The sequence below is a fragment of the Cololabis saira genome, chromosome 23, assembly GCF_033807715.1.
Source record: "Cololabis saira isolate AMF1-May2022 chromosome 23, fColSai1.1, whole genome shotgun sequence".
Classification (NCBI taxonomy): Eukaryota; Metazoa; Chordata; class Actinopteri; order Beloniformes; family Belonidae; genus Cololabis; species Cololabis saira.
The window spans coordinates 32,583,628-32,727,806 of record NC_084609.1 but is presented as its reverse complement, the minus strand read 5'-3'; the positions used below and the strand labels follow the sequence as shown (position 1 = coordinate 32,727,806).

Sequence of the window (144,179 nt, the reverse complement as noted above, 5' to 3'; positions counted from 1 at the left end):
CTTTGTTTGGAGGATAAAAGGTGTTGCACAAAAACCCCAAAACCTCATTCTTCTGTGTGGTGGATGGCATGGTGCAGCGCAGACCAGGGCTTTGGGTTTCTGATCACTGAGACAACAGCAGTTCAAAACTGTATCAATTACATCTTGAGGACAGCAGTGGGGGCATGTGCACTTGTACAAATACAAAGGGAGTAATGATAAAACTTTATGAAACATTAGCTTGTAACTCGGGTAATTGTTGAACCGCTCTAATTTCCTCACAGCTCACGAAACAAGATTCCTTGACAGGAATTAATTTTTGGTATCACGGCCACAAATAAACTAGATGTTACGTTCTATACAATGAAAAAGCTGTTCTTACCTGGTGACTAGAGGATGGGGGTGTGTAGTTATTAACTGGATGGAACCTGCACAAAGGTTTCACATCCAGTCTTGACTGTGGGACTTCATTTCATAGGAAAATGAACTTTTCTCTGATTTCTCTTATTTTAATAACTCGTACTTTAATATAAGTCCCATTGTCTGTGTGATTTCCTCATCAATAACAGCCTGCAGCTTCCTCATCAATAACAGCCTGCAGCTTCCTCATCAATAAAAAACTGCAGCTTCCTCATCAATAACAAACTGCAGCTTCCTCATCAACAACAGCCTGCAGCTTCCTCATCAATAACAAACTGCGGCTTCCTCATCAATAACAAACTGCAGCTTCCTCATCAATAACAAACTGCAGCTTCCTCATCAATAACAAACTGCAGCTTCCTCATCAATAACAAACTGCAGCTTCCTCATCAATAACAAACTGCAGCTTCCTCAGCAATAACAAACTGCAGCTTTGTGTATTTAATCAAAGATCCATTTAATTAAAGACTGGGGATTCACAATGAACATGTGTTCACAGGTGCCTGGGGCTGTAGACCTGGGGAGACAGGTGCCTGGGGCTGCAGCCATGGGGAGACAGGTGCCTGGGGCTGCAGCCATGGGGAGACAAGTGCCTGGGGCTGCAGACCTGGGGAGACAGGTGCCTGGGGCTGCAGCCATGGGGAGACAAGTGCCTGGGGCTGCAGACCTGGGGAGACAGGTGCCTGGGGCTGCAGCCATGGGGAGACAAGTGCCTGGGGCTGCAGACCTGGGGAGACAGGTGCCTGGGGCTGCAGTGCTGGGGAGACAGGTGCCTGGGGCTGCAGACCTGGGGAGACAGGTGCCTGGGGCTGCAGACCTGGGGAGACAGATGCCTGGGGCTGCAGCCATGGGGAGACAGGTGCCTGGGGCTGCAGTGCTGGGGAGACAGATGCCTGGGGCTGCAGCAATGGGGAGACAGGTGCCTGGGGCTGCAGACCTGGGGAGACAGGTGCCTGGGGCTTTATCCATGGGGAGACAAGTGCCTGGGGCTGCAGACCTGGTGAGACAGGTGCCTGGGGCTGCAGCCATGGGGAGACAAGTGCCTGGGGCTGCAGACCTGGGGAGACAGGTGCCTGGGGCTGCAGCCATGGGGAGACAAGTGCCTGGGGCTGCAGACCTGGGGAGACAGGTGCCTGGGGCTGCAGCCATGGGGAGACAAGTGCCTGGGGCTGCAGACCTGGGGAGACAGGTGCCTGGGGCTGCGGCCATCGGGAGACAGGTGCCTGGGGCTGCAGACCTGGGGAGACAGGTGCCTGGGGCTGCAGCCATGGGGAGACAAGTGCCTGGGGCTGCAGACTTGGGGAGATAGGTGCCTGGGGCTGCAGCCATGGGGAGACAGGTGCCTGGGGCTGCAGACCTGGGGAGACAGGTGCCTGGGGCTGCAGCCATGGGGAGACAAGTGCCTGGGGCTGCAGACCTGGGGAGACAGGTGCCTGGGGCTGCAGCCATGGGGAGACAGGTGCCTGGGGCTGCAGACCTGGGGAGACAGGTGCCTGGGGCTGCAGCCATGGGGAGACAGGTGCCTGGGGCTGCAGCCATGGGGAGACAGGTGCCTGGGGCTGCAGCCATGGGGAGACAGGTGCCTGGGGCTGCAGCCATGGGGAGACAGGTGCCTGGGGCTGCAGACATGGGGAGACATGTGCCTGGGGCTGCAGACATGGGGAGACAGGTGCCTGGGGCTGCAGCCATTGGGAGACAGGTGCCTGGGGCTGCAGCCATGGGGAGACAGGTGCCTGGGGCTGCAGCCATGGGGAGACAGGTGCCTGGGGCTGCAGACCTGGGGAGACAGGTGCCTGGGGCTGCAGCCATGGGGAGACAGATGCCTGGGGCTGCAGCCATGGGGAGACAGGTGCCTGGGGCTGCAGTGCTGGGGAGACAGGTGCCTGGGGCTGCAGACCTGGGGAGACAGGTGCCTGGGGCTGCAGACCTGGGGAGACAGGTGCCTGGGGCTGCAGCCATGGGGAGACAGGTGCCTGGGGCTGCAGCCATTGGGAGACAGGTGCCTGGGGCTGCAGACCTGGGGAGACAGGTGCCTGGGGCTGCAGCCATGGGGAGACAGGTGCCTGGGGCTGCAGCCATGGGGAGACAGGTGCCTGGGGCTGCAGCCATGGGGAGACAGGTGCCTGGGGCTGCAGACCTGGGGAGACAGGTGCCTGGGGCTGCAGCCATGGGGAGACAGATGCCTGGGGCTGCAGCCATGGGGAGACAGGTGCCTGGGGCTGCAGTGCTGGGGAGACAGGTGCCTGGGGCTGCAGACCTGGGGAGACAGATGCCTGGGGATGCAGACCTGGGGAGACAGATGCCTGGGGCTGCAGCCATGGGGAGACAGGTGCCTGGGGCTGCAGTGCTGGGGAGACAGATGCCTGGGGCTGCAGCAATGGGGAGACAGGTTCCTGGGGCTGCAGACCTGGGGAGACAGGTGCCTGGGGCTGCATCCATGGGGAGACAAGTGCCTGGGGCTGCAGACCTGGGGAGACAAGTGCCTGGGGCTGCAGACCTGGGGAGACAGGTGCCTGGGGCTGCAGACCTGGGGAGACAGGTGCCTGGGACTGCAGCCATGGGGAGACAGGTGCCTGGGGCTGCAGTGCTGGGGAGACAGGTGCCTGGGGCTGCAGACCTGGGGCCTCATGATCAAAATGTGCAGCGCACAAAAAACGTGCGTACGCCACCTTCTACGCTCACGGTAGTATGATCGAAAATTGATTTGAATGTAGAAAGTTGCGGTCTTTCACGCACACACCAAGGATGGCGTACGCACTTTTCTGAGGTTTTGTCCGTTGGCGACACTCACTGGTGATGCAGTGAAGTGCAGAATATGAGGAAACGTGACGTCAACAATAAGTTCAGGACCACGTGAAGGACACGACAGTCTCCATATCACCAGATAAGTTACACAAGAGTGGAGCTGCAAAAATCTCTCAATCAACCACATGATCTGAACAAACAACTAAAGGCAGGAGCTCAACGATGGAACCTGCAAATCCCAATGGCAACCATGGCTCCGTTAGAGGAACCTGCTGATGCATCAGATCACACCAATCTGCTGGTCCAGGATCTGGATCATCAGCTGGTTTAGGTCACCAAGAGGATCCTTCTGGATCTCTGCCCTGAACTGGACCAGCTGCTCCGGTTCGGATCAACATGATCTTTCAGCTGGAGCTACAACTGGACAGGTCGGACATCTCTCAGTCGCCATGACGACCGTATGGGACGACTACTGGAGATTAAAGCCAGATCCTAAAACATCCCATAACTGTGTCTGGACAGAAAAACATTCAAATACATTTTGCAGCGAAAAACCGGTTCGGTAAAGTTGTCTTTTAAAATAAAACTAAGATGTCATGGAAAGGTAGGTTGATATGAATTGATGTGAATCAGCAATGAATGAATGAAGTTGAATGAAATACGTTTTTATTGAATAGGCAACTTTCAGAGTCTCATATCGAGTCGGCTGCAGGTGCTGCAGGACTCCAGAAAGTGTTTCTCCGATGATGGAGGCCGGGATGGACCGGGACTGAGACCGGCCTCTCCTCCTGCGGATGCAACTTTGCTTAAAATACAAACAAAAATACAAACAAGAAAAGGAGAGTGTAATGATGCACTAACGCTGCCAATAAACAAATCCTTACGATCATAATAAACTCAACGCAACACGAAGCAAAGAACAACAATACCCATGATGCAATGGAGCTTAAATCGGAAGAAATGCCCCCAAATAAATTATTTTTTCCAGGCCTCAACTTTTGACTGGACTGTCTCCAGCTCACAGTTTTTTGTGCGCCGCACGTTTCGAACATGAGGCCCATGGGGAGACAGGTGCCTGGGGCTGCAGCCATGGGGAGACAGGTACGCAGGTCCGTGGTTTGAGTTGAGGGAACATCATCATTTGGAAACAAACAAACAGTAAACAAAGTGAATATGAGAAGAGAAACCTAACCCAGTTTGGTACTGCAGCATGACTCAGCAACAACTAGAGAATAAATGTCACATTCATTTTCCTTTCTGTCCTTGCAGGTACAGTGGGTACGTGGACAGATGGACTGACAGATGGAGCGACAGTGAGGATGACATCATCCCATCCAGGGCATGAGGATGACAGTGAGGATGACATCACTGGACATGACTGGTTCTGCCAGTGGTTGGTTGGCGGCGCGTAAGGTGGGAACAGGCACTGGCCTCCCATTCACATGGAAGCTTTTACCCTGCACGTCTGGAGAACGCACTCTGGAGATGAACCTCAGGGGCCCAAGTCTTGGTTGCCATTCCGGGGCTTGAACCTGTGTCCTCCAGACCTCCAAGCCCACCTCTGTAGCCACTAGACTACCACCCCTGCCATACAACAGGCTGTAACTGCTTGTCAGCACGTTTGTTTGGACACAGTTGAAGCAAAGTTAAATGGTGACTGTGAGAGTGGACCGGCAGCTACTCCTGCTGCTTTGATGCCAGTTCTCTTTAAATGTTTTACAGTTTGACTCAATTCATTTCATTCAGCCAAATGATTTATGTCTGACCTGGCAATAAAGCTTTTTCTGATTCTGATTCTGATTCTGAAACAGTGCCTGGTTTGTTTGTGTGGTGTGAGCAGAGGCCTTCCAGGATAGGTGGCGTGAGCAGTGGTCTCGATGCTGCTGGCAGGTGCCAGTCCAGCTGGGGGGTCCGGACCAGTCTGAGGTGCTACAGGTACGGTCTGGACCGCCGCTATGCAGCCTGCAGGGACGTAAGCTACATGACATAGTGACATCAAACCTGTGCACGGCAGCTACAGCACTAAGACGACACTGTTTAGGATAAATCCAGGGCACACGACGTGAACAGAGCCGAGTAGCAAGCTAAGGCCCAGTTTCCATGTAGCAAAAACGGTGGGGTTTTCATGCGTTTTGACCATTCGTTTACACGAAAACGAAGCTCAAAGTCACCAAAAACGGTTGTTTCTGAAAACTCCGGCCATAGTGGAGATTTGCAAAAACTCTGTCTTCACGTTTGCTTGTAAACAGAGGGAAACGCACATTTAGGCTTCAGAACGTCACATTATGCAACAGAAACGTCACCAGCGTCATGTGTGCCACCTGTTGGAAGTAACTGGAAGTTACTCGTGTCATTTGTTGATGTTTTATTTCCAGGATTCTGATGCTTCTCGTTACACTGCCCCCTGCAGGTTTGGCTGCTCATAGCACCTTAACAGCTATTTATGCGGGTTTGTGTTTTTGAAGAGATTTTAAAAACGATCCGTTGTAAATTATGGTATTTTTCAAAACGTAGAGGGGGAAATATCCGTTTTTGTGTAAACGTGGCCTAAGATAGATCACCAAAACTCACCACCAGGCTGCATCATGGTCCCCACCGGATCACTCCCTTTGTTGATCGTTCCCTCTTTTCTTAAGCCCCCCGGTCTGTTGCTGTAGTTTCCATCCATCAAATAAAATCGATTGGTTTTTGTTGTTTGCCCCACGCATTTTTCTATACTTGCTCCACGGCCTCTCACATCTAGCACTCAGTCGTCCGCTGGAGCAAACGTGGACAGTCTGCACACATTCCCATCCGTCTCTGAGCCATCCTCTTCCATTTCCACCTTTTCTTCTTCTGCACAGTTTGTGGAATTGTCATTGCAGCACGCTCTGATATCGCTGTACACCAAACAATCTGGAGTCATCTCTGTTCAGCGGCGTATTTGTAATTCAGTGCATGTTGTGTTTTCACCAAATAATGCCCACTGAGGCGTTTGTGTAGCGTTCAGTGGAAAGGCAGCTGCGTTTGTCTTGGCATGTGTGGCTGCAGGACATTCGAGGTAACATCCCCGGCATTGAGGAGGTAAAAGCTTTGCTGCAAACAGGAAACAGAACCGGCAACATTGGCGGATTTTCCCCTCTAAGTGCCGTTGCATTAGCTGACTCTGACTGTGTGCTGCGGTGAAAGTAGCTGTCCGTGCACTTTACAGTTGTCTCATACATTCTTTTAGATGTTTTTTTTTTACCTTGTTTTTGCCTCACAGACCTGGTTTATCCATCCGAGTGATGCAGGCTAATTAAACCATCTGAATATGCAGATATTCTCAGTCTATCACCGTAGTAATGGAAATGCGTTTAAGTGAACGCAGAAGAAGAGAGAGGGAAAGATATTTGGACGGAGGGGAAAGATAAATGGAAAGATAGCTGCTGGATTGCAGTTTGCTCGTCTTTTAAACAACATCAGAAATGTTCTCTGTGTTTTGTGGTGCTGTTTATTTACTGGTGCCGTCTAGCTTACAGCCGCACTAACTCTGACCTTTGACCTATCCAATGTGAGTTAGCAGCCTCTTTTTGAGCAGGATCTTATTGCTATGGTAACAACTCTATCTTTAGGCGCATTTAGATGAAATGGTGCCCTCTTGTGTCCAAACGTCACCTCCCAGGATTTGTGCATGGGCTGTTCTCAGTGTGAGGTCAGCTACGAGAGGATGTTCAGGTTACTGTCTTCCCACGGCGCCCACCCGGCTCAAGCAACAGCACCCTCATTAAACCTCAACCAAAAACCTCCCAACATCTACATGTCCACAGCAGCTCCCTGCTACAGTCAGATGATCTGACACCCATCTTTTGAACACACATAAGAGCCGCTGAGATGTCATGATGCATGTATTTGATTACGTTGTAGCTTTGTTGTCCTGACAACCTGGTGGGTTACGTAAGTGCTCGGAACCGGTTCCCACAAACAGGCGCACACACAAGTCTTTGTGCTGTGACATAAGATGCCACACACACACACGTACACACAGATTTACTGTCATTGTTTGCGCAGGCGTTTCGTTTGTTACCCTGAAGCCTCTTTATTAAGCCTGTTAAACCTGCGTGTAGCTTTAAAAACACATCTTTCATTAACCGAGTGTGAAGAATGTACAGGCAAAGGTGACACCGTTTGTGCTCAAATAGACTCCATGGGGCCACTTGACGAGTCAAATACAGTTTTGCCATTTTCCAAAACTGTGTAATGGCCAGAAAAGGAAAGCAGACCTCTTGGAAGTAACTTACATTCAACATTAATTTGCCTTAAAAAGTGATGTGATCTTCATTTATGCCACAATATCAAACACAACGTGCTTAAGATGGTCACACACAATTATTATTTATCTTGTTTTTAATGCACTTGTTAAAATATTCCCAGGGCTGAAGATTTCTGGTTGAACCTGCGATGGCACCAGTATCTCCGGATCAGACCTGCAAAATGTTCAGCAGGGATTCGGGAACATTGCTCTGTCCACAACGGCTTCAGACGCATGTGTTGGACGTCTGGTGTGAACGGCTCTCTCAAGTGGGACCACTTCCAGCTGGTAAAGAAGACCTGGACACTTAAAGCTAGTGAGGAAGACCCAGAAAAATGGATCGCTGCAATTCACAGAAACAACTGGATTCCAGGCACAGAAAAGTGGATTTGTGGTTCCCATTTTGTATCAGGTAATGTTGGATTTTTGGGTAGCTAACGTTAAACGGTTAAATCATAAAGTTCGGTATCCTCATCACTTTAATTTCTACAACAAATCGTAGTAGGGCGAAGTCGGACCGAGCGTCAAGACTTTTGTATGCCTTCAAGCTTTGCTTCGTGTATTTCCCCGGCATAGAAATTAAGTACATATAAATATCAGGAAACTGCATTCATGGCCAAATATTAATGTCTATGGACCACTGGTTCTTGGGGTAACTGTACCAAATATTAATGTCCATGGACCACTGGTTCTTGGGGTAACTGTACCAAATATTAATGTCCATGGACCACTGGTTCTTGGGGTAACTGTACCAAATATTAATGTCCATGGACCACTGGTTCTTGGTAACTGTACCAAATATGAATGTCCATGGACCACTGGTTCTTGGGGTAACTGTACCAAATATTAATGTCCATGGACCACTGGTTCTTGGGGTAACTGTACCAAATATTAATGTCCATGGACCACTGGTTCTTGGTAACTGTACCAAATATGAATGTCCATGGACCACTGGTTCTTGGGGTAACTGTACCAAATATTAATGTCCATGGACCACTGGTTCTTGGGGTAACTGTACCAAATATTAATGTCCATGGACCACTGGTTCTTGGTAACTGTACCAAATATTAATGTCCATGGACCACTGGTTCTTGGTAACTGTACCAAATATTAATGTCCATGGACCACTGGTTCTTGGGGTAACTGTACCAAATATTAATGTCCATGGACCACTGGTTCTTGGTAACTGTACCAAATATTAATGTCCATGGACCACTGGTTCTTGGTAACTGTACCAAATATTAATGTCCATGGACCACTGGTTCTTGGGGTAACTGTACCAAAATTTAATGTCCATGGAACACTGGTTCTTGGGGTAACTGTAACAAATATTAATGTCCATGGACCACTGGTTCTTGGTAAGTGTACAGGTCACTGTCAAGTCCAACTGCCTTTAATTTAAGCAGATAATCAGCTGTTATCCCATCTTCTCCACCAGTTGCAGCTGTTTTTGCCACTCAGTGCGAGTAAGGGGGCTGGTCCAGTGGAGAAGTGACATCAATGCTTACCCTCCATTCATGAAGAAATGAGTGGTTTATCAGTATCACGTGCACAGCTCTGTGTCATGTGTCCTGACCTGCAGGACAGGTGCAGGCGGTTGCATTCCCTCACCTCTGGGAAGTTCAAGATGCCATTGTTGGAGTTACAGGGTGTGGACAGCAAACGTGTGAATACTGATGCACCCTTCAGTCCTTCATTTGTTGGTTCACGGGCCCTTTTAAGCGCTCATGTGCTTCTCCTGTCCTCTTCTCTGCAGCATCAACGGCAGCGAGCCACAGACCACCGGGATTCCAAGACGCTGCGGAGGAAAGTGAGTCTTCATTATTTTCTGGATGTCCGTCACATTGAAAGTAAAACGCTGCTTCTTGTCTGTCGTGTAACAACAGCTGCGGTGCATGTCACCTGCCACACGCCGCCGGCCTCGGGACGTCGACTCGGTTTGAATTTATCCCTGCTGCTGGAGGCGACGCTGTGCTGCCATGGCAACACGGGATTCCTGTTTAAAGCTGGCTTCCTCTGAATAAGAAGCGCTGTCACAGTTCTTCCTCCTCCGAGACGGTGGCTCATCCACAGACAGAGCGACACGTGGCCGTGCAGGAGAGAGCGTGTGTGTGTGTGTGTGTTTATCCAGCTGACAGGGGTGTGTGTGTTTGTGACGCATGTGCCATAAAGAGGAAAATCAATCTCACACACCGAACCAAACTAAAGCTCACAGGGTAATATAGCACTTTTAACTTAATTACATTTATCTGCCCCCTTTAGTCACTTGTTACTTTACAAATGACAATTTTAGGTTTTGATTTGCAAAAACGACTGCTAAGTATTGCTAAAGGGTTTGGTTTTGAGAACTTTAGTTAAAATCAAAACAAATCGAAATTAAATGTGTGGATATTGCTCATTCCAGCTGTTTTGTTGAGTATTTTCTGTTTCTGTTTATTTCTAATTACAATCATCTGATGTCACCTATTTGAAATAATATATTTTCTTTCCCTCAGTTAATGGCACCCTATATACACACTTTCTTTTCTTCCTATTTTTGATGCAGGACCATGTAGACGTGAACTAACGTATAATAATATCAGAAGCGGTTTCCCTGCAGGTCTTGAGCTTGGGTTTTATTTAGTGCACTTTTACACCAGCAAAACTTCTGTTTCTCTGCTCTGGCTTGGAGTTGCTGTTCCCACGTCGCATTAAAAACTCATGCTATCGATCTCAGTTAGCTGAAAGTGGCTCCAGGCTTGATTCAACACCCTGCCATGTCTTCACAAGTGCTGCAGGATCTGTAAACATTCACAATTCATTTAATTTCATTTATTTATTTAGAAAGGGACAACGCACATTAATTAACATGAGCACTTGAGTCCATCATGTAAATGTGCCAGATTTAGCCATACAGGCTAATTTACATCTGCAGTCCCTGCAGGTTGATGGTATATATAAAAACATTAAAGGAGAACACACTAAAACACTAGAGCCCAGAGTACAAACAATTAGTAAAACCATGACATAACTCTGAATAATGACAAACATAAAGGAAGAACAAGAGCACACAAACACATTAGCTCACACAAAAGCACTGACAGGTAGTAAAAACAATAACCTGATTAGACCATGAAGGATTTTATATGCAAGTAAAACGTCTGCAAACTTGATCATATTTCCCCAGTTTAAGAAACCATATTTAGTTAGAATATTACAATGATGATATAAATGTAACTTTTTATCCAATGTTTTCAAAGCCTGCTTGTAGAGTTTTTCCACTGATTGTAATACGGTCCTACCTGTCTGGACCAGCTGGTAAGACAGTAGTTCATGTGCGAGAGAATCATGGCGTTGATGTAGAACTTTGCAGCCTCAGTTGTTAGATTGTTCCTAATTAGGGCCCGAGCACTTATATTGTATCTGTAGGAATTCTTTTCCTTGTTTTTATTTTTCTGACGAAAGGAGGGCCTTTTTCTCCCTAAACGTGCCCCAAAATTTTGCACGCAAGCCAGGCCTGGTAAAAAATGTGATATTTACTGGTTTGCATTAATGGGCGTGGCCTAATGGCTCAACAGCGCCCCCTAGAAAACTTCGTGCCTCAAGCCCCACAATACGGTTTGACGTACATGCACAAAAATCGGTACCCACCTGTATCATGTCGCAACTTGAAACCGAACAGGAAGTCGGCCATTTTGAACATTTTGAATGAATCATGTAATGTTGCCACAATTTATGCCATTCCTTCGCGGCCCGAACCGTAACGTGCACCCAGGTGTGTTATACATCAAAATGTGCATCTCCATCCTGCGACGATGCGCATTACTTTTCTCAGTCAAAAGCGTTACCGTGGCGACGATAGACACTAAAAAGCGCGCCCCCCCATCATCTGATTGGTCCATATTTGATAGTTCCTACTTTCTGCCATAATTTTTGAATGGTTTGACATAAACTCGTGGGTGGTGTCATCGGACTCGGTTTTGAGTCCTTCAACAAAATTGGTGCAAATTAGCCTCGCCCCTACTTCTGATTGGTCGATATCTGATAGTTCCTATTTTCTGCCATAACTTTTGAATGGTTTGATATAGAGAGTCGTGGCTGGTTTCATACGCTAAATGTCCAGGCCTGAAGAATCTACATGCAAGTCATACAAGTTTCCACTGCAGCCTGAACGTGCACAAGGGTGCGAGGGCCCGTTCATCGCTGCTAGCAGCTTTTATGTGTTTAAAATTTGCCAGATTAAATTTAATTCTATTCACAACTTTTTTAACTTGTGTTTTAAATGTGAGTTGTGAATCTATTACTATTCCTAAATACTTGATCTCATGGGCTACTGATAGTCTTTTCCCTGCTGCTTCATCTGTGTGGGATCTCTCATTTCTATTGACTGTGCTTCTGGAGGAACATGTGGATGAAATCCCAGTGAATCAGCTGAGAGGAGAAACGACGGCCAACCAGAGACCAGGATGGTTCGCTGCATGCATGTTGGACCCAGCCACTCCCAGTCAGGATATGATGAGCCTCTCTGACGCACCTGGGTCAGGGAGCTCAGCCACTTCACCTGCAGCTCAGCTGCGCTCATTCCTACCACATTTGAGCTTTCATCACCTGAGTACAAGGAGGTAACGTTGGAGTTTTTCGTTGGAACAATTAAATAAAATAAAGTGAGCCTTTTCAGCACTGAGAAAGGGGTTGGTGCTCTGCATCCGTCTGAACTCCAGCCGCCTGGGTTTGCTGAGGGCCCAGTGTTCACTTTATTTACATGTGGATTAAGTGTTTACCCACATTTATTCTAATAAACAAAAAAAGATTAATCGAAGGGTTTGTTATACTGAATCTTTAGGCTGCTGCTCATTTAAACTACTGATTGCAAAGTGGTTTATAATCAGTTTCTTGTGTTTATGTAAAAAGTGAGTTTCTAATCGCTTTTGAATTCACAGCAGGTTGCTGTAGTTGTCGGTTTTTACCGCTAGAGGCCGCTGGAAGTCAAAGAATCTGCTTTCCTTGAGGGGTAAAATACCGGGAGAGGATGGAAATCAGTCTCTTATATCCCTGATCTTCCATTCCTCAGCTGCGCTCATTCCTTACCACATTTGAGCTTTCATCACCTGAGTACAAGGAGGTAACGTAGGTATTTTTCGTTGGAACAATTAAATAAAATAAAGTGAGCCTTTGAGCCTTGAGAAAGAGGTGGGTGCTCTGCATCTGTCTGAACTCCAGCCGCCTGGGTTTGCTGAGGGCCCAGTGTTCACTTTCTTCACATGTGGATTAAGTGTTTACCCACATTTATTCTGATAAACAAAAAAGATTAATGGAAGGGTTTGTTATACTGAATGTTTTGAAAATGTTTAGATTTAAACTCAACTCTTGGCTCAAATATTCTTAATTTTTTTGCTGTGATTTAATTTTGGGTTTTTGTTTGCTGTAATTATGACATGAGTCCACAACTGCGACTTCAGACCAGTGGACGAAGTATTAACACGGCATCTCAGGTCTAAACACAACCTGTCAGGTGGCGACGCCCTCCCTTTCCAATCAGTTCACCTCACCGCTGCAGCTGTGGTTACAGGACTTCCTTAGGACTTCCTTCCCTAAGAAGCTGGTTTCATATGGTGGTTTAGATGTGTGTTCCCGTCGTCTAGCACCATTTGAAATCAGTGTTCTTGGGGAGAGCAGATCAGCTCCGGCAGTGAGGGAACCTCCTGAGGACGAGCTCGGGACCGGCATCCCCTTACTTTCCCACCTACAGATAACTGATTTCCTGTGGTGCTTAGAGCCTTCTGCAGCCTTCTAGCACCATTTGAAATCGGTTATGACACTGTGGATCAATGCATCTGAAACATCAGGAAATTGGAGAAGGGTTTGGACGGTCATGAAGGCTGCTGTTCATTCAAACTAGTGATTGCAAAGTGGTTTATATTTAGTTTCTTGTGTTTCTGTACAAAGTGACTTTCTAATTGCTTTTGAATTCACAGCAGCTGGTGGTTGCTGCAGTTCTCGGTTTTTACCGCTAGAGGCCGCTGGAAGTCAAAGAATTTTCTTTTTTTTCTTTTTTTAAACCAAACTTTATTGAAAATATACAAACTCAGAGGATAATGGACAAATATCAATTTAAATGCAATATTAAAATAAAAAAATGGGGATTCTTGTAAGGAAAACAAAAAAAAACAAGGCGGTCTAAGAATTAAAAGGTGAATATGAATAACAAAATAAATTAAGCATTTAAATTCACATAATGGAGCATAGAAAAGGAGAGGAATTATTAAATTTAGAATAACAAATAACGACCAATATCTAGACTTATTTTACTTGCATTTTTGTTTTCTACTGTTTTGAGACATGTGAAATCGTAATCATATCAGAGAATCTGCTTTCCTTGAAGGATAAAATACCAGGAGAGGATGGAAATCAGTCTCTTATATCCCTCATCTTCCACTCCGGTCCTCGTGGGCCAGTGTCCTGCACCTTTTAGATGTTTCTCTGCTTCTGCACACCGTGCCATTGTCAGTTTTGTCCAGACCTTGATGACGTGCTGATGTCAATCATTAATTAGAATCAGATGTGTTAATGCAGAGAAATATGTAAAACGTGCAGGACACAGGCCCACGAGGACCGGAATTGAGCATCCCTGTCTTATATCATGTCGTTTGCGCCAGGGATCTCCGAGGCAAGCCTATTTACAAACCCAGGCATTAACATTTTTACGGCTGTTAATTTGAAGTCAGGTTACAGCTTTTTGTTTTACATGGAAGGACTTGCTTAAATAAAAACTGATATTTTGTGTGTGACTCAAAACTGAGGTATGGTTTTTTCATATTAGATAATGATCACAAATATTTTGCACTTGGACAGTGTTTATTTATGGACTTTATTAGACGCTATATAAATAAAATTTAATTGAATTGACTTCCAAACAATTCAATTCAATTTTATTTATATAGCGTCTAATACAACAGATGTTGTCGCTAGACGCTTTCCAGAGATCCAGAACATGAACATATACATAAACATAAACCCCCGAGCAATTATTACATGATGAAAATATGTGCTGTAGTTTATAACGTATAACGTATAACGTGGTGCCAAGAAATCATCCGTCCTCTCCTAAAGATGAAGAAAGGAAAACAAATCCTGGAAACGGGGACTGGAGTTGGGTGATGTCGACACTGGGTCAACATGTATGTTTTCCAAGGCTCTGATATTTCAGTGTGTTCATCAAAATGTTTTTCATGGAGGTTGTTTGGTTTGGCTTAGAATCATATTTAAGGGGATGTTATGAAACATAACTGGCCATTACAGACGGAGGGGAGATAAGGAGTAAGGGACATTAAATACTTGCTGTCCTATAGCCCAGACTGCTTCAACTGTCTTGAGACCCTTTTCCAGAAAACAATGTGCTTTTTGGCCCAAAATAAACCCCCAAAAGCCTCAACTTTCAGCAAAGTACAGAGGACAAGTATTTTGAGGAACATCTTCTGTTCGTGGCCCAGTGAAGACCGCACGCGCTGTTTCCCTGAAGCTCCCGGAGTTTTGGAACTCGTCAGCTCCGGCGGGGTTCACACAGGCTGAAGCGCAATTCGCACTACGTGAGATCACAGCTGACGAGACTAAATACTACTACGTTGTTTCTGCCCTCGGGAGCGCAACAGCATCGAGAATTGTAAGCCTTCTTACAAACCCTCCCGCCGCCGGTAAATGTAACGCTCTGAAGTTGCATTTGCTGAAGACTTTCGGACTTTCTGATGCCGAGAGGGCCAGCCGGCTTTTCTCTCTCCAAGGGCTTGGTGACAGCAAGCCTTCAGAACTTATGGACCGTATGCTTGATCTGCTGGGTGAGCACAAACCAGATTTTTTATTTCTTCACCTGTTCCTACGCCAACTGCCGTCTCAGGTGAGGGCTGTCTTGGCCAACACTACCATCACGGACTGCAGGGAGCTGGCTGCGGTGGCAGACAAGTTTTTTCTGGCGACTCAGGAGCACTGTGCAGCCACACTGCTCCCTGTCGGCGCTTCTGAGCCGCCGTTGGACCATCCGTTAACCGCGGCAGCGGCTGCGCCACGCCAGCAGCAGTCTTCGGCTTTGTGCTTTTATCATGCCAAATTTGGCCCCAAGGCTAGACGTTGCCGTTCTCCGTGCAGCCTCGGTAAAGTGGGAAACGGCAGGGCCGGCGCTCAGTAGTGGCCGTGAGTGTGGGCCATGCCGGCAGGCTGCTTTTCATACGCGACTCCATATCAGGACAACGTTTTCTCTGTGACACTGGTGCGCAGCACAGCCTATTGCCCGCTTCGCAGCTGGACATGGTGGCTGCCCCCCCCTGGAAGCTGCAAATGGCAGTCCTATTCGCACATATGGCACGAGGCACTCTGTTTTGGAGGTCAGCAATTTAGCTGGGATTTTGTTACTGCCAAGGTTGCTTTTCCCCTCTTAGGGTCAGATTTTTGTGTGCATATGGCCTACTCGTGGATGTAAAAAACCACCGCTTCATTGACGCTGTCACTTTTTGATCGTATGCATGCACACCAAGTGCCTCTACTGCCATACACCTCTCCAGCCTGCTCCCTGTCACGGATAGTTTCCAGCAGCTGCTCGCCGAGTTCCTGGCCCACTTTCTCCTCTGCTACTGCCAAGCATGGTGTGGAGCACAGCATCAGCACCACATCAGCACCACATCAAGCACCACATCAGCACCACTGGTCCGCCTGTGTACGCCCGCGCGCGGCGCCTCGACCCAGCCAAACTTGCTGTGGCCAAGGCAGAGTTTGAGACCATGGAGCGCCTGGGGATTGTTCGACGTTCTAACAGTCCTTGGGCCTCTCCCCTGCACATCGTCCCCAAACCGGGCGGTGGCTGGCGGCCTTGCAGAGACTATCGACGGCGATAGTCGCAACAACGCCTGACCGCTACCCAGTTCCCCATGTCCAGGACTTTTCAGCACACCTTGCCGGTAAGGTAATTTTTTCAAAAGTGGACCTTATCAGGGGATACCATCAGGTGCCGGTACACCCTCTTGACATCCCTAAAACTGCAGTGATCACACCATTTGGTTTGTTTGAGTTCCTGTGCACGCCTTTTGGGCTCAACAATGCAGCTCAGACTTTTCAACGGTTAATGGACTCAGTTTTACGTGACCTCACTTTTGTTTTTGTGTACCTCGATGATATCCTCATAGCAAGTTCATCTCTTTCTGAGCACCTGTCACACCTTTGCATTCTTTTCGAGCATTCTAGTTCTGTCATAGGAAGCGCGAACTTAACGTTTAGTTTCAGTTAACTGGTGGATTTAATAAAGGGACACACGCTTCTGTGTCCGCACCATGAGAAGTTGTCGGCTCGTCTATTTTCACGACTTCCACACTACACTAAAATATAATGCTTATCCCAACATGGATAAGCAATAATATAGACTAGTATGTGTCTGTCTGTCTGTCCGTGTGTCTGTCCGTGTGTGTGTGTGTGTGTGTGTGTGTGTGTGTGTATGTTTAATGTGTGTGTTTAATTATCACAAAATTATACACGATTATCAACGAGATGAATTATATGTCCATGCGACAGGTTGGACATTTTGGGACGACAGGGTGGACATTTCGAGCTTCAGTTAGCATAAAAGCTTACAACAAACTGTCACTAGCTAACTAGCTAGGCTGGTTTTTGAAGAGAATTTGATATAGTTAAACTTACATATTTTGACAATATTGTATTCTAATCACTTCCAGCATATTTCATGCTGACAGGGTGGACATGCTAAACTTGGGTTGTGCAAGTAAGCAAACTTACACAAAGAAATTTTGTCAGTAGGAAAGTCAATTACTCACTCACCCCAGCCTTGAATTTCCCGCCACTGAACAGAGAAAAAAAAACTGGTGTTGTGATGTCACTAGTGGATGGCCTTTTCTTAAGGGGGCAGATCCTCCAATATGACAGGGTGGAAAAAATTTAACGGACGCACATAAACTCTCCTTTTTTATTAAATATAAATATGATTTTTATTACCTAATGATAAATACACTTAAGATGAGTAATATCTTATTTAACAAAATAATAATATGAAGAAAAAAATTAAATATTTTATGATTGACTATATTTTACTCACATTGAAATTGAATGAGCAGTGCTTGGGACATAGCAAAATAGCATGCATCCTCTTATACAAACCTGAAGAAAATCTAGAAAATGTATCTAAAGAGCCAACTAATGCTTTTTAGGAATATAAAAACTTATCCCAATATCCATCCATCCATCCATCCATCGCCCGCCGCTTATCCGTTCCCGGGTCGCGGGGGCAGCAGTCTCAGCAGAGATGCCCAGACTTCCCTCACCCCAGACACTTCCTCCAGCTCCTCCGAAGGGAGTCCGAGGTGTTCCCAGGCCAGTCGAGAGACATAGTCTCTCCAGCGTGTCCTGGGTCTTCCCCGGGGTCTCCTCCCGGTAGGACATGCCTGGAACACCTCCCTAGGGAGGCGTCCAGGAGGCCTCCGGTACAGATGCCCAAGCCACCTCAGCTGACTCCTCTCAATGTGAAGGAGCAGCGGCTCGACTCTGAGCTCCTCCCGGGTGACCAAACTCCTCACCCTATCTCTAAGGGAGCATCCAGCCACCCTGCGGAGGAAACTCATCTCGGCCGATTGTGTCCGCGATCTCGTCCTTTCGGTCACTACCCAAAGTTCATGACCATAGGTGAGGGTAGGTGCGTAGATTGACCGGGAAATCGAGAGCTTCGCCTTTCCACTCAGCTCCTTCTTCACCACGACGGTCCGGTACATCGACCGCATAACTGCGGACGCTGCACCGATCCGTCTGTCAATCTATCGCTCCATCGTTCCCTCACTCGTCAACAAGACCCCAAGATACTTGAACTCCTCCACCTGAGGCAGGACTTCTCCACCCTGCCGGAGAAGGCACGCCACCCTTTCCCGGTGGAGAACCATGGCCTCAGTTTTGGAGGTGCTGATTCTCATCACTGCCGCGTCGCACTCAGCCTCAAACCGTCCCAGCATATGCTGAAGGTCCCGGTCCAATTAAGCCAACAGGACAACGTCATCCGCAAAAAGCAGAGACGAAATCCTGTGGTTCCCAAACCGGATCCCCTCCGGCCCCTGGCTGCGCCTAGAAATCCTGTCCATAAAAATTACAGGACCGGTGACAAAGGGCAGACCTGCCGGAGTCCAACATGCACCGGGAACAAGTCTGATCTACTGCCGGCAATGCGAACCAGACTCCTACTACGATCATATAGAGACCGGACAGCCCTTAATAGAGGGCCCCGGACTCCATACTCACTGAGCACCCCCCACAGAATGGCACGAGGGACACGGTCAAATGCCTTCTCCAGATCCACAAAACACATGTAGACTGGTTGGGCAAATTCCCATGAACCCTCGAGCACCCTGCGGAGGGTATAGAGCTGGTCCAGTGTTCCCCGACCGGGACAAAAACCGCATTGTTCCTCCTGAATCCGAGGTTCAACTATCGGCCGTATTCTCCTCTCCAGTACCTTGGCGTAGACTTTCCCGGGGAGGCTGAGAAGTGTGATCCCCCTATAGTTGGAGCACACTCTCCGGTCCCCCTTTTTAAACAGAGGGACCACCGCGGCTCGCTTGGCCTGCCGGTACCTATCTACTGCGTCAGGAGTCCCACAGACTAACATAGCCCTGTAGGACTCCTTCTTCAGTCTGACGGCTACCTGTACTTCCGGTGTCCACCACCGGGTTCTAGGATTGCCGCCACGACAGGCACCGGAGACCTTGCGTCCACAACTTCGAGCCGCCGCGTTGAAATGGAGGCAGAGAACATGGTCCACTCGGACTCGATGTCCCCCGCCTCTCCCGGGATCTTAGAGAAGTTCTCTCGGAGGTGAGAGTTGAAGATGTCCCTGACAGAGGGCTCAGCCAGACGTTCCCAACAGACCTTCACAATCTGTTTGGGTCTGCCCGGTCTGTCCAGCCTCCTCCTCTGCCAGCGCATCCAACTCACCACCAGGTGGTGATCAGTTGACAGCTCAGCCCCTCTCTTCACCCGAGTGTCCAAGACATGCGGCCGAAGGTCAGATGAAACAACAACAAAGTCGATCATTTACCTCCGGCCTAGGGTGTCCTGGTGCCACGTGCACTGATGGACACCCTTATGCCTGAACATGGTGTTCGTTATGGACAAACCGTGACTAGCACAGAAGTCCAACAACAAAACACTGCTCGGGTTCAGATCGGGGAGGCCGTTCCTCCCAATCACGCCTCTCCAGGTATCACTGTCATTGCCCACGTGAGCGTTGAAGTCCCCCAGTAGAACAATGGAGTCCCCAGTTGGAACACCATCCAGTACTCCTCCCAGGGACTCCAAGAAGGCCGGGTACTCCGCACTGCTGTTCGGCCCGTAGGCACAAACAACAGTGAGAGAACTTTTCCCGACCCGAAGGCGCAGGGAAGCGACCCTCTCGTTCACCGGGATGAACTCCAACACATGGCGACTGAGCTGAGGGGCTATAACCAAGCCCACACCAGCCCACCGCCTCTCACCCTGGGCAACTCCAGAGTAGTGGAGGGTCCAGCCCCCTTCAAGGAGCTGGGTTCCAGAGCCCAAGCTATATGTGGAGGCAGTGTCGGCGCCATGGGGGGGCACCAGGGGGCAGTGCCCGCTTACTTCAGTCACTGTGCCCCCTCACTTTTCTTCTTTGGCGGTAAACAAATTTCCCGAAAGCGCTCCTCCATTACACTATCCTCCTCTCCATCCAACACAGACTCAGCCATCCTGGTGGCAGTCTGTCCAGTCAGCCCCCTTCAACAGAGCCTGACTTCTAGACTCTGCCATCTCGCTCTGTACACCGGTCGCTTCGCTCTGCGCAAAAACCTGCGCGCCACTTTGCGTCTCGCCCGGCGCCTCACCTGGCGCAGCAGAGCCGTCTGTCAGCTCTGACAGCCTTAATCTTAAATTAGCTTTCAATTCTCTTCTAGAATCAATGGGTATCTCACAAAAAGTGGACGGGCCGACGCATTGTTTTGGTCATACTCTCGATCTCGTTCTCACCTACGGTGTTGAAACTGATGGTCTGTTGGTGTCACCTGTAAACTCCCTTTTATCCGACCATTATTTAATAACGTTGGAATTGAATGTTGTTGATGTTGAAGTGCAGGGCAGGAGGTATTATTTTAGCAGATGTTTGTCTGATGAAGCTATTGCTAAATTTAAGGAGACCGTTGCTCGTCTTGCGACAGTGGAAAATAGTGAAGCCTCTACTGAAGCAATAGAGGCCAGTGACCTGGGTTCTACCTCTGATGTTGATTTTCTTGTTAGTAACACTGCTGATCTGTTGCACTCAGCTTTAGATGAAGTTGCTCCTTTGAAAAGGAGGGTTTCTAGCCACAGGAGCTTAACTCCCTGGTACAATTCAGATATTCGCATGTTGAAACAAAGCGTGCGTAAAATGGAAAGGAAGTGGTACTCTTGTAGGTCTGTAGACTCTTATCGTGAATGGAAAGATATTCTAATAGTATATAAAAAAGCCATTCGCAAAGCAAGAACAGCTTATTATTCAACGTTGATAGAGGATAACAAAAGTAACCCACGTTTTCTGTTCAGCACTGTAGCCAGGCTGACAAAGAGTCACAGCTCTGTGGAGCCGTGTATTCCTGCAGCTCTCAGTAGTGAGGACTTTATGAGCTTCTTTAACAGTAAAATCACGAGAATTAGAGAAGAAATCAACCAGCCGGTTGTAGGTGTTTCTTCAGCTTTAGCGACTTCCCTAGGCTCTGACTTGTCTCTAGACTATTTTGATCCTATAGACCTCCCTGAGCTGACTTCACTCGTTAATAGAGCTAAGTCAACCACATGTATGTTAGACCCCATCCCGACTCCACTATTCAAACATATTTTTTCTCTTATTGGTACGACAATACTGGACCAAATCAACCTATCCCTAAGCTTAGGATATGTACCACAGGTTTTCAAAGTGGCAGTAATTAAACCTTTACTTAAAAAACCTTCCCTTGACCCAGACACCTTAGCTAATTATAGGCCAATTTCTAACCTTCCATTTGTATCTAAAATTCTGGAAAAGGCAGTTTCAAGCCAGTTATGTGACTATTTGTATAGAAATGATCTGTTTGAAGTCTTTCAGTCAGGGTTCAGAATGCATCATAGCACAGAGACAGCACTGGTTCGAGTTACGAATGACCTTCTTATGGCCTCAGATAAGGGATTAGTGTCCATATTGGTTTTACTGGACCTCAGTGCTGCTTTTGACACTGTTGATCATGGCATTTTACTGCACAGGTTAGAGCATGTTGTTGGGATTAAAGGGACAGCTCTACGTTGGTTTAAATCATATCTATCTGACAGGTTCCAGTTTGTTCATGTACATGAGGTTTCTTCAGAACAGTCGAGGGTCTGTTATGGTGTTCCGCAGGGTTCAGTGCTAGGGCCAGTCTTGTTCAGTTTATACATGCAGCCGTTGGGAAGTATAATCCAGAATCACGGCATACACTTTCATTGTTATGCTGATGATACGCAGCTCTACTTGTCTATGAAGCCGGATGAAACAGAACCGTTAGTTAAACTTCAGGCATGTCTTAGGGACATCAAGGACTGGATGTCCAGAAATTTCTTGCTTCTAAATTCAGATAAAACAGAGGTTATCATTCTTGGTCCAGAGCATCTTAGGAAGGGATTAGATGGTGTTGCGATGGCTTCCAGTGCAACTGTGAGAAACCTTGGTGTTGTTTTCGATCAGGATTTGTCGTTTAAACCATATGTTAATCAGGTTTGTAAAATAGCGTTTTTCCATCTCCGTAATATTGCAAAAATTAGGAAAATCCTCTCGCAGAGGGATGCAGAGAAACTAGTTCATGCGTTTGTATCTTCTAGACTGGATTACTGTAATGTGTTGTTAGCAGGATGTCCAAGTAATTTGCTGAATAGGCTCCAGCTGATCCAAAATGCAGCAGCACGAGTACTGACAGGAATTAGCAGGAGAGACCACGTCTCTCCAGTGTTAGCGTCGCTCCATTGGCTACCTGTAAAATTCAGAATTCAATTTAAAATTTTATTACTTGCATATAAAGCCCAAAACGGCTTAGCTCCGCAGTATTTACAAGATTTGATAGTGCCTTATGTTCCTGGCCGAGCTTTCCGCTCCCAGGGTGCAGGTTTACTCGTAGTTCCTAGAGTATCTAAATGTAGATTTGGAGGGCGGGCGTTCTGCTATCAGGCACCATTACTTTGGAACCAACTTCCAATCTGGGTTAAGGAGGCTGACACCACCTCCACCTTTAAAACTAAACTTAAAACCTTTCTGTTTAGTAAAGCTTATAGTTAGTGTTAAGTAAACCTCTAGCTGGTGTTGGTAAATCTCTAGGTAGTGTAAACTTTAGTGTGTTAGAGTCAGTAGTCATTGTCGCAGCTATAGAACAAAACTATAATAGTTAGTCTCAAATATAGCTTCGCGGTAGATATGCTGCTATAGGCTTATGCTGCAGGGGGGCACCGACATGATCCGCTGGGCGGTGCCTCTCACCCTTCTTCTCCTCTCCTTTTCCCTTCCTCTCTTCTCCATTACCATTTTTATTTATTATAAATATCTCATAGCTATCATTTTTGTCCATTGTTCCTGTAGTTTCTTGTGCCGGCCCCCCTTTTTTCTCTTTTGTGTATGTTTGCAGGCCGGAGCCTCAGGAGCTGCGTTCTGGCCTGTGTTCCCGGCCCTCCCCCCCCTCTGGTCATCCCATTGCTTCTTCCACCTGCCTACGTGGATGTCTGCTGTTGCTGCTTCCGCCTGCCTGCACCCCCCCCCCCCCTCTGGTCATCCCGCTGCTGCTTCCACATGACTGTTGTGTGCTGCTGACGCCCCCCCCCCCCTCTGGTCATCCCGCTGCTGCTTCCACATGACTGTTGTGTGCTGCTGACGCCCCCCCCCCCCCACCTCTGGTCATCCCGCTGCTGCTTCCACCTGCCTGCTGTGTGCTGTCGACGTCCCTGACTCCCCCAGTCTGGCCTTCGGCAGGAGGGTCCCCCCTTATGAGCCTGGTCCTGCTCAAGGTTTCTTCCCTCCTAAAGGGGAGTTTTTCCTTGCCACTGTTTGGCTTAAGGCTTTTCTCCCACTAAGGGAGTTTTTACCTGCCATTGTTTATATAATAATTGCTCGGGGGTTTATGTTTATGTTTATGTTTATGTTTATGTTCATGTTCTGGATCTCTGGAAAGCGTCTAGAGACAACATCTGTTGTATTAGACGCTATATAAATAAAATTGAATTGAATTGAATAACCATATATTGATAAATGATTCAATTGATCCTGATATGAGGCATGGAAATGCTATATTTTATTTTAAATGAACATTTTATTGTTAAAAGAGCAAAAGAGTATCACATTTCCACTTTTAAACACACAGGTATGTCTAGGAGATTTCTCTCCACTTTTGTCCCTTTTTATTGATGTCCCGATAGGCCTGCAGTCTCATCCCACAGCTCCTCACACAGACTCACAGAGACGCCCATCCCGGCGTGCGCGGCGCAAACTTCGTTCTAGGTGAAAGCCGCTTTGCGGCTTGCTGCCACGGCAACCCAGCGGCGTGCGCCGTGATGCGCGCCGCCGACCTCGGCTGCAGACCCTGCTCCCTTGCGCGGAGCCGCAGCACATACACAATGGGCAGCATATACACAAAGCCGCTGTGCGCACTCTATGTGAAAAAGGCTTAAAACGTTTTCAGTCAAAGTAAAATGTGCGCTTCCTTGCATTATTTCCACCTAAGTGATTTGATTTCTCCACATATTTTAGACAGATTATTAATAGGAAAGTAGTGAAAATGCACTTTTTTCCTTAAAATGCTGTCCTACACGGACTTCCGCTTCCGCCCACATGGTCTTTTGTTCAGGTGAAGATAGAGAGAGGTTCAGGTTTTGTTTCAAGGGGTTTTCGTTTTGTTTTGTCAGGCAGGACAACATGGTCAATCTGTAAAAACAGTATCTCAAAATTTTATCAAATTCATTTCATGGAATTGTAAGGGACTTAATGGTGTCATCAAACGTAATAATATATTAGCCCACCTTAAAAAAATTAGGAACGGATATTGGTTTCCTACAGGAAACACATTTAAAGAATCAAGATCACAAAAGATTGAATTGCAAATGGGTAGGGCAGTCATTTCATTCTAATTTCAATGTGAAAAGTAGAGGCACAGCAATATTGATTAAAAAAACTATACCATTTATAGCGACAAAAACGATTTCGGATCCCCATGGTAGATTTGTCATTGTAACAGGGACTCTTTACAATAATCCAATTACACTGGCAAATATATATGCTCCTAATGTGGATGATGAACAATTTATCAAATCTTTTTTCGCAATATTACCAAATTTAGACTCCCACCAGCTCATAATTGGTGGAGACTTCAATTTAACGTTAGATCCTAACTTGGACAGATCATCAAATAAACCCACAAACATCTCCAAATCAGCTAAATATATTCAGACATTCATTAAAACATACAAATTAACAGACCCATGGAGAACTTTATACCCTAACAGTCGACAATATTCATATTTCTCTCCAGTCCACCATTCTTATTCATTTTTTTTAATAGACTGTGAGCTTCTACCACGAATTAGAAAGTGTGACTATGAAGCAATAGTACTGTCTGACCATAGCCCGGTTACCCTAATATTAGCTTTTGGAGATAAGCAAATGCCAAAATCCTGGCGATTCAATAATAATTTACTCTCTGACAAGAAGGCAATGGAGGAAATTAAAAGCCAAATAGATCTGTACTTGTCTATAAATGATAATGCAGAAACTTCAAGATCCACGTTGTGGGAAGCACTAAAGGCGTATATTCGAGGACATATAATTTCATGGTCTAGTCTGGTAAGCAAACAAAAAAAACAAAAGGAAGCTAAAATAATTGAGGAAATAAAAAACATTGACAACCAATATTCAACTCGCACCTCTACAAATTCAAAATGGTACCCCATTAACTGTGGAGTTCCACAAGGTAGCTGCCTAGGGCCTTTGTTATACTCTATTTTCACAAACGATTTACCATTGGGTATAAATAATGTTAATACAATTATGTATGCCGATGACACAACATTATATAGCGCGGACACATCTGAGCAAGCTGTAACTGACACCTTAAATATGGCTTTAGCAGACATTTACAAATGGATTGAGTGCAACAAGCTGGTGTTAAATATTTCTAAGACAAAGGCCATTGTGCTTGGATCTAGACACATGTTAGGTAAGAGTCCTCAGTTAAAACTGTCAATCGGCACCACACAAATAGAACAGGTGAACACTATAAAACTTCTGGGAGTAACTATAGATAGCTCTCTATCTTGGTCCAAACATATAAATAATATTGTCGTCAAAATGGGAAGAGGAATTGGTATGACTAGGAAGTGTTCTGCTTTCATCACTCCCTCGATAATGAAATCTGTTATTCATTCTTTGGTTTTGTCTCATTTAGAATACTGCCCTGTTATCTGGTTATCAGCTACACAATCTGATTTGAAAAAGTTGCAGATTGCGCAGAATAAAGCGGCTCGTCTGGCATTAGGCTGTTCATACATGACAAGTATTAGTTATATGCATGAACATCTGGCATGGCTAATGGTTGAAAAGAAATTAGCAGTGAGTCTTATAATGCTACTGCGGAACATTATTTCCACTGGCAAGCCGTATAGCTTGGCTCACCAGTTAGAAATGACTTCTGAACATGGTTACAACACCAGGGGAGCAGCTTCTGGTAACATAAGAATACAAACAACACCTAAATCAAACTGTCTGAAACATACTGGTATATATAGGTCAATAACCCTCTGGAATGCACTGCCCAAAAATATATTTTCTACAATACATAGCAAAATTACTTTCAAAAAGAATATCAAGATATACCTAGCCAATTTGCCAAGTACATAACTGTGATTTGTAAATCTGTTCTTTTGATTTATAATGTGAATTTGTTCTTTGTATCTGTGTTCTTTGTATGCTATTTTATTTTTTATTTTTATTTTCTGTTTTTATTTTAAATTGTATTTTTAGCTGTACATTTGTATTGTATTTGTTTTATTCAGGACCCCAGGAAGACTAGAGGCTCAGTCATGTGTCTCTAATGGGGATCCTTCAATAAACATAAACATAAACATAAACATACAGATTTACATAAAAGAAAGCTAGCACTCCAAACATAACTCACTTTACTTTATACCAGGGGTCGGCAACCTTTTTGACATGGAGTGCCAGTGTGAAATTTTCTTGTCAATGAATGTGCCATAATCAACAGTAGGCTAAAACAAAGTTACATTAAAGCGACACTACGTAACTTTTCCACCGTAATATAATATTTCCAGAGTCATTGTGATGGTACATCAACTTCCAACAGGTTTAATGAACCTCTGTCATGGTCTGAGGGGTCTGTATCTCCTTCACTGGCACTATGTAACTTTGAGGAGCATGGTAGGAACCCTGCCACACTAAAAAACTACACATTTTTACGGCTTTGACTGCTTTAGGGCATACGTCACTTTCCCCCCCTTTCCCGATTCGCAGACGAGTCCCTGGCTTCCTTGTTTAAGGTATCCCGGTAAATTCCAGTTCCTTTGTAGCAGTTTAACATCTTTTTTTTGCATTCCGTCTGTTCACTTGGTGAAACATAGAAGTCCGTCCCGTCTTCATTCGCTATCAAAACAAATGTACGCGACGGACAGGATTTTTCCGGCAGTACGCGCTGGTGCTCATGGGAAATGTAGTGTTCTTTCTGGTAAAGCACTACCGCTTTTGTCCAAAAGATGGCGCCAAACTCAACAAAACCTGAAAGTTCCGTTGTGCTGCTTTAAGGTATGACACAAAATACAAAAACATTTCCAACACACCTGGAATTTTATTTTATACAGGCCACATGCAAGCATATTTTAAATATTTTTTCTGTAATTCACAATAGGGGCTTACATATTATGCATGGATCCCATACAACACTGCTTTCAGTAACTCATTTAAACAATATTGAGAGAGTAAGAAAACAAAGACTACAGTGCATCAAAAAATCTGTAAACAGCCACATATTCAGACTAAAACCAAGTGTACGCTGAGGCAACAACAAACAGATATTTTTCTGTTATTCACAACAAGGGCTTGGGATAAAGCCAGTACAAAATTATTTCAGAACACTGCTTTCAGTAGCCTAACCTTCTTTAAACATCTTACACTGGGAGGAAATATCAAAAACAGAGACTACAGTGCATCAAAAAACTGCATTATAACATAAGAAAACATCAACATCAACATTTTAACTATGTGAGCAACCAGCCTAACCTTCTTTAAACATCTTACACTGGGAGGAAATATCAAAAACAGAGACTACAGTGCATCAAAAAACTGCATTATAACATAAGAAAACATCAACAACAACATTTTAACTATGTGATCAAACAGCCACATATTCAGACTAAAACCAAGTGTAGGCTGAGGTTACTACACATAAATAGGTGCCTACCAGTTAGTGTGATCCTTGGCCCTGCTTTGCTTGGCTGAGCTCCATTATCTGGGGCTTGTAGTTGGTCACTTTAAGCTGCAAACAAGCCTCTGAGTGGTCTGTTTTTAAACGACTGCGGGATGGGCTGAGCACATTTTTCATGTGTGAGAATATCTGCTCACAGAGGTATGTTGAACCAAAGACTGACAACAGAGCCATTGCAACGTTCCGTAGACAGCCGAACTTCTCTGGTACAGATGTCCAGCAGGTGAAGATGCAGGCTCTGTGATCTTGCACTGCTGTGGTTTCCAGCTGTTTTCGGAGTTCCGCAAACTTCTGCACCCACAGTCTTGAGCTCTTCAGCTCGATCAGCTGCATTTCCATGTCCTGTATATCCATCCAGTCCATCAGAGATACATCCAAATCATGTTCATCAAAGCTGTCGGGCTTGATCAAGAAGGAAAACATTGGTCCGTACCTCTTAAAATCCCCAAATCGCGTTGTGAACTCCGACTCAAGTTCACGCATGTATGCAGCGATTAGAGCGGTGCTGATGTTGCGCTCGGAGGACAGCTTTCTCAAGTGTCGGAAGTAACGGAAAGTGGAGGTAGCAATATCCTTTGAGAATACCGCCAGCTTACCGACAAAAGCCGCCCATGTGTCAAACATGTCCAGAACAGTTTGTCCTGCACCTTGCAGTTTGAGGTTGAGTTCACTGAGGTGTCCCGTAATGTCCGTGAGAAACATAAGTTTCACAATCCATCTCTCGTCCTCCAGTTCTGGATAGTTTTGGCCTTTTTCGGCCAGAAAGACCTTGATAGCATCCAAGCAGCTGACAAATCGCTCCAAAACTTTACCGCTGCTCAGCCATCTGACCGCGCAGTGGAGAGGGAGATCTTTGCACGCGCTGTCCATCTCTTCGAGCAGGGACTGAAACTGTCGGTGTGTCAGAGCAGATCGTTTAACTATGAAGTTAACAACCTTTGCCACCGTAGCCATAACTTCACCAAGATCTGAATTTGACATTTTTGCACACAAATTTTCTTGGTGTATTATGCAGTGGAGTTTCATGATGGGGTGGCCGACTTTTTCTTCAATCAATTTTACCGCTCCCTTTTGTCTCCCAACCATAGCGGGGGCGCCATCTGTAGTCACCGCAAACACTTTGCTCATGTCAATTCCCCGTTCCTCAAAATATTCAATTGACGCCTTAGCGATGTCTTCGCCTTTTGTTGTGTCAGACATTGGCTTTAAGCAGCAGAGTTCCTCTCTTACAGATGAATCACAGTACCTTGCCATGACTGCCAAACACGGGATGTCGTTTACGTCCACGCTCTCATCAAGTGCAATGCTAAACACCGTAGCATCTTTTAACCCCGCTGTTTGCTGATCTCTGATATTGTGTGCCATTTCATCGACACGTCGCTGAACACTTCTAGCTGACGTAGGAATGTCCTTGATTCTTGACTTGATTGTTTCTTTGTTTGGCAAGTTTCCAAAAAGCACATCTGAGCAACTGAGGAAAGCCTCCTTAATATATTCTCCATCGGTGAACGGTTTTCCATGCTTAGCAATGCAATGAGCAATGCGATAACTAGCTTCAGTGGCATGATTTTTAACAGTGGCAAAGTCTTTGAGAGTGCTGGCTTGTTTCCCATACCTGGACACGGCGCGTTTAATCGACTCTGCTTTATCTGCTTGGTCTTTGAAGGCGGTCTCGTGCTTCGTCTCAAAATGTCTTTTAACGCTTGACGTTCGGCACACAACATTCTCAAAACATAAAGTACACACGGCACGGTCCTTCTGAGACACAAAACCAAACTCCTCTGTCCAAAAGGGCTGGAATGCCCTAACTTTGGCTTTCTTAGCAGGCAGCGTTGCCATCATCAAGCTAACGTTACGGCTACACGTCTGAAGCGCTCTGTGGTAAATGTGGGCGGGGCAGCTTGACAGCGGCTGCACCTGCAAGCTGTGTTGTGTGGCGGGCGTTCGCGCTGTCACTCAAACTCACGCTGTCATTCATGAGCTGTTACCACGATCCTTGAGGGGTGATTTTAAACCAGCCTTTCTCAACCTTTTTTCAGTCATGACACCTTTCAAAAGTGAATAAAATCTCACCACACCCCAGAGTAAAATATAATTAAAAACCACACTGCATCGCTCTGACTGTAAATACATATGTCCCGTTTATTTTGTATCAATAACTTGAACACGCGACGCAGCGCGACGTGGAGCGATGCAGCGCCGTTTTGAGCTGGATTTTTGTCGGATGCCCTGTTTCTATTTTCTTCATGTGGCTCTCATTGAAAGCCGGTGGAAAGCGCTGTAGGAAACAGTCATTTCAATACAAGAACCTCAATAAATTGGCAGCTGGCTGGAGGGAGATCGCGGGAACTGGGAGGTTCTGATAAGATAAGATATAATAATAAGAATCTTATTAGGGCTTAATTTGTGTCAGATTCTGCTGGAACAAGATCCGGCACCTCCTTTTATCCTTGGTGTTTTATTTCTCATTGAAGTTCAAAAATCGCCTGTTTGTCTATTTCGGATGCATTTAATCAGAAACAAATAGAAGAGGGCCTTTTTCTCTGCGCTCCCGATCTCCTGCGCTGTGCGTCCCCGTGACGTCTCCATCACCAGCGGTTTCCCAAATCAAACTCAGCCTGGACCATTTCTCGTGTCTTCTGCTTTTTCCCCACATCCCAGTAATGATCTGAGATGCTGACATGTTTGCTGCATTTAACACCACACGCCGCTCACTCCACGCTGTTCGCTGTTTGATTGCGTCATCAGCGCCGTTATTAATTGTTTTTTTTTCCCCCCCACTTACAGGACCGTTTCTCTCCCTCCCGATGTTCCGGGACCTATATAATAATAGGATAGTATTTCTTTCTGCCACTTTATTGAGGTTTTTGTGGTGAAATGAGGAGGAATCATAGAGATAACTTCTCATTTCAACTAACTGGATCAGCCGTTCTTCATCCATGACTGTTTCCTACAGCGCTTTCAACACGAGTGACAGGATAGAAGAACATTTAAATATCACAATATCAAGCTTGTTTTCTGTTTAGAAACTACAGGAAGATTACAAGTAATCACCCATCTTTTACTTGTCTTTTTACTCTTTATTTTAGGAGTTTCTTTCAGGAGGGCACGGGCGGTAGTGCGGTGAATAAAGGCTGATTTATGGTTACGCGTAAAATCGACGGCGTGTAGTGTAGACTGCGCCTTTACGTTCGTTGCGCTGTGCGCGTGTGTGTGTGTGAGTACAGAAATGACACACACAACTGAGGGTATGCCTTTACGCACGGCGCGCCGAATGGTCTCGAAAATACGGTATTTATATATGATATGTCAGAATAGGTAATTATTTGACGACACCCCTGAAGCAGCAGACGACCAGACAACCCAGCGGGCCTTTTCCAGTGTGCCAATGATTATGCCGCCGCGTGCCAATCATGGCACGGGTGCCTGAGGTTGCCGACCCCTGCTTTATACCAAAGAGACAACTGAACGTATGATTAAAACAAAACATAAATATTATGAACATGGAGAAAAAGCTGGCAGGATATTGGCACATCAAATAAAAGAACAAGCAGCATCAAGATCAATTACTGAAATACGTACCGATACGGGACAAAATACTATAAATCCGAAATAAATTAATGATACCTTTAAAACCTTTTACACCAAACTATATACATCTGAATCTAAGGGTGATCAATTATTAATAGACAATTTTCTAGAAAACATTAGTATCCCCAAAATTGGTGCAGATGAAAAAGGACAATTGGATAGACTCATAACAAAAGAAGAGATAGAACAGGCAATTCATAAAATGCAAAATTCCAAAACTCCTGGCCTTGACGGCTATACCTCTGAGTTTTATAAAGCTTTTAAGGGTCAACTTTCACCAATATTATTAGCAGTTTTCTATGAAGCATTAGCTAAAGGCTGTTTGCCACCTACTTTTTATCAGGCAAGTATTTCTTTAATTCATAAACAAAATAAAGACCCTCTACAACCAGGATCATATAGGCCAATAAGCTTGCTGAATGTAGATTATAAAATATTGGCTAAGATTCTTGCACTACGCTTAGAAACAACTTTGCCAACAGTAATCTCTCATGACCAGACAGGATTCATAAAAAACCGACAATTATTCTTTAACATTAGGAGATTGATAAATATCATTTATACACAAACTACAGATTCTAAAACCTCAGAAATATTGCTTTCTTTGGATGCACAGCAGGCGTTTGACAGGGTCGAGTGGGACTACCTCTTTTCGACCCTGTCAAGATTTGGATTCGGCCCTCAGTTTATCGCTTTGATAAAATTACTTTATGCTCAGCCACATGCCTCAGTACGGACAAACAATGTGTGTTCTGACTTCTTTCCTCTAGGCCGCTCTACTAGGCAGGGCTGCCCCTTATCACCGTTATTGTTTGCGCTCGCCATAGAGCCTCTGGCCATTTCTTTACGAACAGCAAAGGAATATTCAGGAGTGAGAAGAGCAGGAACAGAGCACAAAGTATCTTTATACGCAGATGATTTATTACTGTACATCAAAGACCCTGAAAAGTCGATACCAGCTATCATTACACTCCTCGAAAAGTTTGGATTGGTATCAGGTTATAAACTGAATTTGTCAAAGAGCATATTGTTTCCCATTAATTCAGAAGCAAAACAAAATGTACACAATTTCAGTTCTTACCCATTTGCAACTTCTAATCATTTTAAATATCTTGGGATCAATATTAGTCAGGAATTCTCACATCTTTTTAAGCATAATATTTTGAAACTCTACGAAGAAACAGAAAATAATCTCAAAGGGTGGGCTAAGAACACAGTCTCATTAGCAGGACGCATAAATGTTATTAGAATGAATATTTTACCTAAATTTTTATTTTTATTTCAGTGTATCCCTATCCTAATAAACAAATCATTTTTTAAGAAACTAGAATCTTTAATGTCCAATTACATTTGGAATGGAAAAACTCCCAGAATTAGAAAAGTGTTTTTACAAAGATCAAAAAGGCTAGGAGGGATGGGAATGCCATGCTTTCGGTTGTACTACTGGTCATGCAATTTAAGATCTATGTCTTTTTGGTGCCAACCACAGGGGGCTGTATGGTCAAGGATGGAAAATCATAGCTGTCATCCCTCTTCATTACAGGCAATGGTCTACTCACCTCTATCCATCTCTAACTTAAAAGTCAGAAATGTAGTAGTTTCACATTCATTAAAAATTTGGTCTCAGATTAGAAGACATTTTGGATTAAAGGAAGGCTCCGTTCTGACTCCGCTGATCAATAATCATACACTCAGACCACTTCTCATTGATTCAACATTTATTCAATGGTACCACATACAAGGTGGTACAAGATACACAACTTAAAAGATTTATATATTAAAAAAATGTTTCCTTCATTTCAACAGCTGCAGGAGAAATTTAATTTATATAAGAGAGACTTTTTCAAATATTTGCAAATCCGTAGCTTTGTTAAAAAAACATTTCCATCCTTCCCCCATGAGCCCCCTGAATCCATCATGGAAACACTGCTCCAATCTGATCCCTTGAAAAAAGGATCAATATCCAAAATACACGACACTCTGTTTCAAATAGACCGTACAGCTACACTGGATCATCTAAAGGAAGCCTGGCAGGAGGATCTAGGTGTGGAAATCTCAGACAACCAATGGACAAAAGCCCAAGACAATGTGCACTCCTCATATGTATGCATAAGACATGGACTTATACAATTTAAAATACTACACAGACTGCATCTGTCCAAACTAAAGCTTTCTAAGATGTTTTCTTCAGTGAGTCCATCCTGCGACAGGTGTGGACAGGGTCCAGCTTCTCTAGCACATATGTTCTGGAAATGCCCTCAAATTGTTGATTATTGGAATAGGATATTCCAAACTCTATCTGAGGTCTTACAAAAACCGATTCTACCGGATCCATTGTTAGCATTGTTTGGAGTGAAAGCTATCACTGTACAACTCTCATCTAACCAAAGCAACATTACTCGGTTTGTAACATTATTAGCAAGACGATTGATACTGCTTAATTGGAAGCAGAAAAAACCCCCAACTCATGCAGCCTTGTTGAACAATGTAATGCAATACTTGGAGCTAGAAAAAATAAAATACTCATTAAGAGAGAAGGAACACATGTTTTACTCCATATGGCAACCTTTTATGAATTATTTTAACAAGAAAGACCCATGTAGGAGAAAATGAATGTAAAAACGGATGTAACATGACACCCCCCCTTTTTTTTTTTTTTTTTTTTTTTTTTTTTCTTTTGTTTGAATGCCTTTGTTTCTATTGTATCAACATATTTATGTATGAAACCATGCAGTTTTAATTTTCTAATTTCTGTATGTTTTGAAAAATGCAAAACCCGAATAAAAAGAAGTTTAAAAAAAAAAAAAAAATGCTGTCCTACACGACTGATTTGGTGCCCGCCCTAATAAGCCTCGTGCCCCCTCTGAATATTTGCTCTGGTGCCGACCCTGTGTGGAGGTGAGCCTGACTATCTCTAGCCGGTATCTCTCAACCTCACGCACAAGCTCCGGCTCCTTCCCCCCCAGCGAGGTGACATTCCATGTCCCCACTTTGAGGGTTTTGGTCCAGGGATTGGGTTGTCGAGGCCCCGCTACGACTGCTACCCAGCACACATCAGCCAAGATGTATAATATAGCCTATAGGTGAAGAATATGGTGTAAAAGTTAAAGGAGCATGAGGCTCCTTTAAAGAAATGAGACTCTCTAGCGCCACCCTTCGCCACGACGGCCGTCGGGGGTACTGCAGCCAACAGTGAAGACGGCACGGGAGAACGGGGAGAACGTGCATGCAGCGTCATGTGACGTCACATCCGCAGGACAGCGTGGGAAATTCGGAGTCCGAATTGCAGCACATTTTGCAGCACACATCCTGTTCAAGGCAACGGAGAGATACACTAGAGCAGGGGTCACCAATCCTGGTCCTCGAGGGCCGGTGTCCTGCATGTTTTAGATGTTTTCCTGCTTTAACACACCTGATTCTAATTAATCATCGTCATCAGCTTGTCATCCAGGGCTGCACAATTCTGTTAATGACACAGTCACTTGTATCATGGTGCAATGAAGCAGGGAAACATCTAAAACCTGCAGGGACACCGGCCCTCGAGGACTAGGATTGGTGACCCCCGCACTAGAGGGCTCATTCGTTTTGGTTTGGTCTGGTCTGGTTGGTAACCAGAATGAATATTGTCTCGGTGTGTAACTACGCCAAAACCATGTCGGACTCCGTAGGTTTTTCTGGCCCCCTCCCCAATCTGACCAGCGATGACATGTTTAGTCGCATGCTCTCGCTCCGCCGCTGGTTGTCTCAGTGGTGTTCAGAAAACGACGTGGACTTTATTGACAACTGGGAGACATTCTGGGGAAAGCCCGGTCTGATTAGAAGGGACGGCATTCATCCCACCCGGGATGGTGCAGCTCTTATGTCTAGAAATCTGGCCAATGTTATTAGAAACTCCCCCTGACAATGCAGGGTCCAGGCCAGGATGCAGAGCTGTAGTTTAACACACTTCTCTGCTGCTTCTCGAGGACCAACGCCTGCCAATCAAACTGTAAGATTGCATTATGTAATTAGCGACTCTAAAACTGTAGGATTACATGATATTGGCGACTCTGGCCAGGTGCCTAGCAAAATAGAAGTGGTTGCAGTTCCCCGCCCTCCAAAAGTTCACCAGGTGCAGCGTTTTGGAGGCGTTAACCAAAATAACCTTGTAAAAATTAAAACCAATGTACATTTGGTACCAACTACAGACCGAAAAATTAGATGCGGATTACTAAATATACGATCATTAAGCTCTAAGTCTCTGTTAGTAAATGATATAATTACAGAGAGCAGGAGTGATATTTTCTGCTTAACAGAAACATGGTTACAGGAGGAAGAGTATGTTAGTTTGAATGAATCAACTCCGCCCGGCTACTTTAATCATCACATTCCTAGAAGCACGGGCCGAGGCGGAGGAGTCGCAGCAATTTATAACTCCAGTCTCCAAACAAAAATTGAACCTAAGTGCAATTATAATACATTTGAAAGCCTCATGCTTGGTCTGAAATTTCCGAGCTGGAAATCAGAAAAGCCAGTTGTGTTAGTGGTAGTGTACCGGCCCCCTGCTGGTGCGTATCTAGAGTTTTTGTCTGAATTTTCAGATTTCCTTTCTGGATTATTGATCAGCACAGATAAATTCATCATAGTGGGTGATTTTAATATTAATATGGATGTTGAAAGCGATAATCTTAAATTAGCCTTCGATTCTCTTCTAGAATCAATGGGTATCTCACAAAAAGTGAATAAACCGACGCACTGTTTTAATCATACTCTCGATCTCGTTCTCACCTACGGTGTTGAAACTGATGGTCTGTTGGTGTCACCTGTAAACTCCCTTTTATCCGACCATTACTTAATAACGTTTGAATTTAATTTTGTTGATGTTGAAGTGCAAAATAGGAGGTATTATTTTAGCAGATGTTTGTCTGATGAAGTTATTGTTAAATTTAGGGAGGCCATTGCTTATCTTACGACAGTGCGAAATAGTGATGTAGTCGAGGCCAGTGACCTGGGTTCTACCTCTGCAGATGTTGATTTCCTTGCTAGTAACACTGCTGATTTGTTGCATTCAGCTTTAGATGAAGTTGCTCCTTTGAAAAGGAGGGTTTCTAGCCACAGGAGCTTAACTCCCTGGTATAATTCAGATATCCGCATGTTGAAACAAAACGTGCGTAAGATGGAAAGGAAGTGGTACTCTTGTAGGTCTGTACAGTGGCGTTTTTAGCTATGGGCTTCCGAGGCTGGAGCCCCGAATGTATTTCCTCTAGCCCCGAACCTAAAACACACCCAAAAAAAAAAAAAAAAAAAAAAAAATTTTTTTTTTTTTTTTTTTTTTTTTTTTTTTAGGATTTAGGCGCTCGGGATTTACCATAGGCGGTGGGAAGATCGGCTTATAGACTAGACGGGATGTACCCAAAAAGTGAATGTAAGGAGCATTTATGGGTACAAGTCGGGAACCGGCCTACTTTACATATTTCAAGGGTGCTGAATCCCAAAAAAACGGTACCCGAGCAGAATTTTGAGTTTTTGACCTTCTAATTTGCATATCAAAATGGCCGCCAAACTGCCTGTCTTGCTCGGTCGTTGGACCGTTTTCCCCAAGTTTTTTTGTAAGTAGGCATTCAAAGATGATGAATTAAGTGTCTAGATCTATAGTCTAGGGTCAGAGCAAAGATATAGTGGAGGCTCAGTGCCTTTTTATGTATATATATATATATATATATATATATATATATATATATATATATATATATATATATATATATATATATATATATATATATATATACATATATATATATATGCAAAATACCAACTTTTAAGGTGAAATAAAGCATTATTTGTGTAATTGTTAAGGCCGACATAAATATTCAGTCAATATCACTCTTAAATGTTCCCAGTGTGTATGCTATGTGATGTATTCCATATTACAAGATAATTAAGAAAAACACCATTGCAAGTTGTCTGAGAATTCATTTTTTATGCAAACAAAGCATAATGCTCTTAATTCAAACATCGAAAAATTTAAGTGAATAGGGAAAAAAAAACATGAAACTTCCCTTGAACAGTTCTAGATCAGATCTTGTTTCTGTATATTTTCTTTCGTGTTTCTAGCTGAATTTCTTTGCTTTCATCCGTCTTCTTCTGTAAGTTCCATAGGTCACTTGTTTTGGTAAATTGTTTTTATACCTTTCTAGTTTGCTTGTGTGCCATTTGTCTTTGGAATTTCATTTTGATTAGTATTTATTTCTGCAGTCCTTTTCCAAGTTCTTTGATTACCCATTGACTTGGTATGCTTGAGGACTACAACTCCACATTTAAACAAGGACATTGGTCATCACTCTGACATGTACACATTGCAGTTCATAACAGCCCCGATTTTCAGCATTTGGCTATAGGTGGCTATAGGCGGCTGCAGGTGGCTATAGGTGGCTGCAGGTGGCTGCAGGTGGCTGCAGGTGGCTGCAGGTGGCTGCAGGTGGCTGCAGGTGGCTATAGGTGGCTGCAGGTGGCTATAGGTGGCTGCAGGTGGCTGCAGGTGGCTACAGGCGGCTGCAGGTGGCTGTAGGTGGCTGTAGGTGGCTATAGGCGGCTGCAGGTGGCTGCAGGTGGCTATAGGCGGCTGCAGGTGGCTGTAGGTGGCTGCAGGTGGCTATAGGTGGTTGCAGGTGGCTGCAGGTGGTTGCAGGTGGCTGCAGGTGACTATAGGTGGCTATAGGTGGCTGCAGGTGGCTGTAGGTGGCTATAAGTGGCTATAGGTGGCTGCAGGTGGCTATAGGTGGTTGCAGGTGGCTATAGGTGGTTGCAGGTGGCTATAGGTGGCTGCAGGTGGTTATAGGTGACTATAGGTGGCTGCAGGTGGCTATAGTTGGCTATAGGTGGCTGCAGGTGGCTATAGTTGGCTGCAGGTGGCTATAGGTGGCTGCAGGTGGCTATAGGTGGCTGCAGGTGGCTATAGGTGGCTGCAGGTGGCTATAGGTGACTATAGGTGGCTGCAGGTGGCTATAGGTGGCTGCAGGTGGCTATAGGTGACTATAGGTGGCTGCAAGTGGCTATATGTGGCTGCAGGTGGCTATAGGTGGCTATAGTTGGCTATAGGTGGTTGCAGGTGGCTGCAGGTGACTATAGGTGGCTGTAGGTGGCTATAGGTGGTTGCAGGTGGCTGCAGGTGGCTCATCCTGATTGCCTACTACTAAAAAAATAGGAGGAAATGGTCCAATAACTGTGCAAGATGGGCAATTTGGCGGCCATTTTAATATGCAAATTAGAAGGTAAAAAACTCAAAATTTCACTGGGGTACCGTTTTTTTTGGACTCAGCACCCTTGAAATATGTAAGGTAGGCCGGTTCCCGACTTGTACCCATAAATGCTCCTTACTTCTTATAAAAGGCCTTCTTTTCGCGAGCTGCGAGATCACCACCACCTGAAATCTCCACTGTCAGTGATAGTCTAAATTAGATGGTTAGGCAAAGGGCATGCATCAGTTCATTCAGGTGATTAATTAAAGATCCAGTCAATAAAATACATGTATTTGTACAGTTTAAAGCATTATTTATGTGTTATTTATGTGTTATTTATGCGTTTTTCATCATAAAAAAGAGCAAAAAAATAATAATAATACCGATGGTTTCAGCCCCTGATCATTTCTCATTAGCCCCTGATGTCTTTGGATCCTAAAAACGCCCCTGGGTCTGTAGACTCTTATCGTGAATGGAAAGATATTCTAATAGTATATAAAAAAGCCATTCGCAAAGCCAGAACAGCTTATTATTCAACGTTGATAGAGGATAATAAAAGTAACCCACGTTTTCTGTTCAGCACTGTAGCCAGGCTGACAAAGAGTCACAACTCTGTTGAGCCGTGCATTCCTGCAGCTCTCAGTAGTGAAGACTTTATGAGCTTCTTTAACAGTAAAATCACGAGAATTAGAGAAGAAATCAACCAGCCGGTTGTAGGTGTTTCTTCAGCTTTAGCGACTTCCCTAGGCTCTGACTTGTCTCTAGACTATTTTGATCCTATAGACCTCCCTGAGCTGACTTCACTCGTTAATAGAGCTAAGTCAACCACATGTATGTTAGACCCCATCCCGACTCGACTATTCAAACATATTTTTTCTCTTATTGGTACGACAATACTGAACCAAATTAACCTATCCCTAAGTTTAGGATATGTACCACAGGTTTTCAAAGTGGCAGTAATTAAACCTTTACTTAAAAAATCTTCTCTTGACCCAGACACCTTAGCTAATTATAGACCAATTTCCAACCTTCCATTTGTATCTAAAATTCTGGAAAAGGCAGTTTCAAGCCAGTTATGTGACTATTTGTATAGAAATTATCTGTTTGAAGTCTTTCAGTCAGGGTTCAGAATGCATCATAGCACAGAGACAGCACTTGTTCGAGTCACGAATGACCTCCTTATGGCCTCAGATAAGGGATTAGTTTCCATACTGGTTCTACTGGACCTCAGTGCTGCTTTTGACACTATAGATCATGGCATTTTACTGCACAGGTTAGAGCATGTTGTTGGGATTAAAGGGACAGCTCTATGTTGGTTTAAATCATATCTATCTGACAGGTTCCAGTTTGTTCATGTACATGAGGTTTCTTCAGAACAGTCAAGGGTCTGTTATGGTGTTCCGCAGGGTTCAGTGCTAGGGCCAATCTTGTTCAGTTTATACATGCAGCCATTGGGAAGTATAATCCAGAATCACGGCATACACTTTCATTGTTATGCTGATGATACGCAGCTCTACTTGTCTATGAAGCCGGATGAAACAGAACCGTTAGTTAAACTTCAGGCATGTCTTAGGGACAACAAGGACTGGATGTCCAGAAATTTCTTGCTTCTAAATTCAGATAAAACAGAGGTTATCATTCTTGGTCCAGAGCATCTTAGGAAGGGATTAGATGGTGTTGCGATGGCTTCCAGTGCAACTGTGAGAAACCTTGGTGTTATTTTCGATCAGGATTTGTCGTTTAAACCATATGTCAATCAGGTTTGTAAAATAGCCTTTTTCCATCTCCGTAATATTGCAAAGATTAGGAAAATCCTCTCGCAGAGTGATGCAGAAAAACTAGTTCATGCGTTTGTATCTTCTAGACTAGATTACTGTAATGTGTTGTTAGCAGGATGTTCAAGTAATTTGCTGAATAGGCTCCAGCTGATCCAGAATGCAGCAGCACGAGTGCTGACAGGAATCAGCAGGAAAGACCACGTCTCTCCAGTGTTAGCGTCGCTCCATTGGTTACCCGTAAAATTCAGAATCCAATTTAAAATTTTATTACTTGCGTATAAAGCCCAAAACGGCTTAGCTCCGCATTATTTGCAAGACCTGATAGTGCCTTATGTTCCTGTCAGGGCTCTCCGTTCTCAGAGTGCAGGTTTACTCGTAGTTCCTAGAGTATCTAAATGTAGATTTGGAGGGCGGGCGTTCTGCTATCAGGCACCACTACTATGGAACCAACTTCCAATCTGGGTTAAGGGGGCTGACACCACCTCCACCTTTAAAACTAAACTTAAAACATTTCTGTTTAGTAAAGCCTATAGTTAGTGTTTAGTAAACCTCTAGCTGGTGTTGGTAAAATCTCTAGGTAGTGTAAACTTTAGTGTGTCAGAGTCGCTCCTGTAGTTTCTTGTGCTGGCCCCCCCTTCTCCTCCCTTTTCTCTCTTTTGTCCATGTTGCAGCATCCTTTGCCGGACACCGGAACCTGCAGGTGGTCGTGGGTGGCTTGTAGCTTGCATTACGGAGCACAAGTCTTTCCCCGACCCTGCACCCCAACCTGGGACTTGCTGATTGGGCCGGAGCTTCGGGAGCTGCGTGCTGGCCTGCGGTCCCCACCCCTGGTCATCCCGTTGCTGGCCCCCCCTTCTCCTCCCTTTTCTCTCTTTTGTCCTGCAGGTGGTCGTGGGTGGCTGTAGCTTGCATTACGGAGCACAAGTCTTTTCCTGACCCTGCACCCCAACCTGGGACTTGCTGATTGGGCCGGAGCTTCGGGAGCTGCGTGCTGGCCTGCGGTCCCCACCCCCGGTCATCCCGTTGCTGCTTCCACCTGCCTGCTGTGCTGTTGCCGTCCCTGACCCATCAGTCTGGCCCTCGGCAGGAGGGTCCCCCCTGATGAGCCTGGTCCTGCTTAAGGTTTCTTCCCTCCTAAAGGGGAGTTTTTCCTTGCCACTGTTTGGCTTAGATAGATAGATAGATTTATTATAGTACCCTTGGGTAAATTTGGTTCACAGTGAGTGCCTCCTCATACAATATAAAACCATACACTCAACAACACAGGATAAGATAAAGTGACAACAGTGCTTTGGCTAAAAGAACAAAGAACAAGAAGGACGGCCCCAAGATAAGAGTCAAAATAAGTTAAAACATCAGTAGAAAAAAAAAAAAACACTAAAATATTAAAACCAAGCAAAGGGATAAAAAATGTGCCTTTTCATAAAAACAAGATAAAGGAAACAACACAAAACATAAATACAAAGTTATGTTGCAGTTCCCTCACTTATTGATAGCACTGATGGCTGCTGGTACAAAGCTATTTTTATAACGTTTCGTTTTGCAAGCAGGTACCCTGAACCTCCGACCTGATGGGAGCAGCTGAAACTCACATTTAAGGGGGTGGGAGTTGTCTTTTAAAATCGAGCCAGCTATCCTCTGTAACTGTTTAGAAAACAGGGTTTCTGGCTGAAGCTGAGACTCTCCAATCAGCTTGCTCGACCATTTTACAATTTGGTTTAAAAAGTTTTTGTTTTTAAGGGACGCATTTCCAAACCACGAAGCAAGACAGAAAGATAAAACCGATTCTATAAAAGCACGATAAAACAAGATCAGCATGGTCCTGGAAATGTTAAAAGAAGACTGTTTTCTCAAACAAAACAGGCGCTGGCGTCCCTTTTTGTACACAGCTTGACAGTTTTCCTCAAAGTTCAGTTTGTTGTCGATGACAGTTCCCAGATATTTGTATGTGCTGACACACTCCACTGTCTGACCTTTTAAAACTGTAGCCTCTTGGTTGGGAGCACTGTTTTTACGAAAGTCAATGATCATGTCTTTTGTTTTAGAAATGTTCATTTGAAGAAAAGACTTACTGCACCAGTCAAGGAAATCATTGACAACTGGGCCGTGGCTCGTCTCATTGTTTTTCAGCAGGCTGACAATGACCGTATCGTCAGCATACTTTAAAATGGTTCTATCCTCTCTGCTGCTACGGCACATATCCGTATAGAGGATGAACAAGAGAGGAGAGAGCACACATCCTTGTGGGGAGCCAGTGGAGGATGAAACCTGCTCTGAAACAGTTCCATTCACTCTCACTTTCTGTGTCCTGTCAGTTAAAAAGTTCAGAATCCAGCCCACAAGATTTTTGCTAATGTTAAAATGTTCTAAAAGCCTCAAAGCTAAAACATGGGGTTGAATTGTATTAAAAGCAGATGAGAAATCAATAAATAAAAGTCTCGCAAGTGTTCCTTTCCCCTCCAGATGTTTAAAAAGCAAATTTAACAAAGTGACTGTGGCATCTTCTACCCCTCTGTTGGGCCTATAAGCAAATTGCATGGGATCAAGGTCATGCTCAGTTGTCTTCAGAATTTCTGATCTTACAAGTTTTTCAAAAGATTTCATTACAATCGATGTCAGTGCGATTGGTCTGAAGTCATTGAGGCTTTTGGGAGAACTGATTTTTGGGGCAGGGATAACCACAGCATTCTTCCAGACTACTGGCACGTGCTGCATCTTTAGAGACTGATTAAAAATATACTGAAAAATAGAGCTCAGCTCTACTGCACAAGATTTTAGCAAGCGGCCGCAGATGTTATCAGGACCATGGCTTTTATTGGGTTTAAGGGAAAAGAAAGATTTTTCAACGTCCTTCCTGGAGATAAAAAAGTGCTGATCATCAATCACTTTATGACTCACTTCCTGTGTTTCCTGACTAAAATCAAAAGCATCAAAGCGAGTATAAAAACAGTTAAGAGCATTCGCAAGTTCAATGTCCGTCTCAAAGCCATCAAAAGAGATGATACTGCTGGTTTTGGAGTGTTGGAGGCCTGCAATGGCTTTCATGCTCGACCAAGCAGATCCAAGATTATTCGTAGCCATCTTTTTCTCCAACTTCAGTTTGTAGTCCTGCTTTGCTTTTAAAATCCCGATTTTCACGTCCTTAGTGGCTGTGTGCAGCTCGGAGGCTGCTCCATGTTTAAAAGCAAGTCTCTTATTCTGTATACAGGCCTTAACTGACCTAGTGACCCAAGGCTTATTATTGGGAAATATTTTTACACGCTTACAAGGAATGATCATATCCCTGCAGAAAGCGACATATGAACAAGTAACATCAGCAAGTTCATCAAGATCATCACCACAAGCTTCTTTAAATATGTTCCAATCCGTGCAGTCGTAGCACTCCTGCAAGCAAGCACCGCATCCTCTGTCCAGTCCTTAATGTCTCTTGTGTGGACCTTTTCCCTCTTTAAAACAGTTCTGTATGTAGGCAGGAGATGCACACAGTTGTGATCCCCTGAGCCCAGGGGAGGTAATGGGAGGGATTTATATGCATCCCTAACGGACCCATAGCAGAGGTCAATAATTTTATCCCGTCTGGTTGGACAGGTTACATATTGATGAAAGTCCGGGAGGGTTTTTTTTAAGGGAGACATGGTTAAAATCACCCAGTAAGAGGATCGGTGCATCAGGTGAGGCAGATTGTAGTTTTTGCACTACATCATGGATGACACTGCAGGCAGAAGAGGCATTGGCTTTCGGGTGTAAATAGACAGTTATAATAAAAAGTTGCGGGAACTCACGGGGCAGGTAGAAAGGACGCAACGATACACATAAAAGTTCAACATCTCGAGTGCAGATGCGCTCTCTGACAGTCACAGATTTCGGATGACAGTACCGTTGGTTTACATACAGACAGACTCCGCCTCCCTGTGATTTCCCTGTTGCGTCGGCGTCTCTATCCAAACGGAATGGCGCGCCGAAGCCATCAATAAGCAGGTCTGCGTCCCGATCACGTTCAGTCAGCCAAGATTCTGTGAACGTCAGGATCCCACAGTCTTTAAAATCCTTCAGAAAGCGGACGTTTCCCTGAAGTTCGTCCATTTTATTCCGGAGGGACTGGGCATTTCCCAGGATCATGGAAGGCAGGGGAAGCCGGTTGAGCCTCAGCTTCCTCATACGTAACCGCACACCTCCCCTCTTTCCTCGCTTCCTTCTGCTTCTCTCCCTCCATTTTCCACCACCAGTTCTTATGTTAGGCAGTTTAAGGATGTGATCCGGAATCTGTGTCATTATATCTGACACGCTGGCCGGTACCATGTATTGGAGTCGAAGGAGTTCATTTCTGCTATACCGCAGCCTGTCTCCGCTGACAGTCCAGCTGTCATTCAGGGCGAGCAGTAGAAACAGTAGCCAGAAACACACCGTAGGGCGAAGAAGAAAGTCCATTTTAGCCACACTGTGCACCAAAAACTCCCCGAGAAGTTGAAAACGAAACACAAATTAAATCACAAACAAATAAACGCTTAAAGAGACTGATACGAGGACGCCAAACTCTCACTGACGGGTCGCTGCGTGCGCATGCGCTCCCGCGGCCAGAAAATCACCATTTCTCCTTCTCGGTAGGGAGGCCGAGTCTCCCCGTCTGCTCCAGGTGTCCCGTCACGGAGCCGCCGCCGGGTGATCCCCGGCAATTCACACGCCCCCCTTCCCCCTTTAACGTTCTCATGCCTCTAGACTGTTTTGATCCTATAGACCTCCCTGAGCTGACCTCACTCGTCAATAGAGCTAAGTCAACCACATGTATGTTAGACCCCATCCCGACTCGACTATTCAAGCATATTTTTTCTCTTATTGGTACGACAATACTGGACCAAATTAACCTATCCCTAAGTTTAGGATATGTACCACAGGTTTTCAAAGTCGCAGTAATTAAACCTTTACTTAAAAAACCTTCTCTTGACCCAGACACCTTAGCTAATTATAGACCAATTTCCAACCTTCCATTTGTGTCTAAAATTCTGGAAAAGGCAGTTTCAAGCCAGTTATGTGACTATTTGTATAGAAATGATCTGTTTGAAGTCTTTCAGTCAGGGTTCAGAATGCATCATAGCACAGAGACAGCACTGGTTCGAGTCACGAATGACCTTCTTATGGCCTCAGATAAGGGATTAGTGTCCATACTGGTTCTACTGGACCTCAGTGCTGCTTTTGACACTATAGATCATGGCATTTTACTGCACAGGTTAGAGCATGTTGTTGGGATTAAAGGGACAGCTCTATGTTGGTTTAAATCATACCTATCTGACAGGTTCCAGTTTGTTCATGTACATGAGGTTTCTTCAGAACAGTCAAGGGTCTGTTATGGTGTTCCGCAGGGTTCAGTGCTAGGGCCAATCTTGTTCAGTTTATACATGCAGCCGTTGGGAAGTATAATCCAGAATCACGGCATACACTTTCATTGTTATGCTGATGATACGCAGCTCTACTTGTCTATGAAGCCGGATGAAACAGAACCGTTAGTTAAACTTCAGGCATGTCTTAGGGACATCAAGGACTGGATGTCCAGAAATTTCTTGCTTCTAAATTCAGATAAAACAGAGGTTATCATTCTTGGTCCAGAGCATCTTAGGAAGGGATTAGATGGTGTTGCGATGGCTTCCAGTGCAACTGTGAGAAACCTTGGTGTTATTTTCGATCAGGATTTGTCGTTTAAACCATATGTCAATCAGGTTTGTAAAATAGCCTTTTTCCATCTCCGTAATATTGCAAAGATTAGGAAAATCCTCTCGCAGAGTGATGCAGAAAAACTAGTTCATGCGTTTGTATCTTCTAGACTAGATTACTGTAATGTGTTGTTAGCAGGATGTCCAAGTAATTTGCTGAATAGGCTCCAGCTGATCCAAAATGCAGCAGCACGAGTACTGACAGGAATTAGCAGGAGAGACCACGTCTCTCCAGTGTTAGCGTCGCTCCATTTGTTACCCGTAAAATTCAGAATCCAATTTAAAATTTTATTACTTGCGTATAAAGCCCAAAACGGCTTAGCTCCGCATTATTTGCAAGACCTGATAGTGCCTTATGTTCCTGTCAGAGCTCTCCGTTCTCAGAGTGCAGGTTTACTCGTAGTTCCTAGAGTATCTAAATGTAGATTTGGAGGGCGGGCGTTCTGCTCCACCACCACCTCCACCTTTAAAACTAAACTTAAAACATTTCTGTTTAGTAAAGCCTATAGTTAGTGTTTAGTAAACCTCTAGCTGGTGTTGGTAAATCTCTAGGTAGTGTAAACTTTAGTGTGTCAGAGTCGCTCCTGTAGTTTCTTGTGCTGGCCCCCCCTTCTCCTCCCTTTTCTCTCTTTTGTCCATGTTGCAGCATCCTTTGCCGGACACCGGAACCTGCAGGTGGTCGTGGGTGGCTTGTAGCTTGCATTACGGAGCACAAGTCTTTCCCTGACCCTGCACCCCAAACTGGGACTTGCTGATTGGGCCGGAGCTTCGGGAGCTGCATGCTGGCCTGCGGTCCCCACCGCTGGTCATCCCGTTGCTGGCCCCCCCTTCTCCTCCCTTTTCTCTCTTTTGTCCTGCAGGTGGTCGTGGGTGGCTTGTAGCTTGCATTACGGAGCACAAGTCTTTCCCTGACCCTGCACCCCAACCTGGGACTTGCTGATTGGGCCGGAGCTTCGGGAGCTGCGTGCTGGCCTGCGGTCCCCACCCCTGGTCATCCCGTTGCTGCTTCCACCTGCCTGCTGTGCTGTTGCCGTCCCTGACCCACCAGTCTGGCCCTCGGCAGGAGGGTCCCCCCTTATGAGCCTGGTCCTGCTCAAGGTTTCTTCCCTCCTAAAGGGGAGTTTTTCCTTGCCACTGTTTGGCTTAAGGTTTTTCTCCCACTAGGGGAGTTTTTACCTGCCATTGTTTATGTAATAACTGCTCGGGGGTCATGTTCTGGGTATGGTTCTCTGTAAAGCGTCTAGAGACAACTCTGTTGTATTAGACGCTATATAAATAAAATTGAATTGAATTGAATTGACCTGCACGCCTCCAGGACCCTGAAGCGTGCAGGAAAGATTGCAGCAGATCCCTCCCACCCCGGACACAAACTGTTCCAGACTCTTCCCTCTGGCAGGAGGCTGCGGTCCATCAGGACCAAAACCTCACGCCACAAAAACAGTTTACAAACCTCATTGTACATTTCTGTCTACACTTTTTACCTATCCTAAGTTCCTAAGTCACTTTTGTACAGACTCACCCGGCACTTTAAAACCTCATTTTGTACATTTCCGGTCTACATTTTATTTTACTGTTTATACTTTTTATTGTTTATACATTTAATTTTATTTTATCTCTTATATATTTGTTTTTATATTTGTATTGTGTTGCACCAATCCCCAAAACAAATTCCTCGTGTGAAAACTTGGCAATAAACCCCTTTCTGATTCTGATATATATATATATATATATATATATATATATATATATATATATATATATATATATATATATATATATATATATATATATATATATATATATATATATATGTCTTTTATTGAACTCTCTTATGTCTTTTATTGTACAGATCCTTGAAACATATAAAACAGCATGTAGATTTATAAGGCACACAACACATTCTGCATCACTGTAAGATTGCAACAGTAAATGTAACAGGTCAAATGTAAAGCAAGGACATAAATATAAGGAGGGTCAAAAGTAAAAAAGTAAATAACTAAAGATAAATAAATAAATAGAATTATAATAATAAAATATGATAAAAATGTTGAGAAGCAGGGACATTGCCTTCACCAGCGCTCTGCCCTGACTGCTGATAACCACCAGCCTTTACCACCTGTGAGTGCAGCTGCTGATTACCTGTGTGACTGACAGCACCAGAGTGAGTCCTCCCTCCTCTAGTGGCAAAACAAATACATACAAACAAAACTAAACACATACATGTCTAGATCCGTTTTTATTGAGGAATGGGTCTGTAAAGGGATGTGGGCTGCTGCTCACTTTATGGACACAGATGGAAACATATTACAACATGCTGAGTTTTGTGGTAAATTTAAAATATGTCGCACTCAATCAAAATATAAACCAATAATCAAAGCCTTTCCAGCTTCAATGGTTAGACAGGACTGAATATATTTCATGGTTTCCCCTCTTTTACGGACACTTTCTATTAATAATGTTGATTTCTGATGTCAAATGCAATACAAAGTTCATCAGAAGCTGTTTATCCAGTTACTGAGCCTCTGGTGTGCTTAGAAGGGAGGACATCCTCAGAGACCTTAAGAAGATTACATCTAAATATTTATACTTTCCATTCTCCTCTCAATTAAAAGAAATGCAGTTTAAATGTATGAATATAATGCACCAACTGCTGACTCTCTGAGAGGTTTAAAGTGGATAAATGTGTTGGTAACACTTTATAATAACTACACACTATTAAGCATTAGTTAAGCATTAGTTAAGCATCAGTAAATGCTTAATTGATCATGAATTCATCATTAGTAAAGCATTATTCATACATTACTAAGCATTAATAAACACAGTTATAAACCGTACAACTATACACTATTAAGCATTAGTAAAATGCTTAGTTGATCATGAATTTATCATTTGTATAGCTGGATTCTCATACTTTGTAAATGATAGGTTCACCATTTATAAATAAGTATTATATGTCTGTTAATGGTTCATAAGATCAGAAGATTTAGAATGTCTAAGTAAATTATATACGAACCATTTGTATGTATATTTATGCGTACATTTGTACATGGTTAGTGTAAATACATGTTTTATAAACACTTATTCATACTCAATGAAGGATTTATTAAGATAGTTACTACTCATTAGTTAAGTGTTTCACTAGATCACCTCTCCTACTCTCCTACCCAGCACCAACGCTCACTTCTTTGAGATGGGCAGCAGCTTTCCAGGAGCCTTATAGGCTTGGATTCCACCCTGTATGTCTGGGTCCTGCTTAATTGCAGCCTCACATTCTATAGCAAACGCAGAGAGTTTCGCCCGTCGAACATTGTACTTTTCAATCAGTTGGTTATACTTGCTAGGCGCAGCAATGAACAGCTCTGATTGGAGCGTTGGCCACCACTGTGTTGCGTCCACGCTGACCCGACTGAAAGCAGCAGACATGGTCCCTCCTTTATTGAATTCAATTCAATTCAATTCAATTTTATTTATATAGCGTCTAATACAACAGAGTTGTCTCTAGACGCTTTACAGAGACCCATACCCAGAACATGACCCCCGAGCAGTTATTACATAAACAATGGCAGGTAAAAACTCCCCTAGTGGGAGAAAAACCTTAAGCCAAACAGTGGCAAGGAAAAACTCCCCTTTTGGAGGGAAGAAACCTTGAGCAGGACCAGGCTCATAAGGGGGGACCCTCCTGCCGAGGGCCAGACTGGTGGGTCAGGGACGGCAACAGCACAGCAGGCAGGTGGAAGCAGCAACGGGATGACCAGGGGTGGGGACCGCAGGCCAGCACGCAGCTCCCGAAGCTCCGGCCCAATCAGCAAGTCCCAGGTTGGGGTGCAGGGTCAGGGAAAGACTTGTGCTCCGTAATGCAAGCTACAAGCCACCCACGACCACCTGCAGGACAAAAGAGAGAAAAGGGAGGAGAAGGGGGGGCCAGCAACGGGATGACCAGGGGTGGGGACCGCAGGCCAGCACGCAGCTCCCGAAGCTCCGGCCCAATCAGCAAGTCCCAGGTTGGGGTGCAGGGTCGGGGAAAGACTTGTGCTCCATAATGCAAGCTACAAGCCACCCACGACCACCTGCAGGACAAAAGAGAGAAAAGGGAGGAGAAGGGGGGGCCAGCAACGGGATGACCAGGGGTGGGGACCGCAGGCCAGCATGCAGCTCCCGAAGCTCCGGCCCAATCGAGCAGCTTAAGGATTTTTATATATATATATATATATATATGCAACCTCTCTGTGCACCCGTCCCACCAAGGATCCACACACAGGCTGGACTGGATGATGTGTTTTTTTTTTTTATTTTGTAGCTGCAATGAATGACACAACACACACACACACACACACACACACACACACACACACACACACACACACACACACACACACACACACACACACACACACACACACACACACACACACACACACACACACACACACACACACACACACACACACAGGTTAGCACCTCCATAGGCTCCAGATCGTTATCAGTACGTTGGAAACTGCTATTAACGTTCAGTTAACGGTCATAAAAGCAGAGGCCTGAACTTACCCGTGAATACCAGCAGATGTTGGTGTTGTAGGAGCCAAGCCCAATGCTTTAGGCCAGGGGTTCCCAACCTTTTTTGTGCCAAGGACCAGCAGAAGTATAAACCAAAAGCTCAGGGACCGGTTGACAATTTATGTCAATTTTAATAAACATTTTACAAAAGAACAATGCATTTTAAAATGCAGGCTATCATCAGCGACGTTAGCTGATGTTGTGGCCTTTAAAACTTGCTTCTGCAAATCTAACTCAAGTTTTTTCCTTTCGAAAAAATCCACTGGTTTGTCTTTGAGAGAAGGATGTTTTATATTTAAGTGTCTTTGGAGCTTGGATGGCTTCATTGCTTCGTTGGCGAGCGTTTCTCCACATAAAATACATAGTGGGTTTGGCGCCTCCAAATCGCCCGTTGCAACAAATCCGTATTTTATATACATAATGTCGTACTTGCGATTAAAGCTTTTGCTTTTCTTTTTGGTAGGATTTTCCACTTGTTCATCACTATTTCTTTTACTCGAACAACCAGTAAAGAAACGGCTCATGGAGGTTTGCTGAGGTCCGCTCATCTCTGCAGCTGACTGTACCTAACCTGCATACAGCACCTGTGCATGGCGCTGTTCAGTCCGGTCGGGTACCAGAACTTATTGTCCGCCAAGCCATGACAGGGCTGCCACTCAAAGAAACACATTTCAAATTATACAAGTTTTGGATGAAATTATATGACAAAAAAATGCAAAAATGCAAAAAAGTATTTAGTATGAGGTTGCTTTAATTATGTGGCAAATGATAATAAACACGAGAAAGATGGGTACTTCAATGAAAAATATTTTCATTGAATTTTCACCTGTTTCAAGTAGATTTTCACTTGAAATAAGTAGAAAAATCTGCCAGTGAAACAAGATTTTTTTGCTTGTAATGAGAAGATAAATCTTGTTCCACTGGCAGATTTTCCTACTTATTTCAAGTGAAAATTAACTTGAAACAGGTGAAAATTGTCAAATAAGTCATTTTTCTGGTGTTATTTTTCTGGTGATGACTCTAAATGTTGAAATAGCAGTAAAACCACATTCATTGATGAAATGACATAAGGGATGGAAAGGAGGGATGGCAGTTTTACAGGGGGGGAGGATTTGGACCGTTTTTATTCCAGGGGGGGGTGATTTGGACCGTTGTTATTTCAGGGGGGGATGATTTGGACTGTTTTTATTTCAGGGGGGGATGATTTGGACCGTTTTTATTTCAGGGGGGGATGATTTGGACCGTTTTTATTTCAGGGGGGATGCCATCACAAGACATGTAGGTCTTAAAAGATAAATGTTGGTATCAATTATAACAATGTGATATAAAAAACCTTTTTGATGTCTTCGTTTTTACAAAATTTGAAAATATAATTTAACAAGTAGGTCGCCATTGTTGTTTACATTCTGGGTGAGAATGTAAACAGTGAGTAGTGAGTAAAATGGATCACTGCAAAAACTCACAATCTTAACAAGAATATTTGTCTTAATTCTAGTTAAAATGTCTCATTTTAGTAAAAAAAATCTCATTACACTTAAAACAAAACTCATCACTGGAAAAAACAAAAATTTTCACCTGTTTCAAGTAGATTTTCACTTGAAATAAGTAGAAAAATCTGCCAGTGGAACAATATTTTTTTGCTTGTAATAAGAAGATAAATCTTGTCCCACTGGCAGATTTTTCTACTTATTTCAAGTGAAAATTAACTTGAAACAGGTGAAAATTGTCAAATAAGTTATTTTTCTGGTGTTATTTTTCTGGTGATGACTCCAAATGTTGAAATAGCAGTAAAACCACATTCATTGATGAAATGACATAAGGGATGGAAAGGAGGGATGGCAGTTTTACAGGGGGGATGATTTGGACTGTTTTTATTTCAGGGGGGATGATTTTGACCGTTTTTATTTCAGGGGGGATGCCATCCCCCCTCAACTCCAGTACTGTTTGTTGCTAGGTGACGGAAAAAAGTTTTTCCGATCTGGCGCCCTTTTCCCACTGGTTTGGACATACAGTATAGCTATAGCTCAATTTGCAAAATGTATCTGTCCCTGCTTCAAAGAAAAGCCCTGGCTTTAGTTCTTCTGAGGAGGAGACGAGCAGCAGCAGCAAGGAGGGTCCATGAAATCCTCATGAGAAGACTTGAGAAGATTTGGGGGAATCCAGGCTCGTTGGAGCTACAGCTCCATGATGACCAGGTCTACTTCAGATTGAACAGGGAGCAGTTTGACAGCCTGTTGGGGAGTGGGTCCTCAGCAGGATCACAACCACCTTCTCTCCTATTGGTCGCACCGAGATGCCCTCGCAGCGCGATGAAATTAAAAAATGTTCAATTCAGACGCAGGCAGGTGAAACGCCCGTGGCAGGTGGCCTCTCGCGCGCCGCCAAGCTCGCCAGCAGAGCGGTCCACTCTTGCGCTGCGGTAGCACATACACAATGAATGGGAAAGCCGGCGGCGGTCGCCGCTTTGCCTCTATGTGAAAGGGGCTTAATACTGTTGGCCCCTGAAGGTTACATTTGGCCCCATAATGGCCCCTGTTTCAGAAAAATCCTAGAACCGCCAGTGCCAAGTTTTGTTACCCGCAGCTGCACTGAGACGCAAAAAAAAAAGAAAGCTGCGCTGAGACACTGTCGTGCAGCGCGGCTGTCGGCAGAGATTGTATGAGGTGAATTGAAGTGAGATGCCTCACTCCATTGGGAAAAAAACATCTGGTGACAATTGCCGACAATTTTGATTATCGCTTTTTGTCGACAACGTCGACGAATCGTTGCAGCCCTAATTATGATCGGAACACAAGCCATTTCACGGCCCGGTAGTAACGGCTCTACGGGCCGGTACCGGTCCGGGGACCGGGGGTTGGGAATCACGGCTTTAGGCTACTGAGAATGTTTGACCGGGATCTGGTCAACGCGCTTTTGGCTGCTGCTGCCCACGTTCCCCGGCGGTGACGGACGAGCCAGGACGCTCTCTTCTGATGCAATTAAAAGAGTATTTATTGCGTCTTGATTAAGGTTGATCACACAAAGCATAAAGTGTAACTTTAGCACCACAGCGGTCAAAAACCTTTTGCCCTTCCGGGCCAAACATCTGTCAAACAATGTTACGTCATCACTTTTATACCTGTGGCTCAGGTAACACACAGCCCCACCCACAGACACACAGTGAATGACAACTTTATTTGGCTCCTATACACCGGCCCCTAATTGTTGATGGCAGACCGACATAACAATTCAAAAAAATAAATAAACAAAACAAAAAGGACCCAAAAAAAATGTTATAACCCAGTTATGACAAAATACAGTGCAGCCAAACAGAGCTTTGTCACTGGTCTCTCAATAATGTTGGCCTTTGTTTGTAGCCTCACGGAACCGACCAGTCCTTGTTTATCTGGGAAAACCTCCAGAACTTTGCCAAGTGGCCAGGAACCACGTGGAGCTGAATAATCCATGACCACCACAATATCTCCAGCTGTGAAACTCCTCTTCTTCTCATTCCACTTTTGTCTCTCTTGGAGCAAGGGCAAGTACTCCCGCATCCATCTCTTCCAGAAAAGATCTGAGAGATACTGTACTTGTGTCCAGCGTCTTCTCACATATTGGTCATGCGGTTCAAACACCCCAGGGGGCAATGCTGGTTTACCCTTCAGGAGAAGGAGATGATTAGGCGTGAGCGGTTCCAGGTCATTGGAATCATCTGAGTGTCACGATTAGTTAAACTGGCGGACCCAAAAGCAGAACACAACAAAGTCAAAGTCCAAGGGTGTTTATTAAAAAATGCAGGAAAAAAGCAATCCGGAGGGCAGCGGGATTCTAGTGTCCCGTTGAACAGGCTGAGGCTGAGTGGCAGGTAGGCAGGCAGGCAGGCAAGGCAAACGGCTGGCGGAGATTCTCTGAGGATGAGAAGGACAGGAATCAAAAATCACGAGGAGCACAAAATCTGCACTCACTAACTAAAGTTTCCAAAAATGCAAAACTAGGGAATATACTGGACAGGTAGACTAGAAGCGTTACCACACACTAGGGTTGAGAAACGATCTGGCATCGGCGCCTCAGGATCTCCAAACATTTGTAGACTGGGGATGATTAGCTGACGCCAGGCAGGTGAGGAGACGAGGGAACTGGAACCAGGTGTGTCAAGCTGAGAGCTGGAGCCAAGCCTATACGCCCACAGAACACACACAAACAAATAGACAAGACACAGACACTGACAGACTGTGACACTGAGAGCTTAGTAATTGGACGATCATTTAAAATGGCCTCCACTTCACAGAATACTGTATGCAGTCCATCATCATCCAGCTTCTGCTGACGTACAACTGAACTGAGAACTCTTCTCACCAGGCGGATCATTCGTTCCCACACACCTCCATGGTGCGAACCTGCAGGTGGATTAAAACTCCAATGAATTCCAACCTGTGACAGAACTCCTTGAATCTTGTCCTGATCCAAAGCAGCAAGAGCCTCCTTCAGTTCTCTGTCTGCCCCAATGAAGTTAGTCCCATTGTCGGATGTTAGGTGTGCCACTTGTCCTCGCCTGCTGATAAAACGTCGCAGAGCATTGATACATGCATCTGTGTCCAGTGAGACAGCTACCTCCAGATGAACCGCCCTGCTAGCCATACATGTAAATATAGCCCCATATCGCTTACAGGTTGATCTTCCTCCTCTTACTTCGACTTGTCCAAAATAATCCACTCCAGTGTTTGTAAATGGTGGTAAATCAGGAAGAATTCTCACTTTTGGCAGATCTGCCATCTTTTGTTCCACTGCCTTTCCGTTGTAGCGTTTACAAAAGCTACATTCACCAATTACTTTTCTGACAGCAGAATGAGAGTTGGTGATCCAAAACCTCTTCCTCACCTTAGCCAGTGTGTGAGCGTGCCCACTATGGCCTAGATTCTGGTGTGTGTCTCTGAGGATAAGCATAGAGATGTGCTGATCCTTTGAGAGAATGAGTGGATGCTTAGCTTCTTCAGGCATTGCTCCTCTGTTCAATCTTCTTCCAACTCTCAAGAGCCCGTCCTCCAACACTGGATCTGGCTTATATATGGGACTCCGTCGACTCACTGTCGCTTTCCCAGAAGACAAAGCAGAGATCTCCTCCCTAAATCTCTGCTGCTGGCAATAGCGAATTATGGCCACCTCAGCTCCCAGTAGCTCATCCAGCATCGAAGTGCCATTCCTGCATGTTGATGTGACCCTCTGCCTTTCAGCCTGCCTCCAGCTGTCCTGACCTCTTTCCTCTGGATGAATAGCGCCAGAAGCCTCCAACCGCTTCCTCAAGCGACTCTGTGACAACAACATGGATTTTAACCTGAGGACCCAGGCAACTGCTCTCTTCAGCCCTTTCCAGCCAGAAAGGTAGGTAATGAGCTGGCCAGTAGGATTAGACATGTCACACATGCTGATGCTGTTCACCGTTGCCTCCTTTCTGACCTCCTCGTCATTAGTGTCCACTGAGATGTCCAACACAGTTTGTGGCCAATCCTCCTCCTGCTTCCAAAGAAATGTGGGACCTTCCAGCCCCCTGCTGTTTTTTAGAAAGTGAGACACCTTCATTCCCCTGGATGCATCATCGGCTGGATTAACTTTGGAACTGACGAATCTCCACTGTGAGGGTTCAGATGTTTCTCTGATGGATGAGATTCTGTTGGCCACAAATGTGTGAAAGCGTCTATCCTCATTGTTAACATACTTCAATACTGAAGTGCTGTCAGTCCAAAAAACGGAATCCGCCAACTGGAAGTTGGCTCTGCCTTTAACAACGAGTCCACCCTGACGGCAAGGACAGCTGCTGTCAACTCAAGTCGGGGAATAGTTACAGCTTTCAGTGGTGTCACTCTAGCTTTACCAAGCAGAAAGGAGACATGAATGATGTTTATACGATTTAAAATCCGGAGGTATGTTACCGTTCCATATCCACTTTCACTGGCGTTGGCAAAATGATGTAACTGGGCCTGTTTGACTTCTCCAAAATCCACTGGCTTGATGCATCGATCCACCTTGAATACAGCTAGTTGATCCAAGTCTTTCAACCACCCTTTCCATTGGGATAAAATGTCCTGTGGCAAGCCATCATCCCATCCACAACCTTTCCTACAGAGCTCTTGCTGCATAATTTTGGCCAGCAATGTGACTGGTGACAACAAACCCAACGGGTCATACACAGAACTGGTAACTGACAGCATACCACGTCTGGTGAGGGGTTGTTGTTTCATCTCCATCTTAAACCTGAAAGAGTCAGTCTCTACACACCACTGTAGACCCAGAGCCTTTAGTTTATCTCGGTCCAGATCCAGCTCCTTTAGGTCTTTGGCCCTTTGCTCCTCTGTGATGGCTTGCAACACAATGCGACTGTTGCTGGTCCACTTTTCCAAAATGAAGCTCCCTTTGAGACACAAAGCACTGAGATCGTTGATCAACAGACTAGCTTCTTCCTCAGTGGCTGAGCTCTTTAAACAGTCGTCCACGTAGAAATTCTGCTTGACAGATTGAATCACCTCATCCGAAAACTCAGACTGGTTGTCATTAGCAGTTTTCCTTAGTGCGTAGCCCACACAGCTAGGGGACGACACTGCACCGAAAAGGTGCACACACATCCTATACTCAACGAGTTCCTTAGTAACGTCCCCATCTGGCCACCAGAGGAAGCGGAGAAAATCTTTGTGTTCCTCAGAGACCCTCACCTGGTGGAACATAGCTTGGATGAAAATGTTCTCCAATACAGCAGGTCTCATAATTTTATTTTGAACACTGCAGAAACTCTAACTTAAAATGTAACTAGAACTTAAAATTTGCTTGACACAAATTACACTATTATGGCTGCTGCTACTACTAATAGCCTTGAAGTGCACTTTATATTATATTCCTTGTGGTACAAAAATGTCTTTTTGTTACTTTTGTATCAAATAAATATTTGATTAAGGAATACATTAAAATGTCCTTTGTATTTTATATGAGCAAAAAAAATTATGTTTGTATCTCAGATGGGGGAAAAACGCCGCTTATCAACTAATCGATGATCGATCGATAAGGTTATCAACTATCAATTAATGAAATAATCGATAATTTGCATCCCTACTCGGGGGTCATGTTCTGGGTATGGGTCTCTGGAAAGCGTCTAGAGACAACTCTGTTGTATTAGACGCTATATAAATAAAATTGAATTGAATTGAATAGCAGGACACTTATATAGACTACGTACATGATTTCAGTAGAAATTTAAAAAAAAAAAACAGAAGTTGTTCTTATACCCCACACACACACACTAGATAAGATAAGATAAGATAATCCTTTAATAGTCCCACAGAGGGGAAATTTGCAGTTTACAGCAGCAAAGGGGATAGTGCAAAAACAAGAAGCATAAATAGAGAAGTAATAACAACACACTATAAACAGTAAACTGGTATATACAAATAATTATAATAATAAGAAAAATAAATAAGAATACTGGTATATAAAAAATAACAGATGGATATTTACAGATGTTATTTACATAATTGCACGTTGCAGAGAATGATATTGCACATTATTTTCCAGTATGTATATTTATTGTCAGGTTGTTATGTTTGTGGTCTACTGTGAGCAGTGCTGGTTGTGTAGTCTCACAGCTGCAGGGAGGAAGGACCTTCTGTAGCTCCTTCACACATTTAGGGTGAAGGAGCCTGTCGCTGAAGGAGCTCTCCAGCGCTCTGATGGTCCTTCATGGGGTGGGAGTCCTTCTCCATCATGGATGACAGCTTAGCCATCATCCTCCTCTCTCCCACCACCTGCACTGTGTCCAGAGAGCAGCCCACGACAGAGCCGGCCCTTTTGATGGTTTTGTCCAGCCTCCTTCTGTCTGCAGCTGTGATGTTGCTGCCCCAGCAGACCACTCCATAAAAAAATGGCTGATGCCACCACAGTGTCATAAAATGTTTTCAGGATTGTTTCCTGCACACCAAAAGCCCTCAGCCTCCTGAGCAGATAGAGTCTGCTCTGACCTTTTTTGTGGAGTGCAGAGGAATTAGTAGTCCAGTCCAGTTTATTGTTGAGGTGAACACCCAGGTACTTATAAGATGTCACCATCTCAATGTCCTTTCCCTGGATGTTCACCGGTGTCGGGGGGGATTTATTACACCTGCGGAAATCCACCACCAGTTTTTTAGTTTTCCCCGAAGAACTGTTGGTGGATTTCCGCAGGTGTAATAAATGTGTGTGTAGGAATTTGGGAACAAAAGAGCAGAGAAACGCTTTTTGTGGACAAAGAAAAAGCTTGTGTTGTTTATTCCAGTCTCTCGTTACTAATTGAACGTCCCAATTGAACCCCTCGCCCTCGTTTTCTTCACTAACCCTAACTTTTGCGTGTTCCCGTGAAGGTAGTGGTGTCCCAATTCCTCACAAAAACATGCATACAGTCCTGGGCTATACATGCCCCCTCTGGCCAACCGGGGCGCCAGATGGGGTGGGGAGGATCCGGCCGGAATAACGTGATCCTTCCACGCGCCACGTCCGGCCGGAGAAGCCCCACCCTGTCTGGTGAAAAGATGCGGCCTGCTCACTCCTCAGGTTAAGGAGGAGACCTGAGCTCAGTGCAGGGCCCTCCCGGGGTTGGTAGAGGATGGCAATGCCCAGGACTGTCACTTAGGTAGGAGCACGGGGTGGTAAAAATGGGAAAAAAACCGGGATAAAAATATTTAAAAAAAAAACAAAAAAAAACAATGCCCTTGCTCCTCTTCAGGAGTTTACAGATGCCCTGTCCGGTGAAGCCTATGTAAGTGTGTCATACCTGAAGCCAGTTCTCCATCTCCTGAGAACTTTCCTGGATCCTAGATTCAAGACTGACTACATAAGTGCAGAGAATGTCCCAGACATCAAAGAAAGAGTGAAGATTGAAATGGAACAGGTGGCACGAAAGGTAACTTGTCCTGTTTCTTTGTGTAGTTTAGTAATGCAAAATGCCATATCAATAAAAGTGATATTTACATATTACATTTTTAGTGTTTACATAGCATTCCCAATTGCTCCAAAATAACATCAGACTGCAAAACTTTGACAGCACCTATCTGTGTTTTGCAGGAAAAGAGGGCTGGTGTCAGCACCACAGATCCCCAGGGGGCAGCAGAGGCAGCGCCATCCACCACAGGGAAGGGAAAGCTTCTTCAAGAGCAAGGCTGTCCCTCCTTCCACTACGCAGATGGAGGATGCTATTACAGCTGAACTGGACAACTACCTGATGACTCCTACTATTGATGGAGAGGAAGATCCACTGGCCTGGTGGAGAGTGCACAATGTTAACTTTCCATGGCTGAGCAAACTGGCTGGTAAATTCCTGTGCATACCAGCTACCAGTTCGCCATCAGAGAGACTGTATTGGAACTGTTATAACTTGCGTTTGCAGTAGCATTTTCAGGCCTGTAGAGGGCATAGTTTGCTTATTTATCTGTTTCGGGATTTTCCCAGAGTCCGTTAAGTTCGTTAATATTATAGATCCATGGTTAAGTTACATGAAGTGAGGTAACCGGAAGTGTTTTCTTCTCCTCCACAATAAGAGAAACGCACAGACAGCGTTCAGATGCTCACTTTTCTCCAGCTGATTGTTTTAACCCTCGAAGTGGCAATATAAGTGAGTACATTTGTAATTGTTAGAGTGCAAGTGTAAACTGTTCTGTTTGACACCTTTTGTTCTGTTTGACACTTTTATTTAGTTATGTGTTAATATAACGGTCGGATCCGTTCGCGGACGCTGCTCTGCCTAGATCTATGAATACTAGATCCGCCATATCCGTTATTAACTGACATCGTATTGTATCGGCCATTAATTTGTATTTTGATACTACTACATGATTCTATTGATTTGGGCAATAAAGAGGGTTCTGCACAAAACTCCGTGTCTCTCCATCCTGTCGGTCGGGCCCCGTGGCACTCACACTGCTACATGGTGCCTTTTTTTTTTTTAAAGATATTTGCTATTTTTGCTATATTGTTTACAGAATAGATGTGCAATATTTGGGTGCTGCTGAGCCATAAATGAATAACCCACCTATTGTGATGTCTGACATTTTCAGAAGGGAAGAGGTAGGGTCATTTTATTTTAGTAAGACTTTTATTAACATTACTTTTCAATTTCACTTACTGTAAAAAGATAGTCCAGGTTTCTTAATGTAGGGTTGAGTAAAGTACTTTAACTGCTGCTATAGATGTTGATAAGCTAGCTCCCTTGAGCCATAAAAGACTGACCTTGAGCCAAACCTACTTGAATGTAAGGCTGTTGGGCAGGATCATTTGGGAATTGTTGAATTTTGTTTTTCTTATCATTACTTATTTAACATTGTTTTTTTTTTTTTTACTTGTTTTGTATTTTATTTAACTTAAAACAATTAAGGATTTTTTTCACTAAGTTAAGACTGTCAAAGATGGCTCTTTTAGTTCTTCAGTTGTAATAACTGCCGTTGGTCAAGGACTTTATAGAATGTACATGCACGTTTCTTGTAAATAAATACATTTGAAATCAATTCTTAACTTTAGTTTTCATTCTTGCATTAGACTAATGGCATTTAATGTTTTGAAGGTATGATGTAAATTTTGTCATGTTTGTGAATTTACTGTACATGGTGAATATTGCACTGAAGCTTGATTTGAAGAAAATCGTGAATGAAATCGAAATCGCAATATCTGCCAGAACAATCGCAATTAGATCTTTTACTAAAATCGTTCAACCCTAAACCCCGCTGCTCCGGGGCCGACCAGGGGACTGTGGTACAGGAAACCCTGCTGCTCCGGGGCCGACCAGGGGACTGTGGTACAGGAAACCCTGCTGCTCCGGGGCCGACCAGGGGACTGTGGTACAGGAAACCCTGCTGCTCCGGTGCCGACGAGGGGACTGTGGTACAGGAAACCCCGCTGCTCCGGGGCCGACCAGGGGACTGTGGTACAGGAAACCCCGCTGCTCCGGTGCCGACCAGGGGACTGTGGTACAGGAAACCCCGCTGCTCCGGTGCCGACCAGGGGACTGTGGTACAGGAAACCCCGCTGCTCCGGGGCCGACCAGGGGACTGTGGTACAGGAAACCCCGCTGCTCCGGGGCCGACCAGGGGACTGTGGTACAGGAAACCCCGCTGCTCCGGGGCCGACCAGGGGACTGTGGTACAGGAAACCCCGCTGCTCCGGGGCCGACCAGGGGACTGTGGTACAGGAAACCCCGCTGCTCCGGGGCCGACCAGGGGACTGTGGTACAGGAAACCCCGCTGCTCCGGGGCCGACCAGGGGACTGTGGTACAGGAAACCCCGCTGCTCCGGGGCCGACCAGGGGACTGTGGTACAGGAAACCCCGCTGCTCCGGGGCCGACCAGGGGACTGTGGTACAGGAAACCCCGCTGCTCCGGGGCCGACCAGGGGACTGTGGTACAGGGAAGAAAATCCCCTGGGACTCGGAGGGGCTGGCCGTAAACCAGTTCAGCAGAGGATGAGAGCAGGTCCCTTTTTAGGTGCGGTACGGAGCCCCAGCATCACCCAAGGGAGCCTGTCGACCCAGCCGTCATCCCGGAGACTAGCTCTTAGGGCAGCCTTCATGGATCGGTGAAAGCGCTCACAGAGGCCATTGGCTTGCGGGTGATAAGCCGTAGTGCGGTGGATGGAGACCCCTAACTGCTGGGTAATGAAGTCCATAGCTCAGAAGTAAACTGGGCCCCCCGATTCTAGGAAAGGTCAGAGGGGACTCCAAACCTGGCCACCCAGATGCTGATGAAGGCCCGAGCTACATCAGCTGTAGTTGTCGCAGACAGCGGCATCGCCTCCGGCCACCGAGTTGTCCTGTCCACCATCATCAGGAGATGAGTGTAGCCCCTGGAGGGGGGAAGGGGCCCAACCAGGTCCAGGTTGACGTGGTCAAAAGGCCTTTCAGGGACAGTCAAACGCTCCAGTGGGGCTCTAACGTGATGGTGGACTTTGGCACGCTGGCACGCCACACAGATCTTCACCCAACTCGCCACGTCCGTCTTCATACCGTGCCAGACGATCTTTGAGGCTAACAGGCGCTGGGACGATTTCCTGCCCGGATGAGACAGGCTATGTACGGCATCAAAAACCTGCTTTTTCCACGCACGCGGAACCACCGGCCGTGGCTGTGCCATAGACACGTCACACAGCAGCGTTGTGCCATCATCATCGAAAGGGACATCCGCCAAACTTGAGGCCGGAAACTGCCGTCCTGTCTGCCTGAAGGTCAGGGTTGGAGGCTTGATCTGCAGCCATACGAGCATAATCGATGCCAAGATGGACTGCATCGACAGCTGCACGAGAGAGGCAGTCAGGTACAGGGTTATTTTTCCCTGCCACATGCCGGATGTCAGTTGTGAACTCTAAAATGAAATCCAAATGGCGTTGCTGCCTGGCAGACCATGGTTCAGACATTTTTGCCATCGCAAAAATCAGCGGTTTGTGGTCCACAAAAACAGTGAATGGGCAGCCTCAAGCAGGAAACGGAAATGCCTAACTGCTAAGTAAAGGCCGAGCAGCTTACGGTCAAAAGTGCTGTACTTTCGCTCACTAGGGCGGAGCTGTCAGCTGAAAAATGCAAGAGGCTGCCAGACCCCCACAACCAACTGTTTAAAAACAGCACCGACGGCATAGTCAGAGGCATTAGTCGTCAAGGCCACGGGAGCCCCAGGCATAGGGTGAGCCAGCATAGTTGTGCCCGCAAGTGCCGTCTTGGTGTCTGAAAAAGCCCGTAGCATGACATCTGACCAGGCGATGATGTGCTTGGGGGTCTTTGCCTTGAAGGCCTCATACAGAGGGCGCATCAGATGAGCAGCATGGGGGCTGCTGGACAGCCTCCATCTTGGACGGCAGAGGGATTGCCCCGGCAGAGGTGATGCGGTGGCCGAGAAAATCCATGGAAGGCAGTCCAAACTGGCACTTTGCAGGATTGATGATCAAACCGTGCTCACGGAGACGACCAAAGAGGAGGCGGAGGTGCGACAGGTGCTCGGCCTCAGATGCGCTGGCGACCAGGATGTCATCCAGGTACACAAACATGAATGACAAGTCACGCAGCACGATGTCCATCAATCGTTGGAAGGTCTGTGCAGCATTCTTGAGGCCGAACGGCATCCGCAAAAACTCAAAAAGCCCAAACGGAGTTATAACCGCAGTCTTGGGGATTGGCCTTGGGAACCAGATGGAGCGGAGAGGCCCAAGGACCATCGGAACGCCGAATGATGCCAAGCTTCTCCATAGAGGCAAACTCCTCCTTTGCAATGGCGAGCTTGTGTGGATCGAGGCGGCGGGCCCTGGCATGCACAGGCGGACCCTCTGTGGGGATGTGATGCTCCACGCCGTGTTTCGTGGCAGTGGACGAAAAGGTAGGTGTAGTGATGTCAGAGAACTCCAACAGTAGGGGGGAGAAAACGTTAGCTGGTGAGACGGCGCTGGACAGCTTCATTGCGGCCATATCACTGCACTTATATGCCAACGAGCCAAACGTGTTAACATTGATGAGCCAGCGGTTCCCCACATCCACCAGGAGGCCGTTGGCACAAAGAAAGTCAGCACCTATGAGGGGGGTGGACGCCTTGGCCAGAACAAAATCCCAGGTGAAATGCTGGTCAGCAAAACACAACGTCACGGTGCGGGTGCCTAACGTAGGGATAGCAGTACCATTAGCAGCCTCTGGGGGGGGGGGGCTTTGTTTCACCTGACGTATATCCAAAACTGATGCCGGCAGCACGCTCACCTGAGCGCCTGTGTCGAACAAGAACTTGCGACCGGAGAGCCGGTGATGTACTGCAAGCCTGCAGGTTGGCCGACACCCACGGCTCCTACTGAGTGCCGGCCAGTGCGTTTCCCCGACGCACCAAATCTGCATGGAAGTAAGCATTTCTTGGCTTTGCTGCCGAACTTGGCGTGGTAAAAACACATCCCTGATGGCTTTACCCGGCTGGCCACAGCCGTGGCAGAGACAGAGAGCTGTTGGAGCACACAGTTATCCACGGTGGCAGTCGGGACGGAGGTGGGCGTCGCCGCAAAACACTTCTCCCCGGCTAAGAAAAATGTGTCTGCCTCTCTGGCCAACTGGCGAAAGCCTGTCTTGACAGAGTTAGGCCAAACAGACATAGTCAGGGAGCTGTTGCAGGAAACGCTCCTTAAAAAGGAAACATGGCTGGTGGTCGCCATCGTCGTAGTTGTGACTGTTGAACACTGAATATTTATCTAATTAAAATGTATTTCAATAGTATGTTACTTGCCCCCTTACAAAAATGTTACGTTGCTCAGATTGCTTATCAAAGAAAAATATATAAATAATGAATAAAATGATAACATGGCTAGATCATTGGCAGAAAGCCACGATTAGCCAACTCCTTCACATTAGGTGGAATGGCGCGGCCTGGTGGACCCAGGTCCGCTCATCTGTCCGGTGAACACTGCTCTGGGGAATCTAAGCTGGAATATTAGTTATCTTCATGGACAAGGAAATCTTCATGGTCCTTAAAAACCCTGCGTCCGGATCTTGCACTCCAGTGTCTCCATCATTGAGCACAAGCTTCACCACCTTTTACACACTTGCTTAGCAGCAAGACTTATGACAAGATGTGTAGCAGTCAGTCGTATCCACCGCTCTACAAGAAAGAATAAAGATCTGAGTGTTTATGCAGTAGTAATGACTAGGACACCGCAGGCTTGAACCTTTATACGTACCAGATCCACAAGTGTGATATGAAGTGAAGTTGAACGTATGGGATGAACATGAACACTCACCATCAGTCTGCAGTCACTGCAGGTACTAACACTCTCCAGTCAAGTTGTTTGTTTAAATATATCATTATGTTTGTGTGGAAGTGCCTCAGCTTTCAGGAGCCTGTGCTTGCACAATCTTTCCAAACAGAAGCAGCATTAAGTAATGCGGTGTAGATGAATGGATGATAACGGTATGCTGTTACTGTTAATCCAAAATCATTTTGTTTTTAAAACCAGATGGTTTATGTCCTAACACAAATCCCTAACTTTGGCCTGTCTACTAATTTTAAGTCATTACAATTTCACTTATAAACGAGACTAAAATAAACCTTAAAATTGTTGTGTAAATACTTTCAAATTAAATGTAATTCAATTGATCAAAGCCCTAAAATGTGATCCTATAAACCTTTGGCTTTATCCATTCCATTACTCAAAGCTTGGAGCACATCACACCTCAGACAGAAACAGGTTAGGGCCAGCTGATCAACTCCTACTGCTCTGGAACCAACTCTGATTTTCCTCTGAACCTCTGGTTGGAGAAATCCTGAGCGGGTTCCAGCTTCGTTCCAGGTCCAATAAATGACACATTCTTCTTCCCTGAGTACAAGGTTCTGCCTGAGCAGAGCCAAGAGGATGTTAAGCTAAACTTATCTGTTACATAAACAGGCAGCAAGTGGCAAGACAATCAGACTGCTAAAGGAAAGCTTTTGGTGTTAATGTGGTAAACCAGACATTTTTAATTTCAATTTTTCTTAAACAATGATCAAAAAACCTGATCACTGTCATGTCATTGAAGTAAGTACACCAAAGAGGCACGGAGCTCTGCAGAGCCCAGATCCTGCTGTTTAAACATAATTAAAAAAATAAAGGATTAAAATCTTACAGCATCCCTCTTACTAGATGCCACTTTTGTCCCATGAGTACATGTTTGGTGGGAGGAAAGAAAAAAAAGAGCAGACAATAGTAATCTCAAAAATTGCTTTAAAATTACTTTCAAATGTAAATGTATTTGTATATAAGTAGATAATGTTTGGTTGATTTAAGGGGGGTAGCGATAACAACGTATAGGTCATTACAATCAGAAGGTCTTAGCTCACTAGCTAGATCAACACAACTGGTTATTGGTGCACTAAAAAAAAAATCCACAACTCTCAATTTGAGATTATGTTAAACTTTGCTCAATATTAAACCCAATGTTTCTAACTTGATTTTTTTTAATGAGATTTTGCATTTCATTTTCAAATAAAATGGATAACTGACATTATTGCACTTGAGCAAAAGACAGTAATACTCGAGTCCTATTCCATCGACCTTCCCCTGTCCCAACAAATCCACCTGAAGCACTTAATCATTTAACCCTGGTGATGTTTGATGACAAGGTACGTTCCATCGACAGCAATAAGGACAAAAAAAAGAGGGAAAGAATAACAGGAAGAACAAGTAGAAACTTTGATCGGGGTGAAAGACAAGACAGCCAACAGAAATCAAAACTTACATTGTGCTATAATGTACAGTAAATGACTGCATAAGTGCTGTTCTTAAGCTTGAAGAAAAATAAAAGCTCCAGGATACCCCCCCCCCCCCCAAAAAAAAAAAGTATTTAATGTTGAGGCATCTGTATTTAAGTCTGTGCTATCTGTTCAGGGATAACCACGTAAGATCCCCATCATCCGGGAGCAGAGAAATCTTTCAGGATATTAAAAAAAACAAAACCAAATGACAGTACCCTTTGGAATCTGTCATTTCAAAGATTGCTGCTACATTAAAAATCACACATACTTATGTGCAAGATTGGGGGGAAAAAAGGCTTTGAGCATGATTCCACTCATTTCCATTCTGATATTGGTTTGTTTTTCTCCCTCTTTTTTAAATGTTCTGCTGCCTCATTATTGGTATTGATTGGCAGTGTCCAAGTCCAATAACAGGGCAGACTGCTTCAGTAAAAACACTGAGGTTATTGAGGGAGTCTCTCTGGAGGGGCTGGCGGCCCGTCGGCTCAACCACGGCTTCCTCCTCATCCTGACACCGGCCCGTTCACCGACACTTCCTGTGCTGCTGGCGCCGCCTCTCTGTCGGAAAACACAGGACAATAGTCAGCTATGAACACAACCTAATAGGAATAAAGGATAAAAGAACCAAATGGAGGAATAAATTCACTTGTAAAAAGCCTCAATGAGGATGAGCAGGAAGACAAAAGAAAAGACAGTTGTGTGAAAAAGTGTTTGCCCCCTTCCTGATTTCTTATTTTTTTGCACTTAAATGTTTCAGATTAAACACATTTTAGACAAAGATAAGACAAGTAAACACGGAATGCAGTTTTTAAATGAAGGTTTTTATTATTAAGGGGAAAAAAACTCCAAACCTACGTGAAAAATGTGACCCCCCCCCCCCTGTTAAAACATAAATTAACTGTGGTTTATCCCATCTTTGGAAAGCTGAGTTCAGTTTCTCTACCCACACCCAGGCCTGATTCCTGCCACACCTGTTCTCAATCAAGAAATCACTTAAAAGGGAAAGTTCAGTTTTTTACAACCTGGACCTTATTTATGACATTTTTTATGGTCGTATACTCACCCAGGCAAGTTTGGTGTCATTTGGAGTCCTTCGGAAGATATTAGGGGGTTTTGTGCGAGCTGCTTCTCCATATAACGGTAGAGAACGGGGCACAGCGGGACACAGACGATGCAGCGTCTAAATAACACACGATTGCCGCGAAACTCTTCATTTCTTTTATGAATCACTAGATCTGCTTCCAGGACCTGTTGTCTACATCCGGGGCTGTGTGTATAACAAATGAATCAGTTTGTAAACAAGACCTCTGAACTCATGACGTCATCTCTGGGTGAGTATACGACCATAAAAAATGCCAGAAATAAGGTCCAAGTTGTAAAAAAATGAACTTTCCCTTTAAATAGGACCTGCCTGAAAGTGAAGTCGACCAAAAGATGCTCAAAAGCTAGACATCATGCTGTGACCCAACGGAACAAATGACAAACAAAGTCATTGAAATCTATCAGTCTGGAAAAGGTTCCAAAGCCATTTCTAAAGCTTTGGGACTCCAGCGAACCACAGTGAGAGCCGTTATCCACAAATGGAGACATGGAAGAGTGGTGAACCTTCCCAGGAGGAACCGACCAAAATGACCCCAAGAGCAGCGACGACTCATCCAAGAGTCAGAAAAGACCCAGAACAACATCCAGAGACCTGCAGGATCACCTGCCAGGCATCAGAACAGCTCTTCCTAAAAAAAGAGAAAAATTCTCGACGCGGACGAGTGAGGGCGCAACGTGCCCGAACCCTCTCGGGGTGTCCGGGGGCATGCTCCCCCGGAAAATTTTGAAAAATAGACTCAAAATGGTGCATTCTGGTGGTCTCAAAGCTCCTTTGAGACCACCAGACCCTGGTCTCTTGTTTTTATGAAAAGGCACATTTTTTATCCTTTTGCTTGGTTTGAATATTTTAGTGTTTTTATCTACTGATGTTTTAACTTATCTTAATTCTTATCTTGGGGCCATCTTTCTTGTTCTTTGTTCTTTTAGCCAAAGCACTGTTGTTACTCTATATTATCCTGTGTTGTTGAGTGTATGGTTTTAGTTCGTATTGTATGAGGAGGCACTCACTGTGAACCAAATTTACCCAAGGGTACTATAAATAAATCTATCTATCTATCTAGAAGGTGCGTTGAACAGAGTAATATGACTATTGATACAAAATAGCAGAATGAATAATACAGTGTTCCATTTCGATTGCAAAATGGATGACAGCACAAATAAAGTTGAGGCAAAGATCTTGAATGACCAAGTCTGTCTCCCATACTCGAGCTGGTTGAGTTTGCTTTTTATCGAATAAAAATGTAAACGGTTGAACAACAATGGCACCTCATCCATGACAAGATTCCCTGACAGTCATGTCAAGTGTCAGGGAACACTGAGGCTGCGTTCAGACTGCAGGCAAATCTGATTCATATCTGATTCCTTCTCATATCCGATTTTCAGGGCTGACTGTCCAAACTGTTTTTAGCAAGTGTCCAAATCGGATCTGGCTCTGTTCAGACTGGGCCACATCATTGACTGATCTGACGGGTTGCCGTAGCAACGGCGTCGGAGCGGAGGCGTCACCCAGCGCGTGTATTGTGTGACGTCATCTAATTGCGACATCAAAAACAATAACAATATGGAGCCAGCTCACATGCTGTTCCATACCTGTAAAGCTGGGCATACACTGTGCAATATTTTAAATCGTTTGACACTGCCCCATCTCACTCTAATCCTCCCGTCGGACCTCTGTTACTGGAACTCGAGGCTGGTTTTGGGGCAGGGTTGGGCTGTGTCCACCCAAACGTGCGTCCTGCCCACCCGATCAAAGGTTATGGGGATCCGGGGGCACGGTGGCGCAGCAGGTAGTGCAGCCGTCTCACAGCAAGAAGGTCCTGGGTTCGATTCCCGCCAGGGACGCTGTGGGCGCTGAAGTGCGTGTTAGTTCCCCCATGACTTCAGTGCCCACACCCTGGGTGGGGTTGGCGAAAGGATCTTTCTGTGTGGAGTTTGCATCTTCTCCCTGTGTTCCCCTGGGTAGCTAATGGGAGCTACCCACAAAAACATGCACACAGTCCTGGGCTATACATGCCCCCTCTGGCCAACCTGGGCGCCAGATGGGGTGGGGAGGATCCGGCCGGAATAATGTGATCCTTCCACGCGCTACGTCCGGCCGGAGAAACCCCACCCTGTCTGGTAAAAAGATGCGGCCTGCTCACTCCTCAGGTTAAGGAGGAGACCTGAGCTCAGTGCGGGGCCCTCCCGGGGTTGGTAGAGGATGGCAATGCACAGGACTGTTAGGTAGGAGCACTGGGTGATAAAATGGGGAAAAAACCGGGATAAAAATATTAAAAAAAAAAAAAAAAAAAAAGGTTATGGGGATCCTTTATTTTTTTATAATATTATATATATAAAAAAATCCCAAAATATCTGTACCGTTTCTGATTGGGTCGGCACTGCGCATCATTTTTAGACACAACGATGAACGCATACCGCAAAAGCTGTGTCTCGGCGGAGGGACCCGACGTCCCAGCAAAATGAGAAACAGAAAAAAGTGTTCAGAACAAAACCACCAGCAAACTAACAAACCAACCAACAAAGCTCAGAGTTAACAAAACGAACCAGCAATGAACAACTGGCAGCCCCGCTCTGTAACCTCTCTTCCTGATGAGCTGACGGGCTGCAGGTTGAGGCTCACAGCGCGACTGAAGGCTGATTTATGGTTCCGCGTTACACCAACGCAGAGCCTACGGCGTAGGGTACGCGTCCGTTGTTTGGGGAACATCCAATTCAATTCAATTCAATTTTATTTATATAGCGTCTAATACAACAGATGTTATCTCTAGACGCTTTCCAGAGACCCAGAACATGAACATAAACATAAACATAAACCCCAGAGCAATTATTATATAAACAATGGCAGGTAAAAACTCCCATAGTGGGAGAAAAAAAAAAATCCAGAGACCTGCAGGCCTCACCTGCCTCAGTTAAGGTCAGTGTTCATGACTCCACCATAAGAAAGAGACGGGGCAGAAATGGCTGCATGACAGAGTTCCAAAACCAAAACCACTGCTGAGCAAAAAGAACATAAAGACTCGTCTCAGTTTTGCCAGAAAACATCTTGATGATCCAAGACTTTTGGGGAAATACTCTGTGGACTGACGAGACAAAAGTTGAACTTTTTGGAAGGTGTATGTCCCATTACATCTGGTCTAAAAGTAGCACAGCATTTCAGAAAAGGAACATCCTAGCAACAGTAAAACATGGTGGTGGTAGTGTGATGGTCTGGGCTGTTCTGCTGCTTCAGGACCTGGAAGACTTGCTGTGGTAAATGGAACCATGAATTCTGCTGTCTACCAAAACATCCTGAAGGAGAAAGTCCGGCCATCTGTTCGTGACCTCAAATTGAAGCCACTCGGGTTCTGCAGCAGGACAATGATCCAAATCACACCAGCAAGTCCAATCTCTGAATGGCTTCAGAAAAACTAAATTAAGACTTTGGAGAGGCCTAGTCAAAGTCCAGACCTGAATCCCCTTGAGATGCTGAGGCATGACCTTAAAAAGGAGGTTCATGCTAGAAAACCCTCCAATGTGGCTGAATTACAACAATTCTGCAAAGATGAGTGGACCAGAATTCCTCCACAGCTGGAAAAGACTCATTGACAGTTATGACAAACGCTTGATTGCAGTTGCTGCTGCTAAAGCAGGTTAACGTCTAGTCATGTCTTTTTAGACTTTTTAGAAATTTGAGATCAGGGCATTTTTCAAGAACACATTATCCTCCTGATTAACATGGTATGCACACACTTGTAAAATATGTAGTATGCAAGAAGTGAAACCCAAATGGGTTGTACTTCCAGGAATATAGAGTGTAACTGACCAGTCTGCCTTGATTTCTACACTGCTGGTCAAAAAAGAAAAAAAGTCACACTAATATTTTGCTGAACTGCTTTTGGCACGCATTTGTCGTAGAATTGTTCTGATAAGCCTCTGCCATGTCGCAACATTCATTTTCATTCAGAGTTGCATTCACTTTTGTCCAAGATGTTGTATTGATGATGGGAAAGTTGCATTGCTGCAGAAAATCTTCTCTAGTACATCCCAAAGACTTTTAGTTGTGTTAAGGTCTGGACTCTGGGGCTCCCTGAACCACCACTCAATCCTGGCATTGTCATCTTGGAATAAGCCCGTGCCATAAGGGGGGGTAGGGGTTAGGGTTAGGGTTATAACCCAGTAATCATTCAGTAATAACCAGATCATTCTATCAATGGATATTTACTTCCCTAATGGCACACGCAATCAGCTGACCTCATTCTTAGTGAACATAATGCACCGGCATCACCCCGGCACCCCGGCTGCACCCCGGCTGCACCCCGGCATCACGGCTGCACCCCCCGGCATCACGGCTGCACCCCCCGGCATCACCACTTCATCCGCTTCTCTTCTTACCCTGACGCGCCCATCACTCTGGCGCAGGGAAAACCTGGATTGGGACTACATGACCACTGATTAATAGTTTTCTTGAGCATCACATCGCCCTTTAGTCCCAATCCTTTGACTTCGCAACAGAAATTCAATTTTAAACAAAACTCAGCCGGCCGGGCTTTCCTCTGCGCTTTAGTGTCATCGCAGGAACATCAACTGAGCATGTGCGGTGCTTCACCTGAAGCCGTCCGTGTGAAACAACACAAACAATCAAATAGAATTTAAAAAACAGGCTAAATGAAATGATGTTACACACTCTTGTACAGTAGGTGGCGATATGCACCTTAAAGTTGGTTGTGATCCGCCAATAAAACAGAGAAGAAGAAGAACAACATAAACAATCCCATTGTTACAGTCCGGTTAGCCGCTAGTCAGTGGTGGGAGGAGAGTAATACCCGTGAGTGAGACTGGCAGCTCCGTTTCAGGCAAGATAGCTACAATTAATGCAGCAGGACGTCAGCAGTGTGGACATGTTTCAAAATAAGGGACGACGACAGAAGCAAGACAGACTGCGGGCTGTCGGTGCAGCTAACGCGGCTAACCGGCTAACGCAGCTAACTGGCTAACGGGAATGTAACAATGGGATTGTTTATGTTTTACTGTGAGTTATGTGGAGTGTTTAATAAAGTTCCCTGTGAGTAAGGGTAATACTCAACTGTCCAGTTTGTATAATTAAGGAAGATCGAACAAACTGAAACATGGAAGAGCTGGTTGAGCAGCGGCAGCTCGGTGGCTGCTCCGCCCACAGGCTGCACACTCCAGGGGCGGCTCAACATCTCCCCCTAGAGTCACTAACCAGTAACTACAATAACAATTAAGTATCGGTACATGGTATCGGAGAATTTTTGCGAGTACGAGTACATGAGAGCAGTATCGTATCGGGGCATCCCTATTAATATTATACACTTACTTCCTATCCGTCTGTAGACCTGCAGGCAAATCCTTAAGCTGCTCTGAATCCACAGGAGGATCCGACAGGGAGAGTTTCTCTAGGGACACCGGGCTTTCCTCACTGAAAGACACAACAAACAGCCCAACTTTGTACTGAAGAATTCATCAAGCACTGGCTGCATTACATTGTCAGATAGGAAGTGATTAATGACACTTGCATGACAAAAACACACAAGAAATCCATGTAACATGTGGTGTTGTAACCATAGGAACTGTAACTAAACAACTATGAGACTGTGTTCAATAGCAAACAAAATATTTTCGAACTACTGTGAAACGGTGCATAAAGCTGGCTACAATTGTGCTTTCACTTCAAGAACCCAAAAGTAAATCCTATTAAGGCATTAAAAGAAAAACTCAGTTCACATTCCAACTAACTGAATAAATAAATCAAATGTATTCTGAAATGAAATCCTGTGCTAGTACAGCAAAAGTTAAGAGCTGTTTGGGCTTGTTCTTGATTTAGCCAGGTCAGCAGCATGTCACTCAGGAATCTGTCCAAACGTCTCTTAACTTTAGCTGTGGAAGCACAGGATTTCATTTCAGAATACATTTTATTTATTCATTCAGTTAGTTGGAATGTGAACTGAGTTTTCACCACCACCACCACCCAACTATCAGCGCAAAATTAACAGAATACTTCATTCATTCATTCATTCATTCATTCATTCATTCATTCATTCATTCATTCATTCATTCATTCATTCATGGAAATACAGTAGGACAGATTGTGACTGGCGCGTATTCCACTGCTCTTCTGAGCCGCTGTATCCTGACTCGCTCTGTAACGTCTTCTCCTAAAGCCGCGGTGCGGGGGGTTTTTTCCCAGAGAAGAACATAGTTATGGGTCGTTGTCGCTATTTTTTTCTTCTGGGCAAAAAGATTCTTATAAACCGACATGCCACCATGAATTATATTTTAGGACTGTAATGACTGATTCTCAAAGCGTCCCGTTTTTGAGCTGCTCAGAGAGCAGTCCAAGAGATCAGAGTCAGAGTCAGATCCAGCCCGACTCCCCCCTCTGTAAAGACAGATCTCATGTCAACAACACGTGTGTCTGTTCCAAGTCGTAGTTTGTGCCTCCACCTAGTGGCTACAACTGCAATGTGCAGTTTATGTGCATTCATACGAAAGCATGGATCTGGTATCACGCGAGTGAAACGGCCATATTAACCTCGGACCATCCGTACCTGTACATTTCCGGCAAAGTTAAACGCATTGTTGCTTTGATTTACCATAGAACAAATGTGGATCTTCTGGACATTAAATTGGCAGCTTAGTCCAAAGCAGACATTTAGCACATAAAATAAACTACCATCTTCTCCGAATACCTGGAAATTGACATATTTTATTTTATTTATTTATTTTGCTTGAACTCCATAAAAAAGATGAGGGTCTCGAGAGCCAATGTTTTTCTATGGAGCTGAAAGATTCTAATGCCCAAGCTCTGATCCATGTGGAACTGACACCAACAGCCATCATCTCATGGACATTTGAGGGGCGGCTGTTACAGATGGATCAATTGGGAATAGGGATGTTAACAATTATTCGATTTTCGATTAATTGCCGTTATGAAATTACCCGATTAAAATTAACGATTACAATTAATCTATTTATTTATTTTTTTTTTTTCGTTTAATTTCACCAGCTGGTATTACGACCGGACCACATTTAATGCGACACAACGCGCTGGTCCGCGCACATAAAGTTAGAAGAAAGAGGCGGGTATGTTTGGTTTTAGTAGTATCATGCTCAGGCAATGAGTCTGCAATGGCCCAGACGGGAGACACATGTAGCTCAGTGCTTAACTTTTATTTTTAATCCACTCTATATTCTTCTGGTTGTTATCCGATATGCTCCCCTAAAGCCTGAATTATGGTTCCGCCTTAAATCGCCGCCGTAGCCTACGGCGTAGGCTCTGCGTTGTTGTAACGCGGAACCATAAATCAGCCTTCACCCGGTACATACATACGGAAGGTTTCTCTAAACATCTGTCCCCGCTACAGTTTTATTAAAACTGTTAGTTAAAACTAAAAGAAAATGTGCTCCAATACAGCAGGTCTCATCATTTTATTTTGAACACTACCAAAACTCTAACTTAAAACGTAACTAGAACTTAAAATTTGCTTGACACAAATGACACTATTATGGCTGCTGCTACTACTAATAGCCTTGAAGTGCACTTTATATTATATTCCTTGTGGTAAAAAAATGTCTTTTTGTTTCTTTTGTATCAAATAAATATTTGATCAAGGAATACATTAAAATGTCCTTTGCATTTTATATAAGCAAAAAAAAATTATGTTTGTATCTCAGATGGGGGAAAAACGCCGCTTATCAACTAATCGATGATCGATCGATAAGGTTATCAACTGTCAATTAATGAAATAATCGATAATTTGCATCCCTAATTGGGAATCATAAAAGCTTTACATCTACAATCTTACACCTGATTTACCATGTTTTCTTATGCCGTCTTTCAATGTTTAAAGTTCTTAACTGCAGTTATTGGGTGTTACACTTGAAGCACTACCAAACAAATAGGTAAATAGAAGGTCTGTTCTCTTTCTGCTATGTATACAAAGATGGAACACCAGATATACCATACCCTCTGGACTTTTGGACTTTAAGTTAAATGACCCAAACCTTTTGAGCTCAGCCATCTTGTTACTGGGAGCCGTTTGTAAGAGGACCGCTGCAGCAGGAAGAGCTCCAGCACTTTTATCATCCTCCTCGCTGTCAGATCCTCCAGAGGAACTGCTGTCTGAGACCACAAGTGAAGCCTTTTTTCCTTCTCCATCTAATAAAAGATCAGACAAGATACCAACAATTCCTTTCATATAAAAATGGAAAAATAGTGCAAAGTCACCAGCAAGTGAATATGTGCAATTACAAAGAAACTATTGAGAACGTGTGTAAGTGGAAATATTGGTAAGCACTCACCATTCTTCTCATGGTTTTGTTTAGCTTGTTTATCTGCATTACTTCTTTCTGCAGGAGAGCTGCACCTTGGATCAGTCTCGGTACTGTAGTAAATAAGAAAACTCAATTTTGAACTCAACTTTGAAAACTGTCATTCAGGTATGAACCGTCATCCATACGCTGACAAAATTCTGACAAAGAGTTTTAAAGCTAAGACATCACTTCAAAACATTTTTCTTAAAGCGTAGGGCTTTCTAAAAAAACACGATGAGGTCATTTTTACAGCTAATGGTCCGGCAGACTTGGAATTGCAACATTCAGCTGGTCTGAATTTGATTCCACGATGCCCTTTGCGACACAACCCCAACCCTTCGAATAATGTATTGCCCTCCTTGCCTGTGGTGGCATTGCACCAAGAATTCCCAAAAGATATTCCAAAATAAACTAAGTCTGGTTTGTTTAAAGCAGACCAAACAGGGCTGGTTTGAGTAAACCCTTAAGGCCAAGACACACCGATAAATGGCCGTCGGATGCCGTCGGGCAGTCGAGCGAGATACGTCACTCGAGTCGGATTGGTATGTCCTGTGCAGTTGTCTGCTTTTAATTTTGGACGATTCGACATGTAGAATCGTCCACTAGCCGTTGGCTTCTATGACCAATCTAATTGGTGGAGAGCAAGCCACTCTTCATCCAAGAATCTCAGAGTGCCACAGAGCCAGTACATACTTAAAACTAACAATAATAAGTCCTAAAACTCAACTCAAAAACGCCTTCATGAATAAGAAGGTTTTTAGGCCAGTCTTAAAAGAGTCTAGTGTCTGTGCCGCCCTTAGCTGCTTTCAATCTTAATGTACCCAGGTATATTGACAATTATTATATTATATAATATATTAAAGTATTCTATTTTAGCTGGTCAGGGAGACTGTTCCATAAGCGAGGCTACTGAGCAGAAGGCCCGGCCCCCATGGTGCCGAGCTTGGTGTTGGGAACCCGGAGGAGTGAGCAGGTTGTAGATCTGAGGGTGCGGGTAGAGGTTTGCTACCTGGGCTTCGACCACAGGTAGCCGGGTTTCAACCACAGCTACCACTGTAGCTAAACTCAAGTCACTTTAGATACAATCCATACTGCTTTTAAATGCTGCTAAATCTATTTTGCTACTATGTATGTTTTATGTTTGTTCCCTTGTTTGATTGTATTGTTTGACTGAATTGTTTTTTATGTTTTCTGTGGGGACTGCGGGTGGAAACTAGCATTTCATGACCAGATCCAGAGTGTGCCCTTTGGTGTGAGTAGGAACCTCGACATGCTGCTGCAGCCCAAGGCACTCACGCACACTCAGGAAATCTGCTGTAAACTGACAGGAGGGGTTGTTGACATGGATATTTAAAATCACAAACAATGACAATGTTAGTTGACACGGTGCAGAGAGAGGTAAGGAGATCACTTATCTCAGGTAGAAAAGAGGCCAGGCATTCCATAGAGGAAAGATCAGGCATTGGCAAAGGAGACCGTTTTAGTTGAGCCCGGTGCATGATGGCTAGTCCACCACCAGGACCAGAGCTGCCTTCTCCATGCAGTTATAGCCAGGGGGGCATGCTTCATTAAGCACGGATAGTCCCCTGGTTTATGCCAGGGTTTGGTTAAACACATGACCATATTCTTTGTCCAAAATATGGTCGTATATGGAGGGACTTATTAGTGAGGGATTGCGTGTTTAGCAGATCCATGATGGTAGGAGACAGAACTCGGGTTGGAAATCCCTGAAAGCTCTGTAATACACTGCGATCCACTCCGTGTCTTCCATTGTGCCTAGTATTGGGTAGTCTCATGATGTTTCCGATGATGACTCCGAGGCTTGTTTTATTTCCTGATTCCAAGTTGAAGCCACGGCGCGAGCCTCTATGGATGTAGCAAGGTCTGTTCAAAATCCCACACTATTGACAGAGGCTGTACTGTAAACCCTTTGCCGGATGGAGCCATGAAGCTGCGCCAACGCCGTATGAGATCATTTCCAGCACCCTTATAAAAAACAGAACGCAAAACAAGAAGCACCGTCTGGCAATAGTCATCACAGAAAAAGGTTTCCAGTAGAGCAGGTAGGCTCTTTTAATACAAAGTCCGCCGAGTGAAGTAGCTTTAAAAAGTCACATAAATAACAAAAACGGTAACAAATGGTAACAAAGTGTCAAGAGGAGCGGCAGCCAGCGTACCCTCGTTCCCATTCACTATTTACTAGATAAATATCGATAGCACAGACGCCTACACTACACTCTATCATGGCATCGGTTTGGATTTGGATTGTGTTTTGAAGGCCAGTATATTTTCATTATTAACCATCGTAGTTCCGATCCTTCCTGACTGCTATTAGAAGTAAAAACTCTGACTGGGCTCTGTTCAGAATGCTAGACTAAAGCGTCATTTCCGGTCATTCTTTTTTCCTTTTCTTTCCGAGCGACATCACAGATTAGTGCCACCTGCAGTTACGGGGACTTATTACGGCTCGCGCACGTGCAAAACGTACTCTCCAGTCGGCATCAGGACGGTGTGTTCGGGTGTGTGTTTTGACTGACTCAGGCAGACTGGAGCCGACTTTCAGTCCGACTGCTTTTCAGCCAACGGTGGGCCGTCGGGTTGGTATGTCCTGGCCCTTAGACTGACCCGCTTGAGCAGTGGTAGTTGTTAGCAGGTTTTTTTAAAACATTTTCCAACAGGTTTGATTCTCACCCGGTGAAAGGCTGGAACTCTGTGAAGTCGGCCCAGCCCGTTTCCTGTGTTTCTGCTCCACTCCCCTCTGAACCATCCCACCCTACTCGGGTTTGGGAGGCAACAGTCTCTTCAGAATCCCTAAAATTTGCTGTCCAGCCAGGACCTGTAGGGACAAAAAAAAGGTTATGGTGAAAGTGAATTCAAAAGTGTGGTAAACATTTATCATGTCTTTCTGTGCCCTGCAGGTGGTTGGGATTCTCAAACTGTACTTGGGGGTGGTAGTCTGGTGGCTACCGAGGTGGGCCCAGGTTCAAGCCCCGGAATGGCAACCAAGAGGAACCACCTTGGGCCCCTGAGCAAGGCCTCAACCATAATTGCTCCATGGTGTGTGTGTCTCAGATGTAAGTTGCTCTGGATAAAAGTGTCTGCTAAATGACAGTAGTAGTAATAGTACCTGATGTGTTCTGCTCTGAATCTCGACCCTTATCAGATTCAGAACCAAGATCCCGCTCCCGGCCTCCATTCTCTATGCTGCTCCTGTCGCTTTTCCCTGGGGTTTGAGAAGTCCCAAACCTGAATGAGTAGGACAAGAAATAGTACAATAAAATCAAGGTGAGAAGAAATGTGAGAAGTGATTGTGCACTTTGTGTGTCTGTTCTTTGCTGTCTATTTTTTATTACCATTTAATTGATCATCTTAGTACATTAGTGATTTCATTGTTTCTGCACTTTGTACTGTATTTTCTTTTGGTATTGTTTCATTTTAATGTATACTGTAGAGCACTTTGGGTGACCTCGGTTGTTTTTAAATGTGCTATATAAATAACATTGACATTGACAAATGACTGATAAGTGTTGCACAGAACATGTATTGAGGATATAATAAAGTTCACCTTGTTCTGGATTTAGCTTGTGTTGCATAGTTGAACTCCTTCTCCTCCCAAATGTCCTCTTCCTCTTCAGCATCGTCAAATTGGTGTATTCTCTCTTTACAACAGGCTTCAAAAGCAGCCACATTGGCCTGTGGAAAAACATGCAGCTCAGAGTGGATAACATTTCCTACTGTGGCGATCCATCATATGTTTGCAGCATGTTTAACCCTCCACAACATTATCTGGCCAGAGACTGTAATGAACAGAAGAAAACACAGCTTGGGGGATGAAAAATGATCAAGACTGTTGGTGTGTTTTAGAAGCAGTTTTGGTTAAAAGAATCAAAGTTAATGAATTCCTCTAAGTCTGACCACTTGCAGTAAAAGTTGTACATCACATACAATCAACTCTTTATGAGGTGTTTCACCAAAAGTTAATTTAAAAAAAAGGTACCATTAACCGACATTAACATAATTGTCATTTACAGCAGTAGCACAAGGTAGCATCACATATTTTTAAGAAACGCAGCACTTACACTATTATCTTCAGCATCTAGGTTGAAGTTTATTTCGGCAATTCTGTCAAATGTAGCACTAAGGGAAGAGAACAGACATACATTTCATTGACTTGGCATTAATGCTATAGTCATTTCATGATGCTAACAAAAAACTATCTTTTAATTCTGCATGAAGTGAATTTAATTCTTAATTGCAGATTTGTTGTTAGAACTCAACTCTTGGTTCAGGCTCTGGTCAATGTCACGCATTGACTACAATAATTCCTTGTTGCTCAGCCTTCCTGCTCTGTTAAACATCGGCAGATTAGGTTTTTGTTGCAGATTTCCAGTGCTTGACGTGTGCCTCCGTGTGTTCCTGCTTCCTGGATTGGCAGTGGATGTCGTACCCTACTACTCTACCTTCACTCCTTCATCCAGAGCTACTCTCCCTCTACCTTCACTCCTTCATCCAGAGCTACACTCCCTCTACCTTCACTCCTTCATCCAGAGCTACTCTCCCTCTACCTTCACTCCTTCATCCAGAGCTACTCTCCCTCTACCTTCACTCCTTCATCCAGAGCTACTCTCCCTCTACCTTCACTCCTTCATCCAGAGCTACTCTCCCTCTACCTTCACTCCTTCATCCAGAGCTACTCTCCCTCTACTTTCACTCCTTCATCCAGAGCTACACTCCCTCTACCTTCACTCCTTCATCCAGAGCTACTCTCCCTCTACTTTCACTCCTTCATCCAGAGCTACACTCCCTCTACCTTCACTCCTTCATCCAGAGCTACTCTCCCTCTACTTTCACTCCTTCATCCAGAGCTACACTCCCTCTACCTTCACTCCTTCATCCAGAGCTACTCTCCCTCTACCTTCACTCCTTCATCCAGAGCTACTCTCCCTCTACCTTCACTCCTTCATCCAGAGCTACACTCCCTCTACTTTCACTCCTTCATCCAGAGATACACTCCCTCTACCTTCACTCCTTCATCCAGAGCTACTCTCCCTTCACTCCTTCATCCATAGATACTCTCCCTCTACCTTCACTCCTTCATCCAGAGCTACTCTCCCTCTACTTTCACTCCTTCATCCAGAGCTACACTCCCTCTACCTTCACTCCTTCATCCAGAGCTACTCTCCCTCTACTTTCACTCCTTCATCCAGAGCTACACTCCCTCTACCTTCACTCCTTCATCCAGAGCTACTCTCCCTCTACCTTCACTCCTTCATCCAGAGCTACTCTCCCTCTACTTTCACTCATTCATCCAGAGCTACACTCCCTCTCCCTTCACTCCTTCATCCAGAGCTACTCTCCCTCTACCTTCACTCCTTCATCCAGAGCTACTCTCCCTCTACTTTCACTCCTTCATCCAGAGCTACTCTCCCTCTACCCTCACTCCTTCATCCAGAGCTACTCTCCCTCTACCTTCACTCCTTCATCCAGAGCTACTCTCCCTCTACTTTCACTCCTTCATCCAGAGCTACTCTCCCTCTACCTTCACTCCTTCATCCAGAGCTACTCTCCCTCTACTTTCACTCCTTCATCCAGAGCTACTCTCCCTCTACCCTCACTCCTTCATCCAGAGCTACTCTTCCTCTACCTTCACTCCTTCATCCAGAGCTACTCTCCCTCTACCTTCACTCCTTCATCCAGAGCTACACTCCCTCTACTTTCACTCCTTCATCCAGAGATACACTCCCTCTACCTTCACTCCTTCATCCAGAGATACACTCCCTCTACCTTCACTCCTTCATCCAGAGCTACTCTCCCTTCACTCCTTCATCCTTAGATACTCTCCCTCTACCTTCACTCCTTCATCCAGAGCTACTCTCCCTCTACCTTCACTCCTTCATCCAGAGCTACACTCCCTCTACCTTCACTCCTTCATCCATAGATACTCTCCCTCTACCTTCACTCCTTCATCCAGAGCTACTCTCCCTCTACCTTCACTCCTTCATCCAGAGCTACTCTCCCTCTACTTTCACTCCTTCATCCAGAGCTGCACTCCCTCTACCTTCACTCCTTCATCCAGAGCTACTCTCCCTCTACTTTCACTCCTTCATCCAGAGCTACTCTCCCTCTACCTTCACTCCTTCATCCAGAGCTACTCTCCCTCTACTTTCACTCCTTCATCCAGAGCTACTCTCCCTCTACCCTCACTCCTTCATCCAGAGCTACTCTCCCTCTACCCTCACTCCTTCATCCAGAGCTACTCTCCCTCTACCTTCACTCCTTCATCCAGAGCTACACTCCCTCTACCTTCACTCCTTCATCCAGAGCTACACTCCCTCTACCTTCACTCCTTCATCCAGAGATACACTCCCTCTACCTTCACTCCTTCATCCAGAGATACACTCCCTCTATCTTCACTCCTTCATCCAGAGGTACACTCCCTCTACCTTCACTCCTTCATCCAGAGATACACTCCCTCTACCTTCACTCCTTCATCCAGAGCTACTCTCCCTCTACCTTCACTCCTTCATCCAGAGCTACTCTCCCTCTACCTTCACTCCTTCATCCAGAGCTACTCTCCCTCTACTTTCACTCCTTCATCCAGAGCTACTCTCCCTGGTTCTTCTTCAAACTCTGTCTGACCTGCAGGTCTGGACCACTACTTGAGCCTTTACCCACTCAGGCTTTTTAAATCTTTCTTAGTGGTGAGCACAAATAAAATCATTCCAGCATAGAAAAAGAACAACCAATAGTATTCTCCCCACAACCCAGTCTTATCTGATCATTTTAACATCGTGTGAATTTACACTAACTACACAGCATGCAAGAGCAAAAGTTCATTATGGTAGGCGTTTATCAGAGCATGATGTAAATAAGTTTAAAGGAACAGTTCACCTTTGCAGTGCCTCACGGGTACAGAGACGTCACTCCTGCTTTACTTGATTTTCACATTGTCAGTTCTATAGCTTGGAAGTGTATGACACTATTGAAAAAGAGGCTCATCCGTCGAAGGAGGCTCCATAGTTTAATTTAGAGCTAGGTACTTTAAACCAGACTTTGAAAACGCTGGAAGTGGGTATGGTGTTACACAAAGTCAGAAGACTGCTGCACAGTCTGCTTAAGATAAATACAAAAAATGAATAAGCTTTTTAACATATAAAATAACTTTTCAAAGACACCCACCTGCCTTACTAAGTGCATCTGGTATATCTAGTAAAGTGTATGTGACAGTATGGAGGACCAAAACTGACAAAGAATAATAAAAGCAGAAATATATATATTTAGTTTTTTCTTTTCCTTCTACATGCATTTGTTGTTTTTACACTCCCTTGTGTCCTGTTTTTACTTTACCGTATGCATTTCTACCTAATTATGCAAATGAGGAGGGCTGCCCTTCTTCGTCCAGCTCCTTTACATTTGGTCAATAAACGGGAAGGAGCAGGATCGGGCCAAAATTAAGACTACTGCAACCTAAAGGCTATGTAATATATAATGTTGAGATTTATACTTCCGATCACTAGTATCCGACCACTGTTTAATTACGTTTGAATTTCATATCGTCGATGTTGAAGCGCAAAATAGGAAATATTATTTTAGAAGATGATTATCTCTGATAAAGCTATTGCTAAATTTAAGGAGGCCATTGCTCATGTTATGACAGTTGGAAAATAGTGAAACAGTAGAGGCCAGTGACCTGGGTTCTACCTCTGCAGATGTTGATTTTCTTGTTAGTAACACTGCTGATTTGTTGCATTCAACTTTAGATGAAGTTGCTCCTTTGAAAAGGAGGGTTTCCAACCACAGGAGCACAGGAGCAACCACAGGAGAACTCCCTGGTATAATTCAGATATCCGCATGTTGAAACAAAACGTGCATAAAAGTGAAAGGAAGTGGTCTCTTGTAAGTCTGTAGACTCTTATCGTGAATGGAAACATATTCTAATAGTATATAAAAAAGCCATTTGTAAAGCCAGAACAGCCTATTATTCATTGTTGATAGAGGATAACAAAAGTAACCCACGTTTTCTGTTCAGCACTGTAGCCAGGCTGACAAAGAGTCACAACTCTGTTGAGCCGTGCATTCCTGCAGCTCTCAGTAGTGAAGACTCACTCGTCAATAGAGCTAAATCCACCACGTGTATGTTAGAATGTTTTTTCTCTTATTGGTGCGACCAAGATGTGCAATACTCAGACCGAGGGCTTTGTTTTGGTTTTTTGCACAATAGTTGTCCTTATCTCTTTGATTCACTGTGACTGGAAAAATCTGATCAACCATTCAGGAAAAGATCGCACCCCCCTAATGCTCGCAGGGGGTATTGCACCGCTGCGAAATGGAGTGTTGGAGAAGTCCGAAGGGTTGACGACGGCGTCACGGCAGCGGCATGTGCTCCGTGTTGGTGTAACGCAGAACCATAATCCAGGCTTTAGAGAAGCATTGTAGCACCCCTCTCACACCAATTCTGATGTCATTAAATTAAGCAGTTTTGGATATGGACTGTTCTACCTGGATAGTGTCTGGACCGTTTCTGTCCAGGCCTAGCAGTTATAATAGCTTTATCCAAACAAACATGTATATAAATCTTTATGAAAAGACTATGTGGCTCTGGCTTTTAGAGTTACCGCAATTAAACCTATAATCAAAAAAACTAAACAAAATTGTTTTGATCCAGGACTACAACATATCCAATCTCCAGTGATGTATTCCATACGAGATACGGGATATTAAATATAATAGTCATACTTTACTTATAAATTCCAGCTTGGTTATGTGAATGAGGAGTCTTCATATCCCAGAATTGATCATGGTGTTCCAAAAGGTTCTTCACTTTTCACTCTAAACATCCTCCTATTAGTAGGTATTGTCTTTTTAACAGATTGTTTAAGTAATCCAATCAAATAAGTCAACAACATATAACTGTATTTCCCACCAGAAGTCAGAACTGATGAAGCTACTCGGATGAGAAGTGAAATGTTTTCCATCCAGTTCTCTTGAAGAAGAGAGATTTTTGGACTATTGGATATTTTTAGTAGATAGTGTGATATACATTTTCATTGGTTTGTAGAAGATACTACAAGTTAAAAAATGAGAGTGAAAGAATCATTAAGTGCAATGCTTTGGGAAAGTTTGACTCAAAAACCACGATTACACTTTTAATAATGCCGGCGCCCATCTGCCATTCGTAACACATTTTGTAAACATCACCTGCAAATTTGAGCAAATACTAAGTGTGTGCACTCTAACTGAAAGGTGTTACCTTAAATGCCATATATAACATGAAGATGGAACCACAATTGTTATTTCATCAATTAAAACACATTTTTGGCTTTTTCTTAACCTTCTGGAGTCTTGGGTAAGACTGGCCGTCTTTGACTACTTTTGATTTTATCTTTATCGTTCACCTTAAAAACTGTTTACCTTGCCAGGCAGAATTCTTTCAGCCTTCAGTTATTTTTCATTTTGATATATATATATATATATATATTTATTATTATTATATTCTGTATTAACACATTAAATCACACTAAAAAATGTAAATCAGTTCTTTTAAACTGTGAAAAATTAATTAACCTTTTTTTATATTTAAAATTTGTGCAATTCTGAATCTCTAAAAATAGATAAATGATAATACAAAAGAATATAAAAAAAATAAATAAATAATCAGGTGTCAAAATAAGATGCCACACCAGTGAAAGAACCTGTAAGCGGCAACGCTTTTTTTTTTTGTTCGTTTGTGTCGGTGCTGCTGAGAAATCAGCTGGAGCCGCGAGCGGCTGAGAAGTGACAGAGCTCCTGGTAGATCTGGTCGTTCCTTATCTCCGTCTAGATCCCCTTTTAATTCTCTCCTCAGCACCAGGTTTATGAACATCTGCAGCTCAGAGTTGGATCATGAAACAGACGTTTGCGCTGCCATTGCTTGTTGAATAAAATCGCCGCGAGCCGCTCTCGGGCTGATTCCCGCTTCCTCATTCAAACGTCTGACGGCCCCGCCCCCCGACCAATCGGTGACGTGTATTGTGATGACGTCAGATCCAGGGCCGACTCAGTCACTTAGAACCTCGGCAGAATAGATACAGAAAAAGTATCAACTCTGCACGCCTCCACCCGCCTCCACCCCTAGTGGAGAAGCGCAAAACGGGGGCGTGGCAAGTCGAGTCACGCCGAGTAGGTACTAGTGTAAAAGCGCCATAAGACAAAGATTGAGATGACTGTTGTTTTAAAGCTCTTAAAAAGGGCTTCGTCTCTTTCTTATCATAAACAATTGATAATGTCCAAACATGGCACCTTCCTCTCAGGCTGCAGGCTTACAGTGGTTCCCAGAGTTTTGAAAAGTACAATGAGGCAGACTCTTCAGTTATCAGGCTCCTTTTTTGTGGTTCCCAGTCAGTGTTCAGACTTTAAAAACCCGGCCTACCTTCAAGATGACTTCTTCCTAAAGTTTATTTATACGAGGGCTGGCTCAAGTGCCCTGAAGCCTGTCTGTAGTTACGCTGCTATGGGCCAGAACTGCTGGCGGACCTACCATGATACACTGGGCTTGTTCCTCACTATTATCTTTACTTTTCTTGTATGTCTACTATTATGATTTCAATTAACTGTCTTTAAAATCATTACTCTCTTTTATCAAAGGCAGAAATCACTACTCATATCACTGTTTGTTGGTCATGTCAGAACTCGATCAGTCCAGATTGATGGCCTGAGTCTCCACCAGTTAAGTTTTTATAGGCCAGGTTTATAGCCCATCTTTGTGCTTGTAGTGGATGAGGGACTTCACTAAAGTGAAGATTCAGTGTGATTGGTTTGGCTCCTTAGCTAGGATTTTTCTTTCCTTCTTATATTTGAACACATTTGATCTGTTATAATGAATTGGACGGAATGGGAACTGCATATTTGTCTGGAGTGTATTGGACTTGTTGTGAAATGGTTCAATACAATAAAAGGTTAACTGAGCAAAAATTAACTGAACAACTTACTTGATATTTTCATCATGTTCAATGAACTCTTCATCATTAAACCCAAATTGATCCACAAAGTTGGCAGTCATCTGTTGGATCTGATAGTCTGAGAAAGCCTGGGGATATCAAAGGGAAAGTGAGTGTCTCCACTGATGGTTTAGACTTAGTACAATACACTTTTATTAAGGACACAAGCAGTTTTGATTTGGCTCAAAAATTACTCATTTGCCTATCTGGTAAAGTATTGATCCCAACTAATAACTGCACCTAGCGTATTTTTGCAACCATACGGTGCGGCGTATGAAATGGCGCAGTCTCAGTTATGTGTGTCATTACTGTATTACACACACACACACACACACACACACACACACACACACACACACACACACACACACACACACACACACACACACACACACACACACACACACACACACACACACACACACACACACACACACACACACACACACACACACACACACACACACACACACAGCAAAACTGAGTTTGATTGTGCTTTATTTAAAAGGGGACCTATTATGAAAAACAGGTTTTCTCTTGCTTTAACATATATAAAGAGGTCTCCCCTCAGCCTGCTAACTCAGAGAAGGAGGAAACAACCAGATTCTGCAGTGTCTGTACAGCCGCCTGGATGATCCGTCCAGTGTGATGTGGATCTACGAGCCAATAAGATTCTGCTCCATCGTTACGGAACCAAAATGCAATTTGCATCGGTTGTCCTCCAATGCATGAAACCACGCCCACAACAACTCTGGCCGGAACAACAACAACTAACTCCGCCGGCCGGAGCTTCCGCCATTTTTTCGTAGCGGTGTATCGCGTCATTCAGGCAGCCAATCAGCACAGAGCCTCATTATCATAGCCCCGCCCACTCAGAATCCTGGATAGATAATGAGGTTAGAGAATGGGAAGATAAAGACATGGCTCAGAGGCTGAATTTCTAATTTATTTAGCAAAAACAATCAAAAGCTTGTTTTTAAGACATTCAAGGCCTGTTTAAAATAAGTATTAGATGACATAATAGGTCCCCCTTAAGTCTTTATTCCACTTTCTTCACTGTCAGAGTCACTTTCCGTGCTGTGCGGCCCCTCGGAAATGATGCCGGCTTTTGCGAAAGCTGGAACAACAGTCCAGCCCAACAGTAAACGACGGAGCCCGCCGCCCGAGCAGCAGCAGCCGCCGCCCGAGCAGCAGCAGCCGCCGCCCGAGCAGCAGCAGCCGCCGCCCGAGCAGCAGCAGCCGCCGCCCGAGCAGCAGCAGCCGCCGCCCGAGCAGCAGCAGCCGGAACGGTGTTTCCCAAAGCGCTCCTGCGAGGGAACCACGGTGAGAGCCCCCGACAACACACATTTGGCGCACTGCGTCATTGGGTGCACACTAGGTTTTGTTACGTTTTGTGTCACCTGTCAATATTGAACCTATGAATATAACATTTTGAAATGTAAGAATACTTAAACAGGGCTTCAACTGTAGGCCATACTTCAAGTGGCAAATGGCCGACTTTTCATCATGATTGCTCAACAATCAATCACGTTTCAATTTTTCTCAATGAGAATGACCAATCATGAAAATTAAACCTGAAAACTGTTTTTTTTTTACAAGGCTTAATTTGTTTGCAATGCCTTAAGTGGCGACTTGCTGAAGTCATTGAGCCGTGAATTGCTGTGGCTTTAAAGACCCCAATGATATTCATAATGCGTCTCACACTGAGATCATTTTACCTGTTGAATCGACAGATCGTTGGGGAAAGCACTCTCCATGTCATCATCTTCACTGGAGGAGTGGATGTTGTGGGTGCTTACCTGTAGGACACAGGTAAAGGTTGCCAAGTAGAACATTAAACATTACAAACTTATAACTTGAAGTACATAATCCACACAAATATGCATATTAATAAACCCGTTTAAGCCATGAAAGCGGAAATATTTTGAAGCTATAGAAAACTGACCCACTGTATCATTAAGTGCAATGCTTTGGGAAAGTTTGACTCAAAAACCACAATTACACTTTTAATAATGCCGGCGCCCATCTGCCATTCGTAACACATTTTGTAAACATCACCTGCAAATTTGAGCAAATACTAAGTGTGTGCACTCTTACTGAAAGGTGTTACCTTAAATGCCATATATAACATGAAGATGGAACCACAATTGGTATTTCATCAATTAAAAACACATTTTTGGCTTTTGCTTAACCTTCTGGGGTCTTGGGTAAGACTGGCTGTCTTTGACTATTTTTGATTTTATCTTTATCGTTCACCTTAAAAACTGTTTACCTTGCCAGGCAGAATTCTTTCAGCCTTCAGTTATTTTTCATTTTGATATTCTGTATTAACACATTAAATCACACTAAAAAATGTGAATCAGTTCTTTTAAACTGTGAAAACAATTAATCTTTTTTTTATATTTAAAATGTGTGCAATTCTGAATCTCCAAAAATAAATGAACAATAATACAAAAGAATATAAAAATAAATAAATAAATAAATAATCAGGTGTCAAAATAAGATGCCACGCAAATTATTCTTGCCACTTCAAAAGCAACATCGCTGCTCAGGGGGAAGCTGGAGGAAGCAGGAGTGGACTGTCACCTGGCTGCATGGACCATCCACTACCTCACCAACAGGCTGCAGTAGGTGGTGGTCTGCAGCACGGGGCCCCGCAGGGCCGCGCAGGGTACAGATGTGGCGATCTGCAGCACGGGGGCCCTGCAGGGTACAGATGTGGTGATCTGCAGCACGGGGGCCCCGCAGGGTACAGATGTGGTGATCTGCAGCACGGGGGCCCCGCAGGGTACAGATGTGGCGATCTGCAGCACGGGGGCCCCGCAGGGTACAGATGTGGTGATCTGCAGCACGGGGGCCCTGCAGGGTACAGATGTGGTGATCTGCAGCACGGGGGCCCCGCAGGGTACAGATGTGGTGATCTGCAGCACGGGGGCCCCGCAGGGTACAGATGTGGTGATCTGCAGCACGGGGGCCTCACAGGGCCCCGTGGGGCCCTGCAGGGTACAGATGTGGTGATCTGCAGCACGGGGGCCCCGCAGGGTACAGATGTGGTGATCTGCAGCACGGGGGCCTCGCAGGGCCCCGCAGGGTACTGATGTGGTGATCTGCAGCACGGGAGCCCCCGCAGGGCCCCGGGGGGCCCCGCAGAGTACGTGAGAGGAGGATGCTGGTCCAGCTGAACTCCATCATGAACAACCCTCTCACCCCCTACATGACACCGTGGGAGCAGCAGCAGCTCCTTCAGCCAAACACTGCTCCACCCGCTGCTGCTCCACCCGCTAGAGAAGGAACGCTACCGCAGCTCCTTCATCCCCACAGCCATCACACTCTACAACTACCAACTCTAGTCACTCCAGTGCAATAACCTGTTTCTCTGAAAGTGCAATAACCTTCTCCCTCTAGATACCTCACTGGTATTTTTGCACATGTATATATTATCCATTTTTTGTTTAGTATTTCTTTTGTACATTGCTCATTTTTTTATATCGCTGTTTTTTAATTATTTAGCCATTTATTGGTTATTTTTCAGGATATACTTTTTTTATACCTTTTCATACTTTCGTGTGTATTTTGTAAAAATTGTTGAGTGTGTGTGTGTTTGCTGTTGCACAATTGACTTTCTCATCTGGGGAATCAATGAAGTTTATTCTATTCTGCTCTGGTCAGGTGGGATATGGAAACAGAAGTAATGTGGGGTGGCGGGTCGTGGGAGGGAATTGTTGGTGATAAGAACCGTAACTGGCTGCTCAAATTACACAATCGTTGCAAAACAAGAAACTCAGGTGATAAACAAACTGAAGAGCCTGAAGTTATTTGCAGTTGATAAAAAAAGCCAAAGGCAGGAGTGGCAGAGGGAGACTGCTGCTTATATTTGTGCAACACAATTTGGGAGAAGTCACTAGCAAATCCCATAGTTATTCAGCATGGATCCTGCTCCACCGGCTCCATCTCCTCCACCAGCCAGCTGTTCTGATGTCCAGCCAACCAGACAGTGGGCCGTCATGTTACACAGTTCCACCCCCACGTCCTCTTCCCTCCCCTAACACGACTGCAGCGCTGGAGGGACAATGACATGCCCTGCATTTACATTGGAGACAGGAGTTAAAACACCTGTTCATCATCCAGGGATACCAGCAGGGTCTGATCTAAAAACGCCTTATAACTGATCCATATATACTGTGTATGTACACACACAGTTTTTTCCATCTATCCTTCATTCCTTAAGTTAAAGTTTTAAATAAGAAAATTCCTATTTGTTGAGAAGCTGGTTATAGCTGCTCTATACTAACCAGCTATTCCAACTTTGGCTTTGCCGCCTACCTAGCCAGAGGGCTTTCAGAAGCAAGCATATGAAATGAAAGCGAGTAAAAAGTGTGTGGCTTATTCATGAGAAAAAGATTCTGATGCAGATATTTAAAGAAAGACACCAGTTCTACTGTGTTCCTCCTGTTAGTTTCTCTCAGGGTCTCATCCACAAAGCTCTCCCAGCGACCTCTGCAGTCCTCTGGCAGCTCTACAATAGAGTAAATTCAACAAGGAGATACTTATTTTCACTGACATTTCTGTCAAAATTGTAACTAGAATGGCTTGAGAATACAAGACATTATTACCTTTGATGAGATCAGTGATTTGGGCCTGTACAGGTCCTTTCTCCAGATTCTGGACTACCATGTTGGCAATTCTGGTGAGATGCCCCATGTTGCCTCTTCTGGTACCGCCCTCAGCCCTGGAAACCCCAGGTAAAACCTTAAGACTCGCTTCAACAAGGGGACAGTACTTAAATCCCATTTATTCAACTTGTGCTGTTACACACATACATTTTCTTCCCCCGTAAAATGTATAAGCTTTAGCTTCTTGCATTTGAAAACCAAGAAAAAAATGACACTTCAATGTGACTAGTTTAGGCACAAAGCAAAGAAAAAAAGATCCTCACTGTATTTTATCATTCTCCTCCCAAGCATCAAGGATCCTCTGAACCAGATGACACTTCTGGAAGAGCTGGAGGTTCAACATACATGCAAAATCACTGTGTGCAAATACTACTTGCAAAGAAAAACAAACGCATAAAATATGTGTGTACAGTGTGAGATGTTCCAGCGATCAGTCTGTGTAACATACGTGTGCCACCAGGGCATTATGAAGAGAGGTCTGTGAGTCACTGCCTTTGGCTGGCTCAGGTCTGTCCCCCAACACCCCGGTATTAGCCCCTGCAGGATTCCCCTCACGGTCCTGAAGGCCTGGACCGGGCTGCTCCTCTGAAGGATGATTCAGAACCGCTGCCACACACAGCTCCACTTGGAAGTGCAAAAAGTTATTCCACGCGTATTTGAAAAATAGATCCTACGCAAACAAAGATGAAAGCAAAAGTGAGTAACACACTATAAAGAATAGGGGTGTAAGGATACACTAATCTCATGATACGGTACGATACACGATATTGAGGTCACGATAACAATACGATATTATAGCAGTATTTTTTTTAACAACCTTGAATGAGGAACATATGACTGGAAAAAATTGTCTTTTATTTGAAAGACACAAAATACAAAACAATGCTGTGCGTTTGCCCTATTGTTTCAGTTTGTAATGCTTTATAACTGTTTAAGTTTTAAAGAGAAAGCCAGGCCAACCATTTTCCACAAACTGAACTAGTAAATGTAATGTTTCCATTATGCATCTTCAGTTTCATACAAGTACAAATATTTAGCCACAAACTGAATAGTTTCTCTCATGTATGATTTGACTTTTTTCTTTTCCAGAAATTTAACAACTAAAATTAAATAAATAAATAAAAGTAAATAAATACATACAATTTTACATCATAAAAAAGATTGATTCATGCTCACCTTATAAGTGTAAGAGGAGATTTATTTTTGTTAAGAAGGTTATTTAGGTAATTCAGGGATCATTATTTTATAAATATATTCTTTATATTCTGATGTAAATCAGGGACTATAATGACACTAGTCAGTTTATCTGTAGTGATTAGTCTGTTTTAGATTGGGCGGAGTGATACGCCACAGTACGGCACTAGCTGCTGTGTTGATGTTCTAAAATCCTACACTGTTGAGGGACATTAAAGTACACTGGAACTCAGCAGAAGTTGTCCCCGTGTTTATCCTACTCACGACCCCAAAAAGGTTTAATTTAATAAGGTAAGGCTTAACTCTACACCAGCCTTACGTCAGTAAAAGTTCAGAGCTCAAAACGGGACCGGAAAACGGTACTAGTTTCTTCTGAGCGGAGGAAGATTTTGGTCTGCGGGTCGAGGCGCGGTCGGATGCGCGTTACTAGTCAACACAATAGATTAATATTAATAACATAATATCGCGGCACGATATATTGTTACACCCCTAATAAAGAACTACACATGTAAAAATGTGAACATTATATGATCATGTTCTGCAAGATCATATCTTTGCTTTAACACATTAAAAACTCCATGCCTAATGGGAAACCTCGTGCAAACTACATGCTACTTTGTAAGAAATAAAACACAAGTTGAACAAATGAACCTACAGAATACATTCACCCCCAGGTTTTGCTTACCAGTAGTAGGTCAATGGTGGCGAGGTTGCAGAGCTCCTGGCAGATACTGGGTGCACTGGTTTGCAGCAGGGCAGCCACCAGCCGAGCCACGTGAAGGCGAGCATTGCCCAGCGGCTGCTCCAGAATGCCAACACTCGTCAATATTGCACTTTTCTGTGGAGAAGGAAAATAGCGGTTTCATAAAATATTGTTTTGATCTGAATACACAAGGCCTAGGCTTTAACACAATGACTGGCATTTTCAAATGTGTCATCTGTCTAGGGCTGAAACGATTCCTCAAATAATCAGAGTACTTCCATTACAAAAAATGATGGAGGAATTTTCTCTGCCTCGAGGAATCGTTTTATTTCACCAGCGTAGTATTTCACCTGGACTACATTTAATGCGGCACAACGCGCTGACGCCACGCACGTAAAGGAAGAAGGAAGAGGCGGCGGATTTGTTTGGTTTTAACTAAAATAAAAGGCCAAAGTGTGGGTCATTTCCAGCTGGACACCAAGGCAACACTGTTGCTGTTTCACTGTAAGACAGAGCTGATACAGAACAGTACTTTCTCAACGCTGCAGCTTCTCCACCAACACCCTGTTACTCCCAGAGGGAGGACCGTCACCCCAGACACGGTACAATTAAGTTAAAGTAGCGCTAATTAATGAGATTAACGTTATGGTACCTTGATAACATAACATTATATAGGTTTCTATTAATTATGACGACTGTCCATGCGGCTAACGCATTTAATCTGTAAAAACACAGAGCTGTAGAGAGATGAGGGTGAAAATAAAAACGTAATAAAGCTAACTGGGTAGTTTTCAGTTTTATCTCTGTATTCATTGATGGATAAAACAACAAGTAGTGCTGGTGGCTAATGTGCTCCAATACAGCAGGGCTCAGAATTTGATCAAATCTTATCAAAACTTTAACTTAACTAGAATTTAAAATTTGCTTGACACAAATGAAAGTTCAATTGAAACACGTGGGAAAAACCTAAGTGGTGTGTGTTATCAGGTGTAATGGCCTTTTTAGGTTAGAAATAAGAACATTTCTTGTCGAGATCCTTAGTTTTTTGAGTGAAGGCAGTGAATCTGGTCAACTGGTGTAAGTTCAGGGTTTTAAATGCACTGCAATGAAACTACTGTATTATATAATGAAGTCTTGGTAATGTCAATTAACATCTAACATCTTATGTATATTTATAATTGCTCTTTAACTAAACTCTATTTTGTCTCTTAACTTCCTTTTTGTATTTAACACTGAACTAAGGGTGTTACCTTGGGGGGATCCTGAAGAAGCTGCTGGAAGTCCTTTAAATGGGGCTCAATGGCATTTAAAATACTGCTGCTGACAGTGTAAGACCTTTCATAACCCTGAGAATAGAGATCCATCAACCCTTCCAACCTGGCAGACACAGTACACAGATATTCAGTCAACACATCTACAATCATGGAAACTCAGTTACTGATGTACTCATGTTAAATATAAGTAGGTAGACATGTCCCTCTATTGTCTTGATAGATCAAAGACGTAACAACCCTATGTTATCGGATACAAGACAGACCATTTTAAAGAATTTAGATTGTTTATTATGAACTGAAAACTCACCCAGACCTTCTGGTCTCCAATAAGGTAAGTAGCACTTGAGTTCCATTGACAATGGAGGCCTCACTCCTCTCCCCCTCAAACATATTTTTCAGAAGCCATGCAACACTCTCTTGCCTGTATAGGGGAAAAAGAAGCAGGTAGGAGCAATAGCAAAATCCCTGAACGCAAATTGTAAACAGCAAACACCATGTTTGATGTGGAGCTGTGATATACAAACTGTTGCTTGCAAAGTGTATTCAACTTTTTTTCCATTGTCTATTTTTATGAAATTCGGCCACACTGCAGATGTCTTTGATATGATAGAGTTCAACAAATCACCTTGTAGTTCTACTTTACAATCTATCAGTCTCTAGTCAGTGGGTCGGGCTCATCCAAAATAGCAAAAACAAGACGGGTTTCCAAAGATAGACTTACCTGTGAAAGAGGTGTGCTCTGAAAACACCCCCTTCAGATGTTGGTACTTTGCTCCTGATTAAATTAAAGAATCGACCAATCTGAATTTTGGTGGAGCCAGGCTGCATCGACTAATAAATCACCCAGTCGACGGGGAGATTACAGTTCCAGCACAGTGAGTTACATCGCAGCATTTCTGCATGTTAATGATTCAAGTTTACCTTCTGTACTTAAATCAAAAGCCACTGCATACTTACGCCTCTAGTACAGCCAATAGTGGGTCAGACTCCACATTCTCCTGCATCTGGTTGGCCTGGTCTCGACTTAGACGAATAATGTCACAAAGTGTTTGGGAGGCATTTGATTGTCTCTGGAAAATAAACAATTGAATCACATAACTTTAATTGCCTACAAAATTAATAGAAGTAAAATGTTTTGTTGATGCAACAATGAGATGATCACAGGGATTAAAGCAAAAAATATATTTTTGACTGAAAAAAATTTTTCAGGCCAGTTCATATCCCCCTCCATCTCTGCGCTGCAACACTTTAAGAACGGCCCCTTTTCTGCCATGCGGTCGCTTCCCAAAGGGTTAAAGTAAAAAAGTTAAATGTTCGCGGTGTTCCACGCGGCATCGGACACCGCCCCGCGAAAACCCCCGCCCGACGACGCGCAAACGCCGCTGGACAAAGGCCCCGCGAGGCGGGCCGGATGCCGCGCCTCCGGCGGCGGGGACAGGAGGGCGACGGGGCGACTGCTCCCCCAGTCGCGGCCCGAGTCGAAGTTGCGGTATCTGATTTGCCGACTTCCCTTACCCCCCTTGATCCAACACGCCCTCCTCTGTTTCTGATTGGTTAATACCAAGGCTCTGGCTCGCTTAATTGGTTTACAATAGCATCAGTTTGATGCCTAACATGATTTCATTGGATAGTCTAAACCAGTGGTCCTCAACCTTTTTTCAGTGATGTTCCCCCTGTGAAATATTTTTTCAGCCAAGTACCCCCTAACCCGCGCAAAGCACTTTTGGTTGTAAAAAAAAGACCTAAAACAGAGCACTGTGCCATCAGTAACTGATTTATTAAACATAAAAATATTGCTGCTATGCTTCAACCACGACTCCATCGTTGGTCCAAGTGATTGACAGGTGAAGCCAGGTGATTGACAGGTTAGGTGGAACCATCCTGGTGTGGGGGAAACTCTGGGGTTTTAGGATAATAAGTTGAATAGCCTACTCCTGAAGATAAAATTCATTTTATGAATTTAGACTTATATTTTCCTCAATTATTTATGAAATATTTATTTTTAAAAGATTTTTGCATGGATGCTACTTTTTAAATATATGTATATTTTAAAATCTCATTTAAAATCTCATCTCATGTAGTGCCTTCACGTACCCCCAGGGGTACGCAAAGACCCCCATTTGAGAACCATTTGAGAACCACTGGTCTAAACTGTACCACAACAAAACACACATGCAAAGGTTTTTTTTTTCCTCATTTTCCAACTGACGGAAATCCGTCTAGAGACGGAGAAATGTAATCCCTGTGATCATGAGAAAAACGGTCAACGTGGCACACCTCTTCATCTTTGCCAGTATGGATAAGTTCTGTGAGTCTCTGTACCAGGCTTTCCTCATTCAGCCACTGAAATAAAGAAAAAAAAAAGTAAGCCAGAAAAAAAGAAAAATAACAAATAAAAAGCTACTTTTAACACATTAGTGCTAGGTAGTGCCAAGCAGAGGTAAATATGGTAACAGCTTACATGCAGAACTTCCTGCCTTAAAGGCGCAGGTTCCACACAACTGATGAGGCGAAGCAACAGGTCCATCATGGCTGAAGCGTCAATATGTTTGAGCACCAAACTGATAAACCCTTCTTTTTTCTTTAGAAAGGTAATCACCTGTAGAAATACATAATATCACATGCATGTTTTTCAGAAAACAAACAAAACCTAAATCTGAATGTATTTGTTGATGTGCTCTATGTGCTTTTTTTGACAGTACCTGTTCTGTTTTTCTGGCAATCAAATTGCCAATAGTTTTACTAAAAAAGCTGGCCAGTAGGGGGTTAAGGGGCGGGTCTTGCTCCAGGAAGTGGTAGAGCATTTCAAGCAGAGACTCATCTCCACCAAGCTTATCATTTATAATGGACACATCTGAGGTCAACAGCTCACACGCAATATTGGGAAACCTTATAAGAAAAACAAGATGACAGACTTTGATATAAAGAAGTCTTTTCCAATCTTGGTTCTCAGGATTCAATGTGCTGTATGTTTTGGACTTTTCACTGCAAAAGAACAATAATGGCATGAAATAAAAACAGCAACATGACAAGTATATTTTGCATTTCGCCTTGGTAATTAATAATAATATATAGATAGATAATAATTCATAATAGAATATGGCTTTTGTTATCAATTATAATAAATAAAATAAAGAAATATAAAATAAGGCACTAACTTATCAAAATCTTACCATGGCAAATGTGTGGGGTAAAAATGTATAGATTGTACTGATTATAATCAAATACTCTTTAGCCTACTGTATTTTTCACTGTGAGGATTTGATGATTTGATTTAGGTCTCACTTGAACCGGCTCCTCTCCTCCAGGTCAGCGGGGGGCTCTGTTGTGATGAGCCGGACCAGCTCTTGCATGCAGTGGTCCTGGGAAAGAAAAAGGAGTAGTCGACGGTTTTGGGCCTTGCACTCCTGCAGAACATCGTCCTCTTCCATCAGCTCTCTAAGCGTCACGTCCTCTCTCTCAAGGAGCTGGTCAATGTGGGACGTGGTGTGCAAGTCAAACTTCCAAAACATGATGGTTGCTGGAATGGAAGACACAGCCCTGAGCCATGGGACACAGTGAAGTTTAAAAGAGATGGATTGATCGAAATTCGATTGATTGAAAGGAGTTCAACAGTAGCCAGAAATGATCAGAAAGAACAGGTGCGTAGGTAGGAAGAAAGCACTAGAGTTTTAAGTTCGATGGTTAATATAACAGCACTTATAACAAAAATACTATTTTTGGATTAACAAAACTTCTATAGAGACAGATTAATCAACTGTTTAGCAGCCATTATATTAATAAATTGACATTGGTCAATGCCTGTAAATTTATAGTTGACAGTCATATCTGTGGGCACACCTGTGGCACATCCCTTTGTTTTTATAAATTTTGTCAATATCCATTTTTTTTTAATTCAAAATACTTAAGCAAATTCATGCATGAATTGTTAATTTTAAATGATTGGTTATATCTTAAAAACAGCCCAGCATATCACCAAAAATCATCTGCATCATAAAACAGCATCAGCTGCCTTCATTTCTAAAACCTGCTACAGACATTAGCCATACAAAAACCTACAAATATGTTGAAAATCACAGTCAACTGAATTAATGTAAAGTCACGTAATTAAATAATGCCTCAAATTACATTGAGAGCTCAATGAAATAGGAACCTAAAGAGATAGATTTGCAAACCATGTTCATGGTTGAATAATCATTTTAAATAAAGATAACTGTTTAATCATTGGTCCAAATTATTTATGCAACTACAAAAAGCCAGGAATACGAAACAAAGCATTCACACGTACCAGTAAATGAAATGTAGATATCTTTAATCAGACCTCCCCCACAGGCAGGCAGGCATTTGTGTTTGTGCAGACAACAGAGAGTGTGGCGAGGCCTGGCATTTATAAGCATGAGTCTCCTCTTAAAAAGCAGGTCTCTTCAGGAGATGAGATGAAGAAAGGCTGAACATTACCTGAAAAACATAGGTACATGGAGAAACATATTGATACCCTTTAAACAAGGATACAAGAAAAAAAAAACTTTTTCCAGAAAATTAGAATATCATTGAAACATTGTTTAATTTCCATAATTCCATTCAAAAAGTAAAACTTTCATAGATTATAGATTCAGGGACCACAATTTAAAGGGGACCTATTATGGCATCTAATACCCATTTTAAACAGGCCTTTAATGTCTTAAAAACAATCTTTTGAGCTTTTGAGAGCAATTTGCATGTCTAGCTCGAATACACGATACACCGCTCCGGCCGGCGGAGTTGTTGTTGTTCTGGCCAGAGTTAGTTGTGGCCGTGGTTTCACGCATCGCTCCCGTCGTTACGTAACGACGGGAGCAGAATCTTATTGGCTCGTAGATCCACATGACACTGGACGGATCATACAGGCGGCTGTACAGACACTGCAGAATTTGGTTGCTTTCCTCCTTCTCTGAGTTGGCAGGCTGAGGGGAGACCACTTTATAAATGTTAAAGCAAGAGAAAACCTGGTTTTCATAATAGCTCCCCTTTAAACGATTTCAAGTATTTATCTGTCTATTTTTACATAAATTGGACTTCCAGCTCATAAAACCCACAACAACAGGAATTTAAAAAAAATACTGTGAAGAAATCACCATTTACTTGTCAGTTTTTGCAGAAAAAAAAGAAAGAAATTAGGATAATATCAAATCAATCAAAATATGGTACTTTAGAAACAATATATCAATCTTCCATATTGGTTGGGAATCCCTTTTTTTTCTTTTTACTTACATGGAATAATTTAAATTCCATTCTTAAAAGATCCTTGGAAACCTTCACTGCATTCATATTTCAGCAATGAAAAATAGGGACACTATTCTAGTTTTGAGGGTTCTCCATTTAAATGTGGATAGAAACATTTATATTTTGAAAAAGTTTTTAAGGAGTTTATTTAAGGAGAGATCACAAATTGAAGTCAAAGAGAAAACAGGACCCTGAAGCCTCCAGGACCCTGAAGCCTCCTGGACCCTGCAGCCTCCAGGACCCTGCAGCCTCCAGGACCCTGCAGCCTCCAGGACCCTGCAGCCTCCAGGACCCTGCAGCCTCCAGGACCCTGCAGCCTCCAGGACCCTGCAGCCTCCAGGACCCTGCAGCCTCCAGGACCCTGCAGCCTCCAGGACCCTGCAGCCTCCAGGACCCTGCAGCCTCCAGGACCCTGCAGCCTCCAGGACCCTGCAGCCTCCAGGACCCTGCAGCCTCCAGGACCCTGCAGCCTCCAGGACCCTGCAGCCTCCAGGACCCTGCAGCCTCCAGGACCCTGCAGCCTCCAGGACCCTGCAGCCTCCAGGACCCTGCAGCCTCCAGGACCCTGAAGCCTCCAGGACCCTGAAGCCTCCAGGACCCTGAAGGTGCAGGAAAGATTGCAGCAGACCCCTCCCACCCCGGACACAAACTGTTCCAGACTCTTCCCTCTGCGGTCCATCAGGACCAAAACCTCACGACACAAGAACAGTTTTTTCCCGTCTGCAACTGTCCTCATCAACAAGGCCCCGGTCCCCCTTCTCCCCCGTCTACCACGGACTGCCCCCCCATCCCACTCTATGTCACATTAACGTAAAGACCCCACTTCTGACCTTATGCACCACATTAACGCATATCCTAGGTCACCTCTGTACAGACTCATTACTCTGGCACTTTAAAACCAACATGTTGTACATTTTTTCTTTTAATATTATTTATTCTTTTGTATTGCACCAATCACCACAACGAATTCCTTGTGTGTGTTAAACTACTCCACAATAAACCTCTGTTTCTGTGTGAGCGACTTTTCAACAATAGGGTAAGACATTTAATAATATATCAGACACAAACTAGAAACAATTTTAAAATGGAGTAGGGTGTAGGAAATTGAAAGAAACAACCTCATTATTGTTTCTATTTGTAGGTGAAGACTGATTTGAGCATCAACGGGCCACCTTTTGAAGAATTTCAATACAACAGAGCCTGCTTTACAGAAAAATACAATGTTCTGAGCCGAAGTGCAAACTTTGCCACTCATTCTCCATAAAGGAATTATTATTCATTGTTTTTATTTGATTTGATTGTTTCATTCATTTAGTTTTACATTCAGCCTTGAAAATGCAATTTTTAACTTTCCATTCAATAAATAATTTGTAAAAGTAAAATCTGGAGTCGCGTTTCAATCTTTACGCAGCAATAACTCCCCGGGAAGCCTGCCCCCGCTGCTGAAAAAAAATTCCAAGAGGAAACACTGTATTATTATGGTATTAGTATAGGAACATAACTAGTGCACCTAAGTATTACAATGTATTTCCATTTACTGTCTCTTTAACAGATATTAGTATATCATAATACCTGTATACCGTCCAACCCTTCAATGTATGTGAGGTTATGGTTTAGGTGGGTCATCTAAATAGACTTAGTCCAGGTGATTTTAGCATTGGGTTAGTGTCATTATTTTGTTGGATGACCCATGACAGCTAAGTTTGAGCTTCCTGATGCTGGGCAGAAGGTTTTGCAAACATACAGTAGATCTCACATGATTTACCAAAAAGTAGGGCTGCACGATTATGGCCAAAATGACAATCACGATTATTTTGATCAATATTGTGATCACGATTATTCAATGAGTTTACTCCAACATTTTTTTTATTGCATTGTCATGTAAAAATATCACATCAACCTACATTACTACTAATTCACAAACATTTGCATAAAAATAAAATTGGTACTCATTCTTCACCTTAATTTCAAAATAGAGATAAAAATAAATGTAACCCAAAATTAAATAAATGGGAAACTGCTTACACTCACTAACACTATACATTTCTGTTAAAAAACAGGGGCCTCATTTATAAAAGAGTGCTTAGGATTCATACTAAAAGTGCACGTGCGCCCAAAAGCCGAAAATGGCGTGCGCACAAAAAAATCCGGATTTATAAAACTGTGTGCATGCTTGCATGAAATGTTCGCTTTATAAATCACAGTCCAGCTGGAAGGTTGCGCAGGTGAATTCGCCTCATATCCCGCCCTCTACACACCCACTTTCTACCATGTATGGGCAATGCAAACTACTCCATGACTGTATTTGCATATGAATGAGCCTGCTGAGCATGCGCAGCGGCTTCCTGCAGCCAGTTTGGGCGTCAGGATGAATGAACGTGTCGAGCCGCCGTGCCACTAAATTTCACGGAGACTGAGATGGAGATGTTGTGGATGAGGTGGAAGCAGGAAAACCACATTATTTGGTGGTCACAGTAAAAGTATAAATAGTATATAAATAGTATAAAATAAAGCGAGTGAGTGGCAGCACGACGTTGCTGCGCTAAACACAAAGTGGTGTGATTTGAAGGTGGAGGCCAAGAGGTACGGAGCCCCTAAAGGGACATATATATATATATATATATATATATATATATACACACACACACACACACACACACACACACACACACACACACACACACACACACACAGGGCAGACTAACTTTTTTCACTAGGAGCACAGTAGCCCCTAACTGAAAATTTTTAGGGGCACAATCAGAAATTTTAGGAGCGCACATCGTTTATCGACACGCTAACCAAATTTTTACATTATTACAACATTTCAGTGTATTAGTAATACGTATTTCATAATAGATTAATGAATTACCACAATGTGCTGTTTCAAATGCAGTGTTACATTTTATTGTGCACTTTTAAAGATGCCGCAACATAAAGTAAACTGACAGCACCATTGCTGTCATTATATATTAAAAAAAACATACATTCACAAGATTAAAAAGTGCTTGGTAACAAAGTGCTTAGTAACCTTTCAGCCATGAATTTAACTGTTAAACACAGTACTTAACAAATGTACAAATATTGGGGGTACTGGCCAATAACATTTCCCTACTTTTGTCTTTACTAAAACCCTGAACTTACACCAGTTGACCAAATTCACTGCCTTCACTCAAATAACTAAGGATCTTACCAAGAAATATTCTTATTTCTAACCTAAAAATGCCATTACACCTGATAACACACATCACTTAAAAGGTTAGGTGTTTTTCCCACGTGTTAAAATTTAACTTTCATTTGTGTCAAGCAAATTTTAAGTTCTAGTTACGTTTTAAGTTAGAGTTTTGGCAGTGTTCAAAATAAAATTATGAGACCTGCTGTATTGGAAAACATTTTCTTTTAGTTAAAACTGTAGCGGGAACAGATGTTTAGAGAAACCTATGTATGTACCGGGTGAAGGCTGATTTATGGTTCCGCGTTACAACAACGCAGAGCCTACGCCGTAGGCTACGGCGGCGGCTCTGCGTCGATTTAAGGCGGAACCATAATTCAGGCTTTAGGGGAACATATCGGAGAACAACCAGAAGAATATAGAGTGGATTAAAAATAAAAGTTAAGCACTGAGCTACATGTGTCTCCCGTCTGGGCCATTGCAGACTCATTGCCTGAGCATGATGTTACTAAAACCAAACATATCCGCCGTCTCCTTCTTTTAACTTTATGTGCGCGGCGCAGCGCGTTGTGTCGTTGTGACACTGGCAAATTTACTGGTCGCACGTGTGCGAGTGGACATGAAATTCAGTCGCACATACTCAAATTTTGGTCGCAAAATGCGAGTATTTGGTCGCAGTCTGGAGCCCTGATATATAATGAGTTTTACGTGCGCGCGTGAAACCTTTAAGGCTGATTTATGGTCCCGCATCACACCAACGCAGAGCCTTCGGCGTAGGTGCGCGTCACCGCGTACCCTACAGCGTAGGCTCTGCGTTGGTGTAACTCGGAACCATAATTTAGGCTTTACACACGCGTGTAAAACTCATTTTATATATATAAAAAAAAATCTGAGTCCCTTTAGGGGCTCCGTAGAGTGGCCCGGCACTCATTTGTTCTGTCCTCAGTCACTCTACGGTTGTCGCGGTGGGTGAAGGAGGTTCCCGGCGTGTCCTGCACCGCGGCTGCAGCAGCACCAGAGTCCTGACTGACGCCGAGCTTCAAACACAGAGGGACACGATCAGCGCTATTATATTATATTATAAGTCTGATATGTGATGACATTAAAAGTATGACATGAATCTGGCTTCATTTCACCACCTCACCGCCTGCGTCGCCAGTTCCCCATATCTTAAGTATGTTCCTACGGGAGGGTCGGCGTATTTTTCGGTTAGTTTTTTTTTTTTTTTTTAAGATCCCAACCTTTGCGTAGAAGGTGGCGTGCGCATCTTTCAAGCCCTGTTTTGTGCGCAAGCGAGCTTTATAAATGAGGCCCCTGGTCTTTTAAAACAAATGTTTATTCACCTGCATTGTGGATGAGAATTTACATTTGAATTAAATACAATTTAAGCCATCATTATGCCCAGTGTTTATTGGGCACATATCTTTGGGCAAATGGAACGTGATTGCTTTAGTGATCTCGACATGTCTTTGTGAGGTGGATGGATACGGTGACGCGCTGTACAGGCTTGTTGTTTTAAGTTTGTGATTGTTTTTAGGCGGTTGAACAAGTTGTGTTGGCTTGTGGCACAGAAACAACTTTAGAGCACTCTTTGCATTTTATGTGTTCCTGGTTAAAGCAGCACAATGTAACTTTCAGCTTTTGTTGAGTTTGGTGGCTCCTTTGGACAAAAGCGGTAGTGCTTTACCAGAAAGAACACTACATTTCCCATGAGCACCAGCGTACTGCCGGAAAGATCCTGTCCCCGTCGCGTGCATTTGTTTTGATAGTGAATGAAGATGGGACGGACTTTCAAAACTACTTTTCTGTTTCACCAAGTGAACAGACGGAACGCAAAAAAAAAGATGTTAAACTGCTGGGAAGGAACTGGAATTTACTAGGATACCTTAAACAAGGAAGCCAGGGAGCGGTACATGGAGAAAATAATGATTATTAACGGTTTGGGTTCATATGAAATCCCTATCAAAGAGTGGAGCTCCGATGAGGATTTACTGCCGCAGTTCTGCACAACCCACGTCTTAGGCTACCTTGTTTAGGAGTGTTTGGCAGCTGCTTTGGTAAATGTTTGACTCGCCATGTGTTTCAATAAATTACTTTCATAGTACAACATACAGTACATGTTTTGTATCACTCTAACTTCTCTTTTCTTTTTTTTGACTGCTATATTATGCTGAAGAGGCTCCGAGGCGTGAGCAATATTTTTGTTTTCCTCGTGAGATTATTTTTTTTCCTCTGCAGCTACAAATAGAGTTAATATTTTTTCCTCAACAAACTAGTTTTATCTGAATATTGGGGTTAATCGCACCGCAGAGAGCTGGCCAGCAACTGCATTTAGCTGGAGAAGTGGGGAATAAAACCCGTGTTTTGATCCGACCCGGTCTGTGAGTGTTTGTTTGTGATCATGTGTGGAAGGTTATGTTGGTCGTTACAGCCGCGATCCAACCGAGCTGACGACTCTTTTTTACTCTGTTATCTCAGATACTTGGTCTCCGTGGTTCTGCCTCCGAGCAGGAAAGCGGTGAAAAGTTAAACCATTAGCGATCTTTTCCCCACGTCTGTTGTGTGTGGAGCTGCTGCAGCTACAACACAGCAACGGGTTACCAGCTTCTGCTGAGCTCTGCGCTCCAAGCCCCGCCCATTTTTCGTCTGGACTACGAATCGGGAAGAAGGGGGAAATGACGTATGCCGTAAAGCAGTCAAAGCCGTATAAATGGGTAGTTTTTTAGTGTGGAAGGGTTCCTACCATGTTCCTCAAAGTTACATAGTGCCAGTGAAGGCGATACAGACCCCTCAGACCATGACAGAGGTGTCATTAAACCTGTTGGAAGTTAATGTACCATCACAATGACTCTGGAAATATTAGATTAAGGTGGAAAAGTTACATAGTGCTGCTTTAACATCACTCAACCTAAATCCGAAATATTTCCAGACAACAGATGACGATCCGAGTAGAGGGACAAGCAGATCGTCTTCTACTGTAGCAGACATTTAAAAGTTTTGACTTCTCTTTTAGCTGCAAATCCAGACCGTCTCCAGTAAAATTCAGGCGAGTGAGGTGACGCGCAAGGCGAAGCAGACGGCATGATGTGATTCAAGTGTTCTCTTATGGCGCTTTTCCACTAGTACCTACTCAGCAAGCCTCTTCTCGCCACGCCCCCGTCTTGCGCTTCTCCACTACGGGCCGAGGCGGGTGGAGCTGTGCCAAGTATGTACTTTTTCTGTACCTACTCTGCCGAGGTTCTAAGTGGCTGAATCGGCCCTGTATCTGACGTCATCACCCTCCACGCCACTGATTGGTCAGGGGGCGGGGCCGTCAGACGTTTGAATCAGGAAGCGGAAATCAGAGCGAGAGCAGCCCGTATGGGCTCAAATTAATGCCATAAGTATTTTGTATCTGTAAATAAACTATGTACTTGTAGAAATATTTTGTGCGTGTGCAAAAAATATTTGTACTTGCAAAACATATTTGTACTTGTAGAAATATTTTGTGCGTGTGAAAAAGATATTTGTACTTGTACAAAAATTTTGTGCGTGTGAAAAAAATATTTGTACTTGCAAAACATATTTGTACTTGCAAAAAATATTTGTACTTGTAGAAATATTGTGTGCGTGTGAAAAAAATATTTGTACTTGCAAAAATATATTTGTACTTGCAAAAATATTTTGTGCGTGTGAAAAAAATATTTGCACTTGCAAAAAATATTTGTACTTGTAGATACAAAGCTACAAACTTTTTTTCAAAAGCTACAAACTTTTTTTTACAACTACAAGATATGGTAGTGTTTTGACGTGCCAAAACTAAGCCAATCAGCGATCTCTGGCACAGGTTTCAAAGCGTTTCTGGAGAGTTAATCAGCACATTGCATCGCCTACTGACGTCGCTGCCATATTGGATGTGGCAAGACTGGGCTGCAAACTAATACAAGTAAATGGACTTATTTTCATAAAGGACCTTTCTACAAAGAAATGTACGTACGTACGTAAATTTCTTTGTAGAAAGGTCGTACGTACGTATATCCCCCCTCACAAAAATAGAGACATATTATTTCATCAATAAAACAAATTAAAAAAAAAATCAAATAACAAAATAACATACTCTCACCTGAAATGAGCTGGGATAGGTTCCAGCAGACCCCCGTGACCCCGCAAGGGATAAAGCGGGTATAGATAATGGATGCATGGAAAATAACATACCGGGTATTTGAACCATTTTTCAGACAATAAAATAACAATAACAATAAAATGTAATGTAATGTATAAAAATGTAAAATATGCTTTGTTAATGAGAGAATATGTATCTCTATTTTTTCTTATTTTTGTGAGGGGGGATATATATTGTTTTTCGGCACTACCTTGTTCTCTATAGCTGATATAACATGAATTACTCCTATGTGGGATCAATAAAGTTCTTATTTTTGCCATCTGAGAAAATTAAATACATTATATTTGGTGTCTAACCGTTTCCCAAGTATATTAGTGCGTGTGTGAATGAATAAATGAGACGTAAAACGTAAATTTCTTTGTAGAAAGGTGCTTTATGAAAATAAGTCCATTTACTTGTATTAGTTTGCACCCCAGTCTTGCCACATCCAATATGGCGGCGACGTCAGTAGGCAATGCAATATGCTGATTAACTCTCCAGAAACGCTTTGAAACCCGTGCCAAAGATCGCTGATTGGCTCTTAGTTTTGGCACGTCAAAACACTGCCATAACTCGTAGTTGTAAAAAAAGTTTGTAGCTTTTGAAAAAAAGTTTGTAGCTTTTGAAAAAAAGTTTGTAGCTTTGTAAAAAGTTTGTAGCTTTTGTAAAAATGTTTGTAGCTTTGTATCTACAAGTACAAATATTTTTTGCAAGTGCAAATATTTTTTTCACACGCACAAAATATTTCTACAAGTACAAATATTTTTTTCACATGCACAAAATATTTCTACAAGTACAAATATTTTTTGCAAGTACAAATATTTTTTGCAAGTACAAATGTTTTTTTCACACGCACAAAATATTTCTACAAGTACAAAGTTTATTTACAGATACAAAATACTAATTAATTTGAGCCCATAAGCCCGCGGCTTCCTCATTTTATCCGACAGGCAATGGCAGCGCAAACGTCTGTTTCATGATCCAACTCTGAGGTGCAGAAGTTCATAAACCTGGGGGCTGAGGAGAGAATTAAAAAAGGGATCTAGACGGGCGATAAGGAATGACCAGATATACCAGGTGCTCGGTCAATTCCCAGCCGCTCGCGGCTACCAGCTGATTTCTCATCAGCGCCGACGAACAAAATTTTTAAAAAGGCGTTGCTGGTTGAAGCTTCTCTCACTCTCATTTTTTAACTTGATATGGAACACAAGCCACAGACCCAGCAGCACATCTATCATCTCCTCCAGGTTCTACATCTTTAGTGTTGTTGTCTTCTCTGTTTAGATACACAATCAAATACGTCACAGCAGCTTCGCTCCAACCTCCTACTTCTCACCACTTCTCACCTGGGCATCTAGAAACAAACGAGGACGAGGCGTGTCGAGTCGGGGCGCGACAGTGGCCTCATGTGAGCATGTTATTTGCATTGCAAACGGCGCAGGAAACGTAAATTGTTTTTCATAATAATCACACAATCACGTAATTTTGATCGTGGGAAGCCAAAATAATGATTGCGATTAAAATTCGATTAATTGTTTAGCCGTACCAAAAAGACTATAGTTTTATTTCATCAGTTCAAATACCATATTCTCATTTCTTTTCGCTTGGCATCAAGCATGTGGCAGCTTGCAAACATTTGTTAATCATGGACCCAAAACTAAAGCATGACAGCGTTTTCCTCCTTTTTCTTCTCCTACTTTCCTGAAAAGGATCTTTCCTTGCACATTCATTACTATATGCAGTGTTTCCATATGACATATATTTACAGAGTAAATATTGCAATTAAAACTTGCTGAGCTCTACTTATGGAAATTGAGGAATAAAAATCAAATTATTTCCATAAGTAACAGCGTTACATATCTTTAGATTCACTATTAGCTGCCTAGTACTAGATAATACTGTTAAATACCTGGCACTAACTTTATGCCTGGTGCTAGCTAGCTCCATAATCTGAGGCAACATGTGATGCTAGTCATGATTAACATTAGCTAATGTTGGTCCAAGCTAAAGACTGTGTTGCTACAAAACTATTACAATTGAATAACTTACGGTAATGCCAGCAGAGTTAAGCATTGTTCCCTTTTTTTAAACCTTAAGGATAAAATCTAGACATCCTAAGTGATCTTTTGCATTTGGCAGCTTAATCAAAAGCAGAGATTCAGCTTTGTTTGGATTTTGGAAAAAGGAATAAACTGCATTGCCCGTATTTGCTGAATAACTACAAGAAGACTGCCAGACGATTTTTTCTGGTTGCACTGTAAACCTACACAGTCAAATGAATAATCTAACAGTATATTTTTGAAAAAAAAATCGAAATAAATCAAGGTTACAATATTACTGATTCTGTTGGTTAGTTACACTCAGTTAATTTACATTCACAGTTTAGTCTGTGCTTATACGACTCCTTTCATTGGGACAAGTATCCATGCACAAAAAAGAGATTGGTTTACCAAGTATGCCGCACAATATGTGCCATTATTTCCCATTTTCAACATGTTAACAATGACAGACAACCAAAACAACAGATGAAACATTGCTTTACCTGGTAGCAACAATTAAAAAACATTTCCATTGAACTAAACAGAGTTACAGCTCTGTATATTTTATATATCCTGTATGTTTTCGTTTTATTTTATTCTCCATTTCACTCTATTGGCTTCTTCTACCGCTTCCGGGTTAACGCCCAGGGTGAGAACTGTGGCGCATGTAGGTCAATTCCATTTCTATTTGAACATTTACATGCAGGAATTAGCTCAACTTCAACCACCTTATCTGTGTCCATAGACTGCTAGTGAGACGTTTGTCATGTAAACATATGGACTGGGGTGCTTTAAGACTGTAAAATTGGTTAATTAGAACCATATGTATTTTTTTTATTGTGTCTATTTAATTAATTTTCCTTCAGGGGTTAATGTGTTCTGAATTTGAATTAAATATCTAATGTTCGATACTTTAGATGTGGCCCACAAAATACTGAAAGAATATTTTTAATGCAAATAACACACAGATTTTGTTTGATCTTTGTAAAAATGTATTCAAGGCCAAAAAACAAAAGCAAAAGAAAAAAATATTGGTTAAATGTGGTTTGCATTTTTTTTTTAAACATATACTTTGTGTCTGTTGATCTAGACCAGTGTCTCCCAACCTGGGGTCCGGGCCCCCCCTGGGGGGCGCCAGAGATCTCTGGGGGGGACGCAAAACTTTGTCTGCTTTGAGGATATGCAGTTGTACAAATTATATTTACACATGTTAAATAAATAAAAAAATCATAACACACCTAATGGAATACTGTAATCCAAGTCTGTATAAACCCACTTAGAAATATATTTTGGTCATTTTAAAATATTTTAAGTTTTTATTTATCAGGATAAAAACTTAAAAACGTATTATTATATAATTATTCAATATTTAATCATATACTACTACTCCGACAGGTTGTTAAAGGAAAAAGGTTAAAAAAAGTTGCCCTCATATTAAAAGAGACATTTTTCAGAAATATTTTTATGTCCTTGCAATTATTTTTTGTGCGTATTTTATACATTGGTGACACAAAAGGAAGGTGAGAAAATCAAAGTACATGGTAAACCAAAGAGAAATGTATAAAAAAAAACATAATTAATGTTCATTTTTTCAATTAAAGGTTTGTAACGAATAACTTTACTCTTTTGGTGCCAATACGTACGGGTCGGGGGGCCCGGCTGGTCTTAGACACAAGTAGGGGGGACAAGGAAAAAAGGTTGGGAACCACTGATCTAGACAATGCTTACTGAATTTGATCACTAGGGAGGGTTCTCATCACGTCTTTCTTTTGGCAAAAAAACAGCAAAAGACAGAGCTTGTATTTCAGATCGTATAATACATGCCCATCGGACTTTGATAATATTTTATTCCCACAACAAACCAAAGATTGTTGGGTTAATCTAACTATGTCTGCAACAAGAGTGTATGCTTAAATAAATGCTAACTGACGTCCCATAGTCTTGGCATGAAATGCACATCAACTGACTCGCTGTAGGAGCTCATATTTCTGTTTACTGCAACTCCACTAAGACAATAATCACTCTGCTCTATCGTCGCACCAATATCACAGAATTAACTTAACTACAGAATTGACTCAACTACAGAATTAACTTAACTACATAATTAACTTAACTACAGGCCAAACGCAACTCCTAATTTCGTCTCGTATCTCAGAAACGTCTTAAATGCTGCCGACTTCAGGCAATTATCTGAATTAATCATCCCACCGAAAGCACAAAAAATTGCTAAAATATAAGTATCATTTAAAATGATTATAATTGTGTGGAAACTGGAATATCTTCGTGGGCAACAAATTAAAAAAAGAACCTAACTTAATGTTATGTTCTATGTAGTTGTGTGAACTTAGCACTTCAACAAACAAACACTAGTTTCTTCATAAACGTTCACTTTGGGTATACAGGACTGTCTCAGAAAACTTGAATATTGTCATAAAGTTCTTTATTTTCTGTAATGCAATTAAAAAAACAAAAAATGTCATACATTCTGGATTCATTACAAATCAAGTGAAATATTGCAAGCCTTTTATTATTTTAATATTGCCGATTATGGCTTACAGTTTTAGATTTTGATTCCCAGAATATTCTAATTTTTTTAGATAGGATATTTGAGTTTTCTTAAGCTGTAAGCCATGATCAGCAATATTAAAATAATAAAAGGCTTGCAATATTTCAGTTGATTTGTAATGAATCCAGAATTGTGACATTTTTGTTTTTGTAATTGCATTACAGAAAATCACAATATTCTAATTTTCTGAGACAGTCCTGTACAGTTTCAAAGTTGGCGTGTAATTCGCTGACTTTAACTTTAGTTCCTCCTCCCTGTATCAGCTGTAGAGCTGTTTAGCTGCTGACTGGTGTCGTGTCTGAGCGGAGTTAGACACATCAAACAGCTGGTTAACTTCAGTTGACTTTTGTTGATCAGGACTTAACATTATCCACTTGTTCGTACTAATGGCGACCTTTGAGAAACCCTTACCTTTGAATGAAAGTCCCCGCCGTTCCTTCCCTCCCCGTTTGGTTCCAGGTGGAACTGGCCGCCAGGTATCCAGCTACAAAGTGTTTCTGTGTTGGGTAACTCGTTAAAGTGATGGGATGTTTTGCAGAAGGGGTTAGTCTGCGACAACACAGGCTAGCTCCACTTGGCTAACGTTAGTCAAATGTTCCGTTAAAGGCTAAAGAAACCCAACAGTTCTTCTGCATTAACAACTACCGTGCACACTAGCTCTGTGTTTTGTCTAGCTGTATGGGGTGGGATTCCTACTCACGAAGAAAAGTATTCAAGCGCGGGGCTAAGTTTTAGCATGCAAAGTAGGAAAAACTCTGTCAGAAACCTCCAGCAAAATGGCGAAGGTTTCGAGAACGCGCGAGACCCGGGGACGCGCGCGAGACCTGTGGGGTAGCGCGCCGACACCCGGGGACGCGCCGAGACCCGGGGACGCGCGTTGACTTGTCACTGAGCTTTCATGCAGCTAAAGACGAGTCAAAAAAGACTTAAAGTTTGTTGACACAGAAATGAAGAGCCCTATTTCATATATATATATATATATATATATATATATATATATATATATATATATATATATATATATATATATATATATAAACTTTATTACGGGCTCTAGACCCAATATCAAGACATACAACATAAAAAATAAATAACAACTACATAAACACATAAAAACATACTCTTATTCATGATTCATATATATATATATATATATATATATATATATATATATATATATATATATATATATATATATATATATACGGTACGGTATATGTGTATATATCATTTTATATATATAATAATTTAGTAACCTCGGTGTTATAAACAATTCAAATTTGTAACATTTAGTAAACAGATTAAATTATATATATCATATCCTTTATGTGTCAGAAATTGCAGAGGTTTCTTCCGAACATTAGAACCGTTTTGATTTGACATTTTACAGAAAATGAGACAAACTTGAAAAATTAAATACACATCTCATAACTGACTATTTTTTTCCAGTAACTTTTGTACTTCCTTCTCCTAAACACCTTGCTCATCTCCTCCCTCTAGCTCCTCGTATCCGCCCCATGGAGCTGCTGCGATACGTCAACGACGCCGCCATATTGGATGTGGCAAGACTAATACAAGTAAATGGACTTATTTTCATAAAGCGCCTTTCTACAAAGAAATGTACGTTTTACGTATCTTTTATTCATTCACACACGCACTAATATACTTAGAAAACAGTTAGGCACCGAATATAATATATTTAATTTTCTCAGATGGCAAAAATAAGAACTTTATTGATCCCACATAGGAGTAATTCATGTTATATCAGCTATAGAGAACAAGGTAATGCCGAAAAACAATATATATCCCCCGTCACAAAAATAAGAAAAATAGAGAAACATATTTGTTCATCAACAAAACAAATTTAAAAATTGTCAAATAACAAAATAACATATTTGAACAATTTTTCAGACAATAAAATAACATTTGAACAATTTTTCAGACAATAAAATAACATTCTTATTTTTGTGAGGGGGGATATATATTGTTTTTCAGCACTACCTTGTTATCTATAGCTGATATAACATGAATTACTACTATGTGGGATCAATAAAGTTATTATTTTTGCCATCTGAGAAAATTAAATATTATTATATTTGGTGCCTAACTGTTTCCCAAGTATATTAGTGCGTGTGTGAATGAATAAATGAGACGTACAACGTAAATTTCTTTGTAGAAAGGCGCTTTATGAAAATAAGTCCATTTACTTGTATAAGTTTCCAGCGCAGTCTTGCCACATCCAATATGGCGGCGACGTTGACGTATCGCAGCAGCTCCATGGGGCGTCTACGTTTATATGTCTTTGCTAGCTCCTCCCGCTAGCTCTCTCTGGGCTCGCTCGCTTTCCCACAATGCATCGCGCTCACTCTCTGGATCATGGACCAAGGCGGTAAGCAAGATGCGAAGTAGGACCAATGTTTGAAAAGTTTGTTTTTGTAACATGTTTCACGACGGGTTTATAGTTATAGCCGTGGCAGATCTTTAGATAAACACAACTTACCGTCCCAGAAGCATTTTTAACGGCATCCTGCCTTTTCTTACGACGTCAATGCTCCGTTATAGTTAGCATGGTTTCACTAAGCTACATTTGGCTGTCGACAAAACAATCTTAAAATAGCCCGTTTTCACTCGAAGAATTGTGTTATGGTTGATATAATAAAGAGGCTTGAATCTTATATTATAAGTGTTGATTCGATGACGACAAAGAATAGGAATTCTCTATATTTATTTAAGTTGGCGTTAAGCTAGCTGCGCCGTTGCTACCGCTCAAACATGAGCATGTTATTTTCTAAGATGTTATAGAATATCCTTAGTCTTTGTTGAGATTTACGTCCCCTTTGTGTTTTTTTTAATGCACACATCCTGTTCCCTAGCGTCAGGTAGAATCGATGTCATTTAAGAAACATTGTCCTATCTTCCTTTCTGAAGTTGTGAAGTGTTAGTGGTTAGTGCATCGCGTTTTTACCTCTGCGGAATAAATTATATATATATATATATATATATATATATATATATATATATATATATATATATATATATATTAAATAAATAGTATAGTTAAATATTTAGAAAATAAGTTTCTTACAATTTTGCTAAGTCTTTATTTTGCATTTTGTGGAGAGATTCCCACATGGCTTCACATGTTGATAATGTTATTTTGCATCAACAGACAATGATCTCCAAGGAAGTGACGGCTCTGGCAGTCTGGGCGGCCTGGACGTTCGCAGACGGATCCCCATCAAGCTCATCTCCAAGCAGCCCATCAGGAATAAACCTCCACCGCGCACCCAGAGAGCCGTCAGCAGACCCTGTAAAAGTGAGCCTGGAGAAGATGGTAAACATACTGGATTGTAGGGCATGTTTGCATTCTGTTTGGAAGAATATCATTTGAAACTTGACACAATCAACTGGACGGGCTTATTTCAGAAAGCAGGTTTTGTGCAAACTCTTGAGAATGACTGTGTGTACATGCAGTCAATAACCCTTTTAAAACCCGAATATTGGCAATAACCCGAATTTGCACGGCCATGTAAACACCAATAACCCCTTGGAATAACTGGAATTTGCTCATATTCAGGTTATTAAAAACCCGAATATGACCCCTGGGTTACTCCTTTTAAAACCCGAATATTGGGTCATGTAAACGCCAAACGGAATATCCCCATCAAACGGAACAGGAATTTGTTTTCTGCTCATGCTCTGTTCACAAGGAATCCTGGTCTTTTGAGTCCAGGAAGTTCTTCTAAACACGGAGAAACACAAGACCAGGAGGACACTAATCACTTCATAAATGTAATGAGAGATTTAAAAGAAGGTGAGCCAAAAGTTGCGCGAAGCAGCGTTTGTTTTGAATTTGGATACAGATAGAAGAAGCGGAAATGACAGGAATTGAGTCATGATGTTCTCCGCGCGTCGCTGGTTTGATCCAGATATCCCGAATGATTAATTACCAAGTAAACGGAATATTCCCAATGTTTCAGTAACCGGAATATTAGCAATAACCTGAATTTTGGACTGCATGTAAATGTAGTCATTGTTCAACCTACAATTTGGGAAAATATGGGTTTTCCATTTCAGATGGTGGTGTAACTTCAAATAGAGAAAAAGGTTTAACTCAATCAATAAATGTAAATTTTAGAGCTGCAACAATGAGTCGATATAATCGATTACGTAAATATGCCGACTGGGTTGCATGCTGCATGTACATGTGTTGTTTGAGTCTAAAAAGGTGAGACTTTGTTTTAATCCATAATGAGATAGTTCTCAAACTTTAATGAACATCATCCAGCAAACGCCTGGGGCTATTCTTGTTCATCTCTAGTTTCCCAACATACACCATAGACTAGTGATGCACCGAAATTAAAATTTGTGGCCGAAACCGAAAATAATAATAAACACTTGGCCGAATACCGACTAACATACCGAACAATGGTTCTTCGCAGTTTTTCATTTATTTTGCCAATTTTTTCACCATTGCATAAATCAAAAATCTCAATCCCTTTCCCATACAAGTAGTCTACCTAATTATTTATATTATGGTATCATATCTCCATTTCTCTTATGCACTCTTCAGTGCTTTTATTTTTTTTATTGCTTTTATGTTAAATACAGCTTATTATTATTATTACTATTATTACCTGCATGCCATCTGTGCCTAGTCAAGAAAGCGGCCATTGGTCCTCCAATATTATCGCTCCTGGTGATGGGGACTTCTGACAGATAACCATCTAACTGTTGAGCAGTTGCGCTTGTCGTCTGCCTGACATCTGGGTTATTTTCTTGGAGGATCTCTTCAAACATATCAGACAGTGAGGGTTCTCCATCGCATCGGTAGTACGGGTCCTTTTCTCTGCGCTCTCTCCCCGATCTCCTGCGCAGTGCGTCCCGTGACCGTCTCCATCACCAAGCGGTTTCCCAAATCCAACTCAGCCTGGATCATTTTTTGTGTCCTCTGCTTTACATACAGAACCGGTTGGATCCTACTCATACTCCTACTTTCCATTTTTGTAATGTTTAGTGGCACTTTAATGGCACCTGAATGAAATTAAACTGTTAACAACATTACAAATAAAAGTGATACTGCACGCAAATACAATTGTTGAGATACTCCAGAGGCAAGGACCATTAGACAGTAGCAGCCAATGTGGAAAGGTTTATTAAAATGCATTAAAGGTATAGTCTGTGATCGTATTAAAAAAACATTTATTGTTATACTGGGTGAAATGGTCCTTCCATCCTCAGAATAGCCAGTGAATAATGTGTTCAGAAAAAGGAAAGAAAAACATCCGACCTCTCTGACAGCTTTAATCCTGTAAAAACTCTGACCAATCTGTTATTTGCGCACCGAATGGCACGGATTGGTCAGAGGATTGGCAGGGGGGAAAGAACCAATCGGATGCCTTCATTGTAAGTCCCGCCCACGTCCCCCTCTGTCCCATGCGCGTACTCGTCTCTCTGCTTCCAGCCTGCCACTCTGCTTCCAGCCCCCGTGTCCACTTCCCACAGGTCTTCCTCAGAGTGTCCCAGTGTAAATTATTCTACATCATAGAGGCTTTCCCGTAAAATCAAAAAGTAGACATACCTTACCTTATTACCTTATTATACCTTACCTGGTATAAAGTGGGCGCTGCAGACACGAGCAATTTTTCTTATGTCCTCATTCTGGCCCCCACGTTGATTCGCCTGCAGCCACAGACGCCACTGGTTGCTCTGAAATGGTCGTGATCCTGTCGAGGAAAAAAAAAAAAAAAACTTTAGAAAGCTTGAAAATGAGTGTTTGAAAATGTAAAACCCGAAATAAAGTTTTGAAAGTCTAAAAAAAAAAAGTTTTGAATCTCTGCAAGCATAATTTTGTACCTGCATTTTTATTTTTCGGAAGTGCACCATGCTTTAGCCTCAACAGTTTCAGAGATTCAAACCTCTTGTTGCACCCTTGCTGTTTTTCAATCTTACATTTCCAGACTTTTAAATATGGCACTGTTCTCCCACCATATTATGTTTGCAAAAAAATTGAAACCTTGTAATATGAGATCTGAAAACTAGGCAACTCTCCAACATTCACCTTTCTGAGTTTCGTCCACACAGCTGCGAGGTTGTGATCACATGCTTTTTGGCAGTGTTTTCTCTCTGCTTTTCAATTTGAAACTCTGGAACTTACCATGAAAAAAAAACCCCACCTAAACAGCTCCGGGGGAAAGGACCCAATTAATCCTACAGTATGGATGTGCTGTTCCTCTACTAGGCAGAGTTTAGGCTGATTACATTTCAGACTAGTCCAGTATAAAACAGTCTAGAGTGGACCGCAGCATGAAGAGCTGATGCAGTTGTGTGCTCACTCTTGTGTCAAATCACAGCCTTATAATCGCTCACGTTGCAATTTCAAAATCGCATTTTATGATATTGCGATATCGCAAATGCGATTAATTGTTAAGCCCTACTAGATTCTACCACTTGTTACTCATACCATATACCAGCTATCACTTTGTCACTGCCATCTCTAGAATTTTGTACATTCTCAAAAGTTTGGGCAGTTTGGGAATAATAATGATGGTTTAGATTTATATTGCGCTTTTCAAAATACTCAAAGTGCTCTCAGTGGTCCAGTGCTCCGTACTTGCTGAGGGGAAACTACATGTAGCCAAAACTGCCCTGGGGCAGAGTGACGTGGCGGCCAATCCACACCAACTGACCACCACCGGAACATTCATCCAACATTCACACCGCCGGAACATTCATCCAACATTCACACCGCCGGAACATTCATCCAACATTCACACCGCCGGAACATTCATCCAACATTCACACCGCCGGAACATTCATCCAACATTCACACCGCCGGAACATTCATCCAACATTCACACCGCCGGAACATTCATCCAACATTCACACCGCCGGAACATTCATCCAACATTCACACCGCCGGAACATTCATCCAACATTCACACCGCCCTCACTGGGGGGCAAGGAGGGGGAATTGGACAAGGACACAAAGACAGATGACTGGGGGGGTGGGATTCAAACCACCAATTCTTGAATAACTGGACGAGCTGCTCTACCACCTCCCATCATGGAATTTTTCTTACTGAATGATAGAAACAAAATAAATTGGTGCCAGTCTTGTTATTCTGTACGTAGATCTTGCACCATACTTGAAACATTGATCCAGTGTAGAGGGCTGCGTTGGGATCGGCTCCCACCGGGTCCCGCGGGACCCAACGCAAATCTGGCGGGAGCGGGCGGTTTGAACTCTCCTGCGGGCGGAACGGGCGGCTAAAAAAAAACAATGCGGGATCGAGATGTAGCCTAGCGACAAGGTGGAAATCAATGAGGTGGAAAATAAACCTCAAACAAGGTCTTTACTAAACAAACATGAAGCAAAGCAAGTCAGATATTTGGAGAAACTGCTTTAGTGTCTGTGGAGCATGTTTGAAGAGACGAGGGATTGGAACCTCAGTCGGTCAGCAGCTTCTCTTCCTCCACAGATATGTAATGGCCAAGCAATGAATTTGTTAAATTACAGTAATTCGTTCCATTCATTAACATTGTTTATTTTATGTTATTTATTAGTGTTATTTGAGCCACTCACAGCTACTCTCGTTGCTGTAACCACCATCACATAATTGATGCTGCGCAGAAGGCCAGTTTTGCGGGAGAGGGCGGGAGTGGATGTAAACACTGCGGGAGCGGGCGGGAGTGGTCAGAAATGCAGCGGGAGCGGGATGAAGAAAACAGTCCCACCGCGCAGGGCTCTAATCCAGTCTGAATTTCAAGGCATCTTTGATTTTATCACTGAGTCAATATTAAGTGTCTTACTTCTGTTTTACAGATAAATTTGGCTTCAAGCAAGAAGACAGGTTTGATTGTGGCACTAAAGCTGGTGATGTATTTGCAAATCAGAGAAGATTTCCCCAGCCATTGTTTTGGGACTATAAGGTACATCTTTTAACTCAATGTATTGTATCTATAATATCTACCTTTCATTACGTACATCAGCAACACAGTAAAATATGAGAACAAACAATATAAGCAATAGGTTTTGTTTTTTTTCCAATCAAATTATATGTCTATTTGAATATATTTTAATGACTTTGAACTTGTCACTTGTTACTTCTCCAACAGTTAAATTTGATTGGGGAAAGAGATGAGATTCCTATTCACTTCTGTGACAAATGTGGTCTACCTATTCAACTGTATGGACGGATGGTATGCAATTTCTTCTCTTGTTTTTTTCTCTCACATAATTATAACAGTGATTTTCATGTCTAATTGTTCTCCTCTGACTTTTTAGATTCCCTGCAAACATGTTTTTTGCTATGATTGTGCTTTGCTTCATGAGAAGAAAGGAGAGAAAATGTGCCCAGGGTAAGACATTTGATCTTTTATCTGTTGTAATTTGTTGTATGGCTGGAACCTGCATTTTTGCAGGTGATATTAACACATCACAGAACGGCTGTAATGGACCACTATATAATACTTTAGGTCGTATTGCAGGTCTTGAGTCACAGATTTGATTTTGCATCAATAAAGTAAAGGGAAAAAAGTGGAATATTATTTTGCCTTAAAATAACGAACAGCATCCAGCGTTGCAAATGTTCTTACAACAAAACCATGCCTTTTTAAAAGTGCGAAAAAGGTGCTTCATTGTGTTACTGTCAGTGATAGTTGCTCATTTGGTTTAAAAAGCACCCTGTATTTCTGGGGCCTATTTCAGGAAACAGGTTTAGCACAAACTCTAACATTCGGATCTAGTGTCTCGTCTGTCCTTTTAACCTTGACCGACGCAGCGTAGCATCTTGATCTCGCCCCGCCAATAACTGGCCCCCGGGGGTAAACGTCACCCTCCGGGGGGGTAAACGTCACCCTCCGGGGGGTAAACGTGACCCTCCGGGGGGTAAACGTCACCCTCCGGGGGGGAAACGTCACAGTGGCTCCAGCCAGGTCTAAAGTTAACAGAACTAACACGAGGTGGCGTGACGTGGGAGACATTTGTTGATCAGGTAACCTCTTTACTTTTATTTTTGCAGCAGCAGTTAGATTACTGCATTCTTTTTTCCCCCTCAGCTGTTCACATTGTGACGCTTTGGATTGATATGTTCCATATGCCTGGGGATAGATACCTATCACCTCACAAGGAAGTTAGTTCTGACTGTACGTCTTCCTGTCTCGTCCCTCCTCTCCACATCTAAATTAGCTTTGATTGGATCGTGTTTCAGCTGGATATTTTCATCTAGTTTTTAATTAACAAAAATATCAATACGCTTGGATTGTTTTTGTCCTCATGCATTTGATTTATATTTAGTTATCAATGTTTTTATTTGGAGAAAATCCTGCCCTTTGATGAAAACTGATAAATTATTCATCATCAAAATTAACACCGATATTGTTATTATTATTATTGCACAAACCCATTACAGCTCTACTTCCCTGCAAAATATACTTTGATTTGAGATGCGTGATACTGAAAGGTTTACATACTTGATCCAGTTGAGTGAGTGTATATTATCCTCATCTCATCCATTGTCTATCGTTATCCAACTGATTGTCACAAAACATACATTTTTGACATTTTGACATAGTCAGAATTGAATTTACTAAAAGAGTTGTTTGATCCGGTTATGGAAGGTCGGTATCTAAATGTGTTTGGCTTTGAGTCAGTCCTGTTGTTTTGTTTGTGTGTTCAGCCTAACTCTGTACAACTGCACGGATCCGGTCCAGCGCATCGAGCAGTGCCAGCGAGGTTCCCTCTATATGTGCAGCGTTGTGCCAGGATGCAAACGCACCTACCTGTCCCAGCGAGACCTGCAGGCCCACGTGAACCACCGTCACATGAGGGCCCCCAAGTCCTCCTCGGGTCGCCAGGACCCCATGCACCTTCCCTCTGCTCCCGACGTCTCCGAGCGCTTCCGTGTGCCTCCCCCTCACCTGTCCAAGAACCACGTCCACCTCCCCAACCCCCTCCAGCACAGCAGCCACGACCCCTACAGCCAGCCCCCGCCCCCCACCCCTCACGAAGGCCCTCCTCCCACGTCTGCCTTGGGTCCTGAGACATTCCGTATCACCACGGTAACCACTCGTAAACACAGTAATCTCATCACGGTGCCCATCCAAGATGATTCTTCCTCCTCCTCCCGGGAACCTCTCTCTGGCGTGCCGGCCCCCAGCCAGCCCCCCCACCACCACCCGGGGGACTATCCAGGTCAGCCTCCTGTAGTTTCTCACTCTCACCACATGATGGGGCCACCGCAGCAGCACTTCGGCCCCCCTCCTCCCCCCCCTCCTCCTATCAGTCACCCCATGCAGCATCCTGCCCAGGCCTCCGGGACCCCTCACCTGGTCTACAACCAGGCCCCCCCTCCCCCCATGTCTACAGCTCCCCCACCTATAACCCCCCCACCAGGACACATCATGGGCCAGATCCCCCCATACATCAGCCACCCACCTCCAGGACCCCCCCCGCAGCACGCCGGGCCCCCCGTAAACGCGCCCCCACCTCATCATTATAACCCTAACTCCATGCAGCAGTTCCCTGAAGATCAGGGGACCCTCAGCCCCCCCTTTAACCAGCCCGGAGGGCTCAGTCCTGGGATGTGGCCTGCTCCAAGAGGACCGCCACCCCCACGGATGCAGGGACCCCCCCCACAGGGCCAGATGCCCGGGCCTCACATTCCGGACCAGGGTCGATACCGGCCTTATTATCAGTAAGATAAACTGGATGAACGGGCAACAGTCAGTCGTTCTGTTCCGTCTTACTGGTCTGACTAATGTGATTGTAAACCTCAGGGTTACAGGACGGATTACTTTGATTTGGATGAAACTGCCCTAAAATGTGCATGCAGTGCATATTTGACTTAACTGCTCCACGTCCCGCTGAACATACGAGTAACTGGAAGAGTAGGGACGTTCCCTTTTTTAGTAGCTCATGGTTGAAACCTTTGTATATATGTGGGGGGATGTCACTTGTACATTGTCAACAAATTTCAATAAATTGTTATAGCTGTATCTAGTTCATGTTTTTTGATCACATAGCTGATTAAATTATACCTGACTTAATTTGAAAAAAAAAAGCTTTCTGAGATCAGCTTTTCTGACTATCTGTCCAAGAAAAAAGTTTAGTTTAAAAAAAAAAAAAAGATGATGAAATAAAATATCTAAGTGTTACGTGAGTGGCAAGCAGTACATCATGGTCCAATCTCAAAACTATTAAGCTTTGAGAATGCTAAAATGTGCACAGTCTTACATTTTATTTCAATCTATTAATTTGTTTGTAAGTCATTCCTGATCTTTGTTATTGGGAATCTGCTCACAATTATTATATATATGCAGCTTCTCATTAAAGAATATTTATCTTTGGATTTTGACTGTTTTAGCAACAGGGTTGTTTTTGCTCGTATAAGTTCAAGGCATAATGTTGGGTAATGAAAATCAGTCTAAAAATGTTATCTTGTAACTCATTCTGAGGCCTGACCTAAGTGTGGACATCACATGTTTTGTTGTCTGTCATATTTCATTTCTTAACGGAAACCCAAAGGAACAAGAACATTACACCAGGTCTGAGAAGGTTAAGTTGTGTTCATCTTTATTTTTCCCCCCTACTAAATAACAGAAATTGAAATAAAATACAGTTTCTTTCACTTTAACTGCAGTTTCTTCATTTCTTTGATATTTTCATCCTGACTAATATATTTCACTGAGTTATTGAAAACTGAGTACTCGATTATACTCCACTGACGTAATACAGCTAAGGATTTATTGTAAAAACATTTCGTAAAGAGGAACCATAGTGGAGTCCAAATACAGCCTAGTGACGACAAATACTAAAAACTGTAATACATTGAACTGAAACATGAGGTGCTGTGAGGGACATAATTCTGAATTAGCGTTCATAAACATGAATTCCAACTCTTTTACACACTAACCTCTCACACTCGTGAAATATCTCATACACAGGTGAAATGCTCTTATACATACAACTGGAACTGTATCCACTCACAGATACTGAACTAGTGAAATCTGCTCATACAGTGAGAGTAAAAAGTATTTGACCCCTTGCTGATTTTGTTGGTTTGCCCACTAATAAGGACATGATCATTCTATACTTTTAATGGTAGATGTATTCTAACATGGAGAGACAGAATATCAAAAAGAAAATCCAGAAAATAACTTAGAATAATTTATTTTAATTTATTTGCATTTCGTTGAGGGAAATAAGTATTTGATCCCCTAGTATGCATTAGGAGTTCTGGCTTTCACAGACCAGTTATACACTCCCAATCAACCTGTTACCTGAATTGAAGACACCTGTTCTAACTAATCACTTGTATAAAAGGCACCTGTTCACTGAATCAGACAATCAGACAGATTCCAAACCCTCCAACATGGGTAAGACCAAAGAACTCTCTCAGGACCTCAGACACAGGATTGTTGACCTGCACAAATCTGGTATTGGCTACAAAAACATTAGCAAGATGCTAGGTATTAAAGTAACAACTATTGGTGCAATTGTGAGAAAATCTAAGAAGTTTAACATGACCATCAATAGACCTCGGTCTGGTGCTCCACAGAAGATTTCACCTCGTGGGGTGGCAAGGATCATGAGAACTGTGATAAATCGTCCTGCAACCACACAGAGGGAGTTGGTGAATGACCTCAAGGCAGCTGGGACCACAGTCACCAGGAAAACAATTGGCAACACCTTGCGCCGCAATGGATTAAAATCCTGCAGTGCCCGAAAGGTACCCCTGCTGAAGAAGGCACATGTGGAGGCCCGCCTAAAGTATGCCAATGATCACCTCAAAGATGCACAAAGTGATTGGGAGAAGGTTCTGTGGTCAGACGAGACCAAAATGGAACTATTTGGCCTGAACTCTACCCGTTGTGTGTGGAGGAAGAAAAATGCTGCCTATGACCCCAGGAACACTGTGCCCACCGTCAAGCATGGAGGTGGAAACATTATGTTTTGGGGGTGTTTCTCTGCCAAGGGCACAGGGCTACTTCACCGCATCAGTGGAAAGATGGATGGAGCCATGTACCGTGCAGTCCTGGGGAACAACCTCCTCCCCTCTGCAAGGAAGCTGAAAATGGGCCGCGGTTGGGTCTTCCAACATGACAACGACCCGAAGCATACAGCAAAGGCAACAAAGGAGTGGCTCAAGAAGAAGCACATTAAGGTCATGGAGTGGCCCAGCCAGTCTCCGGATCTCAATCCAATTGAAAATCTATGGAGGGAGCTGAAGGTCCGAGTTGCCAAGCGACAGCCCACCAACCTTAATGATTTAGAGAGGATCTGCAAAGAAGAGTGGGCCAAAATTCCTCCTGATATGTGTGCTAACCTTGTGGTAAACTACAACAAACGTCTGACCGCTGTGCTTGCAAATAAAGGCTTTGCCACCAAGTATTAAGTGCTTTTGGCTAGAGGGATCAAATATTTATTTCCCTCAATGAAATGCAAATAAATTAAAATAAATTATTTTAAGTTATTTTCTGGATTTTCTTTTTGATATTCTGTCTCTCCATGTTAGAATACATCTACCATTAAAAGTATAGAATGATCATGTCCTTATTAGTGGGCAAACCAACAAAATCCGCAAGGGGTCAAATACTTTTTACTCTCACTGTATATACAGTTGAACATTTTCCCTCATACACACACTGGTGAAATCCTCTCACAAACACAACTGAACATTTCTATTTTATTTTGATTGCTTGATAGAGCAAAGTCTTTTCAGCAGCCCATGACCATTCTGACTGAAGCAACAACTTAATATCTTATATATAGCTTCAGCAGAGACTCCAGGACAGATGTGCTGGATGACACTGCGGTCCAGCAGCCGTCATTTGTACTTACGTGGTCAAATCAGCCGCTCCTAAATGTTCATGTGCGCTCCTATTTCAGTCTTTACGGCAAATGAATGAATGCGGCTCAGAAATGGAAAGATGAGTTTGAGATAATGTAGATATGTTTTTTTCATATACCAATTTACACGCTCTTACTGTAAAAGAAAAGGATGAAACACTTTTTTCTTTTAAGATCTAAACATCAAACACCTTACTTTTCTAAAAAGGTCTGTCTCCTTTTTCGCTTAAAGGGGACCTATTATGGCATTTAAAGGAGCTTGAGGCAGGATTTATGAAAAAAATTCGTATACGTTTTAAGTTTTAAAAAGTAATAATGTCAGATGAAGCGTTCCAAACCAAAAAGAATGAGCCCTCTAGTGTATCTCTCCTTGAACAGGCTGTGTGCTGCAAAATGTGCTGCAATTCCGGCCCGGAATTTCCTGCGCTGTCCTGCAGATGTGACGTCACATGACGCTGCATGTGCGTTCTCCACGTTCTCCCGTGCCGGCTTCGCTGTTGGCTGCAGTACCCCAAACGGCCGTCGTGGCGAAGGGTGGCGCTATAGAGTCTAATTTCTTAAAAGGAGCCTCATGCTCCTTTAATGTATATTTTAAACAGGCCTTGAATGTCTTAAAAACAATCTAAAGCTTGTTTTTTCTACATAAAACAGAAATTAAGCCAGTGGGCCATGTCTCTTGTTTTACCGCTTCTAACCTCATTCTCTATGAGGGATTCTGAGGGGCGGGGCTATGATAATGAGGCTCTGTGCTGATTGGCTCGTGGATTCTGAGGGGCGGGGCTATGATAATGAGGCTCTGTTCTGATTGGCTGCCTGAATGACGTGTAGCAGGGGAGGGAGCAAAGCCTCTCCGGGCAGAAGAGCAGCGGCTCCGTACACAAAGCTTGTCCCATGCAAACGAGCGTCAGCGACAAACTCAATTCCATTGCTTTATTTTTTTTGTATTGGACTGTCCTAACTGGCCGCGAGTTTAACGGTTTCAGTGTGGACAGAGAGAGTTTAACGGTTTCAGTGTGGACAGAGAGAGTTTAACGGTTTCAGTGTGGACAGAGAGAGTTTAATGGTTTCAGTGTGGACAGAGAGAGTTTAATGGTTTCAGTGTGGACGGAGAGAGTTTAATGGTTTCAGTGTGGACAGAGAGAGTTTAATGGTTTCAGTGTGGACGGAGAGAGTTTAATGGTTTCAGTGTGGACAGAGAGAGTTTAATGGTTTCAGTGTGGACAGAGAGTGTTTAATGGTTTCAGTGTGGACAGAGAGAGTTTAATGGTTTCAGTGTGGACAGAGAGAGTTTAATGGTTTCAGTGTGGACAGAGAGCGTCCGATGTCACGCAGCTCGGCGTGATAGTCGGACGCTCGCATGCAGTTACACGGTGTAAACGGATCTTAAAGCCTGAATTACGGTCCTGCGTTAAATCGACGCATACCCTACGCCGTAGGCTCTGCGTTGGTGTAACGCAGAACCATAAATCAGCCTTTAGTTCCCTGAAGAGGGAACGGGTCACCTCGTCTTCACACTAATTCACACAGGAAGATTTAATTGAATTCTCAACAGGTACACCACAGTTATTTACTCCGATTCCTCATCATTTCATTTATGTTACAAGACAAATGAATCATGTTAACTGTAAAGAAATCACAACACTGAATGTTCACAAATGGCAACTTTATTGTTAAAAAAATAAAAGAACAAAAGTTGTATATAAATAACATGTATGCACTATTGCTAGCTCAAGGAAGGACCGTGCGTCTTCTGAAGGTGTCGTTGAACAGATTCAGGTGTTTGGAAGATCTGAAACCATCAGGTTCTGTTTTGGAGAGACTGTAAAAATGAATTTTTTTTTAACAATAATGTCTAGCTGTGTGTGTGAGAGGATTTCACCAGTGTGTGTGAGAGGATTTCACCAGTGTGTGTATGAGGGAAAATGTTCAACTGTATATATGAGCGGATTTCACTAGTTTGTGTAAGAGTTTTTCAGTAGTATCTGTGAGCACATTTCAGTTGTATATGTGAGTGGATACATTTCCAGTTGTATGTGTATGAGAGATTTCACCTGTGTGTGTGTTAGGGGTGTCACGGTACACACAAGTCACGGTTCGGTACGTGCCTCGGTTTAGGGGTCTCGTTACGGGTTCGGTACAACAGAAAAAAAAATACAAAAAGTCCCAAATGTATAAGACAAGTTTTTTCTTCCTTTATTTTGATCATAGCATTTGAAAGTTAAAGTTTGTTCAATTGGCTACAAAACTAAAAAGCATTTTAAGCATTCTCTTATTAAAGTGTAAAATAAATAGAATAAAACATTTAACTTGTGCATTAGTGTTTTTAATTTTGTATGTTTTTTATGTGAGCGCGGGATGGGACATGGGACATGCTCGAGCACTTTTAATAAATACTTGAACCCGGGCTCCTCTACTGCTGCATATGGGCAGAGCCGTCTGGGGGCGGAGCATTCTCCATGGGCCCTTATGATATTCATTTTAACGTTCAACAACACCTCATCCTACCCATCAAACTACATTTATTCTCACTTTTATTGAGCCAAGCCTATAGGCCTATGCTGCAGAAAGCAGAGTAAAGTCACAAACTTGTTCAGAAGAACGCACGCACGCACGCACACACACACACACACACACACAGGCCTGACAGCTGTCAATCACATGGCGCTGAAAACTCAGATAGTCACGGACTGACTCAGTTCCATCTTTGATACAGCTTAAATACAAAAACCATAACTGGTCTAAAATTACACAATCTATTTAGATAGATAGACACAGCGGTCTATAACATAATTTCTGAGCTCTATAACAGAGAATAGACTCGGCGGTCTAGTTGACAACAATACAACGCTCATTAAAATAGGCAGGTGGTCAAGAATACCACAACGTTATGATAAAGAAATTATTTATGGAGGTTACACCAACTCACCAACGGTAGTTGACTCTTCCATAACCCAAAATAATCCAGGTAACGTGGAAAACGGGGTAACATTTGAAGTGTTATATAAAGGACTCCGAGTCACCGACTTGTCTTTGGTCCACTTTATTAACACGTTATAACAAATTAACACTCGGATGATGAACTGGTCTCACGTGCTGGTGTTACGTTCTAAAAAGGTCCGTCTCTACGCAACCACACTTGGTTCCTACGCTCTGCGTATCATCATTACAACACATCACCCTTTCTTTGAGTCTTTTAAGACGTATGCACAGAATGTATATTATTGAACACATAAGCATGAACCAAGTCCAACCTAAAACATCTGCATAACCATGAATTTACCAACATACACATCTTCAGGTGTATTTTTTTTCTTTTTTTTTCATCTTTCAACTTAGTAGTGAGAAACAATTTCAGTATTCATTTTCTATGAAACTCAACAGTCTCTCTGACTCACTCTTCATTAAAACAGTAATTTCACACTAAACAATCTTTTTAATAAAGCAGTTTCTTAACCTGGATTCCTTCTGAACTAAGGCAATGACATCAGGTAGTTTTGTTATACTACTGCACATAGTCTTTATATCTATCTGGCAGCCTCACAAGTCTGCCACTGGAAGTAACACGCGCCGGAGTTGGTGGTATGGTGACCGGGGGTGTGGCAGGAGCTGGATCAACCTCTGGAGCAGGTGAGTGCAACTGTCCATCACGCTCAATGCTTCCCTCTCCACTCGTCACTGGAACTTCTGGATCAGATGGGAGGGGCCGTATGTGACGACGGTTCCTGCGCAGCACGCCGCTACCTGTCTGCACCAAATATGACCTTGGAGAGTCACATTGTTTGAGCACCGTAGCTGTCTTAGTCCATCCACGTTCATTGTCCAGCTTAACAGCTACACATTTTCCAGGTTCAAGTTCCTGCAGGGGTTTGGCATTATGCCTGTTGTCATAAGCACGCTTGTAGCTCTGTTTAGCCTTCTCGTCAGTCTGCCTCACTCGTTGGAGATCTGGCCATGCAGGTTGCAGCTTAGATTCCAAGGTGGGAACTGTGGAGCGGATCTGCCTTCCAAGCATGAGTTGGGATGGACTCACACCTGTGGCCTGCAGCGGGGTCGCTCTATAACTCATGAGGGCTAAGAAAGGATCAGTCTGTCTCAGTATTCTTTTGGCTGTCTGTACAGCTCTCTCAGCTTCTCCATTAGCCTGAGCATAGTGAGGACTAGTTGTTATGTGTCTAAAATCATTCTCCTGAGAAAACTGTGCAAAAGCTCTGCCTGAGAACTGGGGGCCATTATCTGTGATTAATACATTTGGGCTTCCCCATCTGGCGAATATGTTTTTCAGTTTAGCTCTAGTGGTCTCACTGGACATGTCTTTGAGATAGGCTATTTCTATGTATCTTGAAAAGTAGTCAACAACTACCAAATAGCATTGTTTATCTATCTCACAAATATCAGCGGCAACTCTTTCCCATGGACGGCTGGGAAGTGGAGTAGTGATCAGGGGTTCTCTTTTTTGTGTAGGCTGAGACGCTTGACAGTGTTTACATGTGCTGACTATTTTCTGAATTTCTTTACTTATCCCTATTCTTTACTTTGTGTGCCCGAGTCATCCTAGGAGCTATGTTGTCGGGGGCACTTTCGCCCCTGGTAGGGACTCCCATGGCAAACAGGTCCTGGGTGACGGGCCAGACTAAGAGCGGTTCACAAGCCAAACATGGTGAAGAAAAAACAAAGGACCGTAACGTCGCCCGGATCGGCGTCACCGGGGCCCCGCCCTGGAGCCAGGCCTGGGGTTGGGGCTCGTAGGCGAGCGCCTGGTGGCCGGGTCTTTGCCCGTGGGACCTCAGCCCGAAACGGCGACGTGGGCCCGCCTTCCTGTAGGCTCACCACCCGCAGGAAGGACCATGGCAGGCCGGTGCAATGTGGGCTGGGTAGCAGTCGTGGCGGGGTGCCTCGACGACCCAATCCCTGGACCAAAACCCTCACAGTGGGGACATGGAATGTCACCTCGCTGGGGGGGAAGGAGCCGGAGCTTGTGCGTGAGGTTGAGAGATACCGGCTAGAGATAGTCGGGCTCACCTCCACACATAGCTTGGGCTCTGGAACCCAGCTCCTTGAAGGGGGCTGGACCCTCCACTACTCTGGAGTTGCCCAGGGTGAGAGGCGGCGGGCTGGTGTGGGCTTGGTTATAGCCCCCCAGCTCAGCCGCCATGTGTTGGAGTTCACCCCGGTGAACAAGAGGGTCGCCTCCTTGCGCCTTCGGGTCGGGAAAAGGTCTCTCACTGTTGTTTGTGCCTACGGGCCGAACAGCAGTGGGGAGTACCTGGCCTTCTTGGAGTCCCTGGGAGGAGTACTTGATAGTGCTCCAACTGGGGACTCCATTGTTCTACTGGGGGACTTCAACGCTCACGTGGGTAATGACAGTGATACCTGGAGAGGCGTGATTAGGAGGAACGGCCTCCCCGATCTGAACCCGAGCGGTGTTTTGTTGTTGGACTTCTGTGCGAGTCACAGTTTGTCCATCACGAACACCATGTTCAGGCATAAGGGTGTCCATCAGTGCACGTGGCACCAGGACACCCTAGGCCGGAGGTCAATGATCGACTTTGTTGTCGTTTCATGTGACCTTCGGCCGCATGTCTTGGACACTCCGGTGAAGAGAGGGGCTGAGCTGTCAACTGATCACCACCTGGTGGTGAGTTGGATGCGCTGGCGGAGGGAGAGGTTGGACAGACCGGGCAGACCCAAACGGATTGTGAGGGTCTGTTGGGAACGTCTGGCCGAGCCCTCTGTCAGGGACATCTTCAACTCCCACCTCCGGGAGAGCTTCTCTCGGATCCCGGGGGAGGCGGGGGACATTGAGTCCGAGTGGACCATGTTCTCTGCCTCCATTGTCAACGCGGCGGCTCGAAGCTGTGGACGCAAGGTCTCCGGTGCCTGTCGTGGCGGCAGTCCTAGAACCCGGTGGTGGACACCAGAAGTACAGGATGCCGTCAGACTGAAGAAGGAGTCCTACCGGGCTATGTTGGCCGGTGGGACTCCGGACGCAGTAGATAGGTACCGGCAGGCCAAGCGGGCCGCGGCTCGGGCAGTCTTGGAGGCAAAAACTCGGGTCTGGGAGGAGTTCGGGGAGGCCATGGAGGAGGACTTTCGGTCGGCCTCGAGGAAATTCTGGAGGACCGTTCCGCGCCTCAGAAGGGGGAAGCAGTACTCTGCCTCCACCGTTTATGGTGCTGGTGGGGAGCTGTTGACCTCGACTGGGGACATTGTCGGACGGTGGAAGGAATACTTTGAGGATCTCCTTAACCCGACTGACATGCCTTCCACTGAGGAAGCAGAGGGTCGGGGCTTGGAGGCGTGCTCATCCATCACCCAAGCCGAGGTCACCGAGGTGGTTCGTAAGCTCCTCGGTGGCAGAGCACCGGGGGTGGATGAGATTCGCCCTGAGTACCTCAAGTCTCTGGATGTCGTAGGGCTGTCTTGGTTGACACGCCTCTGCGACATTGCATGGAGGAAGGGGACAGTACCGCTGGGGTGGCAAACCGGGGTGGTGGTCCCTCTGTTTAAAAAGGGGAACCGGAGAGTGTGTTCCAACTACAGGGGGATCACACTTCTCAGCCTCCCGGGGAAAGTCTACGCCAGGGTACTGGAGAGGAGATTACGGCCGATAGTCGAACCTCGGATTCAGGAGGAACAATGCGGTTTTCGTCCCGGTCGTGGAACACTGGACCAGCTCTATACCCTCCGCAGGGTGCTCGAGGGTTCATGGGAATTTGCCCAACCAGTCTACATGTGCTTTGTGGATCTGGAGAAGGCATTTGACCGTGTCCCTCGTGCCATTCTGTGGGGGGTGCTGAGTGAGTATGGAGTCCGGGGCCCTCTACTAAGGGCTGTCCGGTCTCTGTATGATCGAAGCAGGAGTCTGGTTCGCATTGCCGGCAGTAAGTCAGACTTGTTCCCAGTGCATGTTGGACTCCGGCAGGGCTGCCCTTTGTCACCGGTCCTGTTCATAATTTTTATGGACAGGATTTCTAGGCGCAGCCAGGGGCCGGAGGGGATCCGGTTTGGGAACCTCAGGATTTCATCTCTGCTTTTTGCAGATGATGTTGTCCTGTTGGCTTCATCAGACCAGGACCTCCAGCATGTGCTGGGGCGGTTTGCGGCCGAGTGCGACGCGGCAGGGATGAGAATCAGCACCTCCAAGACCGAGGCCATGGTTCTCGACCGGAAAAGGGTGGCATGCCTTCTCCGGGTGGGTGGAGAAGTCCTGCCTCAGGTGGAGGAGTTCAAGTATCTCGGGATCTTGTTCACGAGTGAGGGAACAATGGAGCGTGAGATTGACAGATGGATCGGTGCAGCGTCCGCAGTAATGCGGTCGATGTACGGGACCGTCGTGGTGAAGAGGGAGCTGAGTCGAAAGGCGAAGCTCTCGATTTACCGGTCAATCTACGCCCCTACCCTCACCTATGGTCATGAACTTTGGGTAGTGACCGAAAGGACAAGATCGCGGATACAAGCGGCCGAGATGAGTTTCCTCCGCAGGGTGGCTGGACGCTCCCTTAGAGATAGGGTGAGGAGTTCGGTCACCCGGGAGGAGCTCGAGCCGCTGCAGGAAGGAGCAGGAGCTCGAGGAGTCGAGCCGCTGCTCCTTCACATTGAGAGGAGTCAGCTGAGGTGGCTTGGGCATCTGTACCGGATGCCTCCTGGACGCCTCCCCAGGGAGGTGTTCCAGGCATGTCCCACCGGGAGGAGACCCCGGGGAAGACCCAGGACACGCTGGAGAGACTATGTCTTTCGGCTGGCCTGGGAACGCCTCGGACTCCCCCCGGAAGAGCTGGAGGAAGTGTCTGGGGTGAGGGAAGTCTGGGCATCCCTGCTGAGGCTGCTGCCCCCGCGACCCGGTAACGGATAAAGCTGGAGAAGATGAAGATGAGTCTTTACTTATCCCAGGCCACCACACACTACACCTAGCACGTTCCCTGCTTTTTACGATGCCTTGGTGCCCATCATGTATGCGCTGCAGTATTTCTGGCCTCATTGTGTGTGGCACTACTATTCTATCGTTATACAAAATCAGACCATTAGATGTGGTGAGGTCATGTCTGGAAGAATAGTAGGCCTTTACCTTGTCTGGCACCTTAACAGCATACTGGGGCCAACCTGTAATCACATAATGCTGGACCGCTTGCAGTTCAGCATCTTGCAGGGTCTGCTGCTTGATCAGGTCGAGCTTGGTTGGTGAGATGGGCCACGCTTTCTGGACCGCTTCCTCGTAGGCCAGGATTTCACTTGTCAGCTCTGCAACTTCTTCTGTCTCGGCTGCCTGAGGATGTCTGGAAAGGGTATCAGCTATAACCAGTTCTTTGCCTGGAACATATTCAGCTGTAGGGTTATAGCGCATCATTCTTAACAACAGTCTTTGACATCTCATAGACACAGAATTGAGATCTTTACAGTTAATTAAAGGAATGAGAGGTTTGTGATCACTCTGCAGGATAAAGGTGTCTAGACCAGGGGTTCCCAACCTTTTTTGTGCCGAGGACCAGCAGAAGAATAAACAAAAAACGGTTGACAATTTATGTCAATTTTAATAAACATTTTAGAAAAAAACAATGCATTTTAAAATGCAGGCTATCATTGTTTTACTAACTTTACAATGGTTTCAGGTGCATATATTTATCCACCAACATGTGGCGACTCATTTTTCGAAAATAACAGCCTATTTCAATTGCCAGACCGCTGCAACACTTTGCCAGCTGCTTTTTCCCCCAAAAGTTCGAGGCAGATGTCTTTTGCAGCGGGCAGTATTCGCTCCTCTCCAATTGTAAAGGGCTTTTTAGCTTTTGCAATCCGGTGAGCAACGAGATGAAGCCCTCGTTGCAGCGACGTTAGCTGATGTTGTGGCCTTTAAAACTTGCTTCTGCAAATATAACTCACGTTTTTTCCTTTCGAAAAAATCCACTGGTTTGTCTTTGAAAGAAGGATGTTTTGTATTTGAGTGTCTTTGGAGCTTGGATGGCTTCATTGCTTCGTTGGCGAGCGTTTCTCCACATAAAATACATAGTTGGTTTGGCGCCTCCAAATCGCCCGTTGCAACAAATCCGTATTTTATATACATAATGTCGTACTTGCGATTAAAGCTTTTGCTTTTCTTTTTGGTAGGATTTTCCACTTGTTCATCACTATTTCTTTTACTCGAACAACCAGTAAAGAAACGACTCATGGAGGTTTGTTGAGGTCCGCTCATCTCTGCAGCTGACTGAACCTAACCTGCATACAGCACCTGTGCATTGCGCTGTTCAGTCCGGTCGGGTACCAGAACTTATTGTCCGCCAAGCCATGACAGGGCTGCCACTCAAAGAAACACATTTCGATTTATACAAGTTTTGGATGAAATTATATGACAAAAAAAATGCTTCAGGTGAAGAGTATGGTGTAAAAGTTAACTTATTTCAATAATTCAACTAGAATATGGTGTAAAAGTTAACTTATTTCAATAATTCAACTAGAATATGGTGTAAAAGTTAATCTATTTCAATAATTCAACTAGAATTTGGTGTAAAAGTTAATCTATTTCAATAATTCACCTTAAAAGGTGAAACTAATATATTACCTAGTCTTATTACATGCAAAGCATGATATTTTGAACCTTTATTTGATATAATTTTGATGATGGAATTGTTTATTGATTTCATAAAATATTCTCTAATTTATTTTTTATTTGGGGTTTTCAAACTGTGAGCCATAATCAGAGAGCAGCGTCTTGCTGCTGCAGGAAACTGCTGCACGGAGATGAGTGACGGACACTGGCTGATTTATGGTTCCGCGTTGCACCAACGCAGAGTTTACGGGGTAGGATACGTGGGGACGCGAACGTACGATGCGCGTCGCACGCGTACCCATCGCCGTAGCCATGCCGTCGATTTAACGCGGAACCATAAATCAGGCTTAACGCTGGCGCATTGTCAGTTTTCTTTTCGTCTTTTCAACTGAGCACGTAAACACATAAACTGAGGGTGCAATGCTTGCTTATGCACCATCGTAGAACCGGGCCTGGCATAATATATGTCCGTATTGGTTCAATACGGAACTTTTAATTCCCAATTCCCAACTCCTACCTGGAGGTGAAGCCCGAGTCCTCCCCGCTGTCTGGCACACACACACATATATATAATAATAACATATAACAGTGTTTCCCCTAGAATTTTTTTCAGGCCCGGTGGTACCCACCGAAAAAATCCTAAACAGACAAGGCGCGCGGCATATTGGACATGTAGCAATATAACAAAGTTTTACATTAAAAATCATTGTAGGCCTATATTGTTGAATGATATCACTTCAATGAAATAATTAGATTTAATCTAACCTTTAACCAAAGCGTCATGGGCCTGAAAGGTCTGACCCATATGAGCATTGAGCACATCTTTTCTAGATATATCTTTTTTCATAGAGATCCCTCTGAAATATATTTCAGAGGGATCTCTATGAAGACCCTCTGGGATGGTTCTCTTTTAACGGCTGCTTGTGCTGACGGCATATGCCACAAAACATCCCTATTCACAATTGAGATTATATTAGTTATAAATTATTTAAACATTGTATATTTGTTTTACCTGTTTTGTTATAACAGAGTTACATGCATTTGACTGGGGAAAAACGCTCATACATGGCTGGCGCTAGGACCCAGCGGATGCCTGGTGCGTCGTCGGGCGGTTTTTTCCTTCATGCTTCCCTGCAGCGTCTCATGCAAACACAAACACACGGACCTGGCAGAAACATTTCTTTATATCATGTTGTCTGTCGCCCGCGATATTTTTTCTTTTTTTTTTGACTAGCCACAAACTCTATACATCCCATAATAATATGCCCGGGCTCTCAGCAGCGTTACTAGGCAGCGAAGCAGGTTGACTCCCGTTGCAGAACAGCTGCAGAGGCTCCTATTGATTTTTTTTTTTTTTTTTTTTTTTTTTTTTTTTTTAGGCCTGGCGGGGGGTCTCGTTGGCCTGGCGGCCCCGCCAGGCCTATATAATGGTAGGGGAAACACTGATATAAAGATCTGGGCACAGACGCAGCAGGTCCTGTTGTCCCGCCACAAAGATTTTTGCTGGCCTTAATGTTTCCTGTGTTTTATTTTGTTATTATTGATCAATTTAGTGTTGATGTGTGTGTGACAGACGTGTGTATGGGGCTTTAATGAAAACGGGTGGCGACCCTACTTGCAAGTGTTCTTTTTATTCGCCGTATCCAGGCTAAAATGCTCCCGAACTTTTGAAGTGTTGTTACCCGCAGCTGCACTGAGACATGCGCGGCTCTCGGCAGAGATTGTATGAAGTGAAGTGAAGTGAGATGCCTCACTCCATTGGGAAAAAAACGTCTGGTGACAATTGCCGACAATTTTGATTATCGCTTTTTGTCTGCAACGTCGACGAATCATTGCAGCCCTAATTATGATCAGAACACAAGCCATTTCACGGCCCAGTAGTAACAGCTCTACGGCCCGGTACCGGTCCGGGGACCGGGGGTTGGGAATCACGGGTCTAGACCATACAGATATCTGGAAAACTTCTCACAAGCCCAGACTGCAGCGAGACACTCTTTTTCGACTTGCGCGTAGCGCTGTTCAGCCGCAGTGAGTGTTCTGGAACAAAAACTGACAGGTTTCAACTGTCCATCGTGTCTTTGTAATAAGACTCCTCTTAAACCATAACTGCTAGCATCAGCACTAACAATGGTTGGCTTATTCACATCATAGAACGCTAGCACAGGTGATTGTGTGACGAGCTTTTTCACTTTCCTGTGCCGAACTCCAGGACCATGCAGCATCATTTTTGAGAAGGTCATTGAGGTTGCTTGGTGACCTCAGACAGGTTTGGCAAATACCTGCCTAAGTAGTGAATCATGCCCAGGACTCGTCTTAGACCAGGGACGTTGCTTGGTGGCTCAAGGTCAGTAATAGCTCTGACCTTGGCCTCATCTGGCCTAATGCCATGCTCATCAATGCAATGTCCGAGATAGTTGAGTTTTCTCTGACGCAGGAGACATTTCTCATTGTTCAGCTTTAAACCTGCGTTCTTGAGTGTGTCCAGGGCTTTCTGTAGCCTCTCTTCATGTTCCTCTGGTGTGTCTGAATATATGAGAATATCATCCATGTAAATGGCAACACCTTTGTGATCTTTCAGGAGTTCAGTCATTTCACGCTGAAAGATTTCAGGCGCACTTGTGATCCCAAAAGGCAGTCTGTTAAAGTAATATCTCCCAAAGGGGGTTATGAAAGTTGTCAGTTTGGCACTTTCTGTGTCTAGTGGTATCTGCCAGAAACCACTGGCTGCATCCAAAAGAGAAAACACCTTGGCACCTGTGAGTTTAGGTAGAATATCGTCTATGGTGGGTAGAACATATTTTTCTCTCTTCACAGCCTTATTTAACATTTTTAAATCAACACATATTCTTGGCTGTTCTTTGTTCTTCTTTGGTACAGCAACCATCGGAGCACACCACTCTGTCGGCTCTTTGATTGGCTGTATCACTCCACTGTTTACCATGCGATCAAGTTCTTTTTTTACTTTTGTGAGCATGGGTACTGACACACGCCGGGCAGTGGTCACACTGTAAGGTATGGCATCTTCCTTTAGAATGATTTTGATTGGCTTTATGTTCATTTTTCCAACCTCTGCTGGATAGGGGTCTTTCAGCTCTTCTGCACTTTTGATCTCCTCTATCCGCTTTATTAAGCCCATGGCAGCAGCTACATTACGGCTCAGGAGGTGGGTGCTATGTGAGCCTTTTAACACATTCACTTTAAATCTGAACCTTTTTTCTTTCCAAACTGTGGTGGCTATAAAGTTGCCCATACAGTCCAGTGTACCTCCTGGGCTCTCTAGCCTTCTTGCTTGTTTGCTAAGTTGTGGTTTGTACCTTAGCTTATTAAAAGTCTTTTCAGATATGACACTTGTATCTGCTCCTGAGTCGATCTTAAAGTTTATTACAATACCTTGTATAGGCAGTTTCACAGTCCATGCTTCATTTGAATCTCCCACGTCTGTTATTTCTCCTAGGAAATGTGCTTGACTCCGTTCTCCGTACTCATAGGGTGCAGTAACCTCGTTGACCACACGGGAGCGACACACGACCGCAAAATGTCCCAGTTTCTTGCACTTGCGGCATTCAGCGTTCCGTGCTGGACACGCGTCTTCTTTCCTATGCGCCCGACCACATCAGGAACATTTATTTCCTTGTCTCTCTCTGCCCCATTTGTTGTGCCCGTGTCCATTTCTGTTTTTCTGCTTGTCTCTGTATGGCGCCTGTTTGCGTGCGACTTCACTGACTTGTGCACATACAGCATTAGAACCTTGCTCACTAACATGCTGTTTCACTTGCTCTGACTGCCTCACGAGCTCTACAGCTTTGTTGAGCGTCAAGTCAGGCATTAACTGTAACTTCTCTGACAGTTCTTTATCCAATAGCCTATCCCAATGACTAACCTGTCACGGATATTTTCATTCTTTGCATCAGCAAATGCACAGGTGTCAGCGAGATCATGCAGGCTCCTGATGTATTCCTCCACGGTCTCCCCTGGCTTCTTGGAGCGCTGATGGAAGCGGGCTCTTTCGTGAATTGTATTCACTTTGGGCACGAAGTAATTATCCAATTTAGCCATAACTGTCTCATAATCATCCGGATCTTCCTCATACTCTTCCGAAAATGTGAAAGTTTTAAAAACTTGTTCCGCTTCTTTCCCCAGCGAGTAGAGCAGTGTACAGACCTGTACCTCTCCATCTTCTTTGTTCAGCTTCGTAGCTACACTGTACCGATGAAACCTCTGGCGCCATTCGGGCCATTGTTCCGGCCGGGAAAAGTCAAACACAACATTCAAAACTTTGTACAAATTTAGTCCTCTTTTAAACTTTAGCGCTAATCTCCTTCACGGCAAATTTGCTGTGGCTGTTAAGGCTGATTTATGGTACCGCGTTGCACCAACGCAGCGCCTACGGCGAGGGTTGCGCATCGCCGCATAACCTCGCCGTAGACTGCGCCGTACCCTATGACGTATGCTCTGCGTCGTTTTAACGCAGAACCATAAATCAGGCTTTTTAAATCAGGCCCAATCCGCGTTGGCTCAGGGCCCTGATGCGTTCAGGACAGTTGTAAATTAAGAATTAGAACATTTTATCGTTATTATAGCCTACAATTTATGATGATATATGAATTGCACATATATTTATTGATATGCACAGACTAGCACACATTTAGGTCTGTAATGGAACGTGACTTTTGATATTTATAAGGGGAAAAAAAACGATGATTAATTTTTTTTTTTTTTTTTTTAATTCAGTCAGACGTATTCGCCGTATGACTGCGTGCACCGAACCGTGAAGCCCGTACCGTGACGGGACGGGACGAGACGAATACAAATACCGTTACACCCCTAGTGTGTGTGTGTGTGTGTGTGTATGAGAGATTTCACAAGTGAAGGCTGAATAAAGGTTCTGCATCACACCAAAGCAGAGCACACGCCGCAGCCGTGACGCCGTCATGAACCCTTTGGACTTCTCCGTCACTCCATTTGGTCGCGGTGCAGTACCCCCCGCAGCCGCTAGTTAGCGATCTTTTTCTGAATGGTTTATCCGACTTTTTCCGGTCACAGTAAATCAAAGAGATAAGGACAACTATTGTGCAAAAAAACAAAACAAAAAAAATCACATATAAACGAAGAAAAGAGCCCTGAAAGTTCACTACTGCTTCAAACCGGAAACCGGAAATGCTTCGCTTCCAATTGAACCAATCACAGCCCTCTCTGTCTGCGTGTGGTCTGCGTCGCTCGACGCGTAGTTACAATTTTCGGGAGGTGCACGTCAGTGATGGCGCAGGTGACGGCGTGTGGTCTGCGTCGACCCAAACCACACGCCGTAGGCACGGCGTCGTTTTTACGCAGAACCATATTTCAGCCTTGAGTGTGAGAGGTTTTCAGTATAGTGTGTAAAAGATGTGGATTTCATATGTGTTTATGAACGCTTTTATAATTATGTCCCTCACGGCACCTCATAGAAACAAGTATGCGTCACACGTTTGACAATTACTGAGGGGCAAAAATGGATGGGGACAGCACAGAGAACAGTCGATTCAAATGATTAAAGTACCATTTTATTGTAATTTTTAATTGAAGAAAAAAGGTTCTTCATGAATAGTTGTTTCTGGATTCAGTTGTTCTACAATCTGGTGTCTTTCAACTGCAACAGAGAGAGGAAATAAGCAGATTACTACAGACGTTTAAAATAAGTCCTGCATGTTTTAGACGCGTCCCTGCTGAAGCAACAAGGCCAGACTGCTGTTGCACTTGTTGACATATTGATAACAATCTTTAATTGGAATCAAGTGAAGCAGCAGGACCCTCAACGACCCCCCCATCTAAAAGATGCTCTCAAAAAGCTTGTCTTGCATTATTACATTAAACATGGTTGGTACAAGTCAAATCAAATGTATGTATGTTTTTTTTTTCTTTTCTAATGAAAACTAACGATTTAAGTTATTTTACATATATACAAAACTGATAACAGATAACGTCACAGAAGGAGAAGCCAGAGTGATGCCTATATCAGTACCAGTTGCTCACAACCATCTTGAAAGCCTTCTTTTTCTATAAAATCTACAAATTCATATTCTGCTGTCAAATAAGCATGATGTGTTGCCTACAAGTGAGTTTCTTACCACCCAGCCTTTAGTTTTGTCATCCTTATTTTTTTCAAGTAGATAAAGCATGGCATCATGTAGAGTTGGGAAGAAGATGCCGGTTTGAATCTCAGCGTCAAAGAACGTGCAACTGTGCAGTTTCTCCAGGATAGAGGCTGTCAACATGTGTGAGCAGTCATTAATATATGCATGTTTTTTGATCAGAGTTTCTTGCTCTACTTCAATATGTGGTCAAAATAAAAATGTGCCTTTAAAGAATAATAATGGAACTCACCATCACAGGAAACTATATAAACATCCACATCAACATGAAAAAACTCTTTGATTGTCTGTGGAGATAAGCAGAAGTTGATCAATGGCTGAAGGCACAAGGTGTCAGTTGATATGTAGTCAGAACTATTATGTTATTTGATTACATCTGGCTCTTAGTTGCTCTATTATTACTTATAGTGGTAATTTGAATTACAATTGCTATAAATAGTATATTAATGTATTAATACTTTTCCTCTCTCATGAATCAAACAGTACCTGAACATGAATGCTTGAATATGGTCATTTGATAACAATTTGCATATTGTACTTTGGTAGACTGATTCATTAAAGGAGCTTGAGGCTCCTTTTAAGAAATGAGACTCTCTAGCGCCACCCTTCACCACGACGGTCGTTGGGGGTACTGCAGCCAACAGCGAAGCCGGCACGGGAGAACGGGAAGAACGTGCATGCAGCGTCATGTGACGTCACATCCGCAGCCCAGCGCGGGAAATTCGGGACCGAATTGCAGCACATTTTGCAGCACACAGCCTGTTCAAGGCAAAGGAGAGATACACTAGAGGGCTCATTCTTTTGGGTTTGGAACGCTTCATCTGACATTATTACTAGAAAACTTAAAATGTATACTGATTTTTTTCATAAATCTTGCCACAATCCGGCCTCAAGCTTCTTTAAAGGGATTTATTTTTACATTTATTTGTCAGCCGCTCATTACTGTACAAGAAAAGGCATACACACATGCACAGCAGCCAGTGAGTGTATTTATTGGGTATATACTGTATATAGTATACCGCTTTCAGCCCCTTCACAGCAGAAATATCCAGGAAGGAGACAGCAGAGAAATCCAGGATCAGACTGTGAAGGTCTACTCTGGGGACATTGATCTTGGACGGTAGGACAGCATTCCAATTGATCTGAAATGAAAGGTCCTTGGAATCTGTTGGAAGGTCCAGCTCCTCTTTTTTAAAATGAGAATGATCAGCTCGGCAGATGAAATCCCTAAATCCCTCCTGTTGGGAAATACAAACAGACTCTGCAGTTACAGTCTGGAGGTAGGAGGCCCTCAGCTTATATCATGCAAACATCTAGATTCAAGAACATTTATACAGAATGAAAATGTTTTACTTATACGCATTGTTTTCATAATTTTGACCAAAATCTTTGATTTTATTTTGATGAAAATTTTGAAAAAATTCTCTTCATTTTCAAGGATCACCAAGTTTATGAGCATGAGGCACAATTGTACAAACACGGAGATTAAACAGACAAATACATAATGCATACAACCAAAGTTAACGTTAACGCTGGGGCATGACAATAAGCATAAAAATATATTTTTAATAGTGTATTGTTTGATGGCCCACCTCTTCAATGTCATGATCTCTTTTCTGCAAAAGCTTTTTGATCTTCCCAAGGGCCTTGTTCCTCTTACGCAAAATCCTCAGAGGGTTAAATCCAACCTGTAAGACAGCGTTGGGAGAATGCTCAGAGAAAAACAACATAAACGAGTCAGTAACAAAGTACGTGTGTCAAACATACAGACTCCACAAGCTTGTCTCTGAAGAACTCCGTGTTGGCAAAGAAGATAGGGGACGGTATTCGGAAGATTTTGACGCCCTTTGGTTCATTTATCTGAGAAGGAAAGCACAGTGGACTAAAACACTTCAATATTTATTGCCATCATTTATTTTACTGTATTTAACATACATACAGGAACATAATCTTTGCGATCTCTGTACAGGTCAGTCCCAGGGATGTTAGCCAAGATGGAACAACGAGGGCTGGTAAGAAACAAAAAGAGCTTGAATTATTGAAGATCGGTTTAAGTACAACCTTTATAAAAATATACAGGAAATGATAGTCGTCCATATGAGTTGCTGCACCCATTTGAAAATGGGAAACTTCACCACAGTTCAGTCTATAGAATAGCTGTCTCACCAGGATGGATAATAGCACCTTTAGGAGTTTATTTTGGCTGGACATGTTCTCACTTTAGGATACTTCATGGTACATTGAGGCTCTGTGCTGTACATCAGCTACATCATGATGTAAAATATCTA

General features: G+C 43.6%; 4 protein-coding genes across 19 annotated transcripts in view; 2 read left to right on the top strand and 2 right to left on the bottom strand.

The window, feature by feature from the left end:
• LOC133423935 (uncharacterized) overlaps positions 1-10,007 on the top strand; it is a 111,955-nt gene extending 101,948 nt beyond the window's left edge. For 6 of the 11 annotated variants that reach the window (XM_061714273.1, XM_061714272.1, XM_061714271.1 and 3 more), the window contains 5 exons: positions 4,414-4,557; positions 4,985-5,079; positions 7,537-7,826; positions 9,171-9,224; positions 9,301-10,007. In XM_061714273.1, the coding sequence (XP_061570257.1) occupies positions 4,486-4,557; positions 4,985-5,079; positions 7,537-7,826; positions 9,171-9,224; positions 9,301-9,434 (645 nt within the window). In that variant the 5' untranslated portion in view covers positions 4,414-4,485 and the 3' untranslated portion in view covers positions 9,435-10,007. Of the gene's footprint in view, positions 1-4,413; positions 5,080-7,536; positions 7,827-8,852; positions 9,064-9,170 lie in introns of all 11 variants that reach the window. The other 5 variants (XR_009770838.1, XM_061714276.1, XM_061714278.1 and 2 more) reach the window with 5 other exon arrangements.
• Positions 10,008-66,412: 56,405 nt separating this feature from the next.
• Positions 66,413-113,160, bottom strand: ppp6r2a (protein phosphatase 6, regulatory subunit 2a). 3 transcript variants are annotated; one of them, XM_061714944.1, is made up of 24 exons: positions 112,782-113,160; positions 99,482-99,651; positions 98,479-98,713; positions 97,896-98,082; positions 97,655-97,792; positions 97,471-97,536; positions 96,151-96,263; positions 95,501-95,614; positions 95,170-95,296; positions 93,902-94,054; positions 92,471-92,692; positions 92,286-92,350; positions 91,963-92,078; positions 91,780-91,865; positions 89,068-89,148; positions 87,341-87,438; positions 80,453-80,510; positions 79,939-80,066; positions 79,501-79,619; positions 79,065-79,209; positions 76,362-76,444; positions 76,065-76,218; positions 73,378-73,479; positions 66,413-67,517 (listed from the first exon to the last, which is right to left on the bottom strand). In XM_061714944.1, exons 2-24 carry the CDS (start codon positions 99,588-99,590, stop codon positions 67,463-67,465), a joined length of 2,754 nt encoding a protein of 917 aa, XP_061570928.1. In that variant the 5' UTR covers positions 99,591-99,651; positions 112,782-113,160; the 3' UTR covers positions 66,413-67,462. The 3 variants fall into 3 exon arrangements, with proteins under 3 accessions (XP_061570928.1, XP_061570929.1, XP_061570930.1); XM_061714945.1 differs by having other exon boundaries at positions 95,507-95,614; XM_061714946.1 differs by lacking the exon at positions 112,782-113,160 and having other exon boundaries at positions 98,479-98,733; positions 99,482-99,618.
• Positions 113,161-114,667: 1,507 nt separating this feature from the next.
• On the top strand, positions 114,668-124,006 carry cbll1 (Cbl proto-oncogene-like 1, E3 ubiquitin protein ligase). Of its 3 annotated transcripts, none has more exons than XM_061714544.1 (6): positions 114,668-114,759; positions 115,540-115,686; positions 120,196-120,302; positions 120,489-120,572; positions 120,658-120,731; positions 122,051-124,006. In XM_061714544.1, exons 1-6 carry the CDS (start codon positions 114,747-114,749, stop codon positions 123,069-123,071), a joined length of 1,446 nt encoding a protein of 481 aa, XP_061570528.1. In that variant the 5' UTR covers positions 114,668-114,746; the 3' UTR covers positions 123,072-124,006. The 3 variants fall into 3 exon arrangements, with proteins under 3 accessions (XP_061570528.1, XP_061570526.1, XP_061570527.1); XM_061714542.1 differs by having other exon boundaries at positions 115,540-115,704; XM_061714543.1 differs by having other exon boundaries at positions 114,736-114,775; positions 115,540-115,704.
• A 17,275-nt stretch (positions 124,007-141,281) lies between these two features.
• Positions 141,282-144,179, bottom strand: part of slc26a3.1 (solute carrier family 26 member 3) — a 19,604-nt gene continuing 16,706 nt past the window's right edge. For both annotated transcript variants that reach the window (XM_061715183.1, XM_061715184.1), the window contains exons 13-19: positions 143,831-143,900; positions 143,659-143,751; positions 143,484-143,579; positions 142,911-143,129; positions 142,124-142,178; positions 141,868-142,004; positions 141,282-141,389 (exon numbers count right to left, since the gene is read on the bottom strand). In XM_061715183.1, the coding sequence (XP_061571167.1) occupies positions 141,369-141,389; positions 141,868-142,004; positions 142,124-142,178; positions 142,911-143,129; positions 143,484-143,579; positions 143,659-143,751; positions 143,831-143,900 (691 nt within the window). In that variant the 3' untranslated portion in view covers positions 141,282-141,368. The remainder of the gene's footprint in view (positions 141,390-141,867; positions 142,005-142,123; positions 142,179-142,910; positions 143,130-143,483; positions 143,580-143,658; positions 143,752-143,830; positions 143,901-144,179) is intronic.

What these genes read in the sequence shown, in the direction of transcription:
- ppp6r2a (XM_061714944.1), bottom strand. Translation starts at nt 99,590, where the DNA reads ATGCTTATAAATGCCAGGCCTCGCCACACTCTCTGTTGTCTGCACAAA. An exon ending in TTCTTCAGGATCCCCCCAAG is followed by an intron (nt 94,055 to 95,169) that starts GTAACACCCTTA and finishes CCTTCTCCACAG; the next exon opens with AAAAGTGCAATATTGACGAG. An exon ending in ATAATGCCCTGGTGGCACAC is followed by an intron (nt 92,351 to 92,470) that starts GTATGTTACACA and finishes TTGAACCTCCAG; the next exon opens with CTCTTCCAGAAGTGTCATCT.
- cbll1 (XM_061714542.1), top strand. An exon ending in TTCAACTGTATGGACGGATG is followed by an intron (nt 120,573 to 120,657) that starts GTATGCAATTTC and finishes CTGACTTTTTAG; the next exon opens with ATTCCCTGCAAACATGTTTT. An exon ending in GGAGAGAAAATGTGCCCAGG is followed by an intron (nt 120,732 to 122,050) that starts GTAAGACATTTG and finishes TTGTGTGTTCAG; the next exon opens with CCTAACTCTGTACAACTGCA.